This window comes from Castor canadensis, chromosome 6 (assembly GCF_047511655.1).
Source record: "Castor canadensis chromosome 6, mCasCan1.hap1v2, whole genome shotgun sequence".
In the NCBI taxonomy this organism is placed as follows: domain Eukaryota; kingdom Metazoa; phylum Chordata; class Mammalia; order Rodentia; family Castoridae; genus Castor; species Castor canadensis.
The window spans coordinates 3,279,187-3,406,927 of NC_133391.1; the positions used below are offsets into that span (position 1 = coordinate 3,279,187).

Genomic DNA, 127,741 nt, shown 5'->3' on the forward strand with positions numbered 1-127,741 from the left:
CAGACCCTGTCAACTCCTTCCAGAGGCGACTCAGTGCAACTGCCCTTCACTCCGTCATCAAATCGGTAGCCCCGGAACACCAAAAAGGTGGCGATAGGCAGAAGGGCCGCAGACCAGCCTCGTGGCCTGCTGTAGCCACCTGCAGGGGACCCACGAAGGCCAGAAACATCAGAGCCTCCCACTGCGGCATTCAGGATGCCCGGCATGATACCAGCGATGGTCAGAAGGGAGAGCGAGGCAGCGTGTCCAGTGGGCTGCCCCCCCGCCCCCCCACCCTGGGCGCAGAAAGTCCCATCACCAGTGGGCAACCCCAGAGTGGCACGATCAGGCCCACTCAGGGAGATGATGACCATGGAGGGACCACGACCTTCAGGAAGAAGTGGAGGAGAGCTGCCCGTGGCCTTGCCAAATTCGTCAGGGGCCTCTGTTGTTGTTGTGTGCTGGTCAGCAAGAGAAAAAGTCAACTTCATGCTTTTGGAGAGACGGGCCAAGGGTCAAGTAAGTGTGGCGGGTGAGCAGGGCTCCTGCATTTTATTCTGTCTGCCGTTAGTAATGTCAGTTTGCATTGAAAACCCCAGGTGTATACATTTGTGGGGTGCAATGCAAAGGTGAGGTATACCTGCACGCTGTGGGCTGAGGGAGTCACTGTACTCAGTCGTCTGTCACCGCACAAAGTCCTGCTGGGTCCCATTCTGTGGAGTCTAGGCAGTAGGACAGAGGTTACCTGAGGCTGGGGTGGAGAGGGTGGCAGGGAGGGGAGGGAATCTGTGGACCAAAGGGGACAGAGTTTTCCCACAGGAGGGGTCAGGTCGGAGAGGTGTCGCACAGCGGGGTGACTGTAGTCGTGAAGAAGGTCCTGTGTATTCATGTCAAAGTCACCGAGAGTCCATTGCACACGTCTCCCTGCCTCTCGAGAGCACAGAGTAGATCCCGGCGTTGGGGTGTGTGAAATCCTTCGTGTGCAGGATGGGTGAGATGTTCTAAACGGAGGCTGTGCTGATGGTTACACAACTCTGTGAATATGCTAAGAGTAACTGCACGAAAACAGGCAACAGCCTCAGGTGTGGTGGTTCGGCACTAGCCGAGTTTGTGGGAGGCCCTGGTCCCACCCCGACACGAGAAAAAAGGAGGAGTGTATGATTTGCAAAGAACCCTTCTGCAAAGCCTTGAACAAAAATTATTTTCACAAATACCACAGTCCTTGCTTTTCTTTTTGTCACACTGGGGTTTGAACTAAAGGCCTGGCTGGTCCTTGCTCGGTTGTCGCTCTGCCACTGGAGCCACACCCACGGCCCTTTTGTGCTTAAGCTATTCTGCAGGTAGTGGGTCCAGGATTTCCTTGGGCTGCTGTTGGACTAGCTGTGCCTTTCATCACAGTGAGACAACAGGTGAAACACCATGCCTGGGTTCTTGCTTGAGATGGGGTCTTGCTAAATTTGTCCTGGCTGAACTTGAACTCTGTACCTCCCTTGATCCCGCTCCCCAGTACCTGAGACTACAGGCATGCCTTAGCGCCTGGCCCACAGAAGTAACTTCCACAGGTACAAAAATCTTTGCAGGAAGATGGTCCACCCTCGTTACTCACAGGGCTACTACAAGTAGGCCAGCTCACAGACGAGCAGCACCCTCCGTAGCTGTTAGGATCTGTGTGTTTACACTTTGAACGGTCGGTCACGTGGTTATCACAAAGATGGTTACTGTACCTAAAAGACGGTTACTGTACCTAAGTATTTGGTGAATTTTCTGCCTTTATTCAGTCTGTTCCCAGTAGACAGAAGATTTTTAAAAGTCTTCTGTTCCTAGTAAATAGATTTTTAAATCTGTACCTTCATTTTTCAACCCATCTCCATGAACACATTTGCTAATTCAAATAAGTAGAAAGGTGACAAGTTCTTACAATTCAAAATTACAATGTGAAACGTGTGGCACAGATTTGTAATCCCAGTTGGTGGGGAGGTGGGTGGAGTGGACTTCAAGGAAGGCAAGTCTGAATGTTGTGAGACCTGGAAAAAGATGGAGCCTCCCCGCAGCAGTTGAATGTCTGGCTGGCATCCATCTTCAGCCCTTTTTACAAATGACCAAAACAGAACTGATTCAATGCAGAGACAGAGAGCTGTTCCTTTGTAGAACTGTGGGTGCCGATCAGCTTTCTTTCTGCTACACCTTTCAGATGACTCTGACTGAGAAAACCGATGGCCTTTCAACATCTCGGCCAACTCAAGATCCAAGCAGGGACTCGTCCAGGGAGCCCAGGAAGGAGGCTGAGTACAGGTGGTGGACGCCAGGGCCGGAGGGCGTGAGCTCCTCCCGTCACCCAGCACACAGATGTCTGGCGTGAAGTGCCATGTAAGTTCAGCGAGTGGCGCCTGGCAGCGTGCCCCAGGGCCGCAGCTGCAAACATGGCTGCCGAAAGGTCTCCCACGAGACTTGTCATTTAGGACCTCAGCGGACAGGCGGTGATGTCCTGATGGAAAGGCAAACAGCGTCAGGACGTTCCATTCCTATGCAGGTTGGCCTGATGGCCTCATTGCCTGCCTCTCCCAGCCCACACCAAGCTCAGGGTGGGTTCCAGAGCTGGGTGTTCCAAGGTCACAATGGATGGGGCTGCTCACGGATGAGTTCATGCCCCCTGACTGGCTAAGTAAGGATGAGCTTGGGGGGATTTGACTTTCCTCTTCTCTTGACAAGAACTTGTCAAACTTGGGAATGAAGCTGGAGTTTCACTACCACAGCACCCCAGACCTTCACACTGACTGACTTACTGTGTGCTGCTGGGTCACACATTTTCTCAGGTGGGCCCTTTGCCCGTTCTAGGAAATTGCTCCACCTTAGCTACACCACCTGTACCCACAGCTACATTTACTTTTCAAAGGATGTGAGAAGCTGCCAAAAAGACACAAAATGTAACAACTGCCCCGGAACCTCTCACCCTCTAGCAAGGGAGCTTTCGTTTTCATTGCGAGGGACAGACCAAGGGCCTCACAGTTGCTCGCCCAAGTGTGGGAGAAGGGGTCTTCTGGATTACATGTGAGCACCGCCGTCTCGGTGCGAGAGCTGTCAACATGACTGACCAGAGGCACCGCCCGAGCTGAAGTGAGAGTAAGACACCAGTTCTTCATCTGATGGCAGAAAGCCTACTGCCACTGTTAGTTTCCTCCTGGGAAGTGGGGCACAGTTTCTAAAACAAGTGCCCCCCTGCACAGATTCCTCCTTGCTGCCTGTAAGTATACGGACACATAACCAGTGGGTGGTGGCCTAGGCAGGCCAGCATGTGCCGGTCCCCACTGCTCTGTAAGGGCCCCAAGTAAAACTCATTCATGGACAAGCAGCCTGCCCACCTGCCTCATGGCCCTAACCGTGGTGGAGCCACTTCCACGTTCAACTCAGAGACACGGGCAAGCGGGAAACCCAGCTCCTGCTCTGGGTGGGCTGTGTGCATCTCTCTGCCTTCCCAGGGTGCAACTCGGCCTGCATGTCTGAGGACTTGAGTGCGGTTTCTGTTCTGTGGCTGCCTCTGCCCAGGACTTCTGGATCTCCAGCCCCCACCAGGGAATGGAATCAGCGTGCATTTCCACCGACAGTCATAGGAAGGTAAGTGGGAGGGGGTCCCACACAGACCCATAGACATGAAGACCCCCTTCTGTGCACCTGCAAATTTCCCAAGCAGGCGTCATGGGGTCCTGCCTCTGCAGCAGGATGAGAGAAATAGGAGGTGTGGGGGTGGGGAGACCCTTCTGTCATGTCTCCTTTGCCTCAATTTCCTTATGTGAATCAAGGGCACTGACCACTTCCCTCCCGAGGATTCACCCTGAGCCCGCTGCCTGCCCCATGCCTCATATTCCATAGGTGCCCACTAGCTACCTCCTGAATAGAGACGGTGCCAGCCCAGCTGGTCAGTGTGCCATGTCTCTCAGGACTTTAAAGGCTGAACGCTGAGTTCGGCCGTCCTGGAGCAGGAGCTGAGGCGGTATTGCTGTGCAGATGAGAGACTTGGGTGGGGAAGGTGGGTTGTCCCAGACGTGGACCCTGGGAGGTCACAGCTCACACTGTGACAACGGAACCATTCCATCTACTTGCCACTGACGGGGCAGCTGTGTGTCCACAGGTTCCAGAGAAGTGAGCACTAAGGTGGGGGTGACAGGGAAGCCCCCTCGCAGCGTCGGGTCAGCAGGCTCGGTTGAAGGAAAGCCTTCATCACAGGGTTTCAGGCAGGGACGCTGAGGGGGACAGCTGCCATCATTGCCCTGTCCCCGATCCTGTGACATTTCACAGCCAGCCCTCTAAGCATGCTGGAAGTCTAGAGGAGAGGCTTGAGCCACAGCCAAAACAAAAGGAGCCTCACTGCAGTTTCTCAACAAACTAAAACCACCTGTTCCCCCAGGTGGCCTGCTGAGTGTCCTGGGTGAGGACGCCCGCCCACTTCTGGGCAGCACCCACACTGGCCTGGAAAAGCTGCCCCCCAAAGATGCTTGCTGAAGATATCCTGTGAGTCATGTCACCCTGTCCTGCCATGGAGTCCTGCCAGCACTGAGCCGAGGGCCTGACCACTGTGAAACTCTGCTCACAGGGTCTGCTCCGCCTGGCCCTCTGTCCTCCGACCTGGCCTTGCTCTGTGAGAAACCCCAACCCCACGCTTCTCTGCTGTCCCCAGGCACAGATGCTCCCTGGCTGTGCCTCTGACAAGGCTCCTCGGAACTGCCCACCAGACAGTTGTACCTCTAGCCAGTGTCAAACACCTGAGAACCCCAACATCCTAAGGCAGAGAGCTGTGACGCACCCATTAGCAAGGTCCGAGGTTTAGGACATTGGTCCTAACAACTGTTTTCAAGCACCAGTGGTCCTGACCCCGTAGGCCCCACAGCTGTGTCACAGGTTGCTGTCAAATCTGGTGGTTCCAAAGACCTAGGCCCTCGAGCTGTCACAGCAGGTCACCACCCCTTAGGACTGACAGCTGTAACTGAGTCAGCATCAGCGGGGAGGGGCTGCACATACAAGGCCCTGGAGTTTTAACACTCATGGTGTCACCTGTGAGTCTGGGTGCGGTTGGCCAAAGAGCTCTAACACAGACCGTGTTGTGGAGACCGATGGCGTCGTCACCCTAGGGGCCAGCGCTGTGATATTATCCAAGGTCCAAAAGCTTTCACGACTTCTTACTTTGTAGAGCTGGGGGGTGCCAAGCAAATTTTAGTTTTAGGAGAGCCTTCCTCCGGCAGGTGCTGGCAAGGACTCCTTCCATCACCGTCCCGTCGCCAACTCTGGGACAGAAAGGCAGTATCCCTCTGACAATGTCTGAATTCCTACAGGAGAGGCTTCAGCCCCATGCCAAGGAAAACGAGCCCCATTTCAGTTTCTCAGTAAACTAGTTCCCACCCCTCACCTCCAGGTGGCCTTCCGACTGTCAGCCCAGGGTGAGGACCCCAGCCTGTCCTAGGCAGCACTCAGCTGAGCTTGGAAAGGTTGCTGCCCCGAGTCTGTTCCTGACATGGCACCCTATCCTGGCATGGCGTTCTGCCGACAGGCTCTGCTGGATGACCCCAGTCCACACAGTTCTCATGGATGGACTGGGCGCTGAGTCCAGGGCCTGCACTCTGTGACCCTCTCTGCTCACATGTTCTGATACCCCCGGGCCTCTCTACCACCCAGCCTTCTCTATGAAGATCCCCGGGGCTTTTCTGCTGCACCATCCCTGTCCCCGGGTGCAGCTGCTCCCTGGCTGTTCCTCTGACAACTGCCCTGATTTATCTCCCCAGCTCCCCGGCCAATGTCATGGAGGAGGACAACCAGGTGCAAACCAGACACGATTTCCTTCGTGTATGCTAACAGGTATGGGTTGGGCCCCTGTTCCACAAATTGGTAGTTGAGTTGATCCAGGTCCATGGGCTGAAAGACTCAGTTTCCCCAGAGGAACGGCAGCAGGTGGGGATCTTGGGTACATGGGGCTGGATTAGAGAGAGAAGGGAAGGGGTGTGGAAAGGAGGGGTGTGGGGAGTAGAAAAAAGCGGAAGCTGGACATGGGGAGAGGTCTCCATGGGGAGCAGCACTGGTTCAGGGAGCCTTTTTCTTTCCAGATCCAGTGTTATGTACCAGAGCTGAGGATATGGGGGGAGACTGCACCCACCTGCCCTAGCAGTCTGCAGAGCAAGCATCCTAATGTCCTCGGGCTGAGTAAAGGTACCTCTGTGTCCTTGCAGTGTGCCCAGGGCGATTTGATGTCTGCTTAGGAAATCCTGAAACCCCCTTGCCTGACCACTCCATGCCACTGACTCCTCTTCATCCCTCTTAGCCTTCCGACAGATTTCTTTTCTTATGAAATCCCAGATGCTCTTTCCCGGAGAACACTTTCCTCACTTTGAGAACAGACATCCCTATTTTGATTAAACTCATAGGGTGTCTCTCCGTATGTTTTTCCACATTCAATGCACTCTCCAAATCTCTTTGTTGCATAGCTTCCATCACTACTAATTAATTCTGAAATAGATTCTAAATTCTTTCCACAGGAGACACAACTGTGAGCTATCATGCTTGGTGAAACAAGGAGAGATTCTACATTGCACATTTTTTCAAATGCACACCCTCTGTCTTCCAGCAGGTCTTGGTTGTTGATGTCGACAGCTTGCCTCAAATGCTTGCCTTCAATGTCCTCTACTAGGTCACCAGCTTTGCAGACTTCTCCTGAAAAGAAGCACAATTAAATAAACCTTGTCAATTTGAACACACAAGCTACCGAATGGGAGTGGTATCTACATATTTCATTTGTGGGACTGATTCTCACTTAGGACCACTGTCCACAAATAAAACTAATTATGAGTGTATAGGGCTTGCTTTCCTTTGATTTTTTTTTTGCACACATGCACACATACATGGGTGGGGAGATGTGTGGAAGGAGGAGGGTGGGCAGGAACTCAGTAGTAGTGGAAAAAGTGAGTAAATCCACACTGAACATAAGCACCTTTGTTACTTTACAAATAGTCAATCTTTGGTAGGAAAGGTGAAAAAAAACCCAAGAAATTATGAGCAGAGTGTAAAGTCATTGAAAGGGTGCTGATCCAGGAAGAAGTGGGATGATTTGGAGGAAAAGGGTCAGTGGGAGAATAATTACTGGGCACATGTGCAAAGGTAACTTAATATTAAGTATGGACTACGTCTGGGAGAAATGCATCAAAATTTATATTAAATGGCAAGACATCACTGCATACCAAGATGACCACCCTAGATTCTTCCCACATCTTTGTCTCTCTACACTGCTGTAAATTTCCTACCATTTAGAGAGACCTCACAACCAGGGCTTAGAAGAGTTTATGATACAAAGTCAATGCTCATTATGTTTAATTATAAATTTCCTTTCAATGTGATGACTACAATTTCCCCAACTGGTCACGTCCCTATCACAATACTTTTTCTGAAGACAAACAAGAGTTTCCATACTCCTATGTTGCATCTGGTGTAAAGCCTTAAGCATCAAGTTCCTAAAGCTGCCCTACAACTGGGATGACCATTTTCTAAAATTTGACATTCTACTCACTCACCTGGACAACTGTGAGAGGACAAGTCACCTTCTATCATCCATGGCTCTTCTCCCTGCTCCAACCTAACGATCACATTTGGTTTGGTAACATCGTACCCTGTTAACAAGAAATGCAGAGGTACTTGGACTAGCTGGCTGACTTCAGAAATCGACTGCAGAAGATGCTGCCACCCATGCTATACAATAAAGACCCCATTTTTTACTTATCAAAATCAGAACCTTCCAATGGAGAGGTAAAAATACAAAACTTGACCTCTGCCCAAAAGGAACTAAAAAGAGCTTACCATTTGTTTCCTCAAACTCAAGAAGAGTCTAAATTTCAAGTGTTTAGATAGCAAGCGGCCTCACCCACGGAGACGAGGTTGCTGTAGTTCTCCAGCATCACGTCCCTGTACGTGGTCTTCTCGTCAGCGTCCAGCTGCTGCCACTCCTCCTGGGTGAAGTCCACAGCCACGCCCTTGAAGGACACCGGTTCCTGCAACAGCAGCACAGAGTTGAGTGACATGAAAAAGGCACTGGAGACAAGATTTTCTCAAGTTCACTGGTACAGTTAACTGTGAACACTGAACAACTTAACAAACGATATTGGAGCTTGACTACCTTTGAGGTTTTCAATATGTAAGAAACAAAAATTAAAATCAAAACACAACTGAGTTCCCATTTTGCAACTAGACTATGTGAGTTTTGGGGATACAAGTAAAACCCCACTCCCATTCTCAAGACAGTGACAGCCTAACGAGGAGACACATATAAACAAATACATGTGTTTTACTCCTTGTCACTTTCTTGGGTCTTCTTTGCTGGCCATTCCCTCCCCTTTCAGATCCCTTCATGGTCCTCAGCACTCGACTAAGGCTTTGTCTCTTTCCTTCTCATCACTATCCTGGTGCTCTCACCCAGTTTCAGCTCTCAGATCCTTTTTGCCTCTTTTATTTGCATAGCCAGTTACCTCTGGTTAACCGCATTGCTAAGTTTTTTTTTTTTTTTTACTTAGAGTTTCAGCTTAACATCTTTATTTATTTATTTTTTGTGGTATTGGGATTTGAATTCAGGGCCTACACACTGAGCACTCCAACAAACCTATTTTTTCTGTGATAAGGTTTTTTGAGATAGGGTCTCATGAACTACTTGCCCAGGCTGGTTTCAAACCACAATCCTTCTGATCTCTGCCTCCTGAGTAGCTAGGATTACAGGTGTGAGCAACTGGCACCTGGCAACATCTTCTTTTTGAGGGGGTACTGGGGGTTGAAGACATCGGTGCTTTGTGCTTGGAGGCAGGTGCTCTTCCACTTGAGCCACCCCCCCAGCCCAGCTCAAGCATCATATCTCAAACATTTTATTCTTGCAGCAATATATAGTTTGAATGAACACCTGAAGTTGTTATTAGCGTGATATACGAAGAAGATTAACAAACACAACCCAAACTACTTCAACTCTATGTTCCAATTAGACTTCACAGATCCAATTAATTTAAAGTCCTGAAAGGTGAACTGTGTATTCTACAGGATTAAGGAAGAAAGGTGATGATGAGGTATAAAAAGTACCAGTGAAGTAGCATCAATATTTAAGTGTTTAGCGAAGAAGAACAGGTCAAAAGATGCCAAGAAGGCACATTCCCAAAGTCAGCTTCTGACAATAACAGTAATAACAATTAATTCTAACTCAAGAGAGTAAATCAAACATACACAATTATTTTCCCGCCTTGAAAATAAGTCCAACTCAACAAAAAAAATTAGTTCCATTCTACTAAGAGTACCGGAACACAGAAGTTCTTCCACCAGCAGTGTCTCATGCATATCCTTGATGTACAGAGACAAGAAGGAGACCCAAGAAATCAGAGCCTTGGGACACACACTGTATCCAGGCTGCCTGTAGCAAAGTGGGCAGTCTCCAGTAGAGCCCTTGAAGACTTGAGGCCAATTAACAGGCTGGGGCTCCAGTAGGAACAGAGATTGATGACAGGAAAATGAGCCACAGGACCCGAGCAGTTTGCTTGGTACCTGGGGTCAGTTTACAGAGCAGCAGGACAAGTGCTGAGTCTGCAAGAGAAACCTCTGGCAGCCAGATGTCATAGAGTCCATTATCAGGGCGACCATGTATGCACTGTCCAAAGAGAAACCTCTGGGTGGGACACCAGGAATGCAGGTGCAGTCCAGGGCTGTCTCAGCAAACCAGAGTATTTATTTATCCCTAGCCACACTGTACGTGGATCTTCCCATACAGCAAATGTAGAAAACCCTTGTTAACGGAAAGCAATTTGAACAGATTGACTTGGCTGCTGCTTTTCCTCTTCTAGGAAAATGAAGTGATGGCCATCTAACAAGGTGGCCTCCCAGACAGCTCTCATACTCCGCAGCCATGGTCTCCAGAAATGAACCAGGCATCAGTTGGGGTAATCACTGGAGCACATTCACACTGGCTGCTCTTCGCTACAAACGGCAAAAGAAAAGCAAGACTCACTGGCGAACTGAGGAAAAGAGCATGAATGAAAGAGCAGCATCAATATGAGTGATCAACACCAGTGGAACCAAATTCATACAGGAAGCAGAACTCAAATTATGTCTCCTGACCCATATTTTTAAATAATTAAAACAAGAGCATTGGGCAAAGAATGCTTAGAACTTAGAGACTGGATTGTTTAAAAAAAAAAAATCCTCACATAAGAATCTTGTTTAACAAAGGGGACACAGAATAGTAACTCAGGAACTTTCTCAGAAAATAAGAAATGGAAATGAATACTGAAGTCGGGATTTTCCTCAGTGGAGAAAAGACGCACACTCTCACTAAAATCAGGAGCGAGGTAAAACACTCATTTCCTCCAACGGGAGGAAACAGCTAAAGGAATGAAACCAAGGAGAAATGACTCTCATTTGCAGATGACATTAAAACTCAGAGAACTGACGATGAGACCAAATCCATAAAACAACTGTCATGTCACAGTGCAGGTAACACGCAAATCAACAGCCCTGCTCTCATAGAGTAAGAAGATGCAACCCAAATGCACACAGGGTGTTTCTACTAGGATATCTTTACTCCTGAAAGGTATGCAGGCAGAGAGGAACAAATGGAATATTCCTTACTCTTGGACAGGTCAACTTAATAACATAAAGGTGTCAGTTACCCTAAGTTACTTTATGGAAATATGATCCTAACAAAAACAACAAGCTTACTCCTGCAAAGACACAAGGTCCAGAATTTGTTCCAGATGACACAGAAGTCCATACTGGGAAGGGAGGAATGGAGAACAGCCAGGAAAATTGTAAATGGAAAACAAGCTATGAAAGGGGCCTAACAGTACTAGGTTTTAAACATGGCCTCTATGATTAAAACAGCTTGGTAGGGCTGGAAGTGTAGCTCAGGGGCAGAGCACATGCTTAACATGCACAAAGCCCTAGATTCAAAATCCAGCACCAAAACCAAAACAAAAACACCCCAACTTCCCCCACCAAACCAATGAAAACAAACAAACAACAAAAAAACCCGAAAGAGCAGAAAAAGAAAAGTGAATCTAGAAAGACTTTTCTGATTAGGTGATAACAGGAATGTCCCAATCATTTGTGCTATGGTTTGGGTGTGGCCTAAGTGTCCCCCAAGAGTGCACTGTGATTAAACGCTTGATCCCCAGGTGGCACTGTTAGGGGGTGGTAGAACTTTGGGGAGGTGGGACCTAATGAGAGGTCCTTAGCTCAGAGGCTGTGCCCTCAGAAGGGACTGAGGGACACCAGACTCTGACTTTCCTATTTGGTAATGTGAGCTCCTAAACACATAGCTCAACTGTGATGTGACACAGCCCAAAATGGAGCTGTAGCCTCATCACACCCATGAACCTTCAAACTGGTGAGATAAGCAACCTTTTTTCTTTACAAGTGAGCTGCCTCTGGCGTTTCATTGCAGTCACACAAGACTGATTAATACAAATTTGTTAAAGCAAATGCTAACCACTTGGACATGGATCAAACTGCATCCATACCTCACACCATAGAAGAATAAACTCCAACTCCAACTGGGTCAGTGATCTAAATGTCAAAATGAAACCTTACAAGAAAAGAAGGAACCAGGTGGATTTCTCTGTAACCTCCATGTGGGGTAAGGCTTTCTAACTATGACTCAAACATTAAGACATGTGCTTTTAGTGGTGATGAACTAATGGACTGGATTTACCCTCCTCCTGCAACCCTCCCACACACAGAAGCAATGGTTCTCAAGACACTGGTCCCTATGCAGTGAAGGACGGTGACCCATCAGAGGTGGAAACAAGGACCTCTCCAGACTGTGGAACAGGGGAGAAGGGGCAGAGCTTAGGAGAAGGAGGTGAGAGTGGGAGAAATAGGCAGGAAAAATATAAGCTATGAGGAAGAAACCAGTGAATAAAGACTAGCTCAGAAATGGCTGAGATGTTATAACTAGTAGAGAACACCAGAACAGTTTATAATTGTATTTCACATGTTCAAAAACTTGAGTAGAGACCCAAACAGAACTGTTACTGGTGAAAAGTATAAAATCTGAGGTGAAAATTACACTGGACAAGATCAAAGGCATTTCAGGGATAAACAAAACAAAACATGAAAACTCGAAGACAGAGCTATCGAGGCCGTATACAATGAAACCGACAGGAAAATTAAACTGAAGAGCATTGGGGGAACTTGTGGACAATTTCAACCAGCAAAGAAAGCTGGGGCATTGGAGAAGCAATGAAGGGGAGAATTCCCCCAAAGTTGATGAAAACCACAAACCCAAGAACCAAAAAGTTCAACAATCCCCAAGCACAGAAACATGAAGAAGGGGACACTATGACAAATCACACTAAAACTTCCAAACTGGTGAGAAAAGTTTTAAAACAGCTATGCAAACAGTGTGGGGGACATATTTATATACAGAGGAACAAAGTCAGGTGAGATCAGATTTCTTTCAGAAACACTGCAACTGAGAAGAGGGGGAGGAATACATTTAAAGTGTTGGGGACACTCTAGCAAGAATCCCATTAAAGCAAAGGAAATATGAGGACATTTTCTGACATAGAGGAGCTGAAAGAATTCCTCACTAACTAGAAATGTTAAAGTCTTCAGACAGCAGTGAATGCCAGCAGAGGGGCGAGGGAGTGTTTGGTTCATGTCCAGCAACACAACGATCTGGAGGACAAGGTGGTCAGCTCTATGTAAGTTGCATGTTCCACCCTGTCTAGTTATAAAAAAAATGCAAAGGCCGCCAAAACACACTACCAGGCTTAAGCCATTTGGAGTGACCAAGAGTTATGTTTGGGTCATTCACATGTCGTTTTAATCTTATTATAATGGCAGATGGTGTCTCTCTGTGGGTTTTGTCTTATGTGGTGAAGGGTAGTCACAATTTGTGTTATGGAACAAGGGAACAAGGGAGATGTCAGTCACAGGAGAGGACATGCCCTAAGAGGTAGAGGAGAAGAGGGAAGGAGGCCCTCTTGTGCCAATATGAAGGCTGCAAATGGGAGTTTAAACTCACGGTTAAGATGAGACATGGCCTAAACACAACACCAGCTCCTCCTAGCCTAGGGATCTGAGCTGAGCCTTCTTGGTGGTCGCCTTCATCCTATGGGGTGCTCCTGCCATTTTTGCTGTGTTTCTCGCCACTCTTGTGTGTGCCAGCTTTATTCAGATTCAGATACTGGTGTTTTTGTGGTGTCCACTATCGGTCCTTTACGCCCCCCCTTTGTCTTCTTTGTCACTTCTTTCAAGACCACCTTGTATCTCTGGAACCAGCTGTCTTTTCGGTCTCTGTCCTGTCTGTTTCTAAGCCTGATTCATTGCATGACCACCTGTGGCTTCATTTTACAGAGCATGCTGTGTTCTTTCTTTGACCCCCTTGCTGTCTCCCAGACCACACAGAGACCCCCTGTCTTGACCTGTGATGGTTCTGAAGAGGCTCCTTGGGCACATCCCACCTATTGGTTTCTTTGCTTGGGTCCACCCAACCTGGACCCTCTTGCTCCCCCATGGTTACTTGCTATAGGGCAATGTGGCTCCAGTTTTCAGCTTGTCAGACGTTTGCCCCAACACTTTCCCTGCCTTTCTCAGTCATTTGGTATGTTCCTCTCTGTCCCAAACTCCCAGCTGTCCACAGGACATGAAGGCCCTACAGGTCTGCCCTATCACACACTTCTCACCAATAAGGAGTCTTCCCTTGAGTTCGTAATGAGCCTCCCTCCCTACAGAAGTTGACAGGAGATTGTGCAAGTTTTTAATCCATCGGTACCCCAATAAAAGATAAGAGGGACCTAGACAGATGGGGATTGGACAGGCACATTACACCAGTCTCCTGGGGCTGCCGAGGGGCACCTTGAAGACCCAGATGTCACTAGAGCATAAGATGGGGAACACCTCCCCTGACCTAATGGTTCAACTCACTATACCAAGATTCTACAGCCTATGGGGGAAATCATTCTAGGAACCTCTTTTTTTATTTTTTGGTGGTATTGGGGTTTGAACTCAGGGTCTCATGCTTGCTGGGCAAGCACTCTACTGCTTGAGCCCCTCCTCCAGCACCACTCTTTCTTTTCTTTTTTGGGGTCCCAACATTTTATCCCTTTGCACTCTCCTTTGGGATGCATTCTGAAGAACTGGGCCAGGTTTCCTACAACCCTCAGGAAAAAGGCTCATCTTTTTCTGCAACACAGCCTGGCCACGATCACAATTAGAGAGTAGAGAAAATGGCCTGAAAACAGAAGAATACATTTTAATACTATTTTGCAATTGAATCTATTTGGCAAAAAAAAAAAAAAAAAGAAAAAGAGGGAAAGTGGTTAGAAGTCCCATAATCTAGGCTTTCTTGTCTTTGAGGGACCAGGAAAATCTCTGAGTTACCTACAGATTACACTCTGCTTTGCTGGTAACATTGGGCCCTTCAACTATGTCACCTAACCTGGGGTATTCTCTATAGTTCCAGCCTCCTAACTTGGACCCCAAAACACCAGCCCCTTCCTCACTTTACTCCCCAATACCAAGCACCCCCTCTGCTCCTGATCCCAGTCTCCGCACCCTGGATTCCTTTCCTATCCAAGACCTCTACCTGCCAAATGTCTCCCCCTCCAGGAGGCTGGAGGACACTGGGGAGCAGTCCGTGGGTTTGAACTCCGGGATTTGCACTTGCCAGGCAGGTGCTCAGCCACTGAGCTATGCCCCCCTCCCAGAACCAATTAACTTTTTATGCAGGATCTAGAACAAATCAAACAGGACTTAGGGAAGTTCTCTGATAATACTGATAAGTGCACTGAAGCCTTCTACCACGCCACTCAGGCTTTTGCTGACCTCCACAGGACTGACCCTAAATACCCCATAGGAAAAATAGCAGTCCCCCAATATGATCTCCATTGGGACTATAATGGGGTGACACTGGTATAGAGATAAAATGATAATTTGTATAGTGGAAGGATTACACACTGGTAGAATGAAACCTTTATACTAAATTGTCCAGCACTGGCCAAAGACCTAATGAAAATCCAACAGAGAGACTAAAAGAGGCTCTAATCAAGCATACCTCTATGGACCCTACCTCAATGGAGGGTCCCTTATCTTGAGAGATAAATTTGCCACCAAGTCTGCCCCAAATATAAGGAGAAAGTTAAAAGCTGCGTGCTGGTGGTTCATGGCTATAATCCTAGCTACTTGGGAGGCAGGGATCAGGACAATTGCAGTTCAAAGGCAGCCCAGGAAAATAGTTCACAAGATCCTATCTTGAAAAATATCCAACCCCAAACAGGGCTGGAGGAGTGGCTCAAGTGTTAGAGTGCCTGCCTAGCAAGCATGAGGCTCTGAGTTCAACCCCACTGCCAAAAAATGGGAGAAGATTACAAAAATTGACTATAGGTAGCCTTCTCTATCAAAATTGAGAAGGGGATTTTGAAGGGTCAGAGGAAAGAGTGCAAAAGGAGGAAAGGAAAGCCCAGATATTGACTGACTTACAAGGCCACCCTTTTCCATCCTGGCAAAACCCAGGAGACCCTGAAGGGGCCTACCACCATTGCAAAAAGCCCAGACACTAGAAGAAAGGTGGTCCCAGTAAGGAAAAGCCCTCTGAAACTCCTGCCTGCAATGTGGGAAGGAAGATTACTGGAAGATTGATTGTCCTGAGAGCCAAAGGAACCTCAGGCTGAGCTCTCACCAAATGATGACCCAGGAGTGAGAAGACCTTCAGAATCAGCCAGTGCCCACCTGTACCATTCTCAGACATGGGGCTGAGCCAAGGGTGATGCTGGACATGGGAAACAGGGCCATTCAGTTCCTTTTGGATGACACCAAAGGGGACCTTCCTATTAACACTTTAGTTTGGAAATGGGGACTTCTAGGAGGGCCATAAAAGTCCCACTGGTACAGATTCAAATTTAGTAGAATTTGAATCTGTACCATTCCCTCATCAAAAACAATACTCATTAAAGGCAGAAGTTGTTGAAGGACTGAGGCCCTTCATAATCAAGTGTTTGACTTGTGAATTGTTGGTTCCTTTATGACTTCCCATGTGACATTCCTATATTGGGTATTCACAAGCCTAACAGAGAATATAGTTAGTACAGAACTGAGGACTGTTGATGAAACTGTTGTCTTAATCCATCCAGGAGTCCTAAATGCTTAAATACTACTGGGAAAAAAAATCCCTCCAGATACCCAATGGTACACATCCTAGACCTAAAGGATGCTTGCTTCTGCATTCCCTTGGCTCTAAACTCTCAGTAACTGTTTGCTTTTAAGTGGTCAGATTCTTGACCACTTGAATTGGTTAATTTGGACTGCTCCTCCCAAAGGGGTTCAGAGATAGCCTCTCTACCATTTTGGCCAAAGGTTTTACAAGACCTCAAATTAGAATCTGGAACTATATTACAATATGTAGATGACTTTCTCATCTGCTCCCTGACAGACGGATTAGCCAAAGACCAAGCCATGGGGGCCTTAAATTTCCTGGCTGATGGTGGACTTAAAGTATCCAAGAAAAAGGCACAATTGGTGAAACAAGGTCACTTATTTGGGTTTTATCCTGACGCCAGAAATGAGGGCTCTCTCTCTGGAATTAGTACAGACCACACTGAGATTGCCCCTGACTATTACCAATAGGCAACCCTGGGCCTTTTGAGGCCTCGCTGGATTTTGCAGACTCTGAATTCTAGTCTATGGTAAGCCAAACCCCCTACATAAGGCTTTGAAAGGCAATGAAGAATTAGAACTCTTGACTCTGGAGGGGGAATAATTACCAGCCCTTCAGAAGCTCAAAGACTCCCTCTTATATGCTCTGGCCCTGGGGTTGCCTCTGAGAGACAGATCCTTTTAACCAGTGTGAGTGAAAAGCAAGAAATAGCCCTGGGGATGCTGACGCAGTCCCTGGGGACAGGAAAAAGGCCTGTGGGGCACTTGTCTAAACAGTTTAGATCCAGCGGCTAAAGGCTGGCCTGGCTGCCTGGGAGAAATAGCTACAACTGCTCAGTACAGAAGGCATCCATGCTAACTCCGGGAGTGCGCTTGGAGGTCTCACCCACCTGCCCCCCAATGAGGTGGCTCCTTTATTAGAACTTAAAGAGGCCTGATTGGCTGTCTAACAACCATCTATTAGAGTATCAGACTTTAATATCAGAAAATCCAGAAGTAACTCTATAGATGTGAAATATTTTCAATTCTACCACCTTTTTATCTTGACTCCATAAGAACACACTCCCTGCACATGACTGCATAGGCATTCCATTGCTACCTTCTGCCTGTAGAGCAGACAACTCAGATTATATCTGGAACAGAGGTGGAAGTTCTTTTGTTCAGGAGGGTACTTGCAGGGTCTCATATACTGTGGTCTCTTTATCCCAGGGGATGGGGCAAATTATTGCCATTCAATGCATCAGCTCAGCTGGCTGAGGTAGGAAAAGGAAAAGGGTCATCATATATTCAGATCTAAATCAGATTCCTGGTTTTACAGCATCTGCATCTTATTTGGCAGTACCCGGGTTTGAACTCAGGGTCTCACACTTTCTAGGCAGGTGCTCTACCACTTGAGCCACTCTACTGCCAGCACTGCCTACTGCTATTTGGATGGAGAGAGAATCCCATTAGGTGTGACCCTTGACTATTAGCTTTTACGGCAGGCAACCCTTTAGAACAGCCATAGTCACTGCTAGGGACATTGAAAAGGAACCTCAAGTAGCAGAGGGAAACTGATTTGATGACCAAACTGCGGACTCTTTGAGAGATGGCCTGATTCCCACCCACTCAGTGGTCTCATACATTACTCCCAATTACATCCCAGAGGAGACACAGTAGGCCTCTGAAAAGGGTACAATCTGAATGCAAGTGGATGGTTTAATCTTGAGACACTAAGCACCTACTTCAGGCCATCAATGTCAAGTCATTAGGAATACCCATAAGTCTTGACACTTTGGAAGATACAAATTAACCCAGCTATGTAACTGTTTACAGGGAAGGGCCTGGCTCAGACTATCAAAGAAGTAACTAAGACTTGCTCTGTCTGCTCATTAAACAATTCTCAGAGCAGATGCCCTCTGGATTTAACCTCCCTAGTTCAAAGACATGGCTTTTACTATCTGGAAGAGGACTGGCAAGTAGATTTCACCCAGTTACTGCCATATCAAGGGTTTCAATACATTCTGGTTTTTGTAGATACTTTCATGGATGGATTGAGACCTTCCCTACCTGGACTGAAAAAGCCACTGAGATTAACATGGCCCTATTACACTAAAGAATTCCCAGATTTTGTCTTCCCTTGTCACTTCAAAGGGACAATGGACCTCCTTTGCCTCTGAGATTATTCAATAATCAGCCAAGGTCTTAGGAATCAAATTCTACTTATACTTTTCTTGGAGGCCCCAATACTCTGGGAAGGTAGAAAGAGCTCACTGGATCTTAAAATTACATCTTAAAAAGTCAGCCCAGGCAAATGGTTTATGAAACCTTATCTCGAAAATACCCAACATAAAAAAGAGCTGGTGGAGTGGCTCAAGTGGTAGAGCACCTACCTAGCAAGTGTGAGGCCCTGAGTTCAAACCCCAGTATTGTGAGGAAAAAAAAAAAAAAAACAAGAGCTATGTCAGGAAACAACCTTACCCTAGAAAAAGGTTTTACCACTGGTCCTTTTTTAAAAAATTTAATTCTAAAACAGCTCCTGTTTCTTCTCTGGGACTCAATTCTTGTAGGCCTTGTATGGCTCACCTTTTCTTAGACATTTCTATTTGATCATCCTATTTGATGAGGAATAAACTTCACTAACAAAACATGTTATTGCTTTGAACAAATTTCAATAGACTTTAAAAGAATTTGGTCTTAAGGTCTTGCCACAACCAGGATGGCCAACCAGGCCTGGTTCTTTGGTGTTGAGAAAGATCTGTAAGAATAGTCAGACAATCTCATGATTAACTCCTCCCTGGAAAGGTCCTTTTCCTGTCCTCTTTCCATTCCTACAGCCATCAAGGTTCTTGGCATTTCAAGCTGGAACTGTCACAGTTAAGTTAAACCATGGAACTCACCACAGGAACTTCACCTCTAGGCACAAAGGCCACTTATTCTTGATAACCTTGATAAGACGTAAAGTACTCATTTCAAAAGAGATCCAGATCAGTAATTTTCACTATGTATTTGTGAAATTATCATCTTTTGTTTTACTTATTCCCATTTTAGAAACCAACTTTTTCCTAGACTGGGTTCAGCATTTTGCCAAAAGAATAAACAAAAATAATTGCTAGGTTTGTGTCTTACTGGCCACCTCCAGCATTTCTGGGTATTCCCCACTCCAGGAATCAGACCGGAAATTCCTCCAAATTCCCATACATGAGACAGCAGGACAACAGGTTGCTGAAAACCTCTTTAACATCTTAAAGGATACAGCAGCTCAAGGTGCAAGGGGCTACCTAATAACAGATTGGCCATCAGGTTGTTTGCAAAAGTGGCCCTGATATTCCACCCTTCCCTGAGTGCATTTCCTGTGCGACAAGTTTCACGCAGCATCTCCCATCAAGCATGGAACCCATTTCCCTTCCTCTAGCACCTGAGCTGCCCTCGTTACTGGTGTTGAGAACACAATGTAATGAAAAAGATGGAAGGAAGGGACTTCCTGTGCCTTTGCTTTTTTGTTCTTTTGGACCCCTGCTCCTTTATATAAGTGATCCTGGCTAATGCATGCAGGATGCATGGCAATCCTGTCCCGCTTTCTCAGCCAAGGCCTCAGACATGGATGAGAACCTTGCCTGATTAGTCACGCTGCTTAGCTGACTCACTGATTGTAGAGACAGGAACGCATCCTCTGAACACAGCCCAGAACTGCCCAGGTGACCCACAGACTCCTGAGCACTAAGTAGTTGTCATTTTAAGCCACTGAGTCTGGGGATAGTTTGTGACACTGCATTGCTGTGGCAAATAGATAACAGATACAAGGTATGTTAGGGGGAAATCCTAGCTAGTGCTTGACTCACCAAGGTGTGTGATCCAGGGACTGGATCTCCCAAAGGTGGTACATGTTTCTAACTTCCAGGAAAATGCTGTAAGGTTGTAGCAGGGCCTGGGGATCACACCTGGTGGTGGAATCAGTAATCTCTTTGGATCTCACATGAGAATTCTAACGGATCTGATCTATTCCCCAGAGATTCGGGCACTGGGAACTTACGGAAGCTGAGCATGAAGCTGGGGAAGAGATGTAACCCGCTAACCAGAGTCCTCCTTGAAGTCTACATTTTATAGGTATGCATTTTTATATGGTGAATGTGAATGAAGAACAAAGAACACACATGGCCTCAAATCTTGGATGAACCAAATGGGTCCCAAATTCTGCCTGGAAGTAGATTGAAGTGGGGGAGACAAGCTGAAAACCCATTTTATACTTCTCTGCCAAAAAAAAAGAAAAAGTCAAGGGAAGAGGTAACAGGGTCGTTGCAGGGATCTGCCAATCAGAGCATGGAAAACAAGGCACAAGTAAACCTTGCTCACTGCTCCACCTGCTGGTAGCATCCAGCTCATTTCTGTCTCTGTTCCTAGATTTACTTAAAGCAATCTCTAGGGTCCCACAGGTGTCCAGATTGTGCATGTGCCCCCAAACCTGCCTTGCTGCCCATCTCCATCAGGATGAGAAACTTAGCAATTGGCCACCAAATTCTGTCACCCAAACGTGTACTTCTCTTTCCATTCCACTCCCAGGCTCCCCACCTGGAATGTGATCACCTTTAAACTGAATCTGAGCTTGTCCACTGGACTGAAATGTCAATTCTGAAATCTTTCAATTCTAGTTCTTCCTGTATCTCCTCCTGGTCCCTCTCTTCCTATCCATGTCTCTTCTTTTGCTTCCAAGACTAGGTTTGGTACATACATCCCAAGGGCCCAAGTACTTTGGGCTCTCCATCCTGCCAGCCCAGTGTCCTCTGAGAGGCCCTCAAAGTCCAGGGCAAGAGGCCCCAGGCCTTCTGATGCTGGCCCAGTGGTGTGAGCCCATGGCGTCCTTCTTCTCCCCGTGGGCCCCTGGAGTGGACATAATGAGGACGTTCACACATCCTTGGTGGGTGTGCCTCCCCCAAGCTGTAGACACTGCTCCAAGGCTGTGACCACTTCTCAGTCAACCTGTGGGCTCAGCATCCCAGGGGTGCCCAGCAGCACTTTATTTAACAGGCCCACAGCAAGACAGGGGTGGCTGCAGAAAACCCAGGAAGTGCCAGGCACAGCCAGGCCACAGCCACCCAGGTTCCCACTGCACAGGGAGTCCCCGCTGGCTGGAGGGTGGGCTGAGGAGGTTTGGGCTGGAGCTCGGAAGCTGAGGTAGCTGGAGACCTGGGAGGTGACCTGGCTGCACCCAGGCCCTTCCCTCTTGCAGCTGAGCCACACGATCCACGCTCCAGCTGCAGCGGCCCTGGACCTTGACCTTGGTGGCATCTTGGGGCACAGCCTTCGGAGTCTGTTTCCAGGCTCAGGCTGCAGAGGACTCAGCATGACCACTGTCACCAGGCTAGAGGCGAAATCATCCCAGAGCTGCGAGGACCCTCCCCAGCCTGCAGGTCGCTGAGTGCTCGCTGAGTAATGGGAACACAAGGCAAGGGTGTGGTCAGTGTTGCCGCACCCTTCCTGTTTCCTCTGCCCATTCTAGACCACCAGCACTGAGCTTGTAACCCTTCCCCATCGGGAAAAGAGGACATGTCATTTACTGGGACCCTTTCCCAGTTGGACTTCAAGGAGAAGGCCCTGGTGTGATCCCCTAAGGAGCATTTCAGATCTCCTCCATGGCTCACCTCAAACTTGCTCATGAACTCTGCAAAAATGCCAAAGAAGGCCTCAGAAGTGGTGGCTTGAGAATCCTCCCCAAAGAAGGCCAGTGCCTTGCTCAGCTCCTCCATGGCCTCCCGCTGCAGTCCGTCCAGCACCCGCAGTGTGGGTTGGGCTGTCTCCAAAAAGGACTGCAGGACTCGGTTAAGAAAACAGCCACTGCTGGGTATCCTCCCATCCTCCCTTGCTGGGATGTGACCCCAGACAGTGCCCTAGCTGTCCTATTCTCTCTCTGCCTTGGGCCTACTGAGGTCCTGTGTAAGCAGGGAGTGGTGTCCTGCTTGGTGGCCTGACCCACCACCTACTAAGCTCACCCTGGAATCTGTCAGGTCCAGCACAGCCTCTGTTACCCAGCTGATGTTCTCCCCACAAGGGGGTGCTCTTTGCCCTAGGACTCTGCTCAGAGGCCAGTGTCCCCATTTCCCTGACCACCCACTTATGGTGGCTCTCTCTATTACATTTTTTTTTTTTTTGGCTGTACTGGGGTTTGAACTCAGAGCCTGGTACTTGCTAGGAAGAAACTCTACCACTTGAGCCACAACCCCAGCCCTTTGGTACACCTCCACTCCATCTCAGCAAAGCCTCTTCTGTCTCTGTCTCTGTCTTTGTCTCTTTCTCTCTCTGCTGCTATGAGGTGAAAAGATGTCCCATTCCACCTCTCCTCTCACTAATGAGAAAACTGGGCCCAAAGAGAGTAAGGGACTTGCCCAAAGTCACACAGATAATAAGGAATTGAGTCAGAGCTTGGGCCTAGGTCTATCTGATGGGACAGCTCAAGTCCCTCTGCAGAGGGACCTTCCATCCTCCCTTCTGCCTTCACCTCCCAAGTAGTTGGAACTATAGGTGTGTATAACCATGCTAGTCTATGAGCACTTGGAATCTAAATATCCCAGGACAGAACCTCTTCCAGGTCCCCTGGGCACACAGCAGCCTATGTCTGAAATCTCTGCTGGGATCTTCAGTGGCCATTGGAGCCACAGCCAGCTCTACATAGCCATCTCAGGGTCCAGTCTGGCTGCTCAGAGGATACCGTCATGACCACAGCAAACCTGTCCTCACTGGAGGGGGACATGCTCTGGCAGGCCTCCTGAATCTCACTAATGGTACCATGGAGATCAGCCAGGTCACCGGTCAGGGCCCGTTGATTCACTGTGGGGAAGGGGACCACAGCCTATTAGGGCACATTTCTAGTGCAGGACAGCAAGCATCTGCCTCCCCACTCCTGCACCCAGCCTACCTTTGGCAGCCAGGGGCACAGTGGGCAGGTCCTGAGCAAAGCCCAGGAGTTCTGGAAAGTGCTGGCTCAGCGATTTGGCAAGGATGTGGAGGAAGGTGGACTTCCCATCCACTGTCTTAGTGGAGTTCAGCTGCAAGTGACCACAAAAACACAACTTTCTCCAGGACCCCACCAAGATTCCTGGTCACATGACCTCAGCTTCTCCTGGGCCAGTTCTTGGCTTTGGGCTTTTTTTTTGAGACAGGGTCTAGCTATGTAGCCCCAGCTGGCCCCAAACTCATGATCCTCCTGCCTTAGCCTCCCAAGTACTGGGATTACAGATATGTACCACCATGCCCAGCTAGTTTCTGGCTTTGATACTCTCTTTCCAACTTCTCTCCTTTTCAAGATGTCAGTCTTGCCAGGCACCAGTGGCTCATGCCTGTAATCCTAGCTTCTCAGGAGGCGGAGATCAGGAGGATCAAAGCAAATAGTTCACGAGACCATATCTTGAAAGAACCCACCACAAAAAAAATAGGGCTCATGGAATGACTCAAGGTGTATGCCCTGAGTTCAAACCCCAGTACTGAGAAAAAAAAAAAAATCCTAAGGCTTGGCTGGTGAAGCCACAATCCCCCACTTTGCTGCAGTCACTTTTCCATTCACCACTCTGGGGGGGTGCCCTCCTGGGTCATGATGTCCTCTCCTCCCCTCTGTCACAACTTAGGCTTGACCTCCCAGCCTGATGGATAGAGATGGGTATTGCTGCCTGGCCCTCACCTCTGTCAGAAAGTTGATCTTGAAGCCAGTGGTCTTGTTCGTCTTGGGTTGTCCATCGTTGAGATAGTTACCCATGGCCAAGACAAACTGCGGGGCACAAGGTAGGTGCATGGTCCAGGTGCTCACCTTCCCCCCAGGTCGGAAGTCCCAGGGGACAGAGGAGCAGGTTAGGCAACCAGGGGGCAGATGCATTCAAACCTCCAATATCTTAGCAAGCTTCCTGCTATTTTTGAGCTCCAAGGATGCCTGTCGCAAGCACTCGAGACTGCCTCGGATCTCCTCGGTCTTCTCCTGTAGGGTGGCCTGGAAGTGAAGGCTGCGCAGGCGGGTCTTGTATTCCGGAACTGACAGCATCTGCCTCAAAGACAGTGCCAGGATTCATCCATTCATCCATTTTCCACCACACCGTGGGACCCACGGGGGACCCACTGCCCCACCTTTGGGGGGTTGAGGGGTGGGATGATGGAAAAGTAAGTAGGATCCCTAGGGACGCTGTCATCCTAGTTACCTTGGCCCTGGGTGGGAACGGGCTATTTAAGTATTAAACTGGGACACAGAGGTCTGAGCAGGGTGGAGGTACAGAAGGGACGTGGGACAGAGGCAGCCCCCACCGCCACCCCTGTCCAGCCACAGCGGGAGCCCTTGGCTTTGAAGGAGAAGGGGGCGTCTCAGCCTAGGCACCTGCAGGACGAACTGGTCCGGCTCGCTGAGGCGGCCGGGCGCCTCTCGGAAGGCCTGGTAGCGCTGCTCCTCATCGGCGTCGGGCGCGAAGAGCAGGAGCTGCGCCAGGTGCGCGGGCTCCAGGCGCCGGGGCTCCATGCTCATGAGCGCCTGGCGTAACTCCGCGGGACTCAGCTTCAGGTGCGCTAGGAGGATGGCTGTGGGCGGGGCCGGGAGTGTGAGGCGGGGGCGGGCCCGGGAGGGGGCGGGGCCCGGCAAAAGAGTGGGGCTTTAAGATTGGCCACAGGCTACTGGGTGGAGCCAAGAGGTGGGCGGGGCCTTCTAAACAAGGGGGCGGGGCGGGGGCGGTTCCAGAGGCGGAAAAGGGCCTTGGGGACTGATCAGACTTAGCTGGTGAGCAGAAACCAAGAAGCTGAGTGGGGCTGGTGGGTGTGGGGAACTAGGGAAGGATCTGCAAAGGGCAGAGTAGAGAAGGTGGCTTGAGATGGGACCACAGCTGAGGGCGGGGCCAATAGGGGGTGGAGCCAATGTCAACCTCTGTGCCCAGGTGGGATTCCCTTAGCCTTGTGCTAGCCAGGTGACAGGTGTCTCGCCCCACATCCTAATCTCAGTCATCCACCCAGGTGGGTCCAAGGCTCTGTGGCCCAGAGGGCCACTGCCTGACTCCAAAAATCCCCCGGGGTTCCCTGGCCCCTCACAAGTGTTGTAGGCCTTCTTGTGGGACAGGATTTCCACCACCTCCTTCTTCCTGAATGGCTCAGGCCTGGGCACCGGCTCTGGAAGGGAAAATAGATAGTTTAATGCGGTTGGAGGTAGGCTGGGGCTACTGTGGCAGAGCCCAGGAGAGGTGTAGCCACAGCCAACCATAAAGGGCCCCCTTCCTCCCAGGCACCACCTGGACTAAATCAACTCCAAGCATCCATGCTCCCCTCATTCCTCAGTCTCCCACTTGGGGTCGCCCAGGTCCAGCCCATCACATTTCATCTATGTGGAATATTCATCCTCCCATTTCCATCTCCTCAGGTGCCCTCTCCCCTGGGCCCTGGGGGCTAAGCTGGCACAGCAATGAAAAACCAGCCACCTCTCAACCTTTCAGATGATTCCTGAATGGACAAGCCTTTTTCCTCCATCCTGGACCACCAGCCACACACACACAATAACCCTGGCTGCTTAGAATCCCATCCAACCACTACAGAAGATACCAGAAAGGGCTGAGGGGACAGAGATTGCAAGAGATATTTGTGGGCACCTTCTCTTTCACCCTATTCTGGCAGTGTGGCTTGCAGCAAATCACCTAGGAAGTGGAGGTGATCACTTTATCTACCTAGTAGTATTGTCAAGAGATTTGTGTAAAGTCAGCACCTGGCATTTGATCAACACAAAGTAAATACCAGCCATTATTATCTCCATTTTGAGATGGAAAAAACTAACCCAGGACTTGAAAGTTGGAAGACACATTAGGTAAATGTCCACAGTACAGCCCTCAGGGACTCTAAGCCTGAGGACACTACAGAAGGCAGTAAGTGGGGCAGCATGGTGTCTGGGCTTCCCCCAGGGCCATCGGGCCACTCACTCGCAGGTTTCTGGGTACCGAAGTGGAGTTCCAGGTCGAGGTATTTCACCATGTCACTCAGCTTGTCATAGTCAGAGTCCTCCCCAAGCTGCAAGGGAGCATGGGAAATTCAGAGTAAGAGGCACAGCAATAGCTAGACTGCCTTCCCCTGCTCAGCCCACCCTCTGATGGCTATTCTGGGGGTCCCTGGAGGGAGATCAGCCATCAGGCCCCGGGGATGAAGGCAAGAGCAGAAGACTGCAGATGAAGTTAAATCATCCAAGTTCTCAGGAGAGGAGTCATCTTTCCTTGGAGTCAATAATGTAGCCATTCTTCAAACTCTACAAAGAAGCTGGGCCAGAGGGCTTCTCTGCAATGGTGCTGTGAATGGGCTGATGCTAACCAAGGGGAAAGAAGGTAGCTGAGGAGTCTAGTCCTATTTTGAAGGTTCCTTTACAGGGAGTGAGTCCAATGTGGAGCTGCCCTAGACAGCTGAAGTAGCCAGGGGCTGGGAGCTGGACAGGCGGTGGAGTGAGGTAGGTAGAAAGTGACCATCTGAGGCTTAGACAGGGAGTGGAGAGAGGGCATTTGCCAAGAGAGAGACCCCAAAGGGAGGGCAGGTAGAGAAATGAAGTCTTGGGACATGGCTGGAGGGCAAGGAACCTGATACAGACTTGATTTTGGCCAGTGGAAGGACTACACTATAAACCGAAACTAGAGGACTCATCTAAAGCTGGTAGGAGTAAGGTCTCCGGGCACCCTGCATTTAGGTCTCTATTTGTGGCCTTGTCCTGCTGAGAAGCATCACTAGTAACATGGGAAGGCTCCCTGGAGAAATGGGCTGATACCATCTGGGATCTGAGGGCAGGAGACAGCCCTGAGGCCTGGGGGATGCAATGAGGAAAAACGAAACGTGCCTGCTCAGGGTGGATGTGTGTGAGGCATGCTTTTGGTCCCAAGAAGAAAAAAAGATAAAAGGTTGAAGCTGATGGTGGGCACTGGAAAGGAATAGCCCCCCAGGCCATATTGAAAGGAGTATGGTGTCAGACTAGTGTCTCAGACCTGTAATCCTAGGCAGAGTTTGGGCATGGTAGCACACGCCTGTCATCCCAGCTATGTGCAAAGTGTAGATAGGATATCCAGGCCAGCCTGGGCATAAAGGCAAGACCCTATTTGAAAATTAAAGAGTAAAGGGCTGGAGGCATGGCTAAAGAGGTAGAATCCCTGCCTAACAAATGTGAGGCCCTGAGTATTCCAGTACCTCCGAAAAAAATAGGAAGTGTGGTGTCCAAGAACTCTGTTCTCTCCCCTGAGCTGATCAAGCCCCACTGGGAATTCCATTTAGGGCCTGCTCTTTGGCAAGGTCATCCCCACTGGACTATTGAGTTAGAAAACACATTCTTGGGGGAACAACCTAAAGAAAGTTGAGAAGCAGAAGTTAGGAGTTTCATGATTCAAGGCCAGCCTGGGCAAAAAAGTTAGTAAGGACCCATGTCAACAAAACTAGCCAGTGATGGTGGTGCATGCCTATGATTCCAGCTACATAAGAGGCTGTAGGTAGGAGGATCATGGTCTGAGGCTGGCCCCAGACAAAAATGCAAGACCCTAAAAGAAAACCAAAGCAAAAAGGGTTGGGGATGTGGCACAAGTGGTAGAGTGTCTGCCTAGAAAGTGTGAGGCCCTGAGTTCAAACTCCAGAACCACCAAAAAATAAACAAACCAAAGAAATATAAATCCTGTTCATATTCCAGGTTGGTCAGTTTGTAGATAAAGGAATATTCTTGTTCTGTCTGATTTCAAGGGCCAGACAGAAAATGGCAAGGGAATCTTGAGGAGACAAAATTTCAGAGCAATACAAAGAAGGATGGTTAAGATTGTCCAACAGGAGATGGACAGCCTCAACAGGTAGTGAGTTCCCCATCACTCAAGGTAGTCAAGTATACACTGACGATATCGTGTGGGAGGAGATTCAAGCATCAAAGGAGAAAGGGAAACGGGTATGCATTTTAACCAGCTGCCTTTTGTTTTGTGTTTTGTTTTTGAGACAGGGTCTCACTATAGCCCAAGCTGGCCTTGAACTCGGGATTCTCATACTCTGCCTCCCAAGTGCTTCAGTTAGGATTACAGGGGTGTGTGGCTGCCATCTCTCTCTCTCTCTCTCTCTCTCTCTCTCTCTCTCTCTTTCCCCATTGTATTTTTGGCTCAGGGACACAGTCTGGCTTCCATGTGTGCATTGACCCCCCAGGATGGGCATGTTCTTGAGCTGGGCCTCCATTCCTCTCTGCTCAGGGTGACATTGCAAGAGTCTGGGAGGATGAGTCTTTGCTGCGATTCTGGCCGCCACCCCTGCCGCAGTGCACCAGTGAGTGGGCCCCACGTTACCTACCTGACCCCAAATGGTGCCTTCCGAGTTCTCCACCTGCTCCCACCGCAAGCGCTTGACACTCATGTGGCTGGTCTCGCTGCGCCGGTGGCCCAGGCCCCGGGACAGCACGGGGGGTGCACAGGGCACGGGTGGGGGCAGGGGCGGTGGGGGAGGGGGCGGGACCGGGTGACTGAGTTGGGGGTGGGGCTTGGCTAGTGCCTGAGGAGGGCCCCGGGAACCGTCAGAGGGGCGGGAGCTGGGCTTGGGGTCGTGGAAGGGCAGGGGTGGTGGTGGCGGGGGGCTGAGTGGGGGCGGGGGAATGTGGTCAGAGATGGAGGAGTAGGTCAGGGAGCTGCCTTCCTCGCTGGTGCTGATGCAGTCGCTTGCGCTGCTCCGCTCGTTGGTCACAAAGCTGCCCTGGTCATCGTGAAAACTCATCTGATTGGGAGAAGGCAGATGAGAGGAAGGCGATGGGCCCACATGGACCAGAACGGGTGGCTATGGGTACGCCGTGGTGGGGGGGATGCAGAGTGGGCTAGCCTGGGGCTGAGGGTAAAAGAGCCTGAAGACAAGGAGAGGACAGCCCAAGGCTGTGGGCTGGAGAGCCTGACAAACTGTAGGATAGCCCAGGACAAGGAATGGACTGACCTGAAACAAGGAGTATGGGGTAGCCCCAGACAAAGGATGGGCTAGCCTGGGGAGAGGGAAAGGAAAGCCTAGTGGTTTAGTCTGAGATACTGAGTGGGATAGTCTGAGATAAGGAATGGGGTAACCTGAGACAGTATATAGGATAGCCTCAGGCAAGGGGCAGGATAGATTTTAACAGGGGATGAGGTAGCCTGGAGCAAGGAATGGATGGCTCCCGCCAGGGAGTGGGGTAGCCTGAGACATATTCTAAGACAGACCTGGGCACATGGAGAGATAATCCAAGGCAAACCCCAAGGGCAGAAGGTATCCTGAAGGACTCTGGGGACACTGTTCTTCAGTAGGTCCACACACCCCCTCCCCTTCTACCTTCCACACTGGCACACCCACCTCCTCGTAGTCATTTTCAGGGGTCAGGAAATCATCCACGATGGTGACCCGGGGGCCCAGCTGCTCGCTCAGCACATCCAGGAAGCGGTCTGCATCCCGGCTCCGCATAGGATGGGAAAACGTGAAGAGTTTCCTGCGGCTGGGTGGCCGCACAGGGTCTGGGCTCAGGGGACTGTCCGGACGGATAGGCCCTGGGCCTGGCTGCGGGGAGGGTGCCCTGCTGCTGTCCAGGCTGGCATAGGGGTGGGACTCAGAGCTGCTGGGGGAGGCCAGGCCCCCAGAGCACAGCGGGTCATAGCAGGGAGAGGGTAGGAGCCGTTCACTTGGCCATGAGACGCTGGACAGGGTCCTGGGCCCTGGGTAGGGGATAGAAAATGAGGACCCCTTTCAGCTAGTACCTGATTCCAGGCACAGGCTGGAAGGGAGGCCCTTGAGGGCAGGTCAGCTCTGTGTCCCAGGGCAAGCTACTTTCCCTCTCTGGGCACAGACCCTGGGCAATCTTGCCTCCCAGGCTTGAGTGGGAGGGAGCACCAATTAGCCCCAGGTCAGGCCAGACTCTAATTTATCTGGAAATGTCCCATCCTGGATTCACTGAACACAATCCAAGGGGTGCTGGGATTACAGGCACGCCCTACCATGCTCCACCCCTGGTCCTGCCTTCTGACTGCAGAGAAACTTATCTTTCCAGGTATGCCATTCACAGAGCAATGCAGGAGTCACGGGCTAACATGAGGACTTCTTTGGGGGGAAGCCCTTTTCTTTTGCAGATCCACAGTGGGGACAAAGGAGAGGCTGGGACAAGACTGACATTGTGGCTCCTACCATGCATGGAGGACTCTGGGGTTCCCCACGAGTCAGTCAGAGGGTGTGCCTGGGAGTGGGAACGACACCCAGACAGACAGACAGCCGAGAGGACAGAGGATGTGCCTGGGAGTGGGGACGACACCCAGACAGACAGACAGCCGAGAGGACAGAGGGTGTGCCTGGGAGTGGGGACGACACCCAGACAGACAGTCGAGAGGACAGAGGCCAGTGCCCCCTGAAGATCTGAGGCTAGCTGAGTCCTTACCTGCTGTGCCCATGAGGCTTGGACCTGGAGGGGAGGCCCGGGATTTAGACACGGTCCCCATCTTCCCTTTAAAGCTGCTGTTCAGTCGAGACTCAAGCTCTGCGTAGACAGCTGACATCTGGTGGGATGGGGTGGGAGGCCAATCAGAGGTGAGTCCCACCCACTCCCACTGTCCCCACATGGACCCAACATGGTCTTGGAGGCCAGGCGTGGGTAGTCTGTCCCAGCCAGAAAAAAAACACCAGCATGCCGTGCTCTGGGGTCCCCTGAATCTCACCTGATGGGCCTCCCATTGCCCACCCCTCACTGCACCCCTGGAAGGCAAAAAAAAAAAGTCTTACCATCTTGGGGTTGGGAGTCTCAGGGAGGGAGGTGCCATCACCAGCCTGGCGCTCCCCTGGGATCAGAGGAAGAGGCATATCAGGGCAGTCGCCGAGACCTTCCGGGAGGGTGCCACAGAGCTCCACTTAGTACATCTGAGCTTTCAGGCTCAGGCTCCAGCCCAGACCCAAGCCAGACCCAACAGGCCTCACAGAACCAGGAGCAGCTCCACTCAGCCCACCCACCCCCATCAGTCCCTGTCATTCCTCATCTCACCAAGCCCATTGTGCAGGAGGGGAAACTGAACCCAGCCTTTCCATCCGGGGCCTTACCGCAGCTGAGGCTGGACTCCAGGCCCTGGGAGTGGAGGCTGCGGCGGCAGATGGAGGAGGCCCTAAGGGAGCTCCGTGGTTGGGGTTCTGGTGTGGGTTCTGGTGTGGGCTCCGGCTCCAGTTCCAGCTCAGACTCAGGCTCTGCTGTGGGATATGCAGGGAAGGCTGGGGACCTGTCCTCTCAGCCTCCACAGGTAAGGAGAGCAAGGGTAGACATGTCTGCACTCCAGACCACAGAGCCTTCTCTGCTTGTGTCTAGGGTAACTGTTTAGGGGAAGTCCTGAGGACAGAAACCAGGTGGCCGGAGCACCTGGGAGCAGCCAGCCTGAGCACAGAGGACAGAGTGGAGGCCCCAGCTGTTCCCAACAGGACACCATGTTTTCAGGGTCTCAACACCCTGTGTTCGGATCAGTGCGGCCCAAACAGGCTGGTAGAGTAAAAGGAAAGCCTTCATCACAGGGTTTCAGGCAGGGACGCTGAGGGGGACAGCTGCCATCATTGCCCTGTCCCCGATCCTGTGACATTTCTCAGCCAGCCCTCTAAGCATGCTGGAAGTCTAGAGGAGAGGCTTGAGCCACAGCCAAAACAAAAGGAGCCTCACTGCAGTTTCTCAACAAACTAAAACCACCTGTTCCCCCAGGTGGCCTGCTGAGTGTCCTGGGTGAGGACGCCCGCCCACTTCTGGGCAGCACCCACACTGGCCTGGAAAAGCTGCCCCCCAAAGATGCTTGCTGAAGATATCCTGTGAGTCATGTCACCCTGTCCTGCCATGGAGTCCTGCCAGCACTGAGCCGAGGGCCTGACCACTGTGAAACTCTGCTCACAGGGTCTGCTCCGCCTGGCCCTCTGTCCTCCGACCTGGCCTTGCTCTGTGAGAAACCCCAACCCCACGCTTCTCTGCTGTCCCCAGGCACAGATGCTCCCTGGCTGTGCCTCTGACAAGGCTCCTCGGAACTGCCCACCAGACAGTTGTACCTCTAGCCAGTGTCAAACACCTGAGAACCCCAACATCCTAAGGCAGAGAGCTGTGACGCACCCATTAGCAAGGTCCGAGGTTTAGGACATTGGTCCTAACAACTGTTTTCAAGTTCCTGTGGCTCAGATGAAGTAGGGGTGCTATGTCCTGCAGAAAACATCAATGCTAGGTGAGGCTGCCCACCTCTCCCCACTGGCGACCAGCCCTGGCCTCCTCTTCTGCCCCTCAAATTCACTGAGGTGTCAGAAGGTGACTGTTCTTCCTCTTGGCCAGGTTGGCAGTGCAGACACCCAGGTGGAGCAGACCCTGCAGCAGGGGTCACAATCTGCAGACCCTGAGCTCAGTGCCCTGGGCCACCCATGGGGACTGGCTGGGACAGTGGGAAGGGGTTGTTGAGCAAGGCACAGGTGTCAGCAGGGTCAGGACCAGGTGCCAGGGCTCCCAGGATGTCTTCGGGAAATGACTGAGGGAAGCAACCCTTCCCTGCCTGCCTAGGAGCTGCTTGGGACAAGGCTGGCGTCCTCACCCTGGGCAGCCACTCCTTGTACAGCCAGAGTTTGGGTGGCCTGGAGATAAGGGGGGGATGTAGTTCATTAAGAAACAAACCGAGGCTCCTTCTGTATTGGGGGTTGGGCTCAGGCATCTTGTCTGGGACCTTGACATTGTCAGAGGCACTGTGGCCCTCTGTCCTGTATCAGGGACGGGAAGGTGACGGATGGGGTCCTCAGTGTCCCTGCTCACATCAGCCCAAGGAAGGCTTTTTTGCAAAGCCTACCCCTGCTGACCCCGGGCCTGGAGGGGGCTTTGTTCTCACCCCCACCTTAGTGCTCAAACCTCTGGAACCTGTTGACACACAAATGCCCTGTCAGAGGCAGGGACAGAATCACTGCGTTTGCACAGTGTGGGCTGTAGCTTCCAGGGGCTTCATGTCCAGGACAGCCCGCGCTCCCCCTCCAGTCTCTCCCCTATTCCAGTCTCTCCCCCTCCCGCTCCAGTCTCTCCCCCTCCCCCTCCAGTCTCTCCCCCTCCCGCTCCAGTCTCTCCCCCTCCCCCTCCAGTCTCTCATCCTCCCCCTGCAGTCTCTCCCCCTCCCCCTCCAGTCTCTCATTCCCCCCTCCAGTCTCTCATCCTCCTCCTCCAGTCTCTCACCCCTCCCCCTCCCGTCTCTCCCCCTCCCCCTGCAGTCTCTCACCCTCCTCCTCCAGTCTCTCATCCCCACCTCAACACCATCTCCAGCTCCTGCTCAGGACAGCTGACCTGGGTCCTTTCACCCTTTGAAAATGGCCTGACAGATGTGTCCCACTGAGCAGCTTGGTTGGCACCCACCCCATCCTCCACTCAGCAAGTAGCTAGTGAGCGCCTACTGAGTACGGGCATGGGGCCAGGCAAAAGACTCACTGCAGGTGCCTGGGGGAAGGGCTGCATGGCCATGAGTCTGTGCCCCTCTCCCACTTCCCTTCATGTGCTTTCAGGAGAAATGCACATGGACTCCCATCCGTGTTGGGGGCTGAAGATCATGAAGTCCCGTGGCAGCAGAGGAGCCACGCTGCAGTGCAGTTTTGTTCCCTTCGGGTGTGTGCCCCGATTTTGTGGTCAGGAAAGGCAGGGAGAAGCGCACAGTCCACTGCAAGTAGAGACCCTGGCCTTCTGCTCACTGGAGCCTAGGCCCAGCTGGGCACAGTGGAGCCAGGACTGAAGGCACAGGCATGGGTCCTTCAGGCCAATGGGTCTGTCCTGGTAGAAAGCCTAGCCAAGGTTCAGGCATCCCCGATGGGTCCAGGGCACTCTTGCAATCCTTTCTGTGGGGTGGCCCCATTGCCTCCAGTCTACCTCCTCCCTGGCTCTGGTGCCTGGACCCTGGCTGAGGGGCGCAAGGTCGCCTCCTAGTGGGGAGCTCCTCTGGTTATGAAGATGCCCATCTCCTGGAGAGATGGCCTGTTTCTGGCCTGGGATCTACTGTGAGCATCCACTAGGTTCTGAGGCTCTGACAATGTGCTGGTGTGTGTGGGGAGGGGCTGCTCTGTGTCCTTGGGTTCTCAGCCCACCAGGAACAGGACCCCAGAACACAGGGCAGTGGGTAGTGGTCATGAAAATAGGTAGAATTTACAGAGGTATGGCTCAGTGAGTGAGGAGAGGTCCAGGTAAGTAAGTGAAGAGGGAGGGGTGAGGGAGGTGGGGAGGGGTCAGGGTGGTGGGGATGGGTGGGAAGAGGGGGGGAGGAGTGAGGGAGGAGTAAGGGAGGTGATGTGGAATGAGAGAAGGTGAGGGAGGTAAGAAGGTGGGGAAGGTTCGAGGAGATGGAGAGGGTTGAGGGAGGGTGTAAGGTGGTCAGAAAATAGTAGGGGTCAGGGAAGTGCGTAGGACTGGCAAATGGGAATAGGGTGCAGAGGGGTTAGTCAGGTGAAGAGGTCATGGTGTAGGTGGAAGGAAGTCAGGGAGCCTCAAGAGGAAGGATAGGCCAAGGAAGAGTGGGGGTTAGAGAAGGGAGAGATGGAGGGCGTCAGGAGGCTGGGTAGGGTTAGGGTGATGGAAAGGGGTCAGGTGTTGTGGAGTAGGCATAGGGTGGGAGGGGAGGAGGGTGGGTGTCAGGCAGACAGGTAAGGTTCAAAGATGGGGAGCAGCCAGGCACCCATGGCTCATGCCTGTGTCCTAGCTACACGGCAGGCAGAGGTCAGGCGGATCATGGTTCGAAGCCAGCCTGGACAAATAGTTTGTGACATCCTATTTCGAAAATACCCAACTCTAAATGGCTAGCAGAGTGGGTCAGGTGGTAAAATGCCTGCTTAACAAGTGTGAGACACTGAGTTCAAACCCTACAACCACCAAAAAAAAAAAAGAAAAAAGATGGGAATGGGTAGTGGATTGGTGAGAGGCCAGGTAGGTGGGTGAGGGTCGTGGGGGTGGGATTGTGGAGGACTCCACAGCCACCAGGTGTTTAAAGTATTATGGAGAGCAGATGTGGAAGCAAAGGTTTATTCAAGGCATTGCTGAAGAATTTGTCCTGCTGCTGTGCTGACGTGGGCTTGGGGCAGATCATGTGGGGTTTTGTGGATCAGCTGTGTCCTTTTCCCTGGGTCTTGATCCTTTCTTCCTGCCTTGGATGGTGGTTGACATCTGAGCGCTTGGCCTCACTTCCTCATTCCACCTGGAGCTGGAATTTTGTTTCCACCATGCCTCCTCAAGGGGGACCTTCCTCCACATCCCCCCTGTCAGAACAACAAAAGCGATCCTGGTGCAATGGGGCGGAAGTCTCAACTTCTTGGAACTGCTTCAAGCTGGGCAGGGGTGTAGAGCTGTCCCTGCCTACTTCGTTGTTGTTCTGACAGAGGGTTATGGGACGGTCTGTGGGCACATGGTGGCCTGTATCCGAGGACCGAGGGCAGCAGGACACCAGACGGTGCTGACAGAATCCCCGCTGCAGCAGCATCTGTGGTGTTTGGCTGGAAATGAGAGGAAACAGACTCGGTGAGAATTCTAATGACTCAAGGTCCCACAGGGGAGCAGTAACGGAACGTAAGTGTCCCCAGAAGGGAGGAGCCAGGGAAGTGGTGACCAGGTGTGTTCCCAGGACAGCCATCCCTGAGTGGCTCTTCCTGTCATTGAGAGGCGTGGTGGGTTATTCATGAATTCAAGGTTCAGCCTGTCCTGATTGTCCATCCCCAAAACGGCCTTCTGCCCTCAATGTAGCACAGGCTCCCCCTTGGGTGTGAGTGAGCACATCCAGAGGCCTTTTGTCCTACAGGATCACGGCTTCTAGAGAGTCTGTTTACCCCTGTGAAACGGGGAGGCTGTGGGCTATGGTGTGAAGGGCATACATAGGGACTTCAGGGGACAGGTGTTTGTAGCTTGAGAAGGAAGAAATGCTTCCTCCTACTCCTGTGCCCATGGCTGATGAACCCCGCGGTGTATCAGCAGAGGTGTGTGTTGGATCGCCCTCCTGTCTCGAAGGACACACACAGGGAGGGGTCTCTGGGTGTCTGGAGCAGCAGCCATAGCAGGCAGTAGGAAGGCAAGGGGTCAGTTCCCGTTCAGGTGGAATGGACAGGTGTGGGCTTTGGAATCGTGTGGTTCTGCTTAGGAACCGCTTCTTCCTGACCTCTCAGCCTTGGTTACCTTCGATGGGTGGGCACAAGTGACTCCATTTGCATTCTGACAACTTCCCTTCCTGTCTGAACAGCTTTTTTCCCCAAACTACAGACACCAAGAAGTTTTGTCAGAAGACCTCCACCAGTAACCTTGCTGGGCTTTAATGCCCCTTTGTGGCAGGGACAGCCTTGTCCCGAGGTCTGATGTCATCCTATTGATGAGGTAGGTGTCCTAGTTGATCTGACATGACCCCACGCTGCACTGCCAGTGAAGGAAGGTCAGGTGGGAGTCAGTGCCTCTGAAACCCTTTCATTCATATCTAAGGAACAAAGACATTTAGTGACTTAGGCTGTGCCCACCTGGAGTCCAGTGTTCTGTCCAGTTTTGTCTATGTGCAGGTGACATCCTGGAATCTCACAAATGCTGTTCAGGTTGCAATTGTCAGAATGTCTAAGTCAGAAGTTTTCCAGACAAAAGTCATCCACCACAAACCTGATGACATCTGCTCTAGAGAAGGATCAAAACTGCAGTGACCAAGACTCTCAATAGCCATCATTCAAATTTGAAAACATGCAACCATTTACAGAATGGCTTCATGGCTTCATTCCCTGAAGCAGTTTGGGTTAATAATTGTGAGTGACAGCATTATCGAGGACCAGGAGCTCCCCCTGTTGAAATCAGGAACTGGTGGATGGAAATCCATCATAGCTGGCATCACTCCTAATTTTAAGTGGGCAGACACAAGCTTGGTAAATGTTTCATGTACATTTTTATTTATCTGGTCTTATTTGTGTGGCTACTGAGGATTTCTAGCAAACAAGGTGAGGAGGTGACAGTGTGGCTGGACTGCAGAACTCCTCCTCTGATGGGGACAGGTGACAGATCTAGTGATCTCCAGAACACTAGGAAAGCCACATTGGCCAAGGAAAACTGACCTGCCAGAAACCAAGACCAGGTGGCTGTGACAACCGTGACACAGGTAGAGCAGGACTCCTTACACCTGGAGTACATGCAATGAAACGTTCCATCATCCAGCTGTGATCAGTCTACTTCCTGTCATCCAAACCACAGGAAACACCCTCTGGATCATGAAAAAGGAGTGGTAGAGACCATCTGGACTGATCCTGGAAGAGGGGGAGGAGGACAAAGAGGAGCAGGAACCCCAGAGACAAGGACAGTGCTCCTTTTCTCCCCAATCCTCTTGAAAACTCAGATTCCCAGAGGAGCTATTCCAGGGGATGGGCCTAGTGCATACCCACCGCAGCCCTCCACTCACCTCTCACACAAAGCCGAGACTCGGGGAGCCTGCCCTTTCCCTTCTCGACCTCAAACATCAGCTGTGTGAGGATGGTGAGCAGTTAGCACAGAGGGTGGCAGAAGAGCCACTGTGCCTGTGACTTCCCTCTGACCTGCATGTGCTCACAATGTCTTCTTGTGTCTGCCCCATGTGTTTCAGGGCTAGGTCCACAGAATGTAGGAGCTCAAAATGTTCCTGACCGTTGGGCCGTCACAATGTGGGGCCGAAGCTCTACCTCAAACACGGGGTGTTCAGAAAGCTGTGCTTCACACAGAGATGCCACCCCCACGGGGTGCGCTCAGAACACGGGGTCTCCAACACCTGTGTAGGTGGGGAGCCAGGATGTGACTGTGTTTCTTCCTTCAAATTCCCGTTCAACTTCAACCCTAGGCATCAGTGTTAAGAGGTGGTACGTTTAGGAACAATTAGGCCTTGAGGCTCTGGATGATGGACAGTGGGGGCCATCAGAGTAGAAATTGATGGACTTTGTCCAATCCTTCCATCCCTTTCAGCATGGGAGGACCACAGCAAGCTGCCATGCTACGAGGGACACCTTGTCCTTTTTCGGGACATTGCGCCATGGACCTGGGAGAGGAACGACCCTCTGAGACCTGAAGCCCTGAAATCCTGGTGGCTGACACATTCAAAACCAAGACAGTGACATTTGGCGGGGAGCCAAGTTTTAGAGCAGGGCACAGTTTCAACAGGGTTTGCGGCACTCTCGCCCTCTGGGCCACAGACTCATTTAGGGTGAGGACCATGACCCGTCTGTGGTGACATCTGACACATGGGATGGTCCACTCCTGTGCTCACAGACTCTACCATTTCTACACACAGCCCTTCCAGCTGGAGCAGCAGGCCCTGAAAGCAACCTGTGACTCACAATAGCCGTGGTTCACAGTTTTCTAAACACAGAATGACTCACATCCTACCTTCAGCGAGTGCAACACTGAGCTCAGCTGTGAGATCGCGTCCACCCCAGATGCAGATTCACATGAGAAGGCCTCGTGAGACACCCAGGGCTCAGCCAAGGCGAGAAATACCCTAGCAAGACACTCTGCAAAAAGTCAGCCGGCACAATAGGGTCCACAATGGATTATACAGGACACGATACACAGGAAAGCTGGGAAACTCTGTCACTGACCATCTCTGTCACAGTTCAATGATGTGCCAGCCATGATGTGATGCTTCAGGACGGGACACCTCAGGGGACAGCTGCACCACACAAGTCAGTGCTGAGCGCACAGGGGATCTGCCTTGCCCGCACCCCACAATGCTTGCTCCATCTCACATGCCCTGGACCTGGGCTCAACTGCAGAATTGCTCACCAAGACAGTCGGGACCTTGCAGCACCTCTTGGGTTCTTTATTCAGGGATCTCTGGCTTTTGAGGGAGGCGTTTCTAGTGATACACATGCCCCATACCGCCTTTGGTGAAGTTAATTTGGCCTGGCACAGACTTACAGGAGCCCAGGTGGCCATCCAAATCATTTCTAAAGGGGAGCAGAGCTCTGCCCCCACATCCTCGGAGGGTGGCCTTAACGAAAACTATCGATCACCCGAACATTGTGCATTAGTTTCATGTAATAGAATCCCAAAAATTATATATGGTGATGGAGTTTGCCGGTGGGGGAGACCTCCATAACTACGTCTTGGAGAAAGGCCGGCTGGAGGAGGGGGAGGTCACCTGTGCACTGAGCCACTGTCACAGCAAGGGCATTGTGCATCACGACCTCAAGCCAAGCAACATCTTGGTGAATGGTAGTGGCTCAGTGAAACTCAGTGACTTTGGCCTCAGTGCCATTGTCCAAGCCGGGGAAAAATTGCTCATGTTTTGTGGCACCGATGTTTTCTGGGCGCCTGAACTTTTTGATGGGAAGGCCTACGAGGGGCCTCCCGTGGACGTGTGGAGTCTAGGAATGACTTTATATTACATCCTGACGGGCTCGCTCCCCTTTAGCGAAGACACCACCTGTGAGCTGGAGCAGCAGATCAGGCATCTGACGTTCCAGTTTCCAGCATGCCTGTCTGCAGAGGTGCAACAACTGACCCACTACATCCTGACTGCCGACCCCAGAGGGAGGCCCACTGTGGCTGATATCATCCAGCACCCCTGGTTAAAGGCAGACCAAGATCAGAGGCAGGAGATACCCCCCACCCAATCCTATCGCAACGTCCATTCCCGGGAGATCAGGGACTCTCTAATGAAAGTCTTTCAACCATATTATGGCCACCTTCCTCCTCCTCCAGCATCAGACACCACAGGGGGACAAGTTCTGTAGCAAGAAAGGGGGTCCAGAAGACAGACAGGCTGCAAGGGATGGCAAAGCAGGGAGATAAAACTTAAAGAACTGGAACATGAAGGTCACAGTGCACTGGGGGAATGACACAGCCAATGGAGTCACATGCAGCCATACACGGGTTGAGCTTTGCTTTTCACTTCTGTAACCTGTTTGCAAGGGGATATAAGGGAGACCCCTTTGTTCTCAGACCTCAGCCTTTGGACACGAGTCCGCTGGGGCTGTGCTGGCCCAATAAAATGCTGCTTCCTGCTAATCTGCCTCAGTGTCCTGTATCTCAGCTCATAATTTCCTGCAACAGTTCCAGCACACAAGTGGAAGAGGTCAGACACCTTGACAATCTTCCTTGCCTGCCCCCAACAGGTCCTGTCAGCACCTTCCAGAGGCGACCCAGCGCACCTGCCCTTCACCCCTTCAACTCGGCAGCCTCGTGGCCTGCTGTAGCCACCTGCAGGGAACCCACGAAGGCCAGAAACACGAGGGTCTCCTGCTGTGGCCCTCAGGATGTTCGGCAGGGAGAGCTTGGCAGCGTGTCCAGTGGGCTTCCCAACTGCCCACCCACCCACCATAGGTGCAGAAAGTCCCATCACGAGTGGGCAACCCCAGAGTGTCACAATCAGGCCCAGTCAGGGAGATGATGACCATGGAGGGACCACGACCTCCAGGAAGAAGTGGAGGAGAGCTGCCCGTGACAGTGCCAAATTCTTCAGGGTTTCTGTTGCTGCTGTGTGCCGGGCAGCCGGAGGTCAATCAGAAAAACTCGAAGTTCATCCTCTGAGAGAGGTGGGCCACAGATCAACGGAGGGGTTGTTTCCTGTGGCGGGCGCCGTGGCCATCTCTGTCTCCCACGAGAGTGCGTGTTACCCCCTGCAGCGGGGTCCACGCCTTGGGCTCTTTTGACTCTCTCAGGTTCGCCCTGAAACCTTGGGGATGAGTGGTTGAGGGGTTCCGGGGATGGGTTGTGTTTGCGACAACGACGGGTGAGGTGAGCTGGGGGACAGTCCCGCTGCCCTCCCACGCCTCCGCTCAGCCGCCTCTCCAGGCCACACGCATGCACGTTCTGAGGTGGCCTGGTGATCGGACCGGAGGGGGACTGCATGATTTCAGAGGCCAGTGTATCACAATAACTATGACTCTATGTTTTTAGACGCACGATGCAACCAGACACATCTTCCTTCCTACAATTAGGAGCAAATGGACACGAGTCTGCAAGCTGGCATCAGTGACAGTGTCACTTGGAAGACACCGTCGTGGTCCATGTTCTATCTCAGTTTGGTTCATGTGTCGCAGGACCTCTGGCTCCAACTGGGATGGCTGTCTGCCTGAAACGCCAGGCAGTCTGTGAGTGTGGAATCCAGGACCACGTCTACACTTCACATCTCCCCCGCAGATCCCTCATCTTCTCCTTGCAAGAGGTCTGGCTGCCAGAAGGCGAGAGTGCACGAGAACAGGTCAGGTTTCTACCTTGGGTCCTCTCACGGGCAGCGCTGTGGTCCCACCATTGAGATGTCCCCTGGGGAAGGAGCTTTCCTCCTGGGACACACCTTGAGTGACTGGCTGCTCTCTAGGTCATGGTTACACACTGCTTTCCCAAGGACTTGCACAGCGAGGAGTGACTTGTCCTCTGGTGACATACCACCAGAAGACCTCTAAGGGTCACCACAGATCCGTGGTCTGACTAGTGTTTGCCAAAAGCCGAGGGAGATTTCTGAACGTGTTCCTTGTGTTCACGGCCTCGTCTCTGTGTCACAGTAGAGCTTTGGCTCCACATGGCTTCGTCCCGTTGCTGGAGTTTCGGGTGCACGTTCTGGACGTGAAATTCCTTGGTCAGTCGCAACTTCTACTCATGTGGGAGGAAGAGACAGGACCGCACTGGGCGTCGTTGTTGGCAATGGGCACCGGGATTGCAGGCTGCACCTGGGAATTGCTAGCATGCTGTCACTTTGTGACACTTCTGCCCTGACTGCTTGTCGTGCTCATGCAGATGACGTTCAGAAGTGAGGAAGATGAAAGGGGGAAAGGCAGGCTGGCTGACTTTCCTCTTTGTGATGGTGGATGTTGGTGGTAGGCAAGGCTTATCCCCCAAAGTACATAATCTGGGAGTATGTCTTCTCAAGAGGTCTGAAGAGGAAAGGAACACTCTCCCTCTCCAGGACCCCCTCCGCTCTAGACCCAGTCATGCAGGACACCGACCTGCTTTCCAGTGACACCTCTCCGCCATTAGATTCCTTTGTTCTTCCTGTTTTGCTTTGCAATATGGAGACAGAAGCGAGTTCCTCACACATGCGGCCTGAGGGCACTAACAGTCCTGCAACCCCAGTCTTTTGATTTTAGTTTGGATTTTCAGATAAGTTCTCCTGCTACGTCTGACAGGACTGGCACTGGATCTGGTGTCCTGTGCAGCTGGGACCCAGTTGTGCACTACTTTTATGCTTCCTTCTCCCCACTCAGTGACTTTGTGTGGTGGTGTCAGAATTTGTCAGCATTTTAACCTACTCAAGGTGACTTCCTGAACGCATCCCCTCAGTGAATGTACTGACTGTGGTCTGCTAGCCGCTGCGCCTGGTGCAGGGGACATCCTCGGGCTGCTGTGAGAGGGATCTCTGGATATTGCCATCCTTGTGTGTACGCTGCACACGGAATCGTGGACATGGTGGCTCTCCTGCTATCTTTCTCCCTGACTCACTGTGATGTTGTGAGGCACACAGGTGAAGGTATGAAGAAGAGCAGGTGCACTGGCTCCCATGTGTAACATGGAACAAGTATTTCGGGGAGCAGGCAAAGCAAATCTCTGGATGATGGCGGATTAAACAGAGAAGGGAATTGATGGGCAGAGGAGGGTTTGGGGGACTACAAGGAAGTGGAGGCTGGACAACGGGAGAGGCCTACCTGGAGAGTAGCATCTGTTCAGGGGCAAGTTTGCTTTCCAGATCCAGGGTTATGATCCAGAATTCTGTCTGCAGGGGTGAGGGACCACACCTTCCTGCCCTACACCTCTGAGACCCTGGAAACCTGAGTTCTAGGCCTGAGTACAGATATGATTGTGTCCTCTGTGGTGAGGCCAGGATGATTTATTTCTACTTGGGAAATCCGTGTCCCCACTTGCCTGACCACTCTTTTCCCACACTGATTGTCCACACAACTGTGAACAGTCCAGCCATAACACATAAGGGAAATCTCCTCACTTATGCACAACTGTCCAGTCGCCAACCAGACATTGTCGCAGTAGCCACTGTCTGAGGGCTGAGAGTCCTAGCATCCTAGGTCACAGGGTGGTAAAGCACCTCTTTCTAATGTCTGAGGGTGACAGAGCCCACGTCCCAAGACCAGTGACAATAGCTGCAGGGAAGGGCGCAAGGCCCTGATGCTCTCGGCCTCGGAGCTCTGTCACAAGCTGCTGTCAAGGGCTGGTGGTTCCAGATCTAGGCCCTGGAGCTGTCACACCAGGTCCCTACACCTTAGGACCATATAGCTTACTCAGTGTCAAGGTATGAGGGTCCTGACCTCCTGGGCCCTAGAGCCATGACACGCACCACTATATAGCTGTGGGTCTCAACACTGCTGACCCGAGAGCTGTACATGGGCTGATCCCAAAGACTGATGGGGTCGTCACTCTAGGACCAAGTAGTATAGCAGAAGCTGGTGTCCAAAAGCTGACAGTCCTGACACCTTAGATCTGACACCTGTGACTCTAGTCACTGCCTGTGCTGAGGGCAGTGACACGTTACATCTGACTCCTGTGACTCTAGTCACTGTCTTGACACTCTAGGCTTCAGAGTTCTAACCCTAGCCACTGTCAGAGGGAGGAAGGTTCCAGCACCTTATGCTGGAGAGTTGCAAACCGAGCTGCTGTCCAGGGTGGAGAGCCCTAACACCTTACTACCTAAGCTGTCACACAGTCACTCAAGGGTTGTAGGTCCTGGCACCCTCAACCCCGAGTGCTGAAAAGCTATCTGTCGTCTGACAGGCAGGAGTTCTGATGCCCTGACAGAAGACTTGGAACACTGTTCCCAGTTAGGGGCAGAATATTCCCTGCTCTAGAACAGAGGGGCACCTGCTGTCAAGCCCTGAGGGCCCTGACAACTTAGGATGGAGGTCCTTACCACTAGTCATTGTCAAATCACCATTGACACACTAGATGACCTAGGGCGGATCTGTACCACTAGGTACTGTCTCATCCATGGGATCTGAGATTGTCATCAAAGTCTGATTGGCATCCATCTTTCAGGCCATTGTAATGCCTGATCCAAAGAAAATTGGTGAGGGACACAGAGAGAAGCCAAGTTTTCAAGTCTTCTTACTTTGTAAAACTGGGGAGTACCAAGCAATTTTGACCTTTGCAGGAAAGCCTTCCTCAGGCAGATGAGTGCAGGGTACTCATGACAACACCTGCCATCGCCTCAAGTCCCCAATTTGGGGCAAATGGGCAGGGATTCCTGACAATGTCCCAATTCCTATAGGATGAGTTGAGCCCCACACCAAACAAAAGCAGCCCCGTGTCAGTTTCTCGGAAAACACTCCTCACCTCCAGATGGCCTGGTGACTGTCAGCCCAGGGTGAGGACCCCAGCCTGTCCTAGGCAGCACTCAAGCTGAGCTTGGAAAAGCTGCTTCCCAAATTGGCTTATTGAAGATGTGCTGCGAGCCCTGGCGCCCTATCCTGGCATGAAGGTCTGCTGTCCCCTGACCGACCTCTTCTAGACCTCATTCTCCTCTTGTACAACTAAAATTTCCCCCCAAGCTCAAGGTTCAGAAAGTTCATTAGAACAAGAAAATATCAGAAATGCCTGCTTCACGTGTCTTCTTGTGTTCCCCACATTACAGTGATGGATTTGGACTGAGTACTCAGCAAAGATTTGATTTCACTGAGTGCAGCCAGCCAAGTTCAAGGGTAAACATATGGAGAAACAATAGAGTTAGGATTGAGGATTTGGGTCCGGGTCTCCTCGTTTGTCATGTTGACATATTTGGGATGCTGCAGCATGGGTAGAAGTTGGGAGTTTGAGGAACTGGAAGGGACCAAGTGTGAGTGCAGTGTACCACTCCAGGAGCAGAATCACCGCACGTCCTTGCAGACCGCTCGGCCTGGAGTTAGGGTAAAGTGACTCTTGGAGTTGGTAGTCATCAAAGTCTGAGTACAAGTGAAGACTAGTTCTTGGGAATGGGGTTAAGATGGGGTCTAGGGACCAGGTGTCACTCTGAGGTAGTACCCTTGCCTGTCTGGCACAGGCTCTGGTTCTACACTGAGCCCTGCAAAACTACCAATCAGCAGCAGGAACAAAAGGATGAAGGGGTAGAGATGAAATTGCGTCTGTGGATGTCCCCTCTAGGTGGATATGCGGTAGTGTGCCCGTCACCATCCTGCTAGAGAACTGTGGGGACATTGCCTCTTTCTTCCTTCCAGATTGCTGGGCCCGGGGAAATGCACGTTTTCCTCCGGAAGTTCAAGTGCACACATAGGACAGCTTTGAAGCAGGAGGAGAGGAATCTCTTGCATGAAAAATATAGAACTCAGACTTTTCTAGAAGAAGACAGCCATGGACACCTGGGAGCTGGGGCTCCATCCCGGCATCCAAAGAAGAGAACGAGACACACACGTCAATGACACACTTCACAAAACCAGTGTCCCCGATATCCTGGGTTTACATATATTTTGGATTGTTGGAGACTATTTCAAGTAATGGTGCCCGGGCTCCAATTAGGAAGAAATTTCCTTAAAACGTGAGGTAGCTAGCTGAGGGAGGGAGGGCTAAGCTGAAAAAGTAAGAGGGGTATGACAATGTCCTGAGGAGTGAGCTTGGTGTGTCACCATCAGCGAGAGCAGACTGTAAACACAAGGTACAAGTTCAGAAAACTTCCTCCTCATTGGGCAAACTCACAGTCAGACCACAGCCAACATGGTGAGTCAGAAGCCCATCCTCCCAAGGTCTCCCCAGAAGAAAAGTCCCTCCTCCCTGTGCAGCTGGTTGGTGTGACTGCAGCCTCCAGCCCTGACCTGAGAGCAGCAAGTCCTCAGGAGGTATGTCACAAAAAGAAACCTTGTTCCCTGGGGACAACCTGATGGTGGGATTGCAGCCTCTACCTGGGACAGACCCAAGGCTGGGAGAGAGTGCCCCGGACATTTTTCAGTATATTTCAGACTATGTTGCTACATGGTAGCCAAAAAGAAATACTCACATACAGGAAAACTGTGCTTACATGAAAGTGGTGGACCGCAGAGACTGACACCAAACCAAGGTGGTGTCACTGACCAGCGGCCCCTCTCCATGTTGTTTTACCTGTGCCATTGGAAACTGGTGGGGACTTCTTCAGGGCTTTCTAAGGTTTTCTAGGGGTACATAGTCCTGTAATATGCACCTGAATATGCATTTGAATAGACTGGAAATAGCAGTGGTGACAATTTTGAGAAGTGGTCACAGCACCACACGAACAAGCAAAGCAGGGAGAAGGATCTGTAAAACTTTCAAATCTAGCATCGAGCCTTCCCAGCTACACAGGAGGTGGTCTTGAAGACCACCCCGGCACAGTTAGCAGAAGATCCTATGGAAAACCCAAGGTAAAGCTGTAGGAAGGGAATTGGCTGAGGGTGAGAGTGCTTGCAAGAAAGTGCCAGACCCTTACTTCATTCTCCTCATTGCAGAACAGAAAAGAAACGAAGGAGTCTAACGGTGAATGACACTAGCAGAATCTCTGGACGTTATCTCTAAGGACGGGGAGGAGCCGGAGTAAGGAACAGTGCTTGTTTCTGTTGCCACCTCTGTCCCTACCCTCACTCAAATCATCACGAACACTGCACCTGAGCACTTTCATAGTCCAGGGTAGTCTAAGCCACTATTAGGGGGGTGTCTGGAACTTCATGCCAACTCGTTCCTCAGTGATCCAGGTTTGAGGCTGGATTACAAATTCTCTGGCCTTCAGTAGTTCCCTAGCAGATTCAGATCTCTGTCCCTAAGATGTCACCTGTCCCACAGGCAGCATCTCATCATGCCATCTCACTCGTGGAGACTGGGCCATAGCCAGGAGGTCACAGAACATGACTTTGTCTTTGTCAAAGGAAGTGTGAGGAAGGGATGCTGGGTGTGAGTAGGTGGGGAAATAAGGACAAGGAAAACATGGCACAGAAGCGACGTGGCTGTGCTCATCCTACCTCCTTTGGTGTGGTAGCTTTGTGAGTTTCATCACAGCCACATGGGGACCACCAAGCCTCGGACACCTGGAGGGCTGGGATGGCACTGACTGCGCCATCACACAGACGGGCCGGAGAAGGATCAGAACTGCAATGACTTAAGACTTGGACTAGCCCTGGTCATTCACAGAATGGTCTGATTATTTTCATGACCTACAGCGTTGCAGGTGAATAATTATTACTTGAAAGCTTGCTATAGGCCCATCAGGCTCCTCTTGTCTCAATTTGAACACGTGGACATGAGTCTGCCAAGGGCAAGCATCAATGACAATTTTAACCGGAGGACACCATCTTGCTGAATGTCTTATGTCAATCTGGTTTACGTGGCATCATTATTTAGTGTTGCCTAAGGATTTCCAGGGATTAGTGAGGAGCGTGATGTGGCAGAAGCCCAAGAACAGATCCTCTGACGAGGAGAGATCACAGAGCACTATTGGTTCTTCCAGACGATTGGAAATTCAGCTTGGACAAAATCAACTGAACCACCACAAAGTCACAAAAACCCAGCTGGCGGTAAAAGTCATGCCCCAAATACAGCAGAATTCCTTATTACACCAGAAGTGGATATAATGAAAGATTTGGGTTATCCAAATGTGATGAATCTATTTTGCCTCATGGAAAACACTAGAAATATGTTCAGGTTCAGGAGAACGATCCTAGAGACCGTCTGAGAAATAGCCAGGAGGACAATGCCAGGAGGAGGAGGAGCGGAGAGAGGAACAGGCTCCTTTCCTCTTCACACCCCTTGAACAGACATGTCCCCAGAACACCTGTTCAGGGGATACCTTGCCTACCCTCATTTATCCTTGCACCTTCGCTCTCTGTACAGAGAAGAGCCAGAGAGCCTGCCCTCCACCCTTTACCTTCAGGACTTCTGACTATCCGCTGCCTGAGGATGAGGGGCAGTCAGGACACAATGGGGACAGCAGAGCCACCATGCCTGCAATTCACCTCAGCAGCCTGCACAGGATCCAGGTGTGGTCCTGTCGTTTGCCTCTGCAGGAATAGCAGAAGGTAGGAGACAGGTATCAGCTCCTTGACCCAAGGTTTGAGCTGTGAAAACCTCCTCCCCATTACACAGCCCCTGTACAGTTGGGCCAAAGCTTACCTGTGACACAGACAGCTGCCTGTAAACACAGGGTTGGCAGAAAACGCCCTCAGCCTTTCACCTTGAGGACTTCTGAACATCTGCTGCCTGAGGAAGGGGAGAGGTCAGCACAGGAGCGGGGCACAGAGCCTTGCAGTGGAGAGGCCTTGACTTCAGCCCCCTGTACTGGAAAAGAAAAAAAACCCACACTAAGCCTAAGGGGTCTAAGGCATGATGGCGTTAGCCATGGCTGTCCCTGGGTGCGGGGTGTCCATGTCAGGAATCGGGTGTCCTGACCTCATGGCCCTGCTTCGCCCCTCTCTGCGCCTAGCATTCTAGTGTGGTCTCTGCCTTTAAGATGACAAGATGACAGCAACTGACTCAGCAGCTGAGGTCTCCCCTTTGGAACCCGATTGGTCACCTTCCTGGACCTTAGCAATCACAGAGCAGGGAGGGTAGTCTCTGCTATTAGTCAGGTGTCATCCTGGGGCTTTTTTCCAGGACCCAGGGCTAGGGTCCAACCCCCACAACCCACAACGACCTACAGCCCCATCCTTGAAGGGCAGGGTGGTCTACCCGCTGCCGCCCCACCTCCCAGGTGGTCCTGTTGCCATGTCAAGCTGAGGTCCTGTGGTCCTCCTCAGTCCAGTCCCATTGACTCAGGACTCAACCCAGGACCCGCGGAGAAAAGCCCAGGAAAGCCCAGGACGAGGGACAGGACACGGGACAGACAGTGCAGCGCGGCCAGTGCCCGCTCACCCATGGCTCGAAGTCAGGAGCAAACTAAACGCCCAGCATGGCTGAGTTGCAGCACCAGCAGGGTCACCCCGAGGGGCGCAGAGTGCCCTCACCCCAGCTCATCCCCCACTGAAGGTTTGAGGGCCACCACAATCCCGGGGCCTGGGGTCAGCAGCTCAGGTGGCTTCGGCCCCCGAGGAAGCAGGAAGATGGACAGAGGTGATCTGGCCCTGAGCTCAAATGCAGAGACTCCAGCCAGGGCAGTTGGGAAAAGCAACTGACAGCCTTTGGGCCCTGTCCCTGCCCCGCCCCCGCCCCCTGCCCCGCCCAACCACGCCCCACCCGCTCCTGCCCCGCCCAACCACGCCCCAACCGCCCCTGCCCCGCCCAACCACGCCCCAACCGCCCCTGCCCCGCCCAACCACGCCCCAACCGCCCCTGCCCCGCCCAACCACGCCCCAACCGCCCCTGCCCCGCCCCTGCCCTTTCCAGGCTCTGGACCCGCCTTGCCCCAGCTCCAGCCCCTCCCACCACTCTCAGGCCACACTCAGGCCACACCCCCGGCCTTGCCCCCCCCATGCCTAGGCTCTGCCCCCCCCCGCCCCCGCCACGCCCCTTAAAAGGGACATACCAGATTGCAGCTAAACCTGCAATATGTTTGAGCTTCCTGCTGAGAACCCAGAGTCCTTCACATCCTCCACCTCCATGGCTCTGGCCACCCTTGATGTCAGCGATTTACTATAGTTTTTGAAATGACATTCACTTGTGACGGTTTTCTTTTTTCATCCCATACCACTTATTATATGAAATGTATAAGAGGAAAATAATCCGTGATTGATCACGGTGGACATTGAGGGTGTAATAGAGGATGAGCTGAAGTGGGAATTCTGCCTTGAAAGAGGATGTGGGCTGGGGTGTGCTCAGTGTGAGGGGACCCGGGTTTGATCCCCAGCCTTGGTGGGTGGGGAAGGAAAGAAAAGACAGAGAATGCAAAATGAGGTGCAAAAGGGAACTTTTCCTTAGGATGAGAAACAGATCAAGCTGGCAGCCATGCTCTGTGCACAACTTGTAGCCGCTTCTTCCTTTGGCAGCCTCCCTGGACTTGTAGTGTGCCCTGCACTGCTGCACAGGGAACGAATTATCCACAGGACCTGAAGCCGAGGACACACTGGTGGGGGCAGAGAGGACATCAAGGTCCTCTGGCAGAGACTGGACATGTTACAAGTCACTCTCACATCCTGGGCCCCAGGGCTGTGTGACGGTAAGGAGTATGACAGGCCTGCAGTTTTCATCTGTGGTCAGGGGTTGTCCCCGCAGTGCTGACAGTCTCCCTGTCATTTCAGACAGACCCCTCTTCCCAGCTGGAGCAGGAGTCCTGCAGCAAGGCTAGGACTTTTAATGGATCCTTTAGGCAGAAGTGCCACACCTCACTAGTAAGATGTAACTGTCAATTCCAGGTGCAGGCTCACATAAGACGACATCATGGGGCGTGCATTGCTCAGTCAAGGTCATCAATATGCACAGCTGACGCTCCCCAAACAACTCCACAGCACTGTTTCTGCCACGGGGCATCAGGCCCAGGAGATCCGGTACTCTCTTGCAACACGAGTTCAGTGAGATGGTGGCCACTTTTCTCATCGTCTAGCTCCAGACACTTCAGGGACACAGCTGCACCAGCCACGTTGAGGCCGGGCATCCCAAGGATCTATCTGGCCTGCTCCTAGCACATTATCCCACCGGCCTGCACAGGGGAACCATGAGCCTGTCCTTCTTCACCTCTTCTTCTTCATGCACTCACATCTCCTGCAAGGTGGTGATGGGCAGAAGGGCCACAACGAAGCCACTTTTCCTGCAGGGTGCCTGTGAGGACGGCAGTCTCACCTTAGCCTCCGACTGCAGTCCTATGAATGTCCCTGGCAACAGTAGCGGTGGCTAGAAGAAGACGTAAGTAGTTTCAGTGAGGGGACCTCTTCTGAAAACTTCCTGCCTAATGTGCCATCTCTCACTCAGAAAACAGCCTCCACCTTGAAGGGAGACAGCCATCCATCCTCTCTGGGAAACTGTTCAGAAAATTCCTCACCAGCGGACAACCCCAATCACCAAGCCTTGTGCTTAGGAATATCATATGGCAGGACCCTGGCCTCCCCACAAGATGGAAGACTGTCACCACTGGGATAACCGACTTCAGACGGTGACTTCACTGATGACTGCTGACCACAAAAATCCCCTGACAAAGAACCAGTGGTTCCAATGAGAGGCACAAACACTGAGTCAATTAGGTAGGACAGCCAGCTGCTGTTATGCATTTTAATTTGTCTACATTTATTAATATTGCTTGCAATGGCTCCTCATAACTGTACACATTTATGGAGAACGATACAAAGGACAGCTATATCGACAGGCTGTGGGATGATTAAATCATACTAGTCCATCTATCTGTCACCTAAAAGAGTCTGCTGCATCTCCCATTATTTCAAAGTCACCGGGAGTTCATTTCACACATCTGCCTGCCTGTTAAGAGCATAGTGGGAGTAGCCTGGGCTGAGTGGATCCTGACGTCAAGGTTGGTGGTGCCTGCTGTGACATCCTATGTGTGCAGGAGGAGCCTGAAGCTCAGGGACTGCCGTCACCCCCGGGGAGGATGTGCGGAGGGCTCCAAATTCTGCGCACGACTCCATTTCCGAGGGCACGTGCACCACGCCGACTGCCCCGAGCACCCGTGCACAGCCAGGTGAGCTGAATGCAGGCAGACGTCTCCGCCCCACCTGGGAAAGGATCACAGGCTGTTTGTCGTGGGGTTCTTCCCTGTGACCGCTCTCCCGTCCTCTTCCATTTCTGAGGAGGAGGAATGGTCCTCATCACGGTTGAACCAGGCACGTGATGTCACTTCTGCCGCTTTGCCATGAGAACTAGTAAGACTAGCCCTACCGTCCCAAGGCACACTAGCCGAGTGACGCGTGCAGGCCCAGTCTGCCCAGTGACGATGTCCTGCCAAGGTAGCAGGAAAGGTTGTGGTTGGGTGAGGCGTGGGACAAGACTCTGGGCAAAGCGAGGGGCGGGGGGTGGAAGCACAGCTGCGCAGTGTCCCCAAGGACAGCTGTGTCTCCTCTTTCCTACAATGCTTCCCGTAGCTGCTCACCCTTCTTCCTTCCCACTGAGGTGGCCCACCAAACCCAGTCACACTGGGGACCCAGATTCCAGGTTCAGCACTAACAGCCACAGCTTCTCTGTGACTTAGGCCAGGTGCCAGGGCCAACGTCCCACCTAAGGTGGCTCTCCTAACTTAGCATGCCTGAGAGGGGCATGTCAGACCCAGTCACAGGGAGAATCTGAGGCCCCAGTGGACTCTTGTCTTAACCAGGTCATGCAGAGGGCTTGCAACCTAGGTCAGCCCTCCTCTGATGGTGTCCCCAAAGACCAGAGCATGTGTCTCCCAAGGTGACAGGGTGACTGAGGCAATTGCAGTCAGCTGAGGTGAGTAGAGGGCCAGTGTGTTTGTGTGTGATGTGGTCCATGATCCAACAGGAGCCAAAGCAAAATCCCCAAAGGGCAAGGCTGGAAGGGTGAGGGGCGTGGCCAGCAGCTGAGGAAAGGGGAGGCTGTTTCTGGTGGAGGCTCCACTTATGCAGATGGGGACTCAGACTGAGAAAACTGCAAGGTGGTGGACAAGAGAAGCAGGCTGCGCCTTTTTGAGCCTCTTCATTTGAAAAGTGACTCTTCACTTCTTTGCTTTCTTATTTCTTGAGTGATTTGCACATTTAAAAAACATCTTGAGGTCTGTACTATAGTTATTGTCTCCCATTGTGTTGGCTGTCTCTTGATTCTGTTAAATGTTTCTTTTCCAGACGCTTTAGAATTTGAATTATTTTTGAAGTCTACCAGCATGGATGAGCTGGGGTCTATCTGTGCTTTGAAGCCAATAGTGTTCACACACTGGAGTTGGGTGTGCCAACATTGGGCACATAAAACTATCAGTGGTTATTTCTTCTTGAGGATTCTTCCTCTTATTAGTATGAAGTAACCTTCTTTGTCCCTTCTGACAAATTTACTTTTGAAGTCTTTTTAAATCAGATATAAGTATAATTACTCCTAGCTTGGTACTGGTGCTCACAGCTGTAATCCCAGCTACTCAGGAGGCAAAGATCAGAAAGATCACAGCGTGAAGCCAGCCCAGGTAAATAGTTCACAGACCCTCTGTCGGAAAAAAACCATCACCAAAAAAGGGCTGGTGGAGTGGCTCAAGGTGAAGGCTCTGAGTTCAAACCCCAGTACCTCAAAACAAAAAGAAAAAAAAAGTATAGTTACTCCTATCTGTTTTCAGGAGCCACATGCTCAGAATTTTTTTTTTTCTACTGTTTTACACTACTTCAATGTTTGTGTTGGTGAGAGAGGTTTCTTGCGAACAACAAATTTTCAGATCTTCCTTATTAATCCAGCTTGCCAATCTATGTGTATTGGTGGGGGAGTTGAGCCCATTAACATTCAGTGTTAATATTGAAGAGCTGTATGGTAATTCTGACAGTCTGATGCTTTAAGTGTGTGTGTGTGTGTGTGTGTGTGTATGTGGGTGTGTGTATGTGTGGGTCACTGTGGGTATGTGTGTATGTGTATGTGTGTGTGTATTCTTTGCTACTTCACAATTGCTTATCTGCTCATCTCCTGAGATTTCATTATTCCCATCCTTTCGTGTGTGTTTATCTTTATCATCTGTGTGTAAGATTCCTTTTGGTGCTTTCTAGAGTGCTGGTTTAGTGGTCATCTATTGCTTTAGTTTCTGTTTATCATGGAGGTTTTTATTTCCCCTCCAATTATGAATGCCAGCTCTGCAGGGTAAAGCATTCTAGGTTTGAAGTTGTTTTCTTTCAATGACTGAATGCTTCATTCAATGCCCTTCTTGCTTTTAAGGTTTCTGTTGAGATACCTGCTGGCAGGTTAACAGTTACAAGTGATTTGACGTTTCTCCTTTACTGCCTGTGATATTCATTCCTTGTTCTCTGTGTTTATATGCCATGAGAGGTTCTATGTTTGTCCTATATGTTTTGTGTACTAGAAGCCTCCTCTACCTGAAAGGGTAGCTCTTTCTCAGATTTGGGACATTTTCTGCTGTTATTTTGTTGAACATGTTTCCTATGCCTTTTGGCTTGCACCTCTTCTCCTTCTTCAATACCCATGACTCATAGATTTGGTCTTTCAATGGAGATGCAGAGTTCTTATAGGCTCATCTCAGAATTCTTCATTATTTTCTCTCTGTGTTCATCTGTTTTTTGCAGTATGTCCACTTTGTCTACAAGTTCGGAAATTCTCCCTTCCACTTGTTTCAGGCTGCTGGGGTGGCTTTCAACTGTAGTTTTTATTTGACTTAAGAAGCTTTTCATTTCCAAGGGTTTTATCTTATCTTCTTATCTTTTGAGACTATCTATATCTGTTTTAAATTCTCCCTTCATATCTTGTATTGTCTTTCTTTTGCATTTATCTCTTTTTGGTATCTTTTTTGATTTCATTCAGATGTTTGTTTGTATCCTCTTTGGGTTTCTTTAGTTGTTTCTGTGTCCTCTCGCTACTTATTCATATTCTATTGGATTTCATTATTTTTTAACATGACTTCTTTAACATCCAGAATCATCCTTACCATCATTCTTTTGAGCTCAGAGACTGAGGTTTTAGCCCCTTCACTATCCATTGGATCGTTTGTTGCACAGTTGTTGACATTTTGAGGAGTCATATTCCTTTGCCTTTTCCTATTTCCCTTGTTTCTGTTTTGAGATTTGCTCAACTGTTGTCAACTAGTTGGTTGGGGATTTTATTGATCTGAAGTCTTTCCCTTGAATTACTTTCTGTGTTCTGACAGGAGTGGTTATTGTTTCGGTTTTGAATCATTTCTGTCCATCGAACTGGGGTTACAACTTAGCAATAGCAAGTTCACAAATTCAATACTAATCCAGATATTTACATGAAATAAAAAACATTTGGTAGCATTATCTGTAAACAGATGGGTGTTGGGAAAATCACAGTTGTTTGGTTAGAGATTTAACCTTAGGTAGGAAAGTAAGGGGAGTGGGAAGAGAGATTAGGAAGAAGGAGTATGGGGAGAGGAGGTGTGAGGTGTGGAGGATGCAGGTGAATGAGATCCTGATGTGTCTTATTCATTGTGCAGTTCCATTGCTGTGGAGGAAGATGTTATTGTCAGGGGTTGCAGAAGGATAGGAAGGATGGGAGTCATAAAGTAAGTAGTAAAGTGAATCACTACTTGAGTGGTTTGTAAACCACAGATAGGGGATGTGGAGAAAGAGGAGGAGCAGAAAGAAGAGAAGGAAGAGGAAAAGTGGGGGGAAGAACTGGAAAAGTAAAGAGAGAAAATTTGAAATAAAAGAAGGACAGAAAAATTGAAACTTTTTAGCCCTTGTGATGGAGAGGAAGGGGTTTCTTCTATGGTCAGTGAGTACACTGGACCTTCCCTTCCAATCACTGGCCCTCAGCTTTTAGTGCGCAGGTGGGTCTCAGGTGGTTCCTCTGCCTGGCACTGCCCAGACCGTGCTAGTCTGAGTCCGTTTAGACAAGGGGTCTCTCTCTATCCCTGCCCTGATTAGGAAAGGTATGCTAGACTAAATGGCAAGTTGCATCGCCTCCACTGGGCAGTTTTCAGGTGCTCCTCTGAGGTATCTCAGCTAAAGGCTCCTCTGAGAGGGTGCTGTCGGTTTCAGCTTGCTTACCTAGGAGGCTTCTTGGAGGTGGCTTGGGGGGATGAGCAGTTTTCCCTTTCTTCTGCAGGGCAAATTTAAGAGCTTTAGCTTAGGCTGTTTGCCCAAAAGCTCTTCTCGTGGGGGTGGGGTAGTCAGACTCACCTCTTTCTCGGAAGTGGTCGAATGAGTTATTATTTCCCACAAGCTGGGGGTGGGCTTGCCTAGCCTGTGTCCACACTGTCTTCCCTTGTATACAGAAGCACAAGCTGAACCACGAGTCACAGTGCAGCTCCCACACCAGGCATGACAGGAGATTTCCCTCGGGTTATTGGGCCAAAACCTTAATAAGCGGTGGGGAACCGTCAGGTGCCTGCAGCTGAACAGGGCAGTGGGGTAACCCTCTGAACTCAAAGCTGCAACTCATCTGGTAGCCCACGGATCCTCAGGTTGGTGGATAGGTGGTTGGCAGTTAGCAGTTGCGCCTTTTTTCCACAGTCTGGGAAGCCCCCAGCTCAGGAAGGCTATAGCTCTGTGTGTTGATTTTTAGCACTTGGGGTGTTCTTCCTAGGCTCCAGAACAAAATGAAGAAAAAACCAGAACACCTGCCAGTGGTACAGCATGCTGCTGGCAGCAGTTGCACGCCACAGCCCACTTTTACTTTATATAGGGTCGGGTTATTGCCTGGGCTAGGCTCAGACAACCATCCTCCTATGTTCAGCTCCTGCCTGGATTACGGGTCCAACAACACAACACACCTGGCTTCTTTTTTTTTTTTTTGACTTACAAGTGTTCAGTCTTTTATTTGGTGGGACTGGCAGGGCTTCACACTTGCAAAGCAGGTGCTCTACCACTTGAACCACGCCTCCAGTCAATTTTGTTCTGGAGATGGAGGTCTTGTGAACTATTTGCCCAGGCTGGCTTTGAACTGCGATTCTCCTGATCTCAGCCTCCCAAGTAGCTAGGATTACAGGCATGAGCCTCCTGCACCTGGCAGTGGCCAGGCTTTTGATTACACTTTGTTTGTTTTTTTTTCTTTTATTATTCATATGTGCATACAAGGCTTGGGTCATTTCTCCCCCCTGCCCCCACCCCCTCCCTTACCACCCACTCCGCCCCCTCCCTCTCCCCCCCCAATACCCAGCAGAAACTATTTTGCCCTTATTTCTAATTTTATTGTAGAGAGAGTATAAGCAATAATAGGAAGGAACAAGGGTTTTTGCTGGTTGAGATAAGGATAGCTGTACAGGGCATTGACTCACATTAATTTCCTGTGCGTGTGTGTTACCTTCTAGGTTAGTTCTTTTTGATCTCACCTTTTCTCTAGTTCCTGGTCCCCTTTTCCTATTGGCCTCAGTTGCTTTTAAGGTATCTGCTTTAGTTTCTCTGCGATAAGGGCAACAAATGCTAGCTAATTTTTTAGGTGTCTTGCCTATCTTCACCCCCGCCTTGTGTGCTCTCACTTTTATCATGTGCTCAAAGTCCAATCCCCTTGTTGTGTTTGCCCTTGATCTAATGTCCACATATGAGGGAGAACATACAATTTTTGGTCTTTTGGGCCACACACCTGGCTTCTTAATTGAGATGGGGTTGCTAACTTTGCCCTAGCTGGCCTTGAACTACCACTCCAGTGGCCGAGGTTACAAGTTTGCAGCCACCTTATGGCAAGAACTGTAGCATAAGTCACTGTCAGGGGCCTGATGGTCTGGACACCCTAGGTCTGAGAGTTGTAATGCCAGCTGCAGTTAAGGGCCAAGGGCCCAAAACAATAGGCCAGAGAACTGAAACACTCATCACGCTCAAGTGCCAAGGGTCCAACACCATAGGCCCAAGAGCTGTGACTCTGGTTGCTCTAGAGCTGATGGTCCCTGAAGCTGCTTTCCAGGGCCAAGGTTACAGCAACCAACAGCCAAAAGCTGAATTCTGGTTGATGACTAGAAGTGGTGAGTTCCAAGGTCCTATGCCAGAAACTAATTCCAGCCAATATAAAGGGCTAAGATTCCTGACTCAGGGGCCAAGACCAATAACACTAGTGCTGTTGGGGTTAAGGATCCTGACACTATAGGTCCCAGAGATGCACACCAGTCACTGTGAAGGTCCAAGGGTCCCAAACCTTTGACAAGATGGATCAAGGGTACCAAAACAATACTTCAGAGACTGACCTTAGGGGTTCAGTCCTTTTTGGAGTTGATGGTCATGGAAGACTGAGTCACAATTGAGAATGACACCTCAGGATTGGGTTAAAATTGTGGGTCTGGGGACCAGGGTGTCACTCAGTGATAGGGACTCTGGTTTCTACACTGAGCCCTGCAAAACTACCGATCAGCAGCAGGAACAAAAGGATGAAGGGGTAGAGATGAAATTGCGTCTGTGGATGTCCCCTCTAGGTGGATATGCGGTAGTGTGCCCGTCACCATCCTGCTAGAGAACTGTGGGGACATTGCCTCTTTCTTCCTTCCAGATTGCTGGGCCCGGGGAAATGCACGTTTTCCTCCGGAAGTTCAAGTGCACACATAGGACAGCTTTGAAGCAGGAGGAGAGGAATCTCTTGCATGAAAAATATAGAACTCAGACTTTTCTAGAAGAAGACAGCCATGGACACCTGGGAGCTGGGGCTCCATCCCGGCATCCATGGAGGAGGATGAGACACCAGGGCTGAGGCCCACTTCAATGTCACACTGCACTATTCCAGTTTTCGCGAAGTTGGAGGTCCGAGTTTTGCATGTATTTGGTGGGATCGTTGAAGGCTACTTCCAGGTTGGTGCAGGGACTCAGATTAGCGAGAAATTGATTTGAAAATTGCAATCTTGGTGTGAGAGGTGGGTGTAAGGTGAAAAAGTGTGAGGAGTTTGACAATGTCCTGGGGAGGGGGTCACCATGAACACAGCCCACATGGAGTACAGCTCTGCTGCCCACCACTGTGCCCACACAGCCTGCCTGGGCCACTCAGATGACGTTAGGATCTGATCACTGCCCAGCTGATCCTCGTGGTGACAGCCAGTGATGGCTTGAGAGCACTGTACTGTCCACACAGACTGAGCTGCGGCACACGGTGGCGTACGTGAACTAGGCTGATGACCGCCAGGACTCTGCAGTGGTCGAGTTGGAACTGGAGATCATGGAGCTGCCCACCGAGGAGACCCCGGTCATCACGGGCTCTGCTCTCTGTGCCCTTGAGCAACGTGACCCTGAACTAAGTGTGAAGTCAGGGCAGAAGCTGCCAGACGCTGTGGACCCTTCCATCCCAGTGCCCACCCAGGACGTGGAGAAGCCTTTCCTGCTGCCTGTGGAGTCTGTTTACTCGTCCTAGCCAGGATGGTGGTGACAGGGACGTTGGAGGTTGACATTAGAAGGAGATGAGTGTGGTTCCCAGGACAAATAAGGGCATTTACACTGTGCTGAAAGACATGGAGAAATTCCACAAAGCCTGGAGAGGATGAGGCAGGGACAACCTTGGGCCCTGGTCCAAGGCTTAGCGTGGGAGGACCTGAGGTGTGGCCTGGTCATGGTCAGGCCGGGTCCATCCAGGCCCATCAGAAGGAGGCAGCGTACAATGAGGGGTTCGCCACCAGTCTTTTGTGTCTACTTCCTGCCTGTCATGTTTTCCCTGACCTGCGGGACACGGTTTATGGGGTCATCTTGCCTCCAGTGAGGGGATTGCTGTGCCCACAGAGGACGTGAGCTTAGCCTAATCATCAGCCCATGATCTTAGAGAGACGCCAGCTTTCACCTTACCAGATCATCGCCGCCAGCCTCACCACTGACACACGAGCCATGACTCGGGAGGACAAGAAGCTCGGGTGGAGTTGATTCTGGACCTGTGCTCAGACTGTTTGATCTCAGGGCTGCACTGACCAGTGTCCCCTCTCTCTTTTGGTGCCTCTGCAGCACAAGCTGCCACCTAGCAGGTACATGGCTACTGCCCCTGGTTACAAAGTGTGTCCTGCCAGGGGACAACAGCCCCCAAACTGTTCTATGAATAGAAAGTGGAGGAAAATATGAAATTAGATCCACATGGCTATAACAGAAAGTTTAATATGCATCATAAATGTTAGCAGATTCTTTTGAACCCCAATGCAAGTGTTCAGAGGCAGAGCCTTGGGAAGAGATTAGGCTTGAGGCTCCTGACACATGGACAGTGTGTGTGCCTTTAGAGAGGAGCTTGAGGGGCTGGGTTCAACCCTTCCACCCACCCATCCTGAGAGGACACAAAACAAGGTGCCACGTCACAGGGGAGGGCTCAAACTCTCCACGCAATGATTGTTATAAATTTGAAAAGTTCCTTGAGGCAAACCATTGTGGGTGACAGCCTGCCATGATTGGCCCACTCCGTACTGCTCCTCACAGGGCCTTTGTGATGTCATAGAGCAGCATGTATTTAAGGGCCCGAGTGGGCTGGCTTTTGTCCTTTTACTGCAGGGAGCTCGTTGGGTGTGACCTGCTGGACTCGAGCGTTGTGAGAGACTCCATCCTGACAGTTTGTGACCTACTGCGCACCGTGAGCCGCTAGTTACTTCACGTCGTCCGGTAAGGGGTTTAGGGTTTGGTGTTTTGAGTTTATTCTTGTTTATTTATATGTCGTTTGTGTTTATTCTTGCTCGCTTTTTCATTTTTTCTTTATGTCTCCCCATTTTTTCTTTTTCTCACACTTGATTTTTCTTAGTCATTCATACTTTTATTTCCTTTCATTTTCCTATTTTTCATTGTTATTTCACATATTTTATGTGTGCTGGATAAGGTATTTCATATTCTGTTTCCCTACATGCTTAGAATGCACTTGAATCAAGTTCACCCACTATTACCCTGTCCCATCCCCAACTCATTAAAATTCCCATTGTACCTTCTTGTCCTGCGTTGTCCACCTAGACTCCACAGGAATAAAACAGGCAACGTTTGTCTTTGGGGGACTTGCTTGTTTCACTAAACCTCATGTCCAGGTCTATCCTTCAAGTGTAGACATCATTTTGTTCTTCTGTATAGCTGAGTAAACCTCCACTGTGGTTGCAGGTGACAGCTTCTGAGCCATCCATCCACTGATGGGCACCTAGGCTGACTCCATAGTTTGGCAATTGTGAGCGTGCAGTGATCAGCCTGGGTATGCAGGGTCTTTGTCCTAAGGTGACTTTGATTCTTCTGGTATCCACTGAGAGGTGGCATATCGGAATTCATGGAAGGCTCCATTCTTAATTATTTCAGCCCCATCCAATTTCCGCAGGGGCTGCACTAATTTACTTTCCTGCAGCTGGGAAGCCGTGGGCTTCCTTGCCAGCGTGTGTTGGTTTTGGATTTCTTCCTGGTAGTCATGGTCACTGGGCCACCAGGGAGTCACAGTGCAGCTTTGAGCTGCGTCTCCCTGATGGCTAAAGATCGTGGACCTCTTTCTAGGCGCTTACGGCCATGCGGACATCTTCATTGAGAAGAATTTGTCCCCTGCATTTGGCCCTTTTCTTGATTTTGGTGCTGAGGTTTGAACTCAGTACCTGTGCTTCCAAGGCAGGCGCTCTAGAGTTGAGGTGTGCCGCCGGCCCTTTCTGCTTTTAGTCATTTTTCAGAGAGGGTCTTGCTGTTTTGGGCAGGCTAGTGTCAGTCTGTGATCCTCCATCTGCCTCCAATGTAGCTGGAACTACAGGCACATGCAACAATGCCTAGCGTTTCAGTGAGATAGAGACAGTGTTTACCCCTGCTGGCCTCTAACCATGGTCCACCTCATGCCCTCTCCCGACTAGCTGGGATTACAGCTGTGACACACCATGACCCTCGTGATTTGCTCTTATATTGATTGGGTTATTTGCTCTTTTGTTGTCTCGGTTTTGGGGTCTTTAAGGATTCTAGATATTAATTCCCTTGGATGAGTAGAAGGCCAAGATTTTCTCCCGTTCTCTAGGCTCTGTGTTCATTCTGTAGTTTGTTTCCTCTGTGTGCCATAGCTGGAGAATTCCACTTGTCAGTCAGTTCCCACTCTAATTTCCTGGACTGCTGCAGTCAAGTAAGTACTGGGTGCTTACCCCTTCGCCTGGGGCTCTGCCACTGGATGCCTATTCGGAAATTCATGGCAAAGCTTCGACCCACGTTTTCCTCCAGCTGTTCCCAAGTTTCTGTCTTAACTAAGGTCTCTGGTCCATTTTGAGTTCTTTCTGCACAGGGTGTGAGATGGGGACCTGCTTGCGGCCCCAGTGTGGATGTCGAGTTTTGCCAGCACCATGTGTGAAGGGCCATCTTTCTTCCAAAGTACGTCTTCGGCTCCTCTGTCAAGAATCTCGTGGCCGTCGCTTCGTGGACGTCCTTCTGGGTCTTCTCTTCTCTCTCCCAGGTCTCTGTCTGCTTTTGTGTCAGTACCATGCTGCTTTTGTCGTGATGGCTCTGTAGTGTAGTTGAAAGTCAGGTATTGTGGTACGTCCGGCATTGCTCTTTTTGCTGACAATTGTTTGGTAATTTGGGATCTTTCATTTGAATTTTAGCGTAGATGTTCCTACTTCCATGAAGAATGACATTGGATCTGATGCAGGCTGCATTGAATCTGCATCCCAGTTTGGGGAAGATGGCACTTTGCCAACAGCGTCTGTCAGTCCGTGGACACAGGAGGTCTTTGCATCTTCTAGTGTCTTCTCCCATTTCTCTCCTCCATGCTCTGTACTCGTCAGGACAGAGCTCCTCCCCTGCCTTCCCGAAGTGTATCCTAGGTGTTTCTTGAGGCGCTTGTGAATGGGATTGTCCTGCTCACTTCTTTTGCACCAGGTTTCTTGCTGACGTACGCAAAGGCTACTCACTCTCCTGGTGACTTTGTGTGCCGCTGCTTGGCCGCAAGCGCTTCTGAACTTGACGTGTTTTCTGGTGGAGTCTTCGCCTCTTCTGCATTGGATCATGGTAGGTGCACACACGGGTAATTTGCTGTCTTTGCTCTTTATTGTCTCCCTCTTATTTCTTTCCTTCCTCTCCGCATCGTTGAGGGTTTCTGCATCTCTGTCTGCCACAGAAACTTGCCCACATCTTTCTTTTTGTGCTTTTATCGCTGTCTGGTTTTGAAATCAGGGTAACAGTCCTGCCTTTCTGTAAGGAGCGCTGATGTGTCCCATCCCTTTGCTTTTCGTGGAAAAGGCTGGGATCCGTGTTAGCTTTCCTTTCAAACTGGTAGAATTGAGCAGCGTATCCATTTGGTGTCCTGGGCTTTTCTTTGTAGGGGGTTTGTGTTACTCTTTCAAAGTCATTCACTCATTTTTGAATTGTGCAGGTGTTTTGGATAACGTTGGGTTCATTTTGGTAGGTCCTTTCCTGTGTGTCTCAAAACATCCATTTCTTCAAGATTTTCCAATTGACCTGAATCTAAGCTTTCACCATGTTCCCTAATGGTCGTCTTGACTCCAGTGGTTTCTCTTGTCATCTCACCTTTCCCGTGAATCATGTCGTTAACTGTGTTTTCTCTTTCTCTGCAGAGTTTTGCTAAGCATTTGTCAATTTGTTTATCCTTGCAGAGCTCAGCTCTCGGGACCATTGACTTCTCTGTGGTGGGATAGTTTGCCTTTCCTTTATTTCAGCTCTGGTCTTCATTATCCTTTCCTTTGGCTTTTGGGTTTAATTTGTTCTTATTTTCCTAGGACCTTGTAGCACCTCTTGGGTTCTTTGTTCAGGGATCTCTGGCTTTTGAGGGAGGTGTTTCTAGTGATACACGTCCCCAGTGAGCCACTTTTAATTCATATGCGGTGTTGTTTGGTGTTTCCACTGAAGAGTTCTGGTGACGAGAAGGACACGCGATGGAGCGGAAGGTGAAGAACAGCTTTTTTGGTGAGAACATCGTCACCAAGCATTACACAATTCTGCACACCCTTGGCCAAGGCGGGTTTGGTGAGGTAAAACTGGCCCAGCACAGAGTTACAGGAGCCCAGGTGGCCATCAAAATTGTTTCCAAAGGGGAGCAGAGCTTCACCTCCATATCCTCGGAGGTGGCTATAATGAAGTCTATAGAGCACCCAAACATTGTGCGTTTATTTCATGTGATCGAATCAAAAAAATCGGTGTATATGGTGATGGAGTTTGCCTCTGGGGGAGACCTCCATGACTACGTCTTGGAGAAAGGCCAGGTGGAGGAGGGGGAGGCTCGCAAATTGTTCTATCAGATCACCTGTGCACTGAGCTACTGTCACAGCAAGGGCATTGTGCATCACGACCTCAAGCCAGAGAACATCTTGGTGGATGGCAGTGGCTCAGTGAAACTCAGTGACTTTGGCCTCAGTGCCATTGTCCAAGCCGGGGAAAAATTGCTCATGTTTTGTGGCACCGATGTTTTCTGGGCGCCTGAACTTTTTGATGGGAAGGCCTACGAGGGGCCTCCCGTGGACGTGTGGAGTCTAGGAATGACTTTATATTACATCCTGACGGGCTCGCTCCCCTTTAGCGAAGACACCACCTGTGAGCTGGAGCAGCAGATCAGGCATCTGACGTTCCAGTTTCCAGCATGCCTGTCTGCAGAGGTGCAACAACTGACCCACTACATCCTGACTGCCGACCCCAGAGGGAGGCCCACTGTGGCTGATATCATCCAGCACCCCTGGTTAAAGGCAGACCAAGAACAGAGGCAGGAGATACCCCCCACCCAATCCTATCGCAACGTCTTGGGAACGATGCGTGGACTGGGGTATCATTCCCAGGAGATCAGGGACTCTCTAATGAAAAAGTCCTACAATCATATTATGGCTACCTTCCTCCTCCTCCAGCATCAGACACCACAGGGGGACAGTTCCAGCAGACAAGAGGAAGAGGTCAAGGACTGTGACGATCCTCCTTGCCTGCCCCTGACAGACCCTGTCAACTCCTTCCAGAGGCGACTCAGTGCAACTGCCCTTCACTCCGTCATCAAATCGGTAGCCCCGGAACACCAAAAAGGTGGCGATAGGCAGAAGGGCCGCAGACCAGCCTCGTGGCCTGCTGTAGCCACCTGCAGGGGACCCACGAAGGCCAGAAACATCAGAGCCTCCCACTGCGGCATTCAGGATGCCCGGCATGATACCAGCGATGGTCAGAAGGGAGAGCGAGGCAGCGTGTCCAGTGGGCTGCCCCCCCGCCCCCCCACCCTGGGCGCAGAAAGTCCCATCACCAGTGGGCAACCCCAGAGTGGCACGATCAGGCCCACTCAGGGAGATGATGACCATGGAGGGACCACGACCTTCAGGAAGAAGTGGAGGAGAGCTGCCCGTGGCCTTGCCAAATTCGTCAGGGGCCTCTGTTGTTGTTGTGTGCTGGTCAGCAAGAGAAAAAGTCAACTTCATGCTTTTGGAGAGACGGGCCAAGGGTCAAGTAAGTGTGGCGGGTGAGCAGGGCTCCTGCATTTTATTCTGTCTGCCGTTAGTAATGTCAGTTTGCATTGAAAACCCCAGGTGTATACATTTGTGGGGTGCAATGCAAAGGTGAGGTATACCTGCACGCTGTGGGCTGAGGGAGTCACTGTACTCAGTCGTCTGTCACCGCACAAAGTCCTGCTGGGTCCCATTCTGTGGAGTCTAGGCAGTAGGACAGAGGTTACCTGAGGCTGGGGTGGAGAGGGTGGCAGGGAGGGGAGGGAAGCTGTGGACCAAAGGGGACAGAGTTTTCCCACAGGAGGGGTCAGGTCGGAGAGGTGTCGCACAGCGGGGTGACTGTAGTCGTGAAGAAGGTCCTGTGTATTCATGTCAAAGTCACCGAGAGTCCATTGCACACGTCTCCCTGCCTCTCGAGAGCACAGAGTAGATCCCGGCGTTGGGGTGTGTGAAATCCTTCGTGTGCAGGATGGGTGAGATGTTCTAAACGGAGGCTGTGCTGATGGTTACACAACTCTGTGAATATGCTAAGAGTAACTGCACGAAAACAGGCAACAGCCTCAGGTGTGGTGGTTCGGCACTAGCCGAGTTTGTGGGAGGCCCTGGTCCCACCCCGACACGAGAAAAAAGGAGGAGTGTATGATTTGCAAAGAACCCTTCTGCAAAGCCTTGAACAAAAATTATTTTCACAAATACCACAGTCCTTGCTTTTCTTTTTGTCACACTGGGGTTTGAACTAAAGGCCTGGCTGGTCCTTGCTCGGTTGTCGCTCTGCCACTGGAGCCACACCCACGGCCCTTTTGTGCTTAAGCTATTCTGCAGGTAGTGGGTCCAGGATTTCCTTGGGCTGCTGTTGGACTAGCTGTGCCTTTCATCACAGTGAGACAACAGGTGAAACACCATGCCTGGGTTCTTGCTTGAGATGGGGTCTTGCTAAATTTGTCCTGGCTGAACTTGAACTCTGTACCTCCCTTGATCCCGCTCCCCAGTACCTGAGACTACAGGCATGCCTTAGCGCCTGGCCCACAGAAGTAACTTCCACAGGTACAAAAATCTTTGCAGGAAGATGGTCCACCCTCGTTACTCACAGGGCTACTACAAGTAGGCCAGCTCACAGACGAGCAGCACCCTCCGTAGCTGTTAGGATCTGTGTGTTTACACTTTGAACGGTCGGTCACGTGGTTATCACAAAGATGGTTACTGTACCTAAAAGACGGTTACTGTACCTAAGTATTTGGTGAATTTTCTGCCTTTATTCAGTCTGTTCCCAGTAGACAGAAGATTTTTAAAAGTCTTCTGTTCCTAGTAAATAGATTTTTAAATCTGTACCTTCATTTTTCAACCCATCTCCATGAACACATTTGCTAATTCAAATAAGTAGAAAGGTGACAAGTTCTTACAATTCAAAATTACAATGTGAAACGTGTGGCACAGATTTGTAATCCCAGTTGGTGGGGAGGTGGGTGGAGTGGACTTCAAGGAAGGCAAGTCTGAATGTTGTGAGACCTGGAAAAAGATGGAGCCTCCCCGCAGCAGTTGAATGTCTGGCTGGCATCCATCTTCAGCCCTTTTTACAAATGACCAAAACAGAACTGATTCAATGCAGAGACAGAGAGCTGTTCCTTTGTAGAACTGTGGGTGCCGATCAGCTTTCTTTCTGCTACACCTTTCAGATGACTCTGACTGAGAAAACCGATGGCCTTTCAACATCTCGGCCAACTCAAGATCCAAGCAGGGACTCGTCCAGGGAGCCCAGGAAGGAGGCTGAGTACAGGTGGTGGACGCCAGGGCCGGAGGGCGTGAGCTCCTCCCGTCACCCAGCACACAGATGTCTGGCGTGAAGTGCCATGTAAGTTCAGCGAGTGGCGCCTGGCAGCGTGCCCCAGGGCCGCAGCTGCAAACATGGCTGCCGAAAGGTCTCCCACGAGACTTGTCATTTAGGACCTCAGCGGACAGGCGGTGATGTCCTGATGGAAAGGCAAACAGCGTCAGGACGTTCCATTCCTATGCAGGTTGGCCTGATGGCCTCATTGCCTGCCTCTCCCAGCCCACACCAAGCTCAGGGTGGGTTCCAGAGCTGGGTGTTCCAAGGTCACAATGGATGGGGCTGCTCACGGATGAGTTCATGCCCCCTGACTGGCTAAGTAAGGATGAGCTTGGGGGGATTTGACTTTCCTCTTCTCTTGACAAGAACTTGTCAAACTTGGGAATGAAGCTGGAGTTTCACTACCACAGCACCCCAGACCTTCACACTGACTGACTTACTGTGTGCTGCTGGGTCACACATTTTCTCAGGTGGGCCCTTTGCCCGTTCTAGGAAATTGCTCCACCTTAGCTACACCACCTGTACCCACAGCTACATTTACTTTTCAAAGGATGTGAGAAGCTGCCAAAAAGACACAAAATGTAACAACTGCCCCGGAACCTCTCACCCTCTAGCAAGGGAGCTTTCATTTTCATTGCGAGGGACAGACCAAGGGCCTCACAGCTGCTCGCCCAAGTGTGGGAGAAGGGGTCTTCTGGATTACATGTGAGCACCGCCGTCTCGGTGCGAGAGCTGTCAACATGACTGACCAGAGGCACCGCCCGAGCTGAAGTGAGAGTAAGACACCAGTTCTTCATCTGATGGCAGAAAGCCTACTGCCACTGTTAGTTTCCTCCTGGGAAGTGGGGCACAGTTTCTAAAACAAGTGCCCCCCTGCACAGATTCCTCCTTGCTGCCTGTAAGTATACGGACACATAACCAATGGGTGGTGGCCTAGGCAGGCCAGCATGTGCCGGTCCCCACTGCTCTGTAAGGGCCCCAAGTAAAACTCATTCATGGACAAGCAGCCTGCCCACCTGCCTCATGGCCCTAACCGTGGTGGAGCCACTTCCACGTTCAACTCAGAGACACGGGCAAGCGGGAAACCCAGCTCCTGCTCTGGGTGGGCTGTGTGCATCTCTCTGCCTTCCCAGGGTGCAACTGGGCCTGCATGTCTGAGGACTTGAGTGCGGTTTCTGTTCTGTGGCTGCCTCTGCCCAGGACTTCTGGATCTCCAGCCCCCACCAGGGAATGGAATCAGCGTGCATTTCCACCGACAGTCATAGGAAGGTAAGTGGGAGGGGGTCCCACACAGACCCATAGACATGAAGACCCCCTTCTGTGCACCTGCAAATTTCCCAAGCAGGCGTCATGGGGTCCTGCCTCTGCAGCAGGATGAGAGAAATAGGAGGTGTGGGGGTGGGGAGACCCTTCTGTCATGTCTCCTTTGCCTCAATTTCCTTATGTGAATCCAGGGCACTGACCACTTCCCTCCCGAGGATTCACCCTGAGCCCGCTGCCTGCCCCATGCCTCATATTCCATAGGTGCCCACTAGCTACCTCCTGAATAGAGACGGTGCCAGCCCAGCTGGTCAGTGTGCCATGTCTCTCAGGACTTTAAAGGCTGAACGCTGAGTTCGGCCGTCCTGGAGCAGGAGCTGAGGCGGTATTGCTGTGCAGATGAGAGACTTGGGTGGGGAAGGTGGGTTGTCCCAGACGTGGACCCTGGGAGGTCACAGCTCACACTGTGACAACGGAACCATTCCATCTACTTGCCACTGACGGGGCAGCTGTGTGTCCACAGGTTCCAGAGAAGTGAGCACTAAGGTGGGGGTGACAGGGAAGCCCCCTCGCAGCGTCGGGTCAGCAGGCTCGGTTGAAGGAAAGCCTTCATCACAGGGTTTCAGGCAGGGACGCTGAGGGGGACAGCTGCCATCATTGCCCTGTCCCCGATCCTGTGACATTTCACAGCCAGCCCTCTAAGCATGCTGGAAGTCTAGAGAGGCTTGAGCCACAGCCAAAACAAAAGGAGCCTCACTGCAGTTTCTCAACAAACTAAAACCACCTGTTCCCCCAGGTGGCCTGCTGAGTGTCCTGGGTGAGGACGCCCGCCCACTTCTGGGCAGCACCCACACTGGCCTGGAAAAGCTGCCCCCCAAAGATGCTTGCTGAAGATATCCTGTGAGTCATGTCACCCTGTCCTGCCATGGAGTCCTGCCAGCACTGAGCCGAGGGCCTGACCACTGTGAAACTCTGCTCACAGGGTCTGCTCCGCCTGGCCCTCTGTCCTCCGACCTGGCCTTGCTCTGTGAGAAACCCCAACCCCACGCTTCTCTGCTGTCCCCAGGCACAGATGCTCCCTGGCTGTGCCTCTGACAAGGCTCCTCGGAACTGCCCACCAGACAGTTGTACCTCTAGCCAGTGTCAAACACCTGAGAACCCCAACATCCTAAGGCAGAGAGCTGTGACGCACCCATTAGCAAGGTCCGAGGTTTAGGACATTGGTCCTAACAACTGTTTTCAAGCACCAGTGGTCCTGACCCCGTAGGCCCCACAGCTGTGTCACAGGTTGCTGTCAAATCTGGTGGTTCCAAAGACCTAGGCCCTCGAGCTGTCACAGCAGGTCACCACCCCTTAGGACTGACAGCTGTAACTGAGTCAGCATCAGCGGGGAGGGGCTGCACATACAAGGCCCTGGAGTTTTAACACTCATGGTGTCACCTGTGAGTCTGGGTGCGGTTGGCCAAAGAGCTCTAACACAGACCGTGTTGTGGAGACCGATGGCGTCGTCACCCTAGGGGCCAGCGCTGTGATATTATCCAAGGTCCAAAAGCTTTCACGACTTCTTACTTTGTAGAGCTGGGGGGTGCCAAGCAAATTTTAGTTTTAGGAGAGCCTTCCTCCGGCAGGTGCTGGCAAGGACTCCTTCCATCACCGTCCCGTCGCCAACTCTGGGACAGAAAGGCAGTATCCCTCTGACAATGTCTGAATTCCTACAGGAGAGGCTTCAGCCCCATGCCAAGGAAAACGAGCCCCATTTCAGTTTCTCAGTAAACTAGTTCCCACCCCTCACCTCCAGGTGGCCTTCCGACTGTCAGCCCAGGGTGAGGACCCCAGCCTGTCCTAGGCAGCACTCAGCTGAGCTTGGAAAGGTTGCTGCCCCGAGTCTGTTCCTGACATGGCACCCTATCCTGGCATGGCGTTCTGCCGACAGGCTCTGCTGGATGACCCCAGTCCACACAGTTCTCATGGATGGACTGGGCGCTGAGTCCAGGGCCTGCACTCTGTGACCCTCTCTGCTCACATGTTCTGATACCCCCGGGCCTCTCTACCACCCAGCCTTCTCTATGAAGATCCCCGGGGCTTTTCTGCTGCACCATCCCTGTCCCCGGGTGCAGCTGCTCCCTGGCTGTTCCTCTGACAACTGCCCTGATTTATCTCCCCAGCTCCCCGGCCAATGTCATGGAGGAGGACAACCAGGTGCAAACCAGACACGATTTCCTTCGTGTATGCTAACAGGTATGGGTTGGGCCCCTGTTCCACAAATTGGTAGTTGAGTTGATCCAGGTCCATGGGCTGAAAGACTCAGTTTCCCCAGAGGAACGGCAGCAGGTGGGGATCTTGGGTACATGGGGCTGGATTAGAGAGAGAAGGGAAGGGGTGTGGAAAGGAGGGGTGTGGGGAGTAGAAAAAAGCGGAAGCTGGACATGGGGAGAGGTCTCCATGGGGAGCAGCACTGGTTCAGGGAGCCTTTTTCTTTCCAGATCCAGTGTTATGTACCAGAGCTGAGGATATGGGGGGAGACTGCACCCACCTGCCCTAGCAGTCTGCAGAGCAAGCATCCTAATGTCCTCGGGCTGAGTAAAGGTACCTCTGTGTCCTTGCAGTGTGCCCAGGGCGATTTGATGTCTGCTTAGGAAATCCTGAAACCCCCTTGCCTGACCACTCCATGCCACTGACTCCTCTTCATCCCTCTTAGCCTTCCGACAGATTTCTTTTCTTATGAAATCCCAGATGCTCTTTCCCGGAGAACACTTTCCTCACTTTGAGAACAGACATCCCTATTTTGATTAAACTCATAGGGTGTCTCTCCGTATGTTTTTCCACATTCAATGCACTCTCCAAATCTCTTTGTTGCATAGCTTCCATCACTACTAATTAATTCTGAAATAGATTCTAAATTCTTTCCACAGGAGACACAACTGTGAGCTATCATGCTTGGTGAAACAAGGAGAGATTCTACATTGCACATTTTTTCAAATGCACACCCTCTGTCTTCCAGCAGGTCTTGGTTGTTGATGTCGACAGCTTGCCTCAAATGCTTGCCTTCAATGTCCTCTACTAGGTCACCAGCTTTGCAGACTTCTCCTGAAAAGAAGCACAATTAAATAAACCTTGTCAATTTGAACACACAAGCTACCGAATGGGAGTGGTATCTACATATTTCATTTGTGGGACTGATTCTCACTTAGGACCACTGTCCACAAATAAAACTAATTATGAGTGTATAGGGCTTGCTTTCCTTTGATTTTTTTTTTGCACACATGCACACATACATGGGTGGGGAGATGTGTGGAAGGAGGAGGGTGGGCAGGAACTCAGTAGTAGTGGAAAAAGTGAGTAAATCCACACTGAACATAAGCACCTTTGTTACTTTACAAATAGTCAATCTTTGGTAGGAAAGGTGAAAAAAAACCCAAGAAATTATGAGCAGAGTGTAAAGTCATTGAAAGGGTGCTGATCCAGGAAGAAGTGGGATGATTTGGAGGAAAAGGGTCAGTGGGAGAATAATTACTGGGCACATGTGCAAAGGTAACTTAATATTAAGTATGGACTACGTCTGGGAGAAATGCATCAAAATTTATATTAAATGGCAAGACATCACTGCATACCAAGATGACCACCCTAGATTCTTCCCACATCTTTGTCTCTCTACACTGCTGTAAATTTCCTACCATTTAGAGAGACCTCACAACCAGGGCTTAGAAGAGTTTATGATACAAAGTCAATGCTCATTATGTTTAATTATAAATTTCCTTTCAATGTGATGACTACAATTTCCCCAACTGGTCACGTCCCTATCACAATACTTTTTCTGAAGACAAACAAGAGTTTCCATACTCCTATGTTGCATCTGGTGTAAAGCCTTAAGCATCAAGTTCCTAAAGCTGCCCTACAACTGGGATGACCATTTTCTAAAATTTGACATTCTACTCACTCACCTGGACAACTGTGAGAGGACAAGTCACCTTCTATCATCCATGGCTCTTCTCCCTGCTCCAACCTAACGATCACATTTGGTTTGGTAACATCGTACCCTGTTAACAAGAAATGCAGAGGTACTTGGACTAGCTGGCTGACTTCAGAAATCGACTGCAGAAGATGCTGCCACCCATGCTATACAATAAAGACCCCATTTTTTACTTATCAAAATCAGAACCTTCCAATGGAGAGGTAAAAATACAAAACTTGACCTCTGCCCAAAAGGAACTAAAAAGAGCTTACCATTTGTTTCCTCAAACTCAAGAAGAGTCTAAATTTCAAGTGTTTAGATAGCAAGCGGCCTCACCCACGGAGACGAGGTTGCTGTAGTTCTCCAGCATCACGTCCCTGTACGTGGTCTTCTCGTCAGCGTCCAGCTGCTGCCACTCCTCCTGGGTGAAGTCCACAGCCACGCCCTTGAAGGACACCGGTTCCTGCAACGGCAGCACAGAGTTGAGTGACATGAAAAAGGCACTGGAGACAAGATTTTCTCAAGTTCACTGGTACAGTTAACTGTGAACACTGAACAACTTAACAAACGATATTGGAGCTTGACTACCTTTGAGGTTTTCAATATGTAAGAAACAAAAATTAAAATCAAAACACAACTGAGTTCCCATTTTGCAACTAGACTATGTGAGTTTTGGGGATACAAGTAAAACCCCACTCCCATTCTCAAGACAGTGACAGCCTAACGAGGAGACACATATAAACAAATACATGTGTTTTACTCCTTGTCACTTTCTTGGGTCTTCTTTGCTGGCCATTCCCTCCCCTTTCAGATCCCTTCATGGTCCTCAGCACTCGACTAAGGCTTTGTCTCTTTCCTTCTCATCACTATCCTGGTGCTCTCACCCAGTTTCAGCTCTCAGATCCTTTTTGCCTCTTTTATTTGCATAGCCAGTTACCTCTGGTTAACCGCATTGCTAAGTTTTTTTTTTTTTTTTTTACTTAGAGTTTCAGCTTAACATCTTTATTTATTTATTTTTTGTGGTATTGGGATTTGAATTCAGGGCCTACACACTGAGCACTCCAACAAACCTATTTTTTCTGTGATAAGGTTTTTTGAGATAGGGTCTCATGAACTACTTGCCCAGGCTGGTTTCAAACCACAATCCTTCTGATCTCTGCCTCCTGAGTAGCTAGGATTACAGGTGTGAGCAACTGGCACCTGGCAACATCTTCTTTTTGAGGGGGTACTGGGGGTTGAAGACATCGGTGCTTTGTGCTTGGAGGCAGGTGCTCTTCCACTTGAGCCACCCCCCCAGCCCAGCTCAAGCATCATATCTCAAACATTTTATTCTTGCAGCAATATATAGTTTGAATGAACACCTGAAGTTGTTATTAGCGTGATATACGAAGAAGATTAACAAACACAACCCAAACTACTTCAACTCTATGTTCCAATTAGGCTTCACAGATCCAATTAATTTAAAGTCCTGAAAGGTGAACTGTGTATTCTACAGGATTAAGGAAGAAAGGTGATGATGAGGTATAAAAAGTACCAGTGAAGTAGCATCAATATTTAAGTGTTTAGCGAAGAAGAACAGGTCAAAAGATGCCAAGAAGGCACATTCCCAAAGTCAGCTTCTGACAATAACAGTAATAACAATTAATTCTAACTCAAGAGAGTAAATCAAACATACACAATTATTTTCCCGCCTTGAAAATAAGTCCAACTCAACAAAAAAAATTAGTTCCATTCTACTAAGAGTACCGGAACACAGAAGTTCTTCCACCAGCAGTGTCTCATGCATATCCTTGATGTACAGAGACAAGAAGGAGACCCAAGAAATCAGAGCCTTGGGACACACACTGTATCCAGGCTGCCTGTAGCAAAGTGGGCAGTCTCCAGTAGAGCCCTTGAAGACTTGAGGCCAATTAACAGGCTGGGGCTCCAGTAGGAACAGAGATTGATGACAGGAAAATGAGCCACAGGACCCGAGCAGTTTGCTTGGTACCTGGGGTCAGTTTACAGAGCAGCAGGACAAGTGCTGAGTCTGCAAGAGAAACCTCTGGCAGCCAGATGTCATAGAGTCCATTATCAGGGCGACCATGTATGCACTGTCCAAAGAGAAACCTCTGGGTGGGACACCAGGAATGCAGGTGCAGTCCAGGGCTGTCTCAGCAAACCAGAGTATTTATTTATCCCTAGCCACACTGTACGTGGATCTTCCCATACAGCAAATGTAGAAAACCCTTGTTAACGGAAAGCAATTTGAACAGATTGACTTGGCTGCTGCTTTTCCTCTTCTAGGAAAATGAAGTGATGGCCATCTAACAAGGTGGCCTCCCAGACAGCTCTCATACTCCGCAGCCATGGTCTCCAGAAATGAACCAGGCATCAGTTGGGGTAATCACTGGAGCACATTCACACTGGCTGCTCTTCGCTACAAACGGCAAAAGAAAAGCAAGACTCACTGGCGAACTGAGGAAAAGAGCATGAATGAAAGAGCAGCATCAATATGAGTGATCAACACCAGTGGAACCAAATTCATACAGGAAGCAGAACTCAAATTATGTCTCCTGACCCATATTTTTAAATAATTAAAACAAGAGCATTGGGCAAAGAATGCTTAGAACTTAGAGACTGGATTGTTTAAAAAAAAAAATCCTCACATAAGAATCTTGTTTAACAAAGGGGACACAGAATAGTAACTCAGGAACTTTCTCAGAAAATAAGAAATGGAAATGAATACTGAAGTCGGGATTTTCCTCAGTGGAGAAAAGACGCACACTCTCACTAAAATCAGGAGCGAGGTAAAACACTCATTTCCTCCAACGGGAGGAAACAGCTAAAGGAATGAAACCAAGGAGAAATGACTCTCATTTGCAGATGACATTAAAACTCAGAGAACTGACGATGAGACCAAATCCATAAAACAACTGTCATGTCACAGTGCAGGTAACACGCAAATCAACAGCCCTGCTCTCATAGAGTAAGAAGATGCAACCCAAATGCACACAGGGTGTTTCTACTAGGATATCTTTACTCCTGAAAGGTATGCAGGCAGAGAGGAACAAATGGAATATTCCTTACTCTTGGACAGGTCAACTTAATAACATAAAGGTGTCAGTTACCCTAAGTTACTTTATGGAAATATGATCCTAACAAAAACAACAAGCTTACTCCTGCAAAGACACAAGGTCCAGAATTTGTTCCAGATGACACAGAAGTCCATACTGGGAAGGGAGGAATGGAGAACAGCCAGGAAAATTGTAAATGGAAAACAAGCTATGAAAGGGGCCTAACAGTACTAGGTTTTAAACATGGCCTCTATGATTAAAATAGCTTGGTAGGGCTGGAAGTGTAGCTCAGGGGCAGAGCACATGCTTAACATGCACAAAGCCCTAGATTCAAAATCCAGCACCAAAACCAAAACAAAAACACCCCAACTTCCCCCACCAAACCAATGAAAACAAACAAGCAACAAAAAAACCCGAAAGAGCAGAAAAAGAAAAGTGAATCTAGAAAGACTTTTCTGATTAGGTGATAACAGGAATGTCCCAATCATTTGTGCTATGGTTTGGGTGTGGCCTAAGTGTCCCCCAAGAGTGCACTGTGATTAAACGCTTGATCCCCAGGTGGCACTGTTAGGGGGTGGTAGAACTTTGGGGAGGTGGGACCTAATGAGAGGTCCTTAGCTCAGAGGCTGTGCCCTCAGAAGGGACTGAGGGACACCAGACTCTGACTTTCCTATTTGGTAATGTGAGCTCCTAAACACATAGCTCAACTGTGATGTGACACAGCCCAAAATGGAGCTGTAGCCTCATCACACCCATGAACCTTCAAACTGGTGAGATAAGCAACCTTTTTTCTTTACAAGTGAGCTGCCTCTGGCGTTTCATTGCAGTCACACAAGACTGATTAATACAAATTTGTTAAAGCAAATGCTAACCACTTGGACATGGATCAAACTGCATCCATACCTCACACCATAGAAGAATAAACTCCAACTCCAACTGGGTCAGTGATCTAAATGTCAAAATGAAACCTTACAAGAAAAGAAGGAACCAGGTGGATTTCTCTGTAACCTCCATGTGGGGTAAGGCTTTCTAACTATGACTCAAACATTAAGACATGTGCTTTTAGTGGTGATGAACTAATGGACTGGATTTACCCTCCTCCTGCAACCCTCCCACACACAGAAGCAATGGTTCTCAAGACACTGGTCCCTATGCAGTGAAGGACGGTGACCCATCAGAGGTGGAAACAAGGACCTCTCCAGACTGTGGAACAGGGGAGAAGGGGCAGAGCTTAGGAGAAGGAGGTGAGAGTGGGAGAAATAGGCAGGAAAAATATAAGCTATGAGGAAGAAACCAGTGAATAAAGACTAGCTCAGAAATGGCTGAGATGTTATAACTAGTAGAGAACACCAGAACAGTTTATAATTGTATTCCACATGTTCAAAAACTTGACTAGAGACCCAAACAGAACTGTTACTGGTGAAAAGTATAAAATTTGAGGTGAAAATTACACTGGACAAGATCAAAGGCATTTCAGGGATAAACAAAACAAAACATGAAAACTCGAAGACAGAGCTATCGAGGCCGTATACAATGAAACCGACAGGAAAATTAAACTGAAGAGCATTGGGGGAACTTGTGGACAATTTCAACCAGCAAAGAAAGCTGGGGCATTGGAGAAGCAATGAAGGGGAGAATTCCCCCAAAGTTGATGAAAACCACAAACCCAAGAACCAAAAAGTTCAACAATCCCCAAGCACAGAAACATGAAGAAGGGGACACTATGACAAATCACACTAAAACTTCCAAACTGGTGAGAAAAGTTTTAAAACAGCTATGCAAACAGTGTGGGGGACATATTTATATACAGAGGAACAAAGTCAGGTGAGATCAGATTTCTTTCAGAAACACTGCAACTGAGAAGAGGGGGAGGAATACATTTAAAGTGTTGGGGACACTCTAGCAAGAATCCCATTAAAGCAAAGGAAATATGAGGACATTTTCTGACATAGAGGAGCTGAAAGAATTCCTCACTAACTAGAAATGTTAAAGTCTTCAGACAGCAGTGAATGCCAGCAGAGGGGCGAGGGAGTGTTTGGTTCATGTCCAGCAACACAACGATCTGGAGGACAAGGTGGTCAGCTCTATGTAAGTTGCATGTTCCACCCTGTCTAGTTATAAAAAAAATGCAAAGGCCGCCAAAACACACTACCAGGCTTAAGCCATTTGGAGTGACCAAGAGTTATGTTTGGGTCATTCACATGTCGTTTTAATCTTATTATAATGGCAGATGGTGTCTCTCTGTGGGTTTTGTCTTATGTGGTGAAGGGTAGTCACAATTTGTGTTATGGAACAAGGGAACAAGGGAGATGTCAGTCACAGGAGAGGACATGCCCTAAGAGGTAGAGGAGAAGAGGGAAGGAGGCCCTCTTGTGCCAATATGAAGGCTGCAAATGGGAGTTTAAACTCACGGTTAAGATGAGACATGGCCTAAACACAACACCAGCTCCTCCTAGCCTAGGGATCTGAGCTGAGCCTTCTTGGTGGTCGCCTTCATCCTATGGGGTGCTCCTGCCATTTTTGCTGTGTTTCTCGCCACTCTTGTGTGTGCCAGCTTTATTCAGATTCAGATACTGGTGTTTTTGTGGTGTCCACTATCGGTCCTTTACGCCCCCCCTTTGTCTTCTTTGTCACTTCTTTCAAGACCACCTTGTATCTCTGGAACCAGCTGTCTTTTCGGTCTCTGTCCTGTCTGTTTCTAAGCCTGATTCATTGCATGACCACCTGTGGCTTCATTTTACAGAGCATGCTGTGTTCTTTCTTTGACCCCCTTGCTGTCTCCCAGACCACACAGAGACCCCCTGTCTTGACCTGTGATGGTTCTGAAGAGGCTCCTTGGGCACATCCCACCTATTGGTTTCTTTGCTTGGGTCCACCCAACCTGGACCCTCTTGCTCCCCCATGGTTACTTGCTATAGGGCAATGTGGCTCCAGTTTTCAGCTTGTCAGACGTTTGCCCCAACACTTTCCCTGCCTTTCTCAGTCATTTGGTATGTTCCTCTCTGTCCCAAACTCCCAGCTGTCCACAGGACATGAAGGCCCTACAGGTCTGCCCTATCACACACTTCTCACCAATAAGGAGTCTTCCCTTGAGTTCGTAATGAGCCTCCCTCCCTACAGAAGTTGACAGGAGATTGTGCAAGTTTTTAATCCATCGGTACCCCAATAAAAGATAAGAGGGACCTAGACAGATGGGGATTGGACAGGCACATTACACCAGTCTCCTGGGGCTGCCGAGGGGCACCTTGAAGACCCAGATGTCACTAGAGCATAAGATGGGGAACACCTCCCCTGACCTAATGGTTCACCTCACTATACCAAGATTCTACAGCCTATGGGGGAAATCATTCTAGGAACCTCTTTTTTTATTTTTTGGTGGTATTGGGGTTTGAACTCAGGGTCTCATGCTTGCTGGGCAAGCACTCTACTGCTTGAGCCCCTCCTCCAGCACCACTCTTTCTTTTCTTTTTTGGGGTCCCAACATTTTATCCCTTTGCACTCTCCTTTGGGATGCATTCTGAAGAACTGGGCCAGGTTTCCTACAACCCTCAGGAAAAAGGCTCATCTTTTTCTGCAACACAGCCTGGCCACGATCACAATTAGAGAGTAGAGAAAATGGCCTGAAAACAGAAGAATACATTTTAATACTATTTTGCAATTGAATCTATTTGGCAAAAAAAAAAAAAAAAAAAAAAAAGAGGGAAAGTGGTTAGAAGTCCCATAATCTAGGCTTTCTTGTCTTTGAGGGACCAGGAAAATCTCTGAGTTACCTACAGATTACACTCTGCTTTGCTGGTAACATTGGGCCCTTCAACTATGTCACCTAACCTGGGGTATTCTCTATAGTTCCAGCCTCCTAACTTGGACCCCAAAACACCAGCCCCTTCCTCACTTTACTCCCCAATACCAAGCACCCCCTCTGCTCCTGATCCCAGTCTCCGCACCCTGGATTCCTTTCCTATCCAAGACCTCTACCTGCCAAATGTCTCCCCCTCCAGGAGGCTGGAGGACACTGGGGAGCAGTCCGTGGGTTTGAACTCCGGGATTTGCACTTGCCAGGCAGGTGCTCAGCCACTGAGCTATGCCCCCCTCCCAGAACCAATTAACTTTTTATGCAGGATCTAGAACAAATCAAACAGGACTTAGGGAAGTTCTCTGATAATACTGATAAGTGCACTGAAGCCTTCTACCACGCCACTCAGGCTTTTGCTGACCTCCACAGGACTGACCCTAAATACCCCATAGGAAAAATAGCAGTCCCCCAATATGATCTCCATTGGGACTATAATGGGGTGACACTGGTATAGAGATAAAATGATAATTTGTATAGTGGAAGGATTACACACTGGTAGAATGAAACCTTTATACTAAATTGTCCAGCACTGGCCAAAGACCTAATGAAAATCCAACAGAGAGACTAAAAGAGGCTCTAATCAAGCATACCTCTATGGACCCTACCTCAATGGAGGGTCCCTTATCTTGAGAGATAAATTTGCCACCAAGTCTGCCCCAAATATAAGGAGAAAGTTAAAAGCTGCGTGCTGGTGGTTCATGGCTATAATCCTAGCTACTTGGGAGGCAGGGATCAGGACAATTGCAGTTCAAAGGCAGCCCAGGAAAATAGTTCACAAGATCCTATCTTGAAAAATATCCAACCCCAAACAGGGCTGGAGGAGTGGCTCAAGTGTTAGAGTGCCTGCCTAGCAAGCATGAGGCTCTGAGTTCAACCCCACTGCCAAAAAATGGGAGAAGATTACAAAAATTGACTATAGGTAGCCTTCTCTATCAAAATTGAGAAGGGGATTTTGAAGGGTCAGAGGAAAGAGTGCAAAAGGAGGAAAGGAAAGCCCAGATATTGACTGACTTACAAGGCCACCCTTTTCCATCCTGGCAAAACCCAGGAGACCCTGAAGGGGCCTACCACCATTGCAAAAAGCCCAGACACTAGAAGAAAGGTGGTCCCAGTAAGGAAAAGCCCTCTGAAACTCCTGCCTGCAATGTGGGAAGGAAGATTACTGGAAGATTGATTGTCCTGAGAGCCAAAGGAACCTCAGGCTGAGCTCTCACCAAATGATGACCCAGGAGTGAGAAGACCTTCAGAATCAGCCAGTGCCCACCTGTACCATTCTCAGACATGGGGCTGAGCCAAGGGTGATGCTGGACATGGGAAACAGGGCCATTCAGTTCCTTTTGGATGACACCAAAGGGGACCTTCCTATTAACACTTTAGTTTGGAAATGGGGACTTCTAGGAGGGCCATAAAAGTCCCACTGGTACAGATTCAAATTTAGTAGAATTTGAATCTGTACCATTCCCTCATCAAAAACAATACTCATTAAAGGCAGAAGTTGTTGAAGGACTGAGGCCCTTCATAATCAAGTGTTTGACTTGTGAATTGTTGGTTCCTTTATGACTTCCCATGTGACATTCCTATATTGGGTATTCACAAGCCTAACAGAGAATATAGTTAGTACAGAACTGAGGACTGTTGATGAAACTGTTGTCTTAATCCATCCAGGAGTCCTAAATGCTTAAATACTACTGGGAAAAAAAAATCCCTCCAGATACCCAATGGTACACATCCTAGACCTAAAGGATGCTTGCTTCTGCATTCCCTTGGCTCTAAACTCTCAGTAACTGTTTGCTTTTAAGTGGTCAGATTCTTGACCACTTGAATTGGTTAATTTGGACTGCTCCTCCCAAAGGGGTTCAGAGATAGCCTCTCTACCATTTTGGCCAAAGGTTTTACAAGACCTCAAATTAGAATCTGGAACTATATTACAATATGTAGATGACTTTCTCATCTGCTCCCTGACAGACGGATTAGCCAAAGACCAAGCCATGGGGGCCTTAAATTTCCTGGCTGATGGTGGACTTAAAGTATCCAAGAAAAAGGCACAATTGGTGAAACAAGGTCACTTATTTGGGTTTTATCCTGACGCCAGAAATGAGGGCTCTCTCTCTGGAATTAGTACAGACCACACTGAGATTGCCCCTGACTATTACCAATAGGCAACCCTGGGCCTTTTGAGGCCTCGCTGGATTTTGCAGACTCTGAATTCTAGTCTATGGTAAGCCAAACCCCCTACATAAGGCTTTGAAAGGCAATGAAGAATTAGAACTCTTGACTCTGGAGGGGGAATAATTACCAGCCCTTCAGAAGCTCAAAGACTCCCTCTTATATGCTCTGGCCCTGGGGTTGCCTCTGAGAGACAGATCCTTTTAACCAGTGTGAGTGAAAAGCAAGAAATAGCCCTGGGGATGCTGATGCAGTCCCTGGGGACAGGAAAAAGGCCTGTGGGGCACTTGTCTAAACAGTTTAGATCCAGCGGCTAAAGGCTGGCCTGGCTGCCTGGGAGAAATAGCTACAACTGCTCAGTACAGAAGGCATCCATGCTAACTCCGGGAGTGCGCTTGGAGGTCTCACCCACCTGCCCCCCAATGAGGTGGCTCCTTTATTAGAACTTAAAGAGGCCTGATTGGCTGTCTAACAACCATCTATTAGAGTATCAGACTTTAATATCAGAAAATCCAGAAGTAACTCTATAGATGTGAAATATTTTCAATTCTACCACCTTTTTATCTTGACTCCATAAGAACACACTCCCTGCACATGACTGCATAGGCATTCCATTGCTACCTTCTGCCTGTAGAGCAGACAACTCAGATTATATCTGGAACAGAGGTGGAAGTTCTTTTGTTCAGGAGGGTACTTGCAGGGTCTCATATACTGTGGTCTCTTTATCCCAGGGGATGGGGCAAATTATTGCCATTCAATGCATCAGCTCAGCTGGCTGAGGTAGGAAAAGGAAAAGGGTCATCATATATTCAGATCCTAAATCAGATTCCTGGTTTTACAGCATCTGCATCTTATTTGGCAGTACCCGGGTTTGAACTCAGGGTCTCACACTTTCTAGGCAGGTGCTCTACCACTTGAGCCACTCTACTGCCAGCACTGCCTACTGCTATTTGGATGGAGAGAGAATCCCATTAGGTGTGACCCTTGACTATTAGCTTTTACGGCAGGCAACCCTTTAGAACAGCCATAGTCACTGCTAGGGACATTGAAAAGGAACCTCAAGTAGCAGAGGGAAACTGATTTGATGACCAAACTGCGGACTCTTTGAGAGATGGCCTGATTCCCACCCACTCAGTGGTCTCATACATTACTCCCAATTACATCCCAGAGGAGACACAGTAGGCCTCTGAAAAGGGTACAATCTGAATGCAAGTGGATGGTTTAATCTTGAGACACTAAGCACCTACTTCAGGCCATCAATGTCAAGTCATTAGGAATACCCATAAGTCTTGACACTTTGGAAGATACAAATTAACCCAGCTATGTAACTGTTTACAGGGAAGGGCCTGGCTCAGACTATCAAAGAAGTAACTAAGACTTGCTCTGTCTGCTCATTAAACAATTCTCAGAGCAGATGCCCTCTGGATTTAACCTCCCTAGTTCAAAGACATGGCTTTTACTATCTGGAAGAGGACTGGCAAGTAGATTTCACCCAGTTACTGCCATATCAAGGGTTTCAATACATTCTGGTTTTTGTAGATACTTTCATGGATGGATTGAGACCTTCCCTACCTGGACTGAAAAAGCCACTGAGATTAACATGGCCCTATTACACTAAAGAATTCCCAGATTTTGTCTTCCCTTGTCACTTCAAAGGGACAATGGACCTCCTTTGCCTCTGAGATTATTCAATAATCAGCCAAGGTCTTAGGAATCAAATTCTACTTATACTTTTCTTGGAGGCCCCAATACTCTGGGAAGGTAGAAAGAGCTCACTGGATCTTAAAATTACATCTTAAAAAGTCAGCCCAGGCAAATGGTTTATGAAACCTTATCTCGAAAATACCCAACATAAAAAAGAGCTGGTGGAGTGGCTCAAGTGGTAGAGCACCTACCTAGCAAGTGTGAGGCCCTGAGTTCAAACCCCAGTATTGTGAGGAAAAAAAAAAAAAAAAAAAAACAAGAGCTATGTCAGGAAACAACCTTACCCTAGAAAAAGGTTTTACCACTGGTCCTTTTTTAAAAAATTTAATTCTAAAACAGCTCCTGTTTCTTCTCTGGGACTCAATTCTTGTAGGCCTTGTATGGCTCACCTTTTCTTAGACATTTCTATTTGATCATCCTATTTGATGAGGAATAAACTTCACTAACAAAACATGTTATTGCTTTGAACAAATTTCAATAGACTTTAAAAGAATTTGGTCTTAAGGTCTTGCCACAACCAGGATGGCCAACCAGGCCTGGTTCTTTGGTGTTGAGAAAGATCTGTAAGAATAGTCAGACAATCTCATGATTAACTCCTCCCTGGAAAGGTCCTTTTCCTGTCCTCTTTCCATTCCTACAGCCATCAAGGTTCTTGGCATTTCAAGCTGGAACTGTCACAGTTAAGTTAAACCATGGAACTCACCACAGGAACTTCACCTCTAGGCACAAAGGCCACTTATTCTTGATAACCTTGATAAGACGTAAAGTACTCATTTCAAAAGAGATCCAGATCAGTAATTTTCACTATGTATTTGTGAAATTATCATCTTTTGTTTTACTTATTCCCATTTTAGAAACCAACTTTTTCCTAGACTGGGTTCAGCATTTTGCCAAAAGAATAAACAAAAATAATTGCTAGGTTTGTGTCTTACTGGCCACCTCCAGCATTTCTGGGTATTCCCCACTCCAGGAATCAGACCGGAAATTCCTCCAAATTCCCATACATGAGACAGCAGGACAACAGGTTGCTGAAAACCTCTTTAACATCTTAAAGGATACAGCAGCTCAAGGTGCAAGGGGCTACCTAATAACAGATTGGCCATCAGGTTGTTTGCAAAAGTGGCCCTGATATTCCACCCTTCCCTGAGTGCATTTCCTGTGCGACAAGTTTCACGCAGCATCTCCCATCAAGCATGGAACCCATTTCCCTTCCTCTAGCACCTGAGCTGCCCTCGTTACTGGTGTTGAGAACACAATGTAATGAAAAAGATGGAAGGAAGGGACTTCCTGTGCCTTTGCTTTTTTGTTCTTTTGGACCCCTGCTCCTTTATATAAGTGATCCTGGCTAATGCATGCAGGATGCATGGCAATCCTGTCCCGCTTTCTCAGCCAAGGCCTCAGACATGGATGAGAACCTTGCCTGATTAGTCACGCTGCTTAGCTGACTCACTGATTGTAGAGACAGGAACGCATCCTCTGAACACAGCCCAGAACTGCCCAGGTGACCCACAGACTCCTGAGCACTAAGTAGTTGTCATTTTAAGCCACTGAGTCTGGGGATAGTTTGTGACACTGCATTGCTGTGGCAAATAGATAACAGATACAAGGTATGTTAGGGGGAAATCCTAGCTAGTGCTTGACTCACCAAGGTGTGTGATCCAGGGACTGGATCTCCCAAAGGTGGTACATGTTTCTAACTTCCAGGAAAATGCTGTAAGGTTGTAGCAGGGCCTGGGGATCACACCTGGTGGTGGAATCAGTAATCTCTTTGGATCTCACATGAGAATTCTAACGGATCTGATCTATTCCCCAGAGATTCGGGCACTGGGAACTTACGGAAGCTGAGCATGAAGCTGGGGAAGAGATGTAACCCGCTAACCAGAGTCCTCCTTGAAGTCTACATTTTATAGGTATGCATTTTTATATGGTGAATGTGAATGAAGAACAAAGAACACACATGGCCTCAAATCTTGGATGAACCAAATGGGTCCCAAATTCTGCCTGGAAGTAGATTGAAGTGGGGGAGACAAGCTGAAAACCCATTTTATACTTCTCTGCCAAAAAAAAAGAAAAAGTCAAGGGAAGAGGTAACAGGGTCGTTGCAGGGATCTGCCAATCAGAGCATGGAAAACAAGGCACAAGTAAACCTTGCTCACTGCTCCACCTGCTGGTAGCATCCAGCTCATTTCTGTCTCTGTTCCTAGATTTACTTAAAGCAATCTCTAGGGTCCCACAGGTGTCCAGATTGTGCATGTGCCCCCAAACCTGCCTTGCTGCCCATCTCCATCAGGATGAGAAACTTAGCAATTGGCCACCAAATTCTGTCACCCAAACGTGTACTTCTCTTTCCATTCCACTCCCAGGCTCCCCACCTGGAATGTGATCACCTTTAAACTGAATCTGAGCTTGTCCACTGGACTGAAATGTCAATTCTGAAATCTTTCAATTCTAGTTCTTCCTGTATCTCCTCCTGGTCCCTCTCTTCCTATCCATGTCTCTTCTTTTGCTTCCAAGACTAGGTTTGGTACATACATCCCAAGGGCCCAAGTACTTTGGGCTCTCCATCCTGCCAGCCCAGTGTCCTCTGAGAGGCCCTCAAAGTCCAGGGCAAGAGGCCCCAGGCCTTCTGATGCTGGCCCAGTGGTGTGAGCCCATGGCGTCCTTCTTCTCCCCGTGGGCCCCTGGAGTGGACATAATGAGGACGTTCACACATCCTTGGTGGGTGTGCCTCCCCCAAGCTGTAGACACTGCTCCAAGGCTGTGACCACTTCTCAGTCAACCTGTGGGCTCAGCATCCCAGGGGTGCCCAGCAGCACTTTATTTAACAGGCCCACAGCAAGACAGGGGTGGCTGCAGAAAACCCAGGAAGTGCCAGGCACAGCCAGGCCACAGCCACCCAGGTTCCCACTGCACAGGGAGTCCCCGCTGGCTGGAGGGTGGGCTGAGGAGGTTTGGGCTGGAGCTCGGAAGCTGAGGTAGCTGGAGACCTGGGAGGTGACCTGGCTGCACCCAGGCCCTTCCCTCTTGCAGCTGAGCCACACGATCCACGCTCCAGCTGCAGCGGCCCTGGACCTTGACCTTGGTGGCATCTTGGGGCACAGCCTTCCGGAGTCTGTTTCCAGGCTCAGGCTGCAGAGGACTCAGCATGACCACTGTCACCAGGCTAGAGGCGAAATCATCCCAGAGCTGCGAGGACCCTCCCCAGCCTGCAGGTCGCTGAGTGCTCGCTGAGTAATGGGAACACAAGGCAAGGGTGTGGTCAGTGTTGCCGCACCCTTCCTGTTTCCTCTGCCCATTCTAGACCACCAGCACTGAGCTTGTAACCCTTCCCCATCGGGAAAAGAGGACATGTCATTTACTGGGACCCTTTCCCAGTTGGACTTCAAGGAGAAGGCCCTGGTGTGATCCCCTAAGGAGCATTTCAGATCTCCTCCATGGCTCACCTCAAACTTGCTCATGAACTCTGCAAAAATGCCAAAGAAGGCCTCAGAAGTGGTGGCTTGAGAATCCTCCCCAAAGAAGGCCAGTGCCTTGCTCAGCTCCTCCATGGCCTCCCGCTGCAGTCCGTCCAGCACCCGCAGTGTGGGTTGGGCTGTCTCCAAAAAGGACTGCAGGACTCGGTTAAGAAAACAGCCACTGCTGGGTATCCTCCCATCCTCCCTTGCTGGGATGTGACCCCAGACAGTGCCCTAGCTGTCCTATTCTCTCTCTGCCTTGGGCCTACTGAGGTCCTGTGTAAGCAGGGAGTGGTGTCCTGCTTGGTGGCCTGACCCACCACCTACTAAGCTCACCCTGGAATCTGTCAGGTCCAGCACAGCCTCTGTTACCCAGCTGATGTTCTCCCCACAAGGGGGTGCTCTTTGCCCTAGGACTCTGCTCAGAGGCCAGTGTCCCCATTTCCCTGACCACCCACTTATGGTGGCTCTCTCTATTACATTTTTTTTTTTTGGCTGTACTGGGGTTTGAACTCAGAGCCTGGTACTTGCTAGGAAGAAACTCTACCACTTGAGCCACAACCCCAGCCCTTTGGTACACCTCCACTCCATCTCAGCAAAGCCTCTTCTGTCTCTGTCTCTGTCTTTGTCTCTTTCTCTCTCTGCTGCTATGAGGTGAAAAGATGTCCCATTCCACCTCTCCTCTCACTAATGAGAAAACTGGGCCCAAAGAGAGTAAGGGACTTGCCCAAAGTCACACAGATAATAAGGAATTGAGTCAGAGCTTGGGCCTAGGTCTATCTGATGGGACAGCTCAAGTCCCTCTGCAGAGGGACCTTCCATCCTCCCTTCTGCCTTCACCTCCCAAGTAGTTGGAACTATAGGTGTGTATAACCATGCTAGTCTATGAGCACTTGGAATCTAAATATCCCAGGACAGAACCTCTTCCAGGTCCCCTGGGCACACAGCAGCCTATGTCTGAAATCTCTGCTGGGATCTTCAGTGGCCATTGGAGCCACAGCCAGCTCTACATAGCCATCTCAGGGTCCAGTCTGGCTGCTCAGAGGATACCGTCATGACCACAGCAAACCTGTCCTCACTGGAGGGGGACATGCTCTGGCAGGCCTCCTGAATCTCACTAATGGTACCATGGAGATCAGCCAGGTCACCGGTCAGGGCCCGTTGATTCACTGTGGGGAAGGGGACCACAGCCTATTAGGGCACATTTCTAGTGCAGGACAGCAAGCATCTGCCTCCCCACTCCTGCACCCAGCCTACCTTTGGCAGCCAGGGGCACAGTGGGCAGGTCCTGAGCAAAGCCCAGGAGTTCTGGAAAGTGCTGGCTCAGCGATTTGGCAAGGATGTGGAGGAAGGTGGACTTCCCATCCACTGTCTTAGTGGAGTTCAGCTGCAAGTGACCACAAAAACACAACTTTCTCCAGGACCCCACCAAGATTCCTGGTCACATGACCTCAGCTTCTCCTGGGCCAGTTCTTGGCTTTGGGCTTTTTTTTTGAGACAGGGTCTAGCTATGTAGCCCCAGCTGGCCCCAAACTCATGATCCTCCTGCCTTAGCCTCCCAAGTACTGGGATTACAGATATGTACCACCATGCCCAGCTAGTTTCTGGCTTTGATACTCTCTTTCCAACTTCTCTCCTTTTCAAGATGTCAGTCTTGCCAGGCACCAGTGGCTCATGCCTGTAATCCTAGCTTCTCAGGAGGCAGAGATCAGGAGGATCAAAGCAAATAGTTCACGAGACCATATCTTGAAAGAACCCACCACAAAAAAAATAGGGCTCATGGAATGACTCAAGGTGTATGCCCTGAGTTCAAACCCCAGTACTGAGAAAAAAAAAAAATCCTAAGGCTTGGCTGGTGAAGCCACAATCCCCCACTTTGCTGCAGTCACTTTTCCATTCACCACTCTGGGGGGGTGCCCTCCTGGGTCATGATGTCCTCTCCTCCCCTCTGTCACAACTTAGGCTTGACCTCCCAGCCTGATGGATAGAGATGGGTATTGCTGCCTGGCCCTCACCTCTGTCAGAAAGTTGATCTTGAAGCCAGTGGTCTTGTTCGTCTTGGGTTGTCCATCGTTGAGATAGTTACCCATGGCCAAGACAAACTGCGGGGCACAAGGTAGGTGCATGGTCCAGGTGCTCACCTTCCCCCCAGGTCGGAAGTCCCAGGGGACAGAGGAGCAGGTTAGGCAACCAGGGGGCAGATGCATTCAAACCTCCAATATCTTAGCAAGCTTCCTGCTATTTTTGAGCTCCAAGGATGCCTGTCGCAAGCACTCGAGACTGCCTCGGATCTCCTCGGTCTTCTCCTGTAGGGTGGCCTGGAAGTGAAGGCTGCGCAGGCGGGTCTTGTATTCCGGAACTGACAGCATCTGCCTCAAAGACAGTGCCAGGATTCATCCATTCATCCATTTTCCACCACACCGTGGGACCCACGGGGGACCCACTGCCCCACCTTTGGGGGGTTGAGGGGTGGGATGATGGAAAAGTAAGTAGGATCCCTAGGGACGCTGTCATCCTAGTTACCTTGGCCCTGGGTGGGAACGGGCTATTTAAGTATTAAAGTGGGACACAGAGGTCTGAGCAGGGTGGAGGTACAGAAGGGACGTGGGACAGAGGCAGCCCCCACCGCCACCCCTGTCCAGCCACAGCGGGAGCCCTTGGCTTTGAAGGAGAAGGGGGCGTCTCAGCCTAGGCACCTGCAGGACGAACTGGTCCGGCTCGCTGAGGCGGCCGGGCGCCTCTCGGAAGGCCTGGTAGCGCTGCTCCTCATCGGCGTCGGGCGCGAAGAGCAGGAGCTGCGCCAGGTGCGCGGGCTCCAGGCGCCGGGGCTCCATGCTCATGAGCGCCTGGCGTAACTCCGCGGGACTCAGCTTCAGGTGCGCTAGGAGGATGGCTGTGGGCGGGGCCGGGAGTGTGAGGCGGGGGCGGGCCCGGGAGGGGGCGGGGCCCGGCAAAAGAGTGGGGCTTTAAGATTGGCCACAGGCTACTGGGTGGAGCCAAGAGGTGGGCGGGGCCTTCTAAACAAGGGGGCGGGGCGGGGGCGGTTCCAGAGGCGGAAAAGGGCCTTGGGGACTGATCAGACTTAGCTGGTGAGCAGAAACCAAGAAGCTGAGTGGGGCTGGTGGGTGTGGGGAACTAGGGAAGGATCTGCAAAGGGCAGAGTAGAGAAGGTGGCTTGAGATGGGACCACAGCTGAGGGCGGGGCCAATAGGGGGTGGAGCCAATGTCAACCTCTGTGCCCAGGTGGGATTCCCTTAGCCTTGTGCTAGCCAGGTGACAGGTGTCTCGCCCCACATCCTAATCTCAGTCATCCACCCAGGTGGGTCCAAGGCTCTGTGGCCCAGAGGGCCACTGCCTGACTCCAAAAATCCCCCGGGGTTCCCTGGCCCCTCACAAGTGTTGTAGGCCTTCTTGTGGGACAGGATTTCCACCACCTCCTTCTTCCTGAATGGCTCAGGCCTGGGCACCGGCTCTGGAAGGGAAAATAGATAGTTTAATGCGGTTGGAGGTAGGCTGGGGCTACTGTGGCAGAGCCCAGGAGAGGTGTAGCCACAGCCAACCATAAAGGGCCCCCTTCCTCCCAGGCACCACCTGGACTAAATCAACTCCAAGCATCCATGCTCCCCTCATTCCTCAGTCTCCCACTTGGGGTCGCCCAGGTCCAGCCCATCACATTTCATCTATGTGGAATATTCATCCTCCCATTTCCATCTCCTCAGGTGCCCTCTCCCCTGGGCCCTGGGGGCTAAGCTGGCACAGCAATGAAAAACCAGCCACCTCTCAACCTTTCAGATGATTCCTGAATGGACAAGCCTTTTTCCTCCATCCTGGACCACCAGCCACACACACACAATAACCCTGGCTGCTTAGAATCCCATCCAACCACTACAGAAGATACCAGAAAGGGCTGAGGGGACAGAGATTGCAAGAGATATTTGTGGGCACCTTCTCTTTCACCCTATTCTGGCAGTGTGGCTTGCAGCAAATCACCTAGGAAGTGGAGGTGATCACTTTATCTACCTAGTAGTATTGTCAAGAGATTTGTGTAAAGTCAGCACCTGGCATTTGATCAACACAAAGTAAATACCAGCCATTATTATCTCCATTTTGAGATGGAAAAAACTAACCCAGGACTTGAAAGTTGGAAGACACATTAGGTAAATGTCCACAGTACAGCCCTCAGGGACTCTAAGCCTGAGGACACTACAGAAGGCAGTAAGTGGGGCAGCATGGTGTCTGGGCTTCCCCCAGGGCCATCGGGCCACTCACTCGCAGGTTTCTGGGTACCGAAGTGGAGTTCCAGGTCGAGGTATTTCACCATGTCACTCAGCTTGTCATAGTCAGAGTCCTCCCCAAGCTGCAAGGGAGCATGGGAAATTCAGAGTAAGAGGCACAGCAATAGCTAGACTGCCTTCCCCTGCTCAGCCCACCCTCTGATGGCTATTCTGGGGGTCCCTGGAGGGAGATCAGCCATCAGGCCCCGGGGATGAAGGCAAGAGCAGAAGACTGCAGATGAAGTTAAATCATCCAAGTTCTCAGGAGAGGAGTCATCTTTCCTTGGAGTCAATAATGTAGCCATTCTTCAAACTCTACAAAGAAGCTGGGCCAGAGGGCTTCTCTGCAATGGTGCTGTGAATGGGCTGATGCTAACCAAGGGGAAAGAAGGTAGCTGAGGAGTCTAGTCCTATTTTGAAGGTTCCTTTACAGGGAGTGAGTCCAATGTGGAGCTGCCCTAGACAGCTGAAGTAGCCAGGGGCTGGGAGCTGGACAGGCGGTGGAGTGAGGTAGGTAGAAAGTGACCATCTGAGGCTTAGACAGGGAGTGGAGAGAGGGCATTTGCCAAGAGAGAGACCCCAAAGGGAGGGCAGGTAGAGAAATGAAGTCTTGGGACATGGCTGGAGGGCAAGGAACCTGATACAGACTTGATTTTGGCCAGTGGAAGGACTACACTATAAACCGAAACTAGAGGACTCATCTAAAGCTGGTAGGAGTAAGGTCTCCGGGCACCCTGCATTTAGGTCTCTATTTGTGGCCTTGTCCTGCTGAGAAGCATCACTAGTAACATGGGAAGGCTCCCTGGAGAAATGGGCTGATACCATCTGGGATCTGAGGGCAGGAGACAGCCCTGAGGCCTGGGGGATGCAATGAGGAAAAAGAAACGTGCCTGCTCAGGGTGGATGTGTGTGAGGCATGCTTTTGGTCCCAAGAAGAAAAAAAGATAAAAGGTTGAAGCTGATGGTGGGCACTGGAAAGGAATAGCCCCCCAGGCCATATTGAAAGGAGTATGGTGTCAGACTAGTGTCTCAGACCTGTAATCCTAGGCAGAGTTTGGGCATGGTAGCACACGCCTGTCATCCCAGCTATGTGCAAAGTGTAGATAGGATATCCAGGCCAGCCTGGGCATAAAGGCAAGACCCTATTTGAAAATTAAAGAGTAAAGGGCTGGAGGCATGGCTAAAGAGGTAGAATCCCTGCCTAACAAATGTGAGGCCCTGAGTATTCCAGTACCTCCGAAAAAAATAGGAAGTGTGGTGTCCAAGAACTCTGTTCTCTCCCCTGAGCTGATCAAGCCCCACTGGGAATTCCATTTAGGGCCTGCTCTTTGGCAAGGTCATCCCCACTGGACTATTGAGTTAGAAAACACATTCTTGGGGGAACAACCTAAAGAAAGTTGAGAGGCAGAAGTTAGGAGTTTCATGATTCAAGGCCAGCCTGGGCAAAAAAGTTAGTAAGGACCCATGTCAACAAAACTAGCCAGTGATGGTGGTGCATGCCTATGATTCCAGCTACATAAGAGGCTGTAGGTAGGAGGATCATGGTCTGAGGCTGGCCCCAGACAAAAATGCAAGACCCTAAAAGAAAACCAAAGCAAAAAGGGTTGGGGATGTGGCACAAGTGGTAGAGTGTCTGCCTAGAAAGTGTGAGGCCCTGAGTTCAAACTCCAGAACCACCAAAAAATAAACAAACCAAAGAAATATAAATCCTGTTCATATTCCAGGTTGGTCAGTTTGTAGATAAAGGAATATTCTTGTTCTGTCTGATTTCAAGGGCCAGACAGAAAATGGCAAGGGAATCTTGAGGAGACAAAATTTCAGAGCAATACAAAGAAGGATGGTTAAGATTGTCCAACAGGAGATGGACAGCCTCAACAGGTAGTGAGTTCCCCATCACTCAAGGTAGTCAAGTATACACTGACGATATCGTGTGGGAGGAGATTCAAGCATCAAAGGAGAAAGGGAAACGGGTATGCATTTTAACCAGCTGCCTTTTGTTTTGTGTTTTGTTTTTGAGACAGGGTCTCACTATAGCCCAAGCTGGCCTTGAACTCGGGATTCTCATACTCTGCCTCCCAAGTGCTTCAGTTAGGATTACAGGGGTGTGTGGCTGCCAGCTGTCTCTCCTCTCTCTCCCTCTCTCTCTCTCTCTCCCTCTCTCTCTCTCTCTCTCTCTCTCTCTCTCTCTTTCCCCATTGTATTTTTGGCTCAGGGACACAGTCTGGCTTCCATGTGTGCATTGACCCCCCAGGATGGGCATGTTCTTGAGCTGGGCCTCCATTCCTCTCTGCTCAGGGTGACGTTGCAAGAGTCTGGGAGGATGAGTCTTTGCTGCGATTCTGGCCGCCACCCCTGCCGCAGTGCACCAGTGAGTGGGCCCCACGTTACCTACCTGACCCCAAATGGTGCCTTCCGAGTTCTCCACCTGCTCCCACCGCAAGCGCTTGACACTCATGTGGCTGGTCTCGCTGCGCCGGTGGCCCAGGCCCCGGGACAGCACGGGGGGTGCACAGGGCACGGGTGGGGGCAGGGGCGGTGGGGGAGGGGGCGGGACCGGGTGACTGAGTTGGGGGTGGGGCTTGGCTAGTGCCTGAGGAGGGCCCCGGGAACCGTCAGAGGGGCGGGAGCTGGGCTTGGGGTCGTGGAAGGGCAGGGGTGGTGGTGGCGGGGGGCTGAGTGGGGGCGGGGGAATGTGGTCAGAGATGGAGGAGTAGGTCAGGGAGCTGCCTTCCTCGCTGGTGCTGATGCAGTCGCTTGCGCTGCTCCGCTCGTTGGTCACAAAGCTGCCCTGGTCATCGTGAAAACTCATCTGATTGGGAGAAGGCAGATGAGAGGAAGGCGATGGGCCCACATGGACCAGAACGGGTGGCTATGGGTACGCCGTGGTGGGGGGGATGCAGAGTGGGCTAGCCTGGGGCTGAGGGTAAAAGAGCCTGAAGACAAGGAGAGGACAGCCCAAGGCTGTGGGCTGGAGAGCCTGACAAACTGTAGGATAGCCCAGGACAAGGAATGGACTGACCTGAAACAAGGAGTATGGGGTAGCCCCAGACAAAGGATGGGCTAGCCTGGGGAGAGGGAAAGGAAAGCCTAGTGGTTTAGTCTGAGATACTGAGTGGGATAGTCTGAGATAAGGAATGGGGTAACCTGAGACAGTATATAGGATAGCCTCAGGCAAGGGGCAGGATAGATTTTAACAGGGGATGAGGTAGCCTGGAGCAAGGAATGGATGGCTCCCGCCAGGGAGTGGGGTAGCCTGAGACATATTCTAAGACAGACCTGGGCACATGGAGAGATAATCCAAGGCAAACCCCAAGGGCAGAAGGTATCCTGAAGGACTCTGGGGACACTGTTCTTCAGTAGGTCCACACACCCCCTCCCCTTCTACCTTCCACACTGGCACACCCACCTCCTCGTAGTCATTTTCAGGGGTCAGGAAATCATCCACGATGGTGACCCGGGGGCCCAGCTGCTCGCTCAGCACATCCAGGAAGCGGTCTGCATCCCGGCTCCGCATAGGATGGGAAAACGTGAAGAGTTTCCTGCGGCTGGGTGGCCGCACAGGGTCTGGGCTCAGGGGACTGTCCGGACGGATAGGCCCTGGGCCTGGCTGCGGGGAGGGTGCCCTGCTGCTGTCCAGGCTGGCATAGGGGTGGGACTCAGAGCTGCTGGGGGAGGCCAGGCCCCCAGAGCACAGCGGGTCATAGCAGGGAGAGGGTAGGAGCCGTTCACTTGGCCATGAGACGCTGGACAGGGTCCTGGGCCCTGGGTAGGGGATAGAAAATGAGGACCCCTTTCAGCTAGTACCTGATTCCAGGCACAGGCTGGAAGGGAGGCCCTTGAGGGCAGGTCAGCTCTGTGTCCCAGGGCAAGCTACTTTCCCTCTCTGGGCACAGACCCTGGGCAATCTTGCCTCCCAGGCTTGAGTGGGAGGGAGCACCAATTAGCCCCAGGTCAGGCCAGACTCTAATTTATCTGGAAATGCCCCATCCTGGATTCACTGAACACAATCCAAGGGGTGCTGGGATTACAGGCACGCCCTACCATGCTCCACCCCTGGTCCTGCCTTCTGACTGCAGAGAAACTTATCTTTCCAGGTATGCCATTCACAGAGCAATGCAGGAGTCACGGGCTAACATGAGGACTTCTTTGGGGGGAAGCCCTTTTCTTTTGCAGATCCACAGTGGGGACAAAGGAGAGGCTGGGACAAGACTGACATTGTGGCTCCTACCATGCATGGAGGACTCTGGGGTTCCCCACGAGTCAGTCAGAGGGTGTGCCTGGGAGTGGGAACGACACCCAGACAGACAGACAGCCGAGAGGACAGAGGATGTGCCTGGGAGTGGGGACGACACCCAGACAGACAGACAGCCGAGAGGACAGAGGGTGTGCCTGGGAGTGGGGACGACACCCAGACAGACAGTCGAGAGGACAGAGGCCAGTGCCCCCTGAAGATCTGAGGCTAGCTGAGTCCTTACCTGCTGTGCCCATGAGGCTTGGACCTGGAGGGGAGGCCCGGGATTTGGACACGGTCCCCATCTTCCCTTTAAAGCTGCTGTTCAGTCGAGACTCAAGCTCTGCGTAGACAGCTGACATCTGGTGGGATGGGGTGGGAGGCCAATCAGAGGTGAGTCCCACCCACTCCCACTGTCCCCACATGGACCCAACATGGTCTTGGAGGCCAGGCGTGGGTAGTCTGTCCCAGCCAGAAAAAAAACACCAGCATGCCGTGCTCTGGGGTCCCCTGAATCTCACCTGATGGGCCACCCATTGCCCACCCCTCACTGCACCCCTGGAAGGCAAAAAAAAAAAGTCTTACCATCTTGGGGTTGGGAGTCTCAGGGAGGGAGGTGCCATCACCAGCCTGGCGCTCCCCTGGGATCAGAGGAAGAGGCATATCAGGGCAGTCGCCGAGACCTTCCGGGAGGGTGCCACAGAGCTCCACTTAGTACATCTGAGCTTTCAGGCTCAGGCTCCAGCCCAGACCCAAGCCAGACCCAACAGGCCTCACAGAACCAGGAGCAGCTCCACTCAGCCCACCCACCCCCATCAGTCCCTGTCATTCCTCATCTCACCAAGCCCATTGTGCAGGAGGGGAAACTGAACCCAGCCTTTCCATCCGGGGCCTTACCGCAGCTGAGGCTGGACTCCAGGCCCTGGGAGTGGAGGCTGCGGCGGCAGATGGAGGAGGCCCTAAGGGAGCTCCGTGGTTGGGGTTCTGGTGTGGGTTCTGGTGTGGGCTCCGGCTCCAGTTCCAGCTCAGACTCAGGCTCTGCTGTGGGATATGCAGGGAAGGCTGGGGACCTGTCCTCTCAGCCTCCACAGGTAAGGAGAGCAAGGGTAGACATGTCTGCACTCCAGACCACAGAGCCTTCTCTGCTTGTGTCTAGGGTAACTGTTTAGGGGAAGTCCTGAGGACAGAAACCAGGTGGCCGGAGCACCTGGGAGCAGCCAGCCTGAGCACAGAGGACAGAGTGGAGGCCCCAGCTGTTCCCAACAGGACACCATGTTTTCAGGGTCTCAACACCCTGTGTTCGGATCAGTGCGGCCCAAACAGGCTGGTAGAGTAAAATGAAAGGCTCCAGGCCCAGGCAGATGTGTGTGCATGGGCTGCCCAGCTTGGTCCCTGAGCTGCTTCCATTTTCTTTCTTTTTTTTGTGGTACGAGGCATTGAATCCAGGGCCTCCAGCATGCTGGGCAGATGCTCTGGACTTGTTTTATTTTTAGTTTTTTGAGATAGGGTCTTAAATGTTGCCCAGGCTGGCCTTAAAACTTTTTTTTTTTTGTGGTACTGGGGTTTGAACTCAGGACCTACACCTTGAGCCACTCTACCAGCCCTTTTTTTTTGTGATGGGTTTTTTTCGAGGTAGGGTCTCACTAACTGCAAGCCTCCTGAGGGACTCCTGCGAAAGCTAGGATTACAGGCATGAGCCACTGGTGCCTGGTTGACCTTAAACTCTTAATCCTCCTCCCTCAGTCTCCCAAATATCTGAGATTACAGGCATGTACCACAACCCCTGGCTTGGGCTTCTTGCTAAAGTCCACAGCCTTTCCTCAGGAAATTGTGGGTGCCTAGGACTAGGGACACTGGGCACACAAGGGTCAGCAAAAATCAGACCTGTAAGGATTGCTCCAGCCAGTGTAGGGTGTCCGTAGTAGGTAAAGCCACAGGGCTCCCAATACTTGTTATTCACACAGCCTCAGGGATGAAGTCATGGTTTGAAGGGCACCAGGAGGGGTACACTCTAATAGGTAACCAGCGGTGGGGAAACCAGGCTGCATGTGACCCGGCAGACTCACATATGTGCTTCTGTGCACCAAAGCCCATCAGCCAGGATGACCCACAGGCCACAACCCAGCCGGCAGGTGCAGGTCTATCAGTAAACAGCAATTGCACGATTTTCTTGACCTGTGACACATTTCCCAGGGTGTAAGGTACTCCTACTGAAATAATTCCCATTTTGTGCACGAGAAGCCTGAGATCCCAGGCAGTTAGGCAGGGTGTCTGAAATTCTCAGGTTTTGCCGTGTGTGCTACATCAAGGCCAAACTAGGTAGCCATACCCTCAGCACCAAGTCCGGGCCAAGCTCCCGTGTGTTGAGCACAGATTTGCCTGGCACACCTTTGTGTGGGAGGGCAGGTGTACAGCTTCACAGGTGAGAGCAGGGATATGGCTGGTCCCCTGGGGGGCAGGGCAGCTGTTTACCTGTCATGGCCGTGTAGCCCAGGAAGCATGCGATTTTCTCCTGGCAGAGCTCCTGTTCCTCATACGTCAGGAGCTGGTAGATAAACTGCCACAGCACCTGTTTGGCAGGGGTGTCTAGCACAGGGTAGACGTCGACAATGAGGGTGTCGATATTCCTATGGAGGATACAGAAGCAAGGGGTTCATTACTCAGGGGCTCCCTGTGGGGGTGGGGTTGTCAAGGATGTAGGTTGTCACACTACAGAATTCAGCTCATGCCCTGCCCCCCCCCTCAAAAAAGACAAGAGCAGTGGACAGGATTCAGGGACAGGCTTGCTCACACTCAAATCCCAGCTCCACCACTCACCAGCTAAGTGACCTTTCTCAAGTTACTTAACTTCTCTGCCGAAGTTTCCTTGTCTATAAAATGTGGATAAAAATAGCATGTACTACACAAAGCTGTTGTGGAGATTAAAATACATGAAAGGTATTGGGAGCTGGGACTCACTGTATCAGGGAGCAACCGATGATGGCCTGTAGGCTAAAATCTGCTGCCACCTGTTTTTATAAAGAAAGTTTTGTTGGGGATGTGGTTCAATGGTAGAGCACTTGCCTAGCACACACAAGGCCCTGGGTTCAATCCCCAGCATGGAAGGAAGGGAGGGAAGGAAAGAAAAAAAAAGGAGGGAGGGAGGGAGGGAGGAAGGAAGGAAGGAAGGAAAGAGGGAGGGAGGGAGGGAGGGAAAGGAAGGAGGGAGGGAGGGAGGGATTATTGAAACATGGTAACAGCCACAAACAATTGTCTTCATTTTGTCTATTACCCAAAAAAAAGCCCAATAAAACAAAAATGGAGAACTGGTAGAGTGTAAAGTGGCTCAAGTGGTAGAGCACCTGCCTAGCAAGCATGAGGCCCTGAGTTCAAACCCCAGTACTACCAAAGAATAAACAAATAACTATGTAAAACAAAAGTCGAAAAAGGGTATGAACAGGTAATTTAGTGAGGGACACAGAAAAACAGCATGAGTATATTAAAAGATACTCACAATAATTAGTAATAAAAGAAAGACAAAATAATAGGATATCATTTTATGACTAAAAAAAACTACCAAAAATAAAAAAACTGGCCAGCGCTAGTGGCTCACACCAGCCATTCAGGAGGCAGTGAAGAGGAGGATCATGGTTTGAAGTCAGCCCAGGCATAGTTTGCAAGACCCTATCTTGAAAAAAAATCCATCACAAAAAAGGGCTGGTGAAGTAGATCAAGGTGAAGGCCCTAAGTTCAAATCCCAGTACCGCCAAATAATAAAATAAAAAGCTGGACCCTCAGGAATTTGTTCGCAGTATATATTAAATACATAGAATTAAATGGGAACAAGAGCTAAGCACACGCTACTCGAGAAAAAGTCATACAGGAAAGACGACCTATGATTCCATCACATAAAACACCATTCTTTTTTCAAGAATACCTTTAAATGTAAGGATGGCGGACTGGTGGCCAGCACAGCGAGAAAAAGTGGAGCCAAAAGGGAATGAAAAGTAGAGATAGAACACATGTCAATCCCTGGACTAATGGATGAGTAAAATATCATGGTGTATCCATGCAATAGAATGTATAAAACTTGGATAACCTTGAAAAATATGCTAAGTGGAAGAAGCCAGATATAAAAACTCACATATTATTGATTCCATTCATAGGAAAGTCCAAACTAGAAAAATCTGTAGACATAGAAAGTCGAGTAGTCATGGCTTAAGGTCAGGTGATGGCGATAAAGGAGTGTGGACAGGAGTGTCACAGTGAAAGGGGATTTAAACTCAGGGCCTCACACTTGTTAGGCAGGCACTCTACCACTTGAGCCTCCAGCCCTATTTCATCTTTTTTTTTTTTGAGATAGGGTCTTGAGAACTATTTGTCCTGGCTGTCTTCAAACCTCCATTCTCCTGATCTCTGTCTTCCCAGTAGCTAGGATTTCAGGCATGAGCCATCGGTGCCTGGCTTTTTAGGTTTCTTTTTTATGTGATGAAATTCTAGGATTGACTGTCGTCATGGTTGCATGCAAAAATCACTGAACTGTACACTCCCAGGGGTGAATTGTACAGATGTGAATTATATCTCACTCAAAGTGTTTAATCAAAACTAAAGGGAATGGATTCGTGAGGGGCTTGGCACAGACCATGTTAAATTATCTTGTGGAAGAGGAGGGTGATGAATACAGCCTACTGCAGTTATGGGGCAAAGACAAAGACCCCCACCCCGATCCCAAGGGCCTGACCTGTGACAAGTGCCCACAGTGGTGGCTTTCATAAAAAGTCCCACCAACCATCCCTGTCTGCCTCACTTCACAGAGAAGAGGATGACCTACCCAAGGTCACGTGGCTGGGAGGTGTTAGAGTTGGGGTTTGTTTTGGAACATCCCTGCCACCCCCTCCTCCCTGAGCCCTTGGACCCAGCTACTGCCTCCATGAAGCCTCCCCGCTAGAGAAAAGGGCTGAAGAGGCACAGGCAGGGAGCCCAGGATGGTGAGGACCTGGGGCCCATCAGGACAGGTCCCCAGCCACCTGTGCTGGAAGAAGCTCTCGAGGGCCCGGCAGACCCCATAGCGCTCAGGAGGCGTGAGCAGGTGCTCCAGCTGCTGGCTGAAGGTCCTCCCCTGGACCCGGATGCTGGAGGGCAGGATCTCGGCCACCCACTGCAGGGAGGTGAGCGCTGACGTCGGGTTGGGGGAATCCAAGGAATCAGAGTCTGTCAGGACCACAGGCAAGGGAGGCACGGGTCACCCAGCGTCCCCAGGCCAGGTGCAGTTTCCCTGGCAGCTGGGAACTAGCAGCCTCCTGAGCTGGCTGTGTGTCCCTGCAGCTGGGGACAGGGATGGAGGCGGATCCCTGAGCAGCATCTGAATGCTGCGCGCTGGGGGTGGGGGTGAAACTATGGCGCCACCTAGGGGCATCAGGTTTGAGGAAAGAGCACAGCCCTCCAGATTGCTAAATCCCACTGCTGTGGCATGGGGGTCTCACCGCTAGCGAACGGGACGAGCCCTTCCTCCACCACCAGCGTGGGCATCGCGCCACTGCCCTGCAGCATGGACACCACCTTGTCGTGGGAGCAATTCCTGCCAAGTAGACATGGCTCAGGAGGGCCCAACAAGTGAGCCCTGTCCATAGCCACCTGCCAAACCTCCCTGTCCTGCAGGAAGAGGCCACACAGCAAGTCCTGGACTATCCAGAGTTCCTGCCTCTCCTGCTCATTCAGGAGAATCCCAGGCTTCAGGGGGCTTGGACTGCTGCTGTCCCAGGCCTGGCCTTCCCAGGCATAGAAGAAGCAATACCCATGTCACCCCCAGGTAGAGCTCCCCTCTCCAGAGCAAGACACAGATGGTCCCTCCCATTCTATGACCCTAGCATGGAGCTGGATATTTTCTGGTTGGGAGGATGACTGCGGTCTTGACCAGGTGAACGGACAGATTCAAGAGTTCTCACTGTACTGGGCACCAGTGTTTCATGCCTATAATCCCAGCCACTCAGGAGGCAGAGATCAGGAGGACTGCAGTTTGAAGCCAGCCTGGTCAAATAGTTTGAGAGACCCTATCTCAAAACTACCCAACATAAAACAGGGTTGGTGGAATGGCCCAAGTCGTAGAGCACCTGCTTAGTAAGCATGAGGCCCTGAGTTCAAAACCCACTGTGCCAAAAAAATAAATAAATAAAAAAGAATTCTTTCTGTACAAGGATAGACACTGGGGACCAACAGATCAGAGATCAGGACCATGGCTAGGGTGTCCCAAGAGGCAGGAATCTTGGGGGATGCTCATCTCCAAGCTCTGGTGAGCCCTGTGGCCTCTAACCTCATGTCCAATCCATTGAGGAAAAGGATCCGGTCACCCGACTTGAGGGCGGCACTGTCAGCTGGACTGCCTGAAAGCAAGAAGAGAGGGTGCTAGTCAGTGGGGCAGGATCTCTCCCTGGAGCTGGTGGGCCCCATCCTGCCCTGGGAGTCAGATGCTGCTTTCCTATTTCTTTGTTGTTGTGGTGGTACTGGGATTTGAACTCAGGCCTACACCTTGAGCTGCTCCACCAGCCCATGATGGGTTTTTTCGAGATAAGGTCTCACAAACTATTTGCCTGGGCTGGCTTTGAACCTTGATCCTCCTGATCTCTGCCTCCCGAGAAGCTGGGATTACAGGTGTGAGCCATTGGTGCCCAGCCTGCTCTCCTATTTTATGGGTAAGAAACAAGACTCCAAGCCATCCTAGAAATGGTAAAGGACTCACCTTTAAGCATGAATTTCATCTGCAAACCAACCAGAACCCACACCCAAGCACCTTCTCTATGGGGCTGTCAAACTCCGGGCCACTATTCACCCACTCCAATCACCCCAGTACCAGGCACAGGCAGTAGGACAGCCCCTAGACTTCAGAACCCCCCTGAAATTGTTCGAACGGATCAATACTGAACCTCATAGCCTGCCTTCCTCATTCCTTCCAGGGAAACCCACATTAAAGGCTCTTGTGTACATTTTACCTGTGTGTGGCATCCTGTGCCCTCTCCTCCTGGGATCTGTGAGTAACAAACCAGGCAAGGGCTCTAGTACTCAGCCATGCCCTCATTCCTTTTGCTTTTAGTTTGCTTTTCAGATTGGGTCTCAGGTCAACTTTGTCTAGGCTGGCCTCAGATTGTGATCTTCCTACCTCTGACTCCCAAGTAGCTGGGATTACAGGTGTGAACCACCACACCCAGATTCCAGTGGCAATTATCTCCTGACTTGTCAGCCTCACCATATATGAATAATAATAAAACCTGCATTAAAACACAGGGGGCTGGCTGCAGTGGCTAATGCTTATAATCCCAGCTACTCAGGAGGCAGAGACCAGGAGGACTGTGGTTCCAGGCCAGCCCAGCGGGCGGAGGGAGATGTTATCGAGATCCAGTCTCAACCAACAAGCTGGGCATGGAAGTACCGCATCTGTAGGTAGAAGGGTCACAGACAAAGGACAGCCCCATGCAAAAACTCAAGACCCTGCCTGAAAAATAACTGAACCAAAAAGGGCTGGGGCCGGGGCTCACAAGTGCAAGACCCTGAGTTCAAAACCCCAGTACCACAAAAGAAAAGGATGGAAGGGAGAGAGGGAAGGGAGGAAAGAGGGAAGAAAGGGAAGGGAGAAGAAAGGGAAGGGAGGAAAGAGGGAAGAAAGGGAATAAATTCCTTTTATTTAATCCTATTTTATTTGGTAGTACTGGAGGAAGGAGGGAAGGAAGGAAGGGAGGGGGGAGGGAGCGAGATAAAGGAAGGAAGGGAGAAGGGAGGGAGGGAGGAAGAGGGAGGGAAGAAAGAGGGAAGGGAGTAAGGGAAGAAAGGGAGGGAGGAAGGGAGGAAGGAGGAAAGAGGGAAGGAAGGGAAGAAGGGAGGGTGCGAAGGATGGAAGGAGGGAGGAAGAACACATGGGAGCAGCTAACTGCTGGTCTGCCATGGTGGTCCTGCAGATCACATCTGGAAGGGAGGCTACAAACTTAGCTCCTATGGATACAGGATTTTCCTTTCTGTCTTTTGTCATTACACCAAAGTTGCTTTGGAAACAAGTAGGAGAAATGGCAAATTATTAACAAAAATATGCTCTCGGATTTGAGAAGTTCTGAAGGCTGGCTGAACAGAAAGGGGAACAGACAGGGAAGACTTCCTGAGATAGGTGGGATGGAAGGAAGATGGTTTCCAGGGATTAGCAAGGAGGAGAGGGTGACAGTGGTGGTGACAATCCAGTGGCCTCCCTGGAAGGGAGGGCAGATCACCAGGCCAGGAATCAGGAGACTCCAGAGTCTCATCCTTGTCTTGGCACAGTCTCTTTAGGCCTCAGTTTCCCCATTTGTAAAAGATCCTTTTGGAGCATCCGTTGGTTTCTTTCTTCCTTTTATTTAATCCTATTTTATTTGGTAGTACTGGAGTTTGAACTTGGAGCCTTGAAATTGCTGGACAGGAGCTCTACCACTTGAGCCACACCCCCAGTCCTTTTTGCTTTAGTTATTTTTCAGATAGGGTTTCACTTCTGCCTTTGGGCAGAAGTGCAAAGCCACTGAAGCTTGTTCCCACAAGTGAAGAAAGGACCAGACTTCAGCAGGGGTACTGATGGGGTATACCCATCCTGTTGACACAGGAGCACTGTGCTCAGGTTCTGGGAGGGGATGGATGCAGGACAGAGCAGATGACCACCCTGTGGAATGATTTTAGGAGGCAGGGTTCAGTTCAGTGTCAGGTGTCTTCCCCACCATGGAAATGAGTACTCCCTTCCCAGGCCCTGCCTTCTTCAAGATACCCTGATTCCAGGAGCAAGAAAGGGCAGACTGGGTGGCAGGAGGAGAGAGATCCAGATTTGGCAGGTTCTGAGGCCTGGCCACCTCTCAGAGTCTGGCTTCCTGGTGAGTTCCCAATCCACACTGGGCTCTCTGCACCAGGAATGATTGTAGCACAGCCTGGGCAAACACCAGCTCTATCCTGGCTGTTCAGGGAGGGCGGCCAGTCCTCTTTGTGGACAAGGAACAACCTGGATAAGGGGCGGGTGAGGAGGGTAGCACGAGGAAGACTTGGAGTGGAGATGCCCAACCCAGGCCTCTGGCTTATTTGGGACACACAGAAGAGACAGGCTGCCTAAGGTTGGTACCTGGGTGGGTGGGGGTTGGGGGGGCATTGCTGAGAAGCAGCCTGACTGGACAGAATTACCCAGGAGGGCTACAACAAGGTCCTTCACCCGATCCTGGGCCTTAGAGACTCAAGACACTCCTCACCAGGCAGGACAGACTCGATCCAGACAGGCCCATGGCCGCGCAGCGTGAAGCCAAAGCTCTTGTTGCCCTTGTAGACTCGGACGGTCCTGGGGAGAAGGAAGGGATGGGAGTTGGAGGTGGGGGGAGAAGAGGACCAGGACACAGGGGATGAAGATGTCCCCTGTCAAGTTTCTCTTAACCTCCCCTGCTTTGCCAGGTGCCCCACCTCCCGAGCGAGCGCGCTCTCCGCCCAGGTGTCCATCCCGGCTCGTGCCCCCGCGCGCGCCCCCGCGTACCTGCGCGCGCCCCCGGGGCCGGCGCGGCCGCCCAGCAGCGAGGCGGCTTTGCGCGGGGGTGGCTCGTCGGGGCGGCGCGGCGCGGCGCTGGCGCGCGTGGACACCAGGAGGCGCTCGGGTCGCTCCTCGCTGCGGCTCCGGCGCAGCCTCTGCGCGCCCTGCGCCCGTCGTGCGCGACACAGCTTGCCCAGCAGCCCCTGGGACACCACCTCGTCGAAGCGCGCCCGGTGCTTCTTGGGGATGAAGATCCTGAGGGCGAGAACCACAGAATAGGGGCGCGCCCCTGACCGCCATCGCGATCAGAGCCCCCCAAAAGCGTCTCCTGGCTGGGGTGGGGGGCTCTCCAGCTCCTCCCCACGGGTGACCCGGGAATCTTGTCTCCCACTTCTGTGCCCAGACTTGGCGCTCCCAACCGGCCTGGGTCACACCAGGACTGGGAAAGTCAAGTTGACTGCCCGACTCCCCACCCCATTACTCTAACCTCTGCGGGCCTCAGTGCTCCCAAGGCCAGTTCTCCTCCTGCCTGCCTTCCATTTCCAATCTGCCCCCATTCCCTCCTCTTATGCCCTTGCACCCTCCCCGTCAAGCCCCAGCCGGGGATTCCCATATTCTCCCCTACTTGTTTCCAGGTGACTCTCCTGGAGAAAAAAATGCAGCCCCTACCTGCCCAGGGTCTGACTTCCCCAACCTTCTTCACACCTCCACTCTTCTCCTTGCTTCTCCCACGAGCCCGGCTACATTGGTCACCTTGAGTCCCACCTCCAAGCTTTTGCCTCCACCTGGTCTACTCTCTTTTTCTCTTTGTTAAACTGAGCTCTCCTTCCACATTTCACATTGGTTTCTCTCTCTTTCTCTCTCTCTCTCTCTCTCTCTCTCTCTCTCTCCAATACCAGTGTTTGAACTCAGGGCTTTGAACTCTACCATTTCAGCCATGCCCCCCACTCAGCCCTTTTTTTTTCCCCAGATAGGATCTCATGTTTTTACCTGCAGTCTTTGGACTCTGATCCTCCTACCCTCTCCTCCTGAGTAGCTGGGATTACAGACTCATGCCACAAAGTCCAGTTTGTTTGTTTAGATAGCGTCTTGATTTCTTCTTCTTCTTCTTCTTCTTCTTCTTCTTCTTCTTCTTCTTCTTCTTCTTCTTCTTGCTCCTTCTCCTCCTCCTCCTCCTCCTCTTCCTCCTTTTTCTTCCCTGGCTTGAAACTGTGATCCTCCTATCTCTGCCTCCCAAGTAGCCTGGTGTGTACCACCATGCCTGGCCCAGCTTCCTTTCAATTTAATCTTACTGTGTTTAGTGAGAACCTGCCATATGTGTCAGCCAGACACTGAGGCTCAAAAATGGAGGGCCTGTGGCTACTGCTTGCCAAGGAGTTACCCTGGAAGTGGTGTGTGGGGGGAGGCATGGTCCCCATGCATGGTTCACATCCTGAATCCTGGGTGTCTGTGTGTCTCCTCTGGAAGCTCTCTGAGAATTGGGTATGTACTTGGGCCGTGGGCAACCATGATGGGCTGTGGTTTGGCAGCTGGAATGGACTCAGTACAGGGGATCTGTGGTGGTCCAATCACATCTTTGAGTAACAGCAGCAGCTAACATCCCAGTGAGTTTCACCATCCCTGGCAGAAGATTCTGAAGCACAGAGGATTTGCACCTTTCCGGGGCTGGCCCTCAGAGACCAGCCTTCTTCGTCTCAGCACTGTGGCCTCCCTGGCGGCCTCCCAAACACTCCCTTCCTTGTTCCTCATACCAGGAGCCAATACCAAGGGCATCATGGGGAGCAAGGAGCAGGGGAGCCTTGCAGCCAGCTAAAATATAACCCCCCAAGTTTCTCTGTGCCACCCCTACAATTTCCCCAGCTTCTGTAGGGAAGTTTAAAAGGCTGGGCAGGCAGAATCAGCTTCCTGGTGGGATGAAAGGGGTGTAGGGTTCCCAGCACGTTATGTGCTGGTCCTGCCCCACAAGGAGCTCTGATCGCAGATCAGATGACCAGGAAGCCAGAATGAATGGGTGCCCACCCGCAATGACTTCCACCAATCTGGAGCCTCAGCCTCAGCAACCAGATGCTCACCCAAGTCTCCAGAGTCCGACGCCTCCATCTGCCTGGCCTGCATGCTCCCTACACCCTCCTAGTCCTCATGCTTCATGCCCAGGGAAAGGACAAGCCCAGACTGCCCACCTCACACTCAAGCCCAAGTCTCTGCAAGGCATCTCACACACCCATCCCCAGAGTCCACTCTGTACAGGGGCCAGGTGATCAGCACAGTTCAACCTTCCAGCAGCAAGTAGAAAAGGCCTTGTCCCCCGGTGGGAACCAGGCTGAGTCACCAACTGGGCAGGTGAAAAAAGGTTCGGTGGCTGGTTCCCTACTTGGTATTCTGGGGGCTGGGCCAGAGGCCAAGGATGCCTGGAGAACCCTTCCTGGCTTGTGTGGGCTCTCCCCACCACTGGGTCTGGCAAGCCCGGGTCTGCTCTGAATTGACTAAAGTCATCACAGCCAAGTGCAATGGAACCTGACTGACTACAACCACAGATCACTACCCCCTTGGACTGACATCCAGCAATAGGTGTCCAAGACTCCCAAATTCCTGCTATGCCATCAGGCCTGAGGCCCCAGTACTCTTCCTGGGAGCTCCCAATGACTCAGTTCTGCTACCAGGGATCCCCCTAGGACCCTCTCTCTCCACCGCATTCCCTGTCCCAGCCAAATTTTCTTCACCTTGATCATCATCCAGCAAGCTGGTGAGGATAGAGGTGCCAGCCAGGGCGCCCTGGTTCACCCTGGTCGCCTCAGCTTAGAGTATGCACAACAGTAGAGAGGCGGTGCCTTCCAAACTCAGGACGGGATGCGCTGGATTCTCACCGAGGTCGCTGGACCCCAGCCCCGGCCCCAGCCCTCTGTCCTGACTCCTCAACCACCTTAGGAAAGGAAAAGTGCTTTTCAATCCCACGACAACTCCTAGGGCTGCGTTCCAGTTCGGAGTACCAGATACCGAAATCTCGCCGTCCACGTACCCACCCAGTTTATTTCTACCATCTCCAGCTCCTCAGCTGCGGTTCGGTTGGGTGCTCACCCAGGGCAGGGAAACCGCTCAAAGCTCCAGCCCCACCCCCTTTTAGGCTGGCCCAAAGCGGGTGGGTTGCGCACGGTTCCTGGGGACGCGGGGAGCGGCGGGGAGCGGCGGGGAGCGGCGGGGAAGCTACCTAAAGTGCCGAGAGAACCCCTGGTCCTTCCCCATCTGGATCCGGGACGGTGGCGCGGCGGCGCTGACCGGCAGCGGGTGGCTAAGCCCGCGATCGGAGCGAGGATACGGAGACTCCACGCGCCTGTGCCCGGCGAGCGCGCGCGGCCCCTCCCGAGCTGTCCCAGCCCAAAGCCCCGCCCCCTCTCTCGAGGGCCCCGCCCCTCCCCGCTCCGCCCCTCTCCGCTCCAACTGGGGACACTTCAGCTAGCTGGTGGTCCAGGCTGTCACGCTCCTTCCCCTTAGCTCCTTCCTTTACTCCCTCCGCGGAAACCTTGCCTACGACTACTCCAGTCGTGGCTACCTGGTCCCTTGCAGTGGCCAGTCCTCAACACCCAAGATTGAACCTGGAAGTCCCGAATGCCTTTTGTAGAGCATGGGAAGGCTTTCTGTAGGTGATGGCCATGTGCCGGGCCTTCAGGACTTATCAGGAGTTGGCCAGCGAAGAAGCCATCCCTACCTACCCAAGGGGAAGAGGCTGGAGCAGGAGGTCTTAAATGCCACGGTCATAAATGCCACGGTCAGCCGTTGAATCTGTCCCCCAGAGCAGTGGCGGGGGCGGGGGGGGGGCATACTACAGTTTATGGATTCAAGGGCATATGGAGGAATTACAGAGGGTTTTGTACACCAGGGAAAGAGTGATGCTGGGAGGGAGCCCAGGGAAAGGTAGGACAAGTGGCTAGATTTTAAAATATCCCCTCAGACAGAGGGTCCACTTGGTGAGTGAGTCTAAGGGAGGAGGGAGTAGCCAGATTGGGACAGCTTCCAGGTGAGTGGGGAGAGGCTGAGTGCAGGCCCTCCCTGAAATAGACAATGCCCTGCTGAGGGAGAAAGGTGAGGACCAGCCAAAGAGGAGGAGAGGGAGCTGACAGGAAAGGTCTGGGTTCCTCCCTGGCTCAGGGCTTGTCCCCTGGAAGTCAGACACAAGAGCAGATGCCAGGGATGTGCCTCAATGATCATTTGTACTGATTCAGAGGACTGACTGCAGGAGAAGACCAAGATCTGAGATGTGCAGAGCAGGTGACAGATTCTGGGGAGTCAGCCTGCAGTCCTGGCAGTCAGTCACAGAGCTGACCATCAGCACACCTCAAAATCCCCCTCCCCCTATCCTGGCTCCAGTGTCATCACACACTGCCAGGTGCTCCCAGGATTGCATTTCTCCCTGGCAGCAGCAGGAAGCCAATGCCAGTGCCCCCTCATGCATGCTGTCCCCACATCTCGACCTCACCCCTGCCAGGAGAGAAATGTCTGGCAACACTCATAGTGAGCACAACTCCCAGACATCCGCAGGGCCACCGCGATCCTCTCATGAGGGAGGCATTTATTGGTGTTTTTCATGCCAGCTGCAATGGCCCAAAACCAAGCCCTCTCAAAGGCTATGAAAAGTGTCATCGTGTGAGGATCAAGGAGATGCAAGCACGAAGGAAATGCTCATGTTGAAGGCAGACACACTACCTCAGGGCCAGGTCCCTGTGTACAGGCACAGGTGCATCTGGCCAGGTTACCCAAGTCAGCATGGCATGGGCCAGGGGACAGGCAATGGTTGGACTTCTCTGAAGTGCTTACCTCTTTGAGGCAGCACTGCTAAAGATCATCCTAGGGTCACAGTTAACTAGGGGCGATTTCCCCGCCACCACTCCACCCTCCCCAGTGGACCTTTGGCACTGTCTGGAGACCATTTTAGTTGTCCTAAAATGACAGCTGGGAGTGGGGCTTGCATCCAGGGATGCTACAGCTAGACAGTCTACATTTCAGGACAGCCCTCAACAACAGTGAAATGTCAAGTCCAGAATATCAATAGTGCCACATTTAAAAATCTGCTCTCAGGGCTGGTGGAGTGGCTCAAGTGGTAGAGCACCTGCCTAGCAAGTGTGCCTGAGTTCAAGCCCCAGTACCACCAATACATATATGTAGAAAAGTCTGCTCTTGGGAAAAAAGAGACACTCTCTGTGGGAAATCAACACATACTATGTGCCAGGTCGACCAGCACTGCCTCATGACATTCTCCAAATAACTGTACTGTGGTGTCCCTGTCACTTGTCACTGAAGCAGTGAGGTGCAAGGGGTACAGAGAGTGCCCCCTAAATCCACATACTCAATCTCTTTTCTGGTGACAGTTACACAGTTCATTTAATATGGTTTCCTACCAAGAACCCTGCCAGGAACACATAGGTCTAACCAGCCCTATGTCCCAGACAAACTGTAAACTTAACATTAACTTGCTTAATGTCATATCAAAATGAGGGGACCGTCCTGATTCCACCACCCCAGCTGCTTCATTCTCCACATCCCTCCATCCCACTCTAGCCCACCCCTCCCCCTCCTCACATATTTCCTAAACCTCTAACTGCTTTCCTGTTCCCTCCTGACCACTTCACACTTTCCAAACTGCCTGTCCTAATTAGAAAGCCATTTTGTCACTTAATCAGACTGGGATTCCTTTGGGAACAGACCCAAATTAGACTTGGAGTGACAGCATGAACTGCTATTATAAAGAAAGACGAGTCCTTTTTATTTGTGACTGGCTCACCTTCACCATGGCGCTGTCCAAGGAGCCTAGACATGCAATACATCTGTGGTGGCCCAGGTGGCCAACACTGGCCACTGACCACTATTGTGCTTCAAGTGTGGAGTGAGACTAAGCTGTACTTTAATTTTTTTTTTTTTGAGACAGGGTCTTATTATGTAGCCCAGTCTGGCCTGGGACTTGTGGTCCTCCTGACTCCACCTCCGGCATGCTGGGACTACGGGTGTGTACAACAATGCCTGACCTGAACTTTACTTTTAATTTTTTTCATTTTTTGGTGGTTTCTAGGGTTTGAACTCAGGGCCTCACACCTCACATTTGCTAATCAACTTTCTTTTTCTTTTCTTTTCTTTCTTTCTATTTTTGAGACAGGGTCTTACTGTATACCCCAGATTGACCTCAAACTTGTGGTCCTCCTTCCTCACCCTCCTCAGTGCTGGGATTACAGGAGTGGGGCTGTAACCTGTGTGTGCATACACACACACACATATTAATTTGTATTCCATCACCTATCACCCTTTGGCTGTTAACCTCACCTTTAAACATTGTCTCTCCTACTTGTGGGGTCCTCCAGTTCTCCATCCCGTTCTGGTCCTGTTGGGTTCCTTGTCCTGTGTGACACTGCCTTCACCCTCTGTGACTAGATACCTAGCCATGATGAACTCCCCTTGGGGACTGCCCCATAGGACTGATGCCAGACCCCAAGAGTCAGACTAAGCCACAGTGGGGACACCTGCTGCCTTGGGAGTAGAGCCTGCCCTGATGGTCCCCAGACTGATATAGCCATCTAGGGATCCTCTGGCGACACTGGGGCCTCAGAATCACAGCTAGCTGTAGCTGTGACCCTTCTGTCGCCCCTCTGCGCACTCTCCAGAAGGCACCGCACAGCATCCTGGAGCTCAGCACACTTTGTGGCAACTGGCAAGTGGCCAGCGTGAGAGGGGGAGGGACCAGAGGGTGTGGGGAAGTGGGGTAGGGGGTGTTGAGATGGGGGGGGCTGGCTGAAGCCCGTGCTACCAGCATAACCCTGTCTCTGCAGCGCCCAGCTGGGCGCCGCCCCCTCCTTCAGCAGCTCCCCAGTTTGCCTGTCGCACTTGACACGGGCTGACAACACAGGCTGCTCTTTCATCCTCCCCAGCAGCGCCTTGGGGATGCTGCGGGCACCGGGTATCCCCAGGTGTCCAGGATTCCCGCTTCCCGGGATCTAAATGGAGCCCCCCCTCCCCTGCCCCGCCTCCCCCTCTTCCTGACCCGCTCCCGGGGCTGCCGCTGGTCGCTTGGGGACTAAAAGCATCCGGGGACAGAAGCCCGGGCGACACCGAGGGGAAATGAGGGGGACCGAGAGAGGCTCCAGCTGAGTCTGCGTCCCCCTCCCCCCAAGCCCAGTCCTGCCGGGGAGGGAGGGGAAGGGCAGGGGGCTGCCCATCTGTCACCTCCCCAGGAAGCCTTCAGAAACTGGGCATCATCTCCGCGCCAAATTCGGTTCTAGAAATAACTTTTTCTTTTTTTTTTCTCTGTCTCCAGATATTCCCAACAAGGGGCAGGCCCCTTACTCACCCCAGACAGCTCATGGTGGCCTCTTTCGGTGGCCTCCTATGCTCCGCTGCAGAGCCGCAGAGCCGAGATGCTGCGCCCCGGCTGGTGGGGGCAGGGGGGTGGTGGCCAGCCCTGTCCCTGACATTGGCCAGGCCCAGAGGGAGGGGCAGGCTTCGGGGAGAATGGCAGCGAGGGGAGGGGGCTGGCTGATCCCCGCAAGGGGGAGGGGTGGGGAGGTGGGGACAGTGGAGGGGAAGGGAGGAGGACGACACAGACTGAGGGAGAGAGAAAGCCAAGCAGGACCCGACTAGGGAAAGCCCCAGAGCCTGCCTGAGCTAAACTGGGCAGCACTAAGGCCCTCAAGGAATGGAGGTGGGCTCCAGAGATTCCTGGGTCACCTGGGGTCACTCCAGATGAGAACTTCCCAGTAATTTTTTTTTTCTTTCTTTCTAACAAACTTAGAGTGGGTCCTTTAGCAGAAGAGCAGAAAAAGTACGTAACTGACCAGGTTCAAGGTCCTGTGGCTGCCACTAATTTTTGTTGTATGGTTTTGGGCCAGCCTCTGAAACTCTCTGAGCCTCAGTTTGCCTCTGTGAGGTGGGATTCATAATGACACTGGAAGTCCTTGACACATACCTAACACCATCATCAGGAGGCACCAAAGGGCAGCCAAGCATGGAGGCTCACCTCTGTAATCCCAGCTACTCAGGAGGCAGAGATAGGAAGATCAAGGTTCCAGGCCAGCTCCATGGGAAAAAGTGCATGACCTTATCTGAAAAATAACTGAAGCAAAAATACCTCGGGGAGTGGCTCAAGTGGTAGAGTGCCTGCCTAGCAAGCACAAGGCCCTGAGTTCAAATCCAGTACCAAAGAGCAAAGCAAAAAAAAGTGGATTGGGGGCCAGCTCAAGAGTAGGTACCATCTCCATCCCACCCTGCTGGTGGTATTGTAGGTTAGTGGTGGGAGACAGATCAACCCTGCATGAAACCCACCTGGCCTGCCCATCCTGCCCCCCACAGAAGTACCTGAGGTTGTCCAGGAGTGGCCCCCAGGCCTCACAGGGCAGTGCCAGGGTAAGAGCCCACACCAGCTCATCTACCCGCTGTTCTGTTGCAAACTGCTTCAGGGCTGTGAACACCTGCTCCTTGGCAATTGGCTGGTCTCCCAAGATTTCGTCCACCTGTAAGGAAGGATCAGTGCAAATCATTCATCTCTTGCTCTTCCTCCCTCAGTTTACCTCCACAGGATAACTGACATTTCTGACCTGGCTGCCCTCAACTTGGGGATGGTATCTTCCTTTTACATCCAAGCAAACTGAGGCTGATAGAAGCAAAGCGACTTGCAATTTCCAGGAGGGACAGTTCATAGAATCAACATGGGTTACAAGGTTATGGAATCAGGATTCAACCCCAGGCACAGCCATTCGAATGAAAATTCTAAGGATCAAAGGAGAGCCAGGCATGGTGGTTCACGCCTGTAATCCCAGCATTTGGGAGGCTGAGGCAGGAGGATCTAGAGTTCCAGGCCAACCTGGGCTACATAGTGAGACCCTTTCTCAAAAAAGTAAATAAATAAATAAATGAATGAAAAGAGGAAAGAAAAGAAAGGATCAAAGGAGTCAATACAAGAGCTTAACCATGTGTCACGTCACTCCCTAATTGCTAGTTACTATTCTTATAACACTATGCTCCATTCTGTGGGACTATTTGCTGAGAAATCCCACAGAGAATATTCTAGCTCGATAGAAACAGTGTGGAAGGCATGCTCCAACCTTGAATTTTTACTCTCTTTCTTCTCCCTCTAGACTTTTTTTGTTCTCTATGCACAGACTATCTGATACTTCCTCAAAATGCTATTCAAAGGAATGTCTGGCCATCAAACATGGCCCTGAAATGTTCATGATGTTTCTGGAAGGTGGCTCCTTGAATATGTCAAAAGCCTATTCTTTTTTAGAGACAATAGCCCAAGCTGGCCTTGAACTCATAATTTTCCTGTGTAAGCCTCCTGAGTGCTGGGATTACAAGTGTACACCAGCATGCATAGCTAAAACCCATTCTTTTGGCCCTCGTGCTTGCTAGGCAAGCTCTCTGCCACTTGGGCCACAACCCAACTAAAACTCCTTTTACTTTTAGTTTGTTTTTCAGATAGGCTATGAGGCTAACTTTGCCCAGGCTGGCCTCAGACTGTGATCCTCCTACCTCCCAAGTAGCTGGGATTACAGGTGTGAACCATCAGACCTTGCTAAAATCTGTTCTTTTACTCAATGATCTGACATCTAGGAATTTATGCTAGTTGTGTCCTAACAAGACAGGTGTATAATGATGTTTGAGGAGGTTTACCTTGGTTTTGTTACAATACTTAAATGTTGGAAGTAATATAAAAATGCAACAATATGTCCTAGATAATTACAACATATGCATGAAGGGAATATTACCTCTTTGTTATTCAGCCACGAAGAGAAGAAATCTCCCCAGTCCTAGCTATTCAGGAGGCAGAGATCAGGAGGATGGTGGCTGGAAGCCAGCCTGGGCCAAATAGTTTATGAACCCCTACCTTGAAAATACTCAACACAAAAAAGGGCTTAGCAGTGTCTCAAGTAGTAGAGCATCTGGCTAGCAAAGTGAGGCCCTGAGTTCAAACACCAGTGCCACAAAAAAAAAAAAAGAAAGAAAGAAAAAAGAGAAAGAGAAAGAAGTTCTGTGGGTTATGTTGTAGCTCTGCCCAATTGGAGGCTCTTTGACTGTTTGACTGAAGGAATGATGGAGAAATGCAAAGGCTGCGCTGGGTGGTGACAGGGCCCCACAGCAGGCACTGAAAAGACTCTTCTGGAAGGGTTCTTTAGGACAGCCATGCTGGCTGGCAATCCTCTCTCAGTCTTCAGCATTAATTACTGAACTGCTTCTCCCATAAATTCCTTTCCTGCGTAAAACAATGGAGTCAGTCTCCATTATTTTGGTTATCTTAATTTTGTTTTTTTGAAGCAGGGTCTTGCCATGTAGCTCAGGCTATCCTGGAGCTCACTATGTTGCCTAAGCTGGCCTTGAATTCATTATTCTCCTGCCTCTTCCTCCCCAGTGATGGATTAGAGATGTGAGCCACCACTCCTGGCTTAACATGATTTTCTAGTTAAGTACACTCCATATTATCAACACTGTATGTGATGGATTTTAGGGTGAGCATTTCTTTATATTCAAACATCTCTGAAATCAGGATATGTCTTGTTACTGGATATTCTTATGCATGTGTGAATTTGGTAGCAGGTGTTAATATTGTTACTTCCACTGTTAAATGGTTTGGTGGTACTAAATATGTCTAACCAAGTTTAAAAGTCCTCTTTCTATAGTCAGGGCTGGTGGCACATGCCTGTAATTCCAACACACGGGAGGCTGAGGCAGAAGGATCAAGAGTTTGAAGCCAGCCTGAGTTACACAGCAAGAGCCTACCTCAAAAAAAAAAAAAAGTCCTCTTTTGCTGGTGTGATGACTTATACACCTGTAATCCCAGCTACTTGGGAGACAGAGAGTAGGAAGATCATGGTTCAAGGCCAGCCTGGGTAAAAAGGCATTGAGACCCCATCTCAACAAAAAAAATAGCTGGGAGGAAGCACCTATCATCCTAGCCATGAGGGAGGATAAGTAAGATGATTACAGTCTAAGGCTGGCCCAGGGCAAAAAAACATAAGACCCTCCCTGAAAAATAATACAACCAAAAAGAGCTGGGGGTGAGGCTCTAGTGGTAGAGCACCTGCCTAGCAAGTGCAAGGCCCTGAGTTCAAATCCCAATACCACACATACACAAACAATCCTCTTTCAATAACTACTAAATTAAATGTTAAGGAAGAAGGAAATGTGTCATGGGCTGATGGTGGAGTTTTTTGTTTTAGTGTTAAGTTAAAGTGCATGTTGCAGTGGATGGTGTTGTAGATTTGACACCATATGGTACTATTTGACCAGTGAGAACGATAGAATGGTGTCATAAATCTTTAAAACCCTGACATGGAGAGTGATGGCTAAGGGATACCAGGTTTCTTTCTGGGATATCACACTGTCTAAAATTGACAGCTATGGTGGTTGCACAATTATGCACATACTAAAAATCACTGAATCGCAAATATATCATACAATGTAGCCATTTAAAGTATGTACTCCATGAGAGCCTTCTTTCTCTGCATTCCCACACTCTTTTCCTGCCATGTGTTTGTCTTTGGTTTACAGATCTAAAGTCACTAATCAGGGAGTCTTTCCTGGCCATCCTGTCAAAGTGGCTTCCATCTCCCTCTCCTCTCACTCTGTTTACTACCTCACTTCCTTTATCGTTATCTGGAACTGCTCACTGGAGAAGACCATGCTTCTTGTCTTGTCTTTTTGTTGTTGGTGATGGTGGCACCGGGGTTTGAACTCAGAGCTTTGCACTTGCTCTACCATTTGAGCCATGCCCCTAGCCCTTTTGCTTTTAGTTTGCTTTTCAGAAAGGGTCTTGTGCTTTTTCCCAGGCTGACTTCAGACCTCCTACCTATGCCTCCTGAGTAGCTGGGATTATAGATGTGGACTGCCATGACCAGGTTGGCTTTTTGGTTTGCTTTTTTTTTTTTTTGAGACAAGGTCTTTCTATGTAGGTCAGGCTGGCCTCAAACTCACAATCCTCCTGCCTCAGCTTCCCTAGCTCTGGGACTACAGGCAAGTACCACTATGCCTGACTTCCCTATCTGTCTTGTTCATGGCTGCTTTCCCCGTGCTGCACATCTTAAGCCATAACCAATGACTACTAAATGCAAAGTTTCAATATGCCTACTTCCTCCTTCCTGTCAGCTTATGTAAATGTTCAAGTCTCTTCCAATATAAGTAAGTAAATAAATAAATTTCCCCTTGACCCCTCAACCTGATCATTCTCTTCCATTTTCTAGTTCAGAGCTGTCTACAGGTGCTCTTTCCATATTGCCGCCCTTACCCACTGTAGTCCCCGCCTCTACTTTTAGCACTGTGCCTCTAACTCTGACCCTGCTCTGATTACTGTCCTCAAATGGTGACTGTCAGATCTTGATCTTTGGCCCAGAGTTCCTGAACTTCAGAACTGTTTATCTGACAGTTTATTTATTTATTTTGCAGTACTGGGTTTGAATTCAGGCCCTCACACTTGCTAGGCAGGCACTCTTACCACCTGAGCCACTCCACCAGCTCTGTTTCATGATGAGTTTTTCGAGCCTGGGGCTGGCTTTGAACCTCCATCCTCCTGACCTCTGCCTGCTGAGTAGCTAAGATTACAGGTATGAGCCACCAGCACCTAGCTAGCTGTTTTCTAAGTGACTCCACCTGAGGATTATGACAGGCCCTCCAGAGTTATGACCTAGAGAGGATGAGCAGGCCTTAGCAGGGGTTTTGAGACATTCCACACATGTCTGAGTCACAGCACACTGACACCACGACTCTCTGTCCCCCTCCCCCGTCCCCAGATGATGACTCAATGTCTGATCCTGTCCAGCTCCAAGCCCAGGGCCTGGCATACTGCAGGCACTCAGTGCCTGTTTATGGCACTGAACCAAAGAGTGGCATTGCACTGCATTTCCTGCAAGCCACCTGCTGACTGCTGTTGTCCTCCCAGGAGGCTGCAACAGCAAGGCACACCCTCCCCATACCCCTGATGTGCAGCAGAGGGCCGAGGGTTTGAAGCCAAACTCAGCCAGCAGCGGCCTCGATTCAAAGGCTGAACTGCAAAGATGCTTTATGTAAGAAAGAGGAAAAAATAGTTCCCCCTCCTGGGGCCAGGGCCACAGTGTGGTTTCGATGTCAGTTTTTACCCAGATGTTCTCAACCTACATTTAAGCATTGGCACCATCACGGGACACTAATTTTCTATTAAATATCTGCTACGTCAAGGAGGAAAAACTAGGGCAGACAGAGTGCTGGCAGGAACTAGAGAGGCCGGTTATTGAAAACTAGCAGGGGCCCCATCCAGAAGCCCTGGCATCTTCCACAGGCTGTTTTTTATAGGGATTCACTCACTTTTGGGGAGCTGCATGGTGAACCCAAAACATAATCTACCACTCCCTGTTGCCAGAAAACTCATCAGAGTTGGCCTGGCAGCTTGACGGATTTATCCTTAGCCAACCCTGCCTGGTTCATGGCCAGGTCTGCCTGTCCACGCTGCCCCGACAGTGCCCATTTCTGAATCTGTAGGAATTAGATGAAGTCTTAGGGTCTCTGGCAGGTCATCTGGGATGGTAGCAGACATTGCTAATTCTCACCAATATTTCTAATTCTTCCTCCTTGTCCTGGACACACAAAAGACTACATTTCCCAGCATTCTTAGGGAGGAGCAATGTGACCCATTCTGTTCATTCAAGGAGCATGAATGAACAGGACTGTTGGAGGACCTGAGCCACATTTTCCAGTCACACTTCCTCTTCCATGGGGAACCCTGAAGCTTCAAGGGGAGATGGGAGAATCTGGAATGCTGAGGCCTCATATGGACATCAAGTCACTCAGAAAAGTCGCCTGGACCTTGAAAGGACTTCGTGTGGATGAAGAGTGAATCTTTACAAGTGCAAGTTGGTGTGTTTGTTATAGCAGCAGAACCTACTCTGAGTATAGGAAAAAAGGCACAACTTTTTTTTTTTTTAATGGTACTGGAGATAGAACCCAAGGCTTTGCACAAGCTAGGTGAGTGCTTCCTATCACTAATTTACACTCCCTCCCCCCGCCCCGCCAAGTCCAAACTTTTGAGGAGCTCTTCTCAAAGTCCTGCTTTGGCTTCCAAAGTATTTGGAACTACAGGAACACATCACCTGGCCTGGCAAGCTATACACCTAGTGCACTTTATTGCACACTTACAGTAGCTCAATTTAAAAAACAAGTGGACAAAAATTACAAAATCAGGTACAGGCACTTGAAGCTTGAGTATCGTCTATTTCAGGTAAATCTGTCTCTAGAAAAGTTAGCGCAACTCCAGCCCGTGGAAGCTAAGCGCAGCGCCCCGCCCACACCTGCTGGCCACGCCTACCACACTGGCCACGCCCCTGCGCCCTACCTTGTGGCTGAACTCCTGGGCTTTGCGCCTGCGCTCTCGGTGTACAGTATCCGGCCGCTGGCGGCCCGCCAGGCGCAGCAGCTCGCGGCCCAAGGCAAGGCCGAGGCGGGAACGCAGGCCCCGCCAAGCTGTGGCCAGAGTCGTGGGGCCGCCCTCGGGGCCCGGGAGCACGCCGAGACTGGGTGGCACACGAGGGCAGCGCCGTGCCAAGGACACAAGGCGCTCGCGGCTCAGGCCGCCCACGGCCAGCCCCTCCACCTCCAGGATCTGGTCCCCGGGCCGCAGCCCCCCGGCGTATGCGCTGCTCCCCTCGGCCACATCCAGGACGAAGCAGGGCCCAGAGCCACCCAGCCGGAAGCCGAAGTCCTCCGGCCAGCCCTGGTTGGTGGCCGGCATGACAGCCGTGGTAGTGAGGCTGGAGAGGGAGAAAGAGACAGCACGGATTCCCTGTGGCCCTGTCCAAGGAGACCCAGACTAGTCTGCTGTCTGCCTCCTCCCTCTATGTCTTTGTCACAGTGTCCCTCCATGTGTCTACACTTTTCACCTTCCCCATTTAGCAGTCCTGAAATTCATATGGACGAATGGTGGACGATGGGGCCCAAGAGGAACGCTATTAGAGGGGAAGGTCAGACGGACAGTGGGAGCACCTGCTGGACACAGATGGGTCTCACACCGCAGAGGCAGCCTTTGGAGGGTGTGACAGCTGTGACAGGCGTGTGACCCCTAGAAAAGAGGGTAAAAAAAGCTGAGTGTGTTGGTGCAGGACTGTCATCCAAGCACTGGGGGAGGCTGAGGCAGGAGGATTGCAAGTTCAAGGCTATCTTGGGCTACATAGAGAGAGACCCTATTACAAAAAAAAAAAAAAAAAAGGTTGGCGAGAACTGTGATTACTTCCACAGTGCTCCAGATGACATCAGTAACCAAGGTGGGGGGTCTCTGAAGACATCCACTCATTTCTCTATTGTCCCTAGCTCTGGAATTTGTGTTTGTGTGTATGATCAAGGTTTGAACTCAGGGCCTCAAGCTTGCTAGGCAGGTGCTCTACCACTTGAGTTACACCCCTAGCCCTTTTTGCTTTAGTTATTTTTTCAGATGGGGTCTTGTGTTTTTGCTTGGGGCCTGCCTTGAACTTCAATCCTCCTACCCACAGCTTCCTACACAGATGAGACCACAGGCATGTACGAACACACTCAACTTGTTTGTTGAGATGGAGTCTCACTAATTTGCCCAGGCTGGCCTGAACTGTGACCCCCCTGATCCCTACCTCCTGAGTAGCTGGGATTATAGGCACAGACCACAGTACCCCGCCCTTTTATTATTTTTTTTAAGAAGAGGCTATAGCTCAGTTGGAGAACACTTGCCTAGTATGCACAAAGTCCTGGGTCTGATCCCCAGCACTAGATTAAAAAAAAAAAGGAATTTGTGTGCCCAAGTCACAAGGAAGTCCTTTTGTCACATGGAAGTGCGGTGAATTTCAGGCATGTGCATCCAGGGGTTTAGATAGAAGGACTGGTCTTTAGTGGCAAGATGTGGCTACACCCCAAACCTGCAAGTCCTAGCATCTAATAAGTCAGGGTCAATGCATCACATCCAAAAGGGCGCTAAAGAGCTGTCCTTGGGATGCTCAGACTGGGATAGAGAATCCCCACGGCACTACCAGGGCCATATATAACTGCTTTTTCTTCTAAAAGCCCTGACAGGGCAGAGGGGGGGCTTGCCAAGTGGCCACTCTACTCTATACCCTGTACCCTACAGTGTAAGTGGGGGTGGCTGTGTGGGCCTCCTCAAGAAAGGCAAAGCACTTTAGACACAGATTTCAGGATTTCATCATAGATGGTGGAGGAGTCACTATAGTGAGAGTTTTGGGGGGCTGGCTCTGCCATTCCCCAGAGGGGTGACCTTGGATTAGGGCCCTCCCAATCCAAGTACAGACACTTCACTTCCTGGGTCTGGGGACATTTATAAAACCTCCTCCTGGAATTTGAATGGACTCTGAGTTATCTTCCTATTCCAACATCCTGGCCTTCTGGAAAGGTCTGATTCACACAAGACTCTGAAAAGAGGATTTTGGCAGATCTAGAAAGGACTAGAAGAGGGATGAGGGGGAGGGAACAGTGAGGAAGGAGGGGATTGGGTGTACAGTGGAAGCCAGACAGTAAAAAGGTCCCCTGGGAAAAGGTGTGACTTCATCTATTAAAACTCAAAGATTTTAAGGAAGAGCCATTTGTCTTTTACATCCACAAAAAAGAAATGTTTTAAAATTATAAAGTCCAGCCAGGCGCCAGTGGCTTATGCCTGTAATCCTAGCTACTCAGGAGGCAGAGATCAGGAGGCTCACAGTTCGAAGCCAGCCCAGACAAATAGTGTGATGCCCTGAGTTCACACCCCAGAACTGCCAAAACATGGGAGGAGGCAGCTGTGAGACTCTCCTTCTGGACCCCTTGGGGAAAAATGATACTGCTGACTTGGAGTCTCTGGGCTCCTGGCTGCAGACAGTCTCAGAAGAGGCGGTATCTATCCTCCAAAAGAGACCTGAAGTGTGGGCTAGTGTGGTATCCCGGCCATTGTGGATGGAAGAGTTTAGGTGTTTGTTTCTGTCATTCTGTCTGTTTACAGGGGACCACAGAGGGGCTCTGGCATTGTAAACTGTACGCTATGTGAAGGCTTATTGTCCTGGCCCATGTCTGACGGCTCCCTGGCCTGGGCTTAGCGGGATGTCTAAGGGCTGGGTTATGAAGGCCCTGGACTCAGGTGTCCTTCAGCCCTTGTGGGAGTCACACTTCCCTAGGAGGCCTGGGGAACACTTCCTGGAAGCTGGAGGAGGGGAGGACACCCAGGATTCCAACAACATGACGAATTCGGAGGAAATATCGCTTGGGTAACATCCAGTGAAAAGCCTGTGTCACCTAGCTCCCAACAGACAGAGCACGCTGGGCAGGGTGGAAGCTCTTGCCCCCTGAGTCTGGCAGGATCCGCCCTGAACTTAGCCCAGGTTCAGTGCTTCAGACTTCAGTGCTGCCCAAAAAGTGTGGAGCCTTGGGAACACTTCCTCTATCACTTGTCAAAGCACTGGGCTTGTGGCATCTACACATCTTGGAGGAGCCTGGTGTCAGTTCTTGTACCATGAGAGCAGAGGTCTAAATGGATCATAACCTTCCAGAAGCCCGAATGGTGGAACAGGAAGAGGTGCCAGAGCCCACTCATGTCCCAGGAGGAGGTGTCAGAAATCCCCTAGACCCAGGAAGTGGAGTGTCTGCACCTTACGCAAGACAGGAGGGTCCTAAGCCAAGGATGTCCTTTGAGAGATGGCAGGCTCTTACAACAGTGCCTTCACTGGCTCTTCAAACCTCTCTTTCCAGACAGCTCAATACAGAGAGGCTGGCTGGATACTGAATGTTTCTGGGGTCCACACTCCCTCCCCCACAAATGCACTCCCCTTCTAACCAGCACACCCCCACTGGGTGGCACAGCTGCCTGGCAGAAGCCAGAGAAGTTAACCTTAACCCATCTGCATCAACCTGGGGGCTCCATGAGGCCCCCATGGTTTCCAAACCGGTCACATCCTCTAATACGTCCCCAGCTCTACATCTAAGCTCTCCCCCTCCCCCACCCACAGCCCCAAGGCTGGACCACTCTCTCCTCCTGCACCAGCCCAAGGCTGACTGGGCTAGCTCAGGGTACAAGCAAGTGGCACCCAGATTACTAGGTGTTGTATCCACTCCCCACATTTGCTTACCTTCCACGCTGATGACTGTGGTGGTCACAGAACACAAAGCACAGTGCTCCTGGAACACCTAGGGACACTCACTTGTTGCTGGCCTTCTGCTCAGAGCCTTGGTGTGGGTTACTGATGCGCCCAAGGGGACAGCTGGAGTTTCTAAGGCAAAGCGATCCTCTGTAACCTGAGAAGCCACCCCCACCCCCTCAACCAGGTGGAGCAGCAGGATGGCTGCTTGGCCAAGACCCAGGCTGGCTGGCCCCCACTGCACAATCCTGGGGGACAAGCCAGGCAGAAATGAAGACTTACTGGGGTTAGGTCTGCGGCCTGTCCACCCATGAGACCACAGGACTTGGCAGGTGAGTGAAGAGACTTCATCTTGGTTGTTTGGGAGAGGGCAGAGGTCGTCAGTTCACTGGGACCAGTGACAGTAGAAGGAACTGGGGAGACCAATAGGGGAAGGGATCCAGTTCCCACAGAGAATACCACAGTGGGCTGGATTTATTGGCAGGAGAAAGGGAGACCCAGGCCAGAAAAAAGCAATTTGGGTGGGGGTAAAGCTGCTGACCTGTGAATTTTGGAAATGAGTAGAGTCCAGAAAAGGAAAGGCAAAAGGAACTACACGTAGCTCTATGCCCTACTTGCTAAAGTTGTCTCCCACGAGGGTATAAGTGGGAATCACACCACGCATGCAGACTGGAGTTGAGCAATTTAGTGAGTGAGTGGTGAGGACCAAGTTTCTTTGCTGGAGTGGGAGGTTATAGATGAACCAAGGTGGTATGACTGGAATGATCCATGTGGTACTGGATAAGAACTGGAGGCATCTCTGTGAGCCCATGTTTAGCTTGATATAAATACAGATAGATACATCTAGAAAGTTTTATAGACTTGTATAGGTGCATAGACGGATATATGCATATGTGTTTGTCTGTTCTATCAGCTGAGAAGGCCTAGAAGCAAAGATACCCCAGTAGCAACATGCCTGGCCAGTGCCCAGGTCTATTTTTTTTTTTTGTGGTTCTAGGGTTTTGAACTCAGAGCCCTGTGCTTGCTAAGAAAGTCTGCTACCACTTCAGACACATCCCCAGCCCTTTTTGCTTTAGTTTATTTTTCAGATCATGTCTCTGGCTTTTGCCTGGACTAGCCTCGGACTGCAGTCCTCCTACCTCTGCCTCCTGAGAGGCTAGGATTACAGGCGTATGCTACCATCCCAGCCAGTGTCAGACCTTGATTTTGAATATAATTCCAACTGGAGGCATGGCTCAAGTGGTAGAGTGCCTACTTTGCAGATATGAAGCCCTGAGTTCAAACCCCAGTCCCACCAAAAAAAAATGTAATTTAGTACCCTTCCCTCCAAAAAGGAGCCTGGACTCTGTGGAGAAATGGCTGATTCTAGGACTAGGGTAGGGAACATATAAGCAAGCCTGGAGAATCTTCTAGTGCCAGAAAGTAAGGAAGTGCTAAACACACATAGTCACAGACACTGGGCTTGTCAAATGAACACAGAACCCTCCTGAAAGCTCTCCCAGTGACCACAGATGGAACAATTTGGCCTGATACAGTTTTGCACATCTGCAATCCCAGCTACTTGGGAGGCAGAGGTAGGAGGGTCATGGCCCAAGGACAACTGGGCAAAAGTGTGAGACCCTATCTGAAAAGTAACAACAACAACAACAAAAAAGTAACTGGCAGCTTGGCTCAAGTGGTAGAGCACTTGCCTAGTAAGCAAGAAGGCCAAAATTCAATCCCTGGTATTTTTTTCCAGCCCAGGGTTGGTTGACTCTGCAGAACCTATGTATGTGAAGGACCAACTGTATTGGATAATGACCTAAAAGATAAAACAAATACATACAAGTCCATATGATAATTGATTAAATAAATAATATGGAAAGAGACAAACCTTCCATGTTGAAGAATTCCAAATACTTCACATAGCTACTTCTCCACACAGGATGATGACGTCCTTCGGGTGAGTACAATACGAAAAACAGATTGGAACAGAGGAAGTGTAAGTTTATAGTGGAGACCTGAGAAATACAACTAGATACAGCATCAAGGGATGAAGCCCATGTCTAGTGTGATGAGATGGCATTTGGCCCTTTCTTTCCAAAATCCACACTTAGTCCAAGGAAACCAGCAAGTGCTGGGTGTCGGTGGTCACACCTGTAATCCCAGCTTCTCAGGAAGCAGAGATCTGGAGGACTGTGGTTCGAAGCCAGCCTGAGCAAAATAGTTCACGAGACCCTATCTCAAAAAACCTATCACGTAAAAGGGCTCGTGGAGTGGCTCAAGGTGTAGGCCCTGAGCTCAAGCCTCAGTACGGCAACAAAAAAAAGGAAAACAGCAAGGAATCTCAGTTGAAGCCATTCTACAAAATACTTGACATTTTTTGTTTGAGGCAGGGTCTTGCTATGTAGCCCAGGTTAACCTGGAACTTGTGATCCTCCTGCCTCTGCTTCCTGCATGCTGGGATGAAAAGCTTGTGTCACCATGCCTGGCAATACTTGACTCTCTTAAATGCTCATCTGAGAAACTGTTGCAGACTGGAGGAGACTGAGATATTATTAATAAATGCAGTGTGTGATGGATGGGACAGAGAAAGGGCACCAGGAGGTAACTAAAGAACTCGGTGTTAGTTAGCTTTTTATCTCTGTGACAAAGTACCTTGGACAAACCTTTTTTTTTTTTTTTTTTGGTGTTACTGGGATTTTGAACTCAAGGCATCACACCACCAGCCCTTTTTGCTTTTGGGCTGGGATCCTCCTACCTCTGCCTCCCGCACAGAGCTGGGATCACAGGCACTTGCCTGTATTCCTGGCTTTCTAGTTGAGATGGGGTTTTGCTAACATTTTTTGTTTAGGCTGGCCTCAAACCAAGGTTCTCCCAATCTCCACCTCCTGGGTAGCTAAAATTATAGATGTGAGCCACTGTGCTTGGCCTGAGAAATAATTTAAAAGGAGGAAAGGGAGTGGAATTGGTGCTAAGTGGTAAAGTGCTTGCCTGGGTCCCCAGAACTGCAGAAAATTGTGGGGGGAGGGGCATAGAAGGCTGGCGTCTGCTGGTTAAGAGGTTTCAGTCTGTGCTCATTTGGCTGATTACTCACAACATGGGTGGCCAGGAAGCAGAGAAAGACAGAGACGAGGGGCCAGGATCAAGATATATCTTGCCAGGAGTTGGTGGAGTGGCTCAAGCGGTAAGAACTCCTGCCTAGAAAGTGTAAAAGCTCTGATTGCAAACCCCAGTGTCACCAAAAACAAAAAAAATTAAAGACACACCCTTCCAAGTCACACCACCAGTGACCTACTTCCTCCAGACAGTCACACCTCTTCATAGCCCATTCAGCTACAAACTTATCAATAGATTAACCTGCTGATAAAGCTAGCACCCTCAGGATCCAGTTCCCTCCAATGATGCTACCCGCTGGGGACCAAACTTTATGAAGCACATGTGCCCTTGGGGACCTTTTTTTCTTTTTTTGGTAATACTGGGGCTTGAACTCAGGGCCTACACCTTGAGTCACTCTAGTCCTTCTTTTTTGAGATGGGTTTTTTTCAAGATAGGGTTCCTCGGACTGTTTGCCTGGGCTAGCTTCAAACCACAATCCTCCTGATCTCTGCTTCCTGAGTAGCTGGGATTACAGGCGTGAGCCACTGGCACCTAGTGGGGACATTTTGTGTCCAAACCATAACAAACTCTGAACTCATTAATAACAGTGGATCAATTTTGGTTCACTAGTTTTTGACAAATGTACCATAATAATGTAAAATGACAATAATAGGGGAAGCAGGTGTGGGTGTAGGGGGACTCTAAAATTATTTTAAAAATGAAAAGTTTATTTTAAAAATCCTCTTCTCAGAGTGTAGGCAAGGGGAACAAAAAAACGTTAAAAGTGATTCTTAATAGGCCATTATAATTGCTGCATTTTCCCACACTGGTATGCTCAAAAGTGTTCTCCAAGTTACTCTGTGTGTATGAGAGAAAGGAAGAGAGAGAGAGAGAGAGAGACAGAGAGAGAGAGGGATTTGTCTGTATGTGCTCTCTCATCTCATATATATTACAAACTCTGCTGGGGACCTCACAGTAGAGCCTCATGAAAAAAAATCATAAGTATGAATGAACAAGGGTGACCCCATAACACGGCAGGATCAAAGTGTCTGACTACATTCAGTTATGCAGAATGCACCGTAGAGCCCAGCATCAATGCTTAATGGGCTGCTTAATTGTTGTGCTGCCTGGTAATTACAGTGGCAGTTACATGGGTAACACTGGGTAACACATGGAAAACTCTTTTGTCTTCTTGCTTTGACAAACTGATGTTTCTCCAGAGTGGTAAAAATATAATTACCTGGGACTGGGCATGGTGTCACATGCCTGTAATCCCAGCTGTGAGGGAGGTGGAGATGGGAGGATTGAGGATTGAGAACAGCCCAAAGGAAAAGAAGTAAGTGAGACCCTAGCAACAGCAGAAAAAAACAAGCCAGGTGTGGTGTACATCTGTATCCCAGCTACTTGGGAGGCAGAGATAGAAGGATTGAGAACAAGGTCAGCCAAGGCAAAAACAAGAGACCCTATCTGAAAAATAAACTAAAGAAAAAAAGGCTGAGGGCATGGCTCAAGTGGTAGAGCTCTTGACTAGCAAGTGCAAGGCCCTGAGTTCAAACCTTGGTACTGAAAAAAAAAAAAGATGGCGTTACCTGTCACAGCTGGTGGCAATGTAAATTGATATAACCATTATAGAATACTATCTGTCAGTTTCTTAGAAGGCGAAATATATGATATAACTGTCTTAGTCTGTTGAGTCTGCTGTCACAAAAATACCATAGACTGGCCAGATGCTGGTGGCTCATGCCTGTAATCCCAGCTACTCAGGGGGCAGAAATCAGAAAGATCACAGTTCAGACCCATCCTGGGGACATAGTTCTGTGAGACCCTATTTCAAAAAACCCTTTACAAAAAAAAAAAAAAACAATAGGGCCGGTGGACTGGCTCAAGGTGAAGGCCCTGAGTTCAAACCCCAGTACCACACACACACACACACACACACACACACACACAATACCATAGACTGGAAAGTTTTTGAGCAGTAGAAATTATTTGTTCATAGTTCTGGAGGCTAAGCAACCCAAGGTCAGGGTGCCAGCAGACCTGGTGTCTGGTGAGGTCCCACTACTCATGCATAGCACCTTCTATGTGTCCTCACATGGCAGAGGAGACAAACAGGCTCCCTCAAGCCTCCCACTTGCAAGGATGGAGGACTCATGACCTAATCACCTCCCAAAAAACCCAACTCTTGATACTATCACATTAGGGATTGTTTTGTTTATGAATGTTAGTGGGGCACAAACATTCAGACCACAGTACCCCCCATTCCACTTTTCTTTGGTCAGGTCGATATGACAAAGTATTATAGACTTGGAGGCTTAAATGGCAGAGATTTTTTTTTTATCACAGTTCTGGAGGTTGGAAGGTCATGATCAAGGAGGTAGCAAGTTGAGTTTCTGGTGAAGACTCCATTCCTGGTCTGAACACTGTCATCTTCTCACTACATGCTCAACTATCTCATTTTTGGGTACTTCAGGACAGGGGGGCTCTTTGGCATTTTTTATAAGGGCACTAATTCTGTCAGATCAGAGCCTCACCTTGACAACCTGAGTTAACCTTAATT

At 50.5% G+C, this 127,741-nt stretch overlaps 5 protein-coding genes across 5 annotated transcripts; 1 reads left to right on the forward strand and 4 right to left on the reverse strand.

The window, feature by feature from the left end:
• Nucleotides 1-1,730: 1,730 nt before the first annotated feature.
• LOC141423976 (RB-associated KRAB zinc finger protein-like) lies at nt 1,731-8,045 on the reverse strand. The gene is made up of 3 exons (XM_074075496.1): nt 7,874-8,045; nt 7,527-7,622; nt 1,731-6,672 (listed from the first exon to the last, which is right to left on the reverse strand). Exons 1-3 carry the CDS (start codon nt 8,028-8,030, stop codon nt 6,305-6,307), a joined length of 621 nt encoding a protein of 206 aa, XP_073931597.1. The 5' UTR covers nt 8,031-8,045; the 3' UTR covers nt 1,731-6,304.
• Nucleotides 8,046-18,913: 10,868 nt separating this feature from the next.
• On the reverse strand, nt 18,914-38,254 carry LOC109685320 (delphilin-like). Its single transcript, XM_020162108.2, has 16 exons — nt 38,213-38,254; nt 37,473-37,533; nt 31,135-31,278; nt 30,823-30,920; nt 30,482-30,599; nt 29,413-29,768; nt 28,399-28,815; nt 26,034-26,121; nt 25,159-25,236; nt 24,461-24,657; nt 23,978-24,133; nt 23,780-23,866; nt 23,021-23,150; nt 22,814-22,932; nt 21,750-21,914; nt 18,914-21,533 (listed from the first exon to the last, which is right to left on the reverse strand). The coding sequence occupies exons 1-16, from the start codon at nt 38,252-38,254 to the stop codon at nt 21,462-21,464; spliced, it is 2,328 nt and encodes a 775-aa protein (XP_020017697.1). The 3' UTR covers nt 18,914-21,461.
• A 24,973-nt stretch (nt 38,255-63,227) lies between these two features.
• LOC141423961 (sperm motility kinase 2B-like) lies at nt 63,228-64,784 on the forward strand. Its single transcript, XM_074075363.1, has one exon. It carries the CDS (start codon nt 63,228-63,230, stop codon nt 64,782-64,784), a length of 1,557 nt encoding a protein of 518 aa, XP_073931464.1.
• A 1,215-nt stretch (nt 64,785-65,999) lies between these two features.
• On the reverse strand, nt 66,000-73,011 carry LOC109685327 (RB-associated KRAB zinc finger protein-like). Its single transcript, XM_020162124.2, has 3 exons — nt 72,140-73,011; nt 71,793-71,888; nt 66,000-70,938 (listed from the first exon to the last, which is right to left on the reverse strand). Exons 1-3 carry the CDS (start codon nt 72,294-72,296, stop codon nt 70,571-70,573), a joined length of 621 nt encoding a protein of 206 aa, XP_020017713.1. The 5' UTR covers nt 72,297-73,011; the 3' UTR covers nt 66,000-70,570.
• A 10,180-nt stretch (nt 73,012-83,191) lies between these two features.
• On the reverse strand, nt 83,192-106,144 carry LOC109685318 (delphilin). The gene is made up of 21 exons (XM_074075365.1): nt 106,065-106,144; nt 104,036-104,284; nt 103,761-103,846; nt 100,832-100,901; nt 100,005-100,099; nt 99,549-99,732; nt 97,015-97,169; nt 95,440-95,583; nt 95,128-95,183; nt 94,787-94,904; nt 93,718-94,073; nt 92,704-93,120; nt 90,307-90,394; nt 89,432-89,509; nt 88,734-88,930; nt 88,251-88,406; nt 88,053-88,139; nt 87,295-87,424; nt 87,088-87,206; nt 86,026-86,190; nt 83,192-85,809 (listed from the first exon to the last, which is right to left on the reverse strand). The coding sequence occupies exons 1-21, from the start codon at nt 106,142-106,144 to the stop codon at nt 85,738-85,740; spliced, it is 3,102 nt and encodes a 1,033-aa protein (XP_073931466.1). The 3' UTR covers nt 83,192-85,737.
• Nucleotides 106,145-127,741: the final 21,597 nt, after the last annotated feature.

What these genes read in the sequence shown, in the direction of transcription:
- LOC141423976 (XM_074075496.1), bottom strand. Translation starts at nt 8,030, where the DNA reads ATGTCACTCAACTCTGTGCTGCTGTTGCAGGAACCGGTGTCCTTCAAG. An exon ending in CAGCAACCTCGTCTCCGTGG is followed by an intron (nt 7,623 to 7,873) that starts GTGAGGCCGCTT and finishes TCTTGTTAACAG; the next exon opens with GGTACGATGTTACCAAACCA. An exon ending in GTCCTCTCACAGTTGTCCAG is followed by an intron (nt 6,673 to 7,526) that starts GTGAGTGAGTAG and finishes GCTTCTTTTCAG; the next exon opens with GAGAAGTCTGCAAAGCTGGT.
- LOC109685320 (XM_020162108.2), bottom strand. Translation starts at nt 38,254, where the DNA reads ATGGTCCTCACCCTAAATGAGTCTGTGGCCCAGAGGGCGAGA. An exon ending in AGACTCCCAACCCCAAGATG is followed by an intron (nt 30,600 to 30,822) that starts GTAAGACTTTTT and finishes CCATCCCACCAG; the next exon opens with ATGTCAGCTGTCTACGCAGA. An exon ending in CAAGAAGGCCTACAACACTT is followed by an intron (nt 24,658 to 25,158) that starts GTGAGGGGCCAG and finishes CCCCGCCCACAG; the next exon opens with CCATCCTCCTAGCGCACCTG.
- LOC141423961 (XM_074075363.1), top strand. Translation starts at nt 63,228, where the DNA reads ATGGAGCGGAAGGTGAAGAACAGCTTTTTTGGTGAGAACATCGTCACC.
- LOC109685327 (XM_020162124.2), bottom strand. Translation starts at nt 72,296, where the DNA reads ATGTCACTCAACTCTGTGCTGCCGTTGCAGGAACCGGTGTCCTTCAAG. An exon ending in CAGCAACCTCGTCTCCGTGG is followed by an intron (nt 71,889 to 72,139) that starts GTGAGGCCGCTT and finishes TCTTGTTAACAG; the next exon opens with GGTACGATGTTACCAAACCA. An exon ending in GTCCTCTCACAGTTGTCCAG is followed by an intron (nt 70,939 to 71,792) that starts GTGAGTGAGTAG and finishes GCTTCTTTTCAG; the next exon opens with GAGAAGTCTGCAAAGCTGGT.
- LOC109685318 (XM_074075365.1), bottom strand. Translation starts at nt 106,144, where the DNA reads ATGCAGGCCAGGCAGATGGAGGCGTCGGACTCTGGAGACTTGGGTGAG. An exon ending in AGATCAACTTTCTGACAGAG is followed by an intron (nt 87,425 to 88,052) that starts GTGAGGGCCAGG and finishes GGTCACTTGCAG; the next exon opens with CTGAACTCCACTAAGACAGT. An exon ending in TGTGCCCCTGGCTGCCAAAG is followed by an intron (nt 87,207 to 87,294) that starts GTAGGCTGGGTG and finishes CCTTCCCCACAG; the next exon opens with TGAATCAACGGGCCCTGACC.